The sequence below is a fragment of the Panthera leo genome, chromosome A1 (assembly GCF_018350215.1).
Source record: "Panthera leo isolate Ple1 chromosome A1, P.leo_Ple1_pat1.1, whole genome shotgun sequence".
NCBI classification, from domain to species: domain Eukaryota; kingdom Metazoa; phylum Chordata; class Mammalia; order Carnivora; family Felidae; genus Panthera; species Panthera leo.
Window position 1 is genome coordinate 121,690,050 of NC_056679.1, and position 121,896 is coordinate 121,811,945.

The 121,896-nt window shown below is 39.1% G+C and overlaps 1 protein-coding gene and 1 non-coding gene across 7 annotated transcripts; both read left to right on the forward strand.

Annotated features, from left to right (window-relative positions):
• Nucleotides 1-39,816: 39,816 nt before the first annotated feature.
• LOC122202651 lies at nucleotides 39,817-39,920 on the forward strand. The gene has a single exon (XR_006194781.1). It is a non-coding gene; the product is annotated as a U6 spliceosomal RNA (small nuclear RNA).
• Nucleotides 39,921-60,721: 20,801 nt separating this feature from the next.
• TCERG1 (transcription elongation regulator 1) lies at nucleotides 60,722-121,611 on the forward strand. Of its 6 annotated transcripts, XR_006202556.1 has the most exons (24): nucleotides 60,722-61,085; nucleotides 67,628-67,853; nucleotides 70,096-70,248; nucleotides 71,154-71,601; nucleotides 76,197-76,439; nucleotides 80,764-80,826; nucleotides 81,965-82,165; nucleotides 83,136-83,248; nucleotides 84,001-84,089; nucleotides 91,911-92,071; nucleotides 93,340-93,396; nucleotides 93,547-93,613; nucleotides 94,710-94,760; nucleotides 96,105-96,240; nucleotides 97,096-97,185; nucleotides 105,458-105,576; nucleotides 110,131-110,281; nucleotides 114,364-114,528; nucleotides 114,788-114,970; nucleotides 116,973-117,152; nucleotides 117,833-117,916; nucleotides 119,246-119,346; nucleotides 120,169-120,262; nucleotides 120,539-120,630. XR_006202556.1 is itself a non-coding variant. In XM_042938471.1 (23 exons), the coding sequence occupies exons 1-23, from the start codon at nucleotides 61,027-61,029 to the stop codon at nucleotides 120,738-120,740; spliced, it is 3,342 nt and encodes a 1,113-aa protein (XP_042794405.1). In that variant the 5' UTR covers nucleotides 60,722-61,026; the 3' UTR covers nucleotides 120,741-121,611. The 6 variants fall into 6 exon arrangements, 5 of the variants coding, with proteins under 5 accessions (XP_042794405.1, XP_042794424.1, XP_042794413.1 ...); XM_042938471.1 differs by lacking the exon at nucleotides 120,169-120,262 and having other exon boundaries at nucleotides 120,539-121,611; XM_042938490.1 differs by lacking the exon at nucleotides 120,169-120,262 and having other exon boundaries at nucleotides 76,281-76,439; nucleotides 120,539-121,611.
• Nucleotides 121,612-121,896: the final 285 nt, after the last annotated feature.

Here is a 121,896-nt window from a genome sequence, read left to right on the forward strand (position 1 = left end):
TTCCAGAGAAGCTGCCTGCTCTTTTGAAGCTTCCTACGGAGGAATCAAAACGGCTCCATTCTCTTGTCCTAACATTACCAGCAATTTAGTATTTGTACCATTTGCAGAGGGCCTGGCAGTGTGGATTTTAAGAGCACAGGCCTGGAGGTGCCACTCGGCAGCGGTGAGATCTGGGACACCTGCTTCCTCTCCTGTGCCTCAGTTTCCTCACTTATAAAATGGAGCTGATAAAATCACCTGCCTCTTGAGACTCTCGGGATATTTGGGAATAACGCACATAAGCTCACCTAACGGAGCGTGTGGTTGTTGGTAAGTCAACACCTTCTGGGTTCTTCCAAACTCAGTCTTCTTTGTCTGCTGTTCACGTCCCCCAGAAGTAACCCTTATGCTCATGGTATGTGTAAGTTCCCCATGCACGTTACAAAACTTGCTTTTGCTCTGGACTGTGAGTATCCGTGAACGACTGTATGTTTCTGAGATTTGTCCATGTTGCAACAGGTAGTGCTGGTTCATTTATGAACTGTTGTATAGAATCCCACCGCTGATTTTTCCAATCTTCTATTGTTATTCAAAATAGGTAATAATTAGGCCACTCCAATTCTTTTTTTTTTTCAATATATGAAGTTTATTGTCAAATTGGTTTCCATACAACACCCAGTGCTCATCCCAAAAGGTGCCCTCCTCAATACCCATCACCCACCCTCCCCTCCCTCCCACCCCCCATCAACCCTCAGTTTGTTCTCAGTTTTTAAGAGTCTCTTATGCTTTGGCTCTCTCCCACTCCAGCCTCTTTTTTTTTTTTCCTTCCCCTCCACCATGGGTTTCTGTTAAGTTTCTCAGGATCCACATAAGAGTGAAAACATATGGTATCTCTCTTTCTCTGTATGGCTTATTTCACTTAGCATCACACTCTCCAGTTCCATCCACGTTGCTACAAAGGGCCATATTTTGTTCTTTCTCATTGTCCTGTAGTACTCCATTGTGTATATAAACCACAATTTCTTTATCCATTCATCAGTTGATGGGTATTTAGGCTCTTTCCATAATTTGGCTATTGTTGAGAGTACTGCTATAAACATTGGAGTATAAGTGCCCCTATGCATCAGTACTCCTGTATCCCTTGGGTAAATTCCTAGCAGTGCTATTGCTGGGTCATAGGGTAGATCTATTTTTAATTTTCTGAGGAACCTCCACACTGTTTTCCAGAGTGGCTGCACCAATTTGCATTCCCGCCAACAGTGCAAGAGGGTTCCCGTTTCTCCACATCCTCTCCAACATCTATAGTCTCCTGATTTGTTCATTTTGGCCACTCTGATTGGCGTGAGGTGATATCTGAGTGTGGTTTTGATTTGTATTTCCCTGATAAGGAGCGACATTGAGCATCTTTTCATGTGCCTGTTGGCCATCCGGATGTCTTCTTGAGAGAAGTGTCTATTCATGTTTTCTGCCCATTTCTTCACTGGGTTATTTGTTTTTCGGGTGTGGAGTTTGGTGAGCTCTTTATAGATTTTGGATACTAGCCCTTTGTCCGATATGTCATTTGCAAATATCTTTTCCCATTCTGTTGGTTGCCTTTTAGTTTTGTTGGTTGTTTCCTTTGCTGTGCAGAAGCTTTTTATCTTCATAAGGTCCCAGTAATTCATTTTTGCTTTTAATTCCCTTGCCTTTGGGGATGTGTCGAGTAAGAGATTGCTACGGCTGAGGTCAGAGAGGTCTTTTCCTGCTTTCTCCTCTAGGGTTTTGATGGTTTCCTGTCTCACATTCAGGTCCTTGATCCATTTTGAGTTTGTTTTTGTGAATGGTGTGAGAAAGTGGTCTAGTTTCAACCTTCTGCATGTTGCTGTCCAGTTCTCCCAGCACCATTTGTTAAAGAGACTGTCTTTTTTCCATTGGATGTTCTTTCCTGCTTTGTCAAAGATTAGTTGGCCATACGTTTGTGGGTCTAGTTCTGGGGTTTCTATTCTATTCCATTGGTCTATGTGTCTGTTTTTGTGCCAATACCATGCTGTCTTGATGATTACAGCTTTGTAGTAGAGGCTAAAGTCTGGGATTATGATGCCTCCTGCTTTGGTCTTCTTCTTCAAAATTACTTTGGCTATTCGGTAGGCCACTCCAATTCTGCTGCTTTACTGACCCCACTCTGTCTGAATCTCCCTCCACACTTCCTTTTTTTTTTTTTTTTTTTTTTTAAGATTTTTCTCTTAATTCCAGGGGCGCCTGGATGGTTCAGTCGGTTAAGCGTCTGACTTCAGCTCAGGTCATGATCTCATGTTTCATGAGTTTAAGCCCTGCATCAGACTCTGTGCTGACAGCTCAGAGCCTGGAACCTGCTTTGGATTCTGTGTCTCCCCCTCTCTCTGCCTCTTGCCTGCTTGTGCTCTTTCTCTGTCTCTCAAAAAATGAATAAATGTTAAAAAAATTAAAAAAAAAAGATTTTCTCTTAATTCCAGTTAGTTAGCATACAGTGTTGTATTAGTTTCAGGCACATAATATAGTGATTCACTGCTTCCATACATCACTGGATGCTCATCACAGTAAGTGCCCTCCTTAAGCCCCATCACCTCCTTCATGGATCCTCCCACCCCCTCCCCTCTGGTAACCATCAGTTTCTTTTCCCCTCCACTCTTTCTTTTGTGGATTTTCCAGTCAACTTTCTAGTAAGGACCCCACACCACATCCCCGGAAGTATCTTTGCTCCTGGATTAACATGTTTTAGGCATGAGAAGTAAAAAAATAAAATAAAAAGTCTTGACCAATACTTTCTTTCCACACACTTTCTGCAGGCAAGTTTTCTCTAAGAGTCTCCCCTTGAATCCAGGATCACCTCAGAATCAGGGTGTCTTTTAAACTATAAAAGAGGGGGCGCCTGGGTGGCTCTGTCAGTTAAGCATCTAACTTTTGATTTTGGCTGAGGTCATGATCTCATGTTTTGTGAGATGGAGCCCTGCATCAGGCTCTGTGCTGACAGTATGGAGCCTGCTTAGGATTCTCTCTCTTCCTCTGTCTCTGCCCCTCTCCACTCCTGTGTGCTGACGCACTTATGCTCTCTCTCAAAAAAAGAAAAAAAAGAATCAGGGTGTCTCTTAAACCTAATGTATCTTCCTTATAAGCAACATAAATCATTGAATACCAAAACTAGAAAACCAATCTTACGTATTAAGCAGGGAAAAGGGAAATGCTCTCAGTTATATTGAATATTAGCTAACCACAAAAGAGCTGTACAAATGTTTTAAGATCAAAGGAAATTGAAGGGCTCAGTGGATGGAATTAGGCCTAAAGAACAAAAAAAAAAACACAATAGTTAAAGTGCTAAAAAAGACAAAGCAAAGCAAGACAAAAATGAAAAAGCAGTCATCTAGGATGACAGAAAGGAAGAGAAACTGATGTCAAGCAGATATACATTAACCTGATGTCATTGATATTTAGTTTGGGTGCCAAGATGACTCATTCCAATATGTGTTAGTTTCCTGGGGCTCCTACAACAAAGTACCACACACTGGGTGTTTTGAACACCCCGATTCTAGAGGCTGGAAGTCCTAGATCAAGATGTCAGAAGGGTTGGGGTGCCTGGGTGTCCCAGTCGGTTAAGTAGACTTTGGCCTATGATCATGAATGTCTGACTTTGGTCATGATCTCATGGTTCGAGGGTTCGAGCCCCGCATTGGGCTCAGAGCCCAGAACCTGCTTTGGATTCTGTGTCTCCCTCACTCTCTGCCCCTCCCCCACTCTCTCTGTCTCTCTCAAAAATAAACAAACATTAAAAAAATAAAACAAAAATACTTCCTAAAAAAGGATTCACCTATATGAGCAAGATCCCTTAAATTAACAGTTCTTTTAGTACTTTGAAGAATTGAGTACAAGAAAGGGCATCTGTATGCATAGATAATATCAGAGCATTAAGGATGGTTATCTCTCAGAGGTAGCCCCGGAGGTGGGATTAGGGGTCATTCTTTGTGCATATGTTTTTCTTTATTTTTATTCTATATTTTCCAAAATTTCTATAACAAATTTTCTAATTTCAGAGTAGACAATTATTTATTTATTTATTTATTTATTTATTTATTATTTTTAATGTTTATTATTTTTGAGAGAGAGAGACAGAGTGTGAGCAGGCAAGGGGCAGAGAGAGGGAGACACAGAATCTGAAGCAGGCTCCAGGCTCTGAGCTGTCAGCACAGAGCCCGACGCGAGGCTTGAACTCATGAACGGTGAGATCATGACCTGAGCTGAAGTCGGATGCTTAACCGACTGAGCCACCCAGGAGCCCCATTTTTTTTCTTTTAAAGAACTGTTTTTAAGTGGAGTTTAACATAGCTGGAGAGCACAGAAATTTAAAGAAGAGCTCAAAGTCATAATAACTGCTACAGTTTTCTGGGTTTTTACTTTATGTCAAGCACTGTGTGTTGTTGTGCATTGTTCACTAAGAGAAGGACAGTCTCTGGTTAACAATGATAACAAATGGAATTTGAAAACATGAAGTTAGAATTCATGCTCACTCAGGCTGGCTGCTTCAAAAGTCAGAACACTTAACTGCCACATTGTCATGCTTCTAAAGACTGAAGCTTAGGTTGAAATGAAGCCATTCTGAACTTATTTGCCAGTGGGGAAAAGGGGTAATAGTTAATCTAACAACAATAAAACAAGTCCCCCAAATCAGTTTTCATGTATCTTTCCAAAAACACATCTGTTTTGCAAACAAAAGTCTCCTGTTCAGGAAGGTCATATTTGCTTATGACCTTTTTGCTCAGCAGCTATTTCTCCATGAATGTGGTAAAAAGAGAAAGATCTTGACATTTCTTTTCACACATGATTAAGTGATACCTGGGATGCATAAAGGACAATTGTAGCCCCGGATAACAATGAAGTGTGTGAGGTTATTTACTGTAAAGGCATTAAGATTCTCAGCCTGCCGCATGTGCCCAGCACAAAGGAAAGTGGGTATTTGATAGCTCTCCAGTTCCTCTGTCTGGGGATTCAGCCAAATGGAATCATCTAGACTCAAAACATACTTTGGGGTCTGAATTTTCTATTTGAGCTGTTGCCATTGATCAAATGAGCCAGGTAAGGGAGGTGTAGAACTCAGATTCTCCATCCATCAATGTCCTAGCCTGAATTTTGGGATTTGAAACTCTAAATCAGAGGAAGGGGGAAGATTGGCCAGAAAGATGGCAACAGTGTGCTGTGTTGTAGTGCATGAAGGTTTGTCTATGTGTTTAAGCCTATGAAGGAGATAGAGAAAGGAGAGGCAGATACAAATCATAGCCAAAGAAGGAAGGTTGCTGGTGGGGAAAGCTACACTGTAGGGATCTCTGGTTAAATGATTAATCAGGTCTCAACATTCAGGTCTCTTGCATACAGCTAGGTACTCTGGAGGTTGTGGTGAATGTCTAGCCTCTATTCCCTGTTCTGGCACTTCAGTTTTCTTTGGCTGGGAAGGGGGGCATCCATTCTCCCTCTTGATGGTATGGTCAGTCAAGGCATCCCTCCTTCTCCTGGCCCAAAGCAGTCCACGCTGCACACTAAGAGTGCTGCCCACGAGAGATAGTTCTTATCCATTCCTGCAACATAGACGTACCAAGCTGCTTTGGTTTCTGTTCTTCCTGGTTCTGTAGCTTTGTATGGTTGTGTGGGCTCCTCCGTAGCCTTCTGGCAAATTCTCTCCATTTTTTTAAGTTAACCAGTCAATTTCTTTCACCTAGCTGATGAGTTCCTACTATATAAACTTTCCATTTCATGATGCTTCAGGGGCTGAAGAGAACTTTGGAGGATTTGGAAAGAATTCTGAGGATAGTCATAAGAATGTTAGGCAGGTGATAGGTTTGTAAGAAATTTTTTTTTTTAATTTTTTTTTTCAACGTTTATTTATTTTTGGGACAGAGAGAGACAGAGCATGAATGGGGGAGGGACAGAGAGAGAGGGAGACACAGAATCGGAAACAGTCTCCAGGCTCTGAGCCATCAGCCCAGAGCCTGACGCGGGGCTCAAACTCACGGACCGTGAGATCGTGACCTGGCTGAAGTCGGACGCTTAACCGACTGCGCCACCCAAGCGCCCAGAAATTTTTTTTTTTAAATAGGCTCCACACCCAACCCAGGGCTTGACCTCATGACCTGGAGATCAGGAGTCCCATGCTCCACAGACTGAGCCTGCCAGGTGCCCCTTGTGGCGCCTTCTTAAAGAAACATAGTTGTGCCCCAAGAAAAGAAATTTGGGTTAGTTGTCTTTGACTGACTCTATGCTTTTAAATAAGATGGAGAGTTGAGGACATTATCTTGGAAACTTATGTGAAAATATTTCTCCTGAAATATTTTAACACCTAGGACCAATGTGTCTTTTAAAAGACAATTCATGTGAAGATTTGCACCCATTTCTCCATTTTTTTTTTACATGTAGACATAACAAACTTCTTCAAAGAACTGTCTAAATATGTTGTCTGTAATTCCTCATCTCCTATTCAATTCACTCTTCAAGTCACTGCAGTTTGGTTGCTCTCCTCATGGCTGCCATAGTCAAATCCAATGGGCCTTTTTCAGATATTCTTTTATTCAGCCTCTTGACAGTATTTGACACTGTTGACCACTCCTTCCTTCTTAAATTACTCTCTTGCTTTGGCTTCCATGACTTCCTGTTCTCCTGATTTTTTTTTCTCCTGCTTGTCTGATTATTCTCAGCTTCTTTGAGAGTCCCCTTCCTCTGCCCATTCCTTAAATGTAGGTGTTCTTCTGAGACCTTCCTTTCTTCATATTCCATACAGATGATTGATTGTTTTATCTACTCCCATGGCTTCAATTACAGTCTATTTGCAGATAATTCTTAAATGTGCATCTCTCTCTCTTTCTCTTTCAGATCTCCCTGGCTGCCAGGTCTTTATATGTAACAGACCTCAAGAATATTCTTTTGGATATGTCACGGGCACTTCAAACCCAACATTTCCAAAACTGACTTATTGCCTTGTGTGTCCTATTTGGGCAAATGGCATCACCAGACATCCAGTTTTCAGAGTCAGAAACTAGAGCATCTTCTTTGATTCTTCCCTTTCATTGACTTTCCAAAGCCAAGAAATCACCAAGATGTATCAATTCAACCAACTAAAACATCTCTTAAATCCATCCATTTCTCTCTAGCTCTACTGCCATGTCCCTAGTCCCGTCCATCATCATCTCTCACTCTATGACTGCAGTAGCCTTCTAGATAGTTATCCTATCCAGAAGCTCTTTACCAGGCAGCCAGAGCAAACCTTTCAAAGTACAAATTGGTGATCTCACTCCTCTGTCTAAAGCCCATCAATGCTTCCACTTCCCTTAGAATGAAGCCCAGGTTCTTGGTATAAATGGCTAGCCCTTCCTAATAGTCTCTTGCCAGCCTCTCCAGCCTTATTTGATTTCTCCTGCCTCCCTATGCTGCTGGCACAGTGAACTTCCTGCATCCTGTTCTTTCTCTCCACCAGCCTTTCACACATGTTCACACTGCCTGGAATGGTTTTTGTCTCTCCTACTTTCACTTAACTTCTACTCAGCTTTCACATCTCTTCTTCTTGGAAGCCTCCCATGAGCTTCCCCTCTTCTCCTGCCCGTTGACTAGGCTAGTGCCTCTAACTTGGTGCTCTGTGTTCATATAAGGTTCTGTTTCTCTCCAATCATGTCTCTAATTATCATGTATTGAAATTACCTGCTTTCAGCACATGGCTGTATAGTTGGGAGATAAAAGATCACAGCTTCCCACCATTTTACACTGAGTATGTAGTTCATAGTACTTTTAGTAGATAGTACTAGCCTTTCTTCAACAAATTAATTAATAACACAAAAGAGAATAAGAAAAGTGAGCAAACAATTCTTTATTACTACCAAGAATGCAAGAAGAGAAAATATTTAAATGGGAGCAAGGGGAGTTTGATTGAGCTATTTGGGAAATACTTCTGTAAGCTGGGTTAGTAAACATTAGTCTTGCTTTTTCTGTGGGTATGGTTGTATCTCCTTGGGAGACACAGAATACAAGAGTCTTACCTGCTTAGGAAGCAGATAGAAGAAGGGACTAGATAATATCTCTAGACCTTAGAATTCATTTCAAAAAGCTTGCCAAATTTGGTATCTGGCTGACTCAACAAAGTGTTACAAGATTACCCCCACGTTATAAAACCATGTATTATTAAAAGATGAACAGCTCAAATTCTGAGAGGAATTATGATAATTATTCCTTTTCATATATCCTCCGTTGCTATTCTTTCACTTCATCATACTCAGTGAAAACCATAACTTTGGTTCCAACACTGACCTACTCTGAGCCTGTATCCTTGTAGCTGAATGTGCTGGAGAGAATTCCATAACCACACTTTAAAGTCTCGCTTTAAACGGGTGACTTTGAAACTCAAGTGGGCCACTACCAGACAACCACAGTGCTTACCTTGGTTCATTTATACTCTTACAACCTAGACAGTTATTTCACACATGTCCTCCCCAAGTCTCTCATTCCCCCTCTGCAATCCTCATTTCTAACTGGTAAGTCAGTTTTATCCTTCAATAAGAAAACTGAAGTAATCTGTAACCAAACCTAAACCTCCCAACACTTTCACCACCTAACGTGCCTTCCTTCTTGTTAGAATAGATGAACTTTCTATACTCTTATCTAACACCAATACCTTTGCTTCTGCACTAAATCCTTTCTCCTCTTGCTTACTTCAAGACATAACTCCAGTGAGTCTGTCCTGTTTCCCCACATAATCAGTTTTTTGCCCTCTATAGATTATTTGCATCTTACAAAAATCTGCTCTTGACCCCATTCCCCTCGCCAGCTACTAATGTCCCATTTCTTTGTTTCCCTTTTCATCAAAACTTTTCTGGAGTTGTCTATACTTCCTGTCTTCAATTCCTCTTCTCTCAAGTTCTCTTGAAACCAGTTCGGTCAGGTTCCACTCAAATTGCTCTATCATGTTTATCGGTAACCTCCACTTGGCTAAATCCAATGGTTAATAAGCAGTTCCCAGCATCTTAAAGCCATCAGCAGTATTTGACTAGTTGATTGCTCCCTTCTCTTTGATACTTTCCCACTTTGCTTTCAGTATGACACATTCTGTTGTTCTTCTCCTGTACTGTTGGCTAATCCTTCACAATTCTCCTTGCAAGTTTCACCTTTTCTCTCCAAGCTCCTAACTGCAGTGCCTTGGACCTTTGCTCCATTGACACACACCCTGCTGGTCATCTCATCCTATCCTATCTCAGGGGTGCCTGGGTGGCTCAGTCAGTTAAGCGTTCAACTTTGGTTCAGGTCATGATCTCGCAGTTTGTGAGTTCAAGCCCCACGTCAGGCTATCTCCTGACAGCTCAGAACCTGGAGCCTGCTTTGAGTTCTGTGACTCCCTGTCTCTCTGCCCCTCCCCTGCTTTCACTCTGTCTCTGTCTCTGTCTGTCTCTCCCTCAAAAAGAAACATTAAAAAAAATCCCATCTCAGTTCTGTTGATGCACACATGTACATTTCCAGCCTTCATCTCTGTCTTGAACTAAAGACTTCTGTGTCTAACTGCTGATTTGACATCTTCACTCAGATGTCTGATAGACACCTGAAACTTAATATGTGCAGGGCTGAACTCCTTGTCTTGCTCACTAAATCTGTTCTAGCCCCTGCTTTCCCCATCTCAGTATATTGTAATTATGTCCTTCCAGGGGCTCAGGCCAAAAACCTCAGTGTAATTCTTCAGTTTAACCCATCAGCAAATCCTGTTTGCTCTTCCTTCAAAGTGTATCTGCCGCCTTCTCACTTTCTCCACAGCTACCACCCCAATCCAGGCTGTCCTTATATCTTATAATAGTCTCCTGACAAATGGGGTTCCACCCTTGCCCCTCAGTCATCCATTCTCAACAAAACTGCTATGATAAGTCAGTTCATGTCACATTTATGCTCACAACTGTTCCCTTAGGGTAAATATCAGTCTTCACAGTGGTGCATGTTCTAGATTCCTGCTACCTCTCTGACCTCACCCTCACCTACTTCTATCCCCTGCTCACTGTTTGACAATCTGGCAAACCCACCAGTCCACTCTGACTTAGGGTCTTTGCTGTAAGTATTCCCTCTGCTTGGAATGCTTTCCCACAGATAATCTATTTGCCTATCTTCCTCACCTCCCTCAAATATTTACTCAAATTCCAACCACTCATCTTCTGATCATCCTGGACAATACTCCCACACCCAATTTTCTTGATTCTCTTTACCTTGCTCAACTTTGTCTTTTTTGTATTATTATCGATAAATTTTCTAATTTATTTATTTCTAATGTATGTATTATTTTTATAGTCTGTTTTCTGACTCCTTGTAGAATTTATATTCTAAAGGTCAAGGATCATTGTTTTGGGATGTAACTTTCCCAAACTACTAGAGCAGAGTTTCTCATCCTTAGCACTAAGACCTTTGGGCTGTATAACTGTGTGTGTTGTAGGATGGTTAGCAGAATCCATGGCCCCTACCCACTAGTTGCCAAGAGTAGCACCTAGTTGTGACAACCAAAAATGTCCCCAGCCTTTGTTAAATGTCCCCTGGGGTGGGGGGCAAAATCATCCCTAGCTGTGAAAAATAGTTTTAGAAGAGTGCCTGCCACTCTTAGTAATTATTTGTTGAAAGAAAGAAAAAAAAAAGGATGAGGAGTTTTAGGTCCATCTTTCCCTCAAGGATTTTCCCAGCATTCATTTCACCATAGTCATCACCAGGAGTAGCTTTCACCCTAGAGCAAGAAAAGCTAAATCTTGGGTACTCAAAGGACGCAATGGCTGGCCCCATTATTGTTGTGCAAGATGGCATCTGGGGGAGAAAGATGTGAAGTTAAGGGTTGTAAAAATAAAATTGTACATCAGAACAAAGACACACTGAGGGGCACGACACCTAGACAGGCATTGCTTATGAGACCTGTGTGGATTTTCTTAATAGGATTTCTAGATCTTGGGAGACTTAGCATTTTCCACACTGCTTCCATTTCCTTTTTAGCAGCAGCCTTTGTGCCTCAATATGCCTATGAATCAGTTTTAACCTCCAGTTCTCTCCAAAATAGTAGTAATGAAGAAAATATTAATAATAAGAATAATGTTTGCTGTGCCAGGCCTAATGCACTGTCATCTAATTCATGACAACCTTGTGAGGCAGGTTCTGTTCTTAGCACCCGTTCTCCATATGAAGAAACTGAGGCTCAGAGAGGTTAAGTAATTTGTTAAGGTAGCACAGCTGGGATTGAGACCAAGCTGCAATGATAGAGTAAGTATATTAATTTAAGTATATTAGAAGTATATTATATATAATATTAGTTATAAATAATAACGATAGTAGGTAATATAGTACAGTCACAGACCCATTCAAAAGTCACTCTCATTAGTTGACAGCTATGTATGCCATCTGAGGTCATTATACTTCTTTTCCATTTTTTCCACAATCAGAAAATATACAGCACACCAAATCATAATGACAATAATAATTAAAGAATTTTTGTTGGTTATTTGGTTTGAATTTTTTTTCCTTTTGCAAAGAATGAGGCTAGCAGTTCTGTTCAGTGAAGACTCAGTGGGCTTTAGCATGATTTGAGAGTTAAGGAAAGAGTGCCCTTCCCAATGGATATTTTTGCTAATGGATGGGTCCCAGGAGCCAAGATTCCTTTGAATTTGTTTGTGTGTCTATGATATTGAAAGGCAAATCATGCACATGGTATGCAATTTAAAAAGGCGGGCGGGGGGGGGGCAGTTCTAGAGTGAAAAGTCAGTCTCCATTCCTCTCTAATCTCCCAGTTCCTCTTTCCAGAGGCAACTCCAGTCCTTTCCATTGTAGGAGTCCTAGCAGTTAGCTCTCTGCTTAAACAGGCATGTAGGTGGATTCAAGGCTCCATCTGTAGAGAGTTTTCCTGTTTCCAGAGCACATCCACATGCACTTTTCTTCTGATCCTCCCAGCAAACAGCCCAATTGTGTGAAAGAAATCTGTTGACCAGCTCCATGCATGTCCCCTTCACAGCCTTCTTCCCGGGTCCTGAGACATTTAACGAGGTCTGGCATGTGTCCTACAAGCCACTGTTCCTTCTCCACCCTCTTGGAAAAATCATTAAATGTCTCACAGGTATTTAATCATAAAACCTAAATAAAGTTGAGAAGCGTGTGCCAAGTCTGGCTTTTTTAAAAAAGTAGTGATCCTTGAATTTCCCTTCATATGCACTTCTCTCCCCTCCTCTGCTGGGCTCAGATGCCAGCTGTGGGTTGCCATGGTCCGAAGAAGGACCTGTGGGTCTCCCCTGGCAGATGCTGCCACTGTTTTAGCCTGAGGGCCCTGCAGGCAGCCCCTGGCAACATTTTTAATTCAACATCAAACTTCAACTTGAAATTTGAAAAAGAGGGGGAAAATGACAAGATGTCAGTGTCTCGGAACCTAGCAAGTAGGGCTTGTAAATGTACCCAATCTGGGATTGCTTTAAGCTGGGGAAGTTTCTCGCTTTTTGTGGCTGCTGAAAGTGATTCTACTCCATCAAAGAGACCCTAAGGGATGCCAGAACAGCTCAAAGGGGATGCTGTGTCTCAAGAAGACACCTCCAGAGTTGGTCAGAGAGCCTTCTAAACAAAGGCAGGTGGAAAGCTGTCCAGTTCTGTTAGGTGAAAAGCTCAGTGACAAAAGGACAGTTTGTGAAACAGTGTGTATGAAAGGCACCGTCTTTGGAAAAAAGTATGTGTGTGAATGCATAGCAAAAAGTTTGTAAGGCTATAACCCCAAAAATTCGTAGTTGTAAGATTGTATCATATTTACAATTTTTTCTTTATATCTTTCTCTGTTGTTTGGATTTTTTTTTTTTTTGCAAAGATCCTATATAGTTTATAAACACAAAAATGTTAAGTTGAGTAAAATTTTAAAATTAAGAAGGTAACAAAACTGGGTTCCTGTTATCTCACCACCCACAGGTTCCTAGAATTGAAAATAGCAAGCCCTTGGGGCACCCGAGTGGCACAGTCTGTTAAGCGTCTGACTTTGGCTCAGGTCATGATCTCACGGCTCGTGCATTCAAGCCCCATGTCGGGCTCTGTGCTGACAGCTCAGAGCCTGGAGCCTGCTTCAGATTCTGTGTCTCCCTCTCTCTCTCTGTCCCTTCCCCACTTACACTCTGTCTCCCTCAAAAATAAATTAAAACATTAAAAAAAAAAGGAAAAGAAACTAGCAGTTCCTCAAATGCCTACGCAGCTGGATTGATTGCTCACATTTCCAGCTGTATAGGGAGCTACTTCACTCAGCAGTGTGCTGGGCACATTGTGAGCAAGAGTTCAGTAAGAATTGCTTCCTCTGAACAGAGCTTCGCTGTTTACCACTCACTTCGTCCTCTCATGTGATCCCATAGCAATTCTGGGAGATACACGGAACAGCCACTTTTTCCCCTCAGTTGCATATAAAGAAACTGAGGCTTAGAGAAACGGGATGTAGGCAGTAGACTTGGACTGAAAGCTGGTCTTCAGACTCGAAGTCCACAGCACTAAGTGCCACAGACTTGAAGATACGTGTACATTTGGGTACAATCTTGTGCATTCCTGACAATCCCCAGCTCCTCTGGGGTGGTGGTGAGTAAAAACTTTCTTTTAAAACCAAAAGTGTAAACTTGGGAATCATCTGGGACAAAGGCTTCTGAAGGTAATGCATTATCGACCTCTGTTAGATGCGCTGCTTGGTAAAGATGTTCAATGAATTGCGCTGTCCTACTGGGTCTCCAATGAAGATTTCGTAGGATTTTAAGGGACTGAATTTTGGCAAGGGTTGTCCCATGTTCTAGGTTCAACTGTGGCACCGAACACATCTATGATACACTGTGATGCTCTTTTTTTGAGGAACAAAAGAATGAGTGAGTTTGGATCAGCTCTAGGGGAGCTTTAGGGAACCACCTTCTTCCCTTTGCCTATGCTGACAGGTCTGGTTGTCTGCCAAGCTCATCTCTGGACCTCTCTGCTCCTTACCTCCCACCAGACTGCTGTCCTGCCTGCTGGTCAGAGCTCCGGCTCAGGAATGAGTGGGATGGAGAGCAGAGCTGAGGCAAATGTGGGGAGAGTGTATATATATCTCACATATATACACACACATATACACACACATACACACACATATAAAAGCTATGCTAAGAGGGATGAGTAGCAAAATTGAACATGTAAAAAAAACATCTCCTTGCTCCCCCATCTCCCAGAAAGGAACACAATTTCCCCTCAATTCTAGCTGCTCTGAGCGCTAACTATAAAAATAAAAAATGAGAAATGGAGCTGGTGGTTGTCATTTCAAATACAAATGGGTGTGTACATTCAGCCTTTGTGACTAGATAGCTCCCACCTCCCGTGCTCTGGGTTTATTGGCTTTGACTTATTGATAGAGCGTCCTGGGGCCTGAAGTCCTCCTTCCCACAGAGCAAAGACACCATCAGCAACCGCTCTCTCCTCTCCACCCATGAATAATAATGTGGAGGATGATGCCGGTGTTATTATTATCATTTGGTATTTAGCCAACGTCTTTCCCCGAAGTACTTAAAGCACTTTATAGGCATTGCCTTATTATTCCTCACAATACCTCCCTCGAGAGAGGGCGAGAACAGAGATTTGATTTCCATTTCACTGAGAGAAGCTGAGACCCAGAGCGACAAAGGGCTGCTCCAAGGTCACCTGGAGGAACTGGGCTGAGGTCAGGAGAAGAACCAAGGGCTTGTAATGGCTGTTTAAGGGCGCCTCCCCACCCACCCCGAGGGAGAATGAGTCATTAGCTCATTCACTGAGTTGTAAGTGTAGTAAGACATTAAAAGGGAACTTTTGGCTGAGGCACATTCTAAAGTGAGGTGCTGGAACCAGATACAAACATTTTCGAAGTAGGTGCCTGAGAACCCCCTCCCTCACCTCAAGGGTGTGTATGAGCACTGTTAGTTGGAGATTAGAGGATTTTTGAAGAGGACTTCTTTACCCCAAGGGGAGGGGAGTGGGGCTACACTTCACGGGAGCACAAGGAAAAAGACTTCAAGGAGACCACTCAAAGAGCGTAAAATGAGGGATGCCTGGGTGGCTCAGGCTGTTAAGCGTCAGACTCTTCATTCAACTCAGGCCATGATCTCACAGTTTGTGAGATCGAGCCCAGCATTGGGCTTTGTGCTGACAGCACATAGCTTGCTTGGGATCCTCTCTCTTTCTCTCTCTTCTCTCTCTCACTCTCTCTCCAGATAAATAAATAAACATTTTTTTTAGAAGTGCTTAAAACGAGTGCTTTACTGCTTCTGATGTGCAGTGGAGAGGTATGAACTGTGTCCAAGAAATCCAAGAGCCTGAGGTTGGCTGAAGTGGCATCTAGTGCTGAATGGAGGGCTGAAACTTGGGAAGTAATTGCTCTCTTAGAGTGTAGTGGAACAAAGAATGCATGAGTGTTTTCCATGATCAGATATGGGCCATGTATAAGAGAGCATCACTGTGGGACCTTCTTAGATTCTGCTCAAGAGGACCAGCAGAAGAGGAAATGGGAGTTCGGTACAGGGAGTGGAATCCAAGATACCCAGGGCTATGGATGGAGTCATAAGCATTCAAACAGAAGAGGAATGCATTCATTCATGTCAAGGAAACTGAAAGAGCAATCTATGTTGATGGAGTCTCCAAAGAACACATGAAAGCCCCCCAGGAGAGTCAGCCTTACCCTTCTGCCAAGTCTAACATTAACATCATCCAGTGAGAACTTTACTTTACTTTATATCCAGTGAGAACAGAAGTAAAGTTTCTTCCTCAGCCTGCCTGGCCCTGCAGGAGCTGGGGTGGGGGTGGAGAATTAGAGGCACTTATAGAAGCCTATCCCATCTCACCCCCAACTCCAGGTCTAAGGGGGGAGAGGCAAACATTTAACTTTAAGTCATATTAGACATATTTATTAAAACATGGTGACTGACCATTTTGATTATCAAATTGGGGCAATGTTTTATAAAGGAAAGTGACCAAAGCTACCTAAGAGTACACAGAAGTCATGAGACCTGCCTAAAGTCTCATACAGTCAAGAAGCTCTTTTGGGCTTCCTCCATGGCCAGAGTTCCTCCTAGCCTGTCTGTTTTCTGCAAGTCTATATCACAGTCTGAAACCAGCCCAAAGTGAGCACCTTGAGCTCAGCACGATGTCTTGGTATGTAGCTGGTGTTCAAGAGGTAGCTACAGACTGCCTGATAACACTTACATACAAGTGTGGGTTATGGAGTCAGACATCTGCGCATTACTAGCTGCATGATCTCTGGTAAATTATGTACTCTCTCTGAGCCTCAGTTTCTTCATCTGTGAAACAGATTGCTAATGCCTCTCTGAGAGGGCATCTGGGGGGATTGAACACGACTATTAACAATCTATATACCTTGAAAAATTATTTGCTGAGTGAATCACTAACTCAAGTGATGCCTTGTATTATTCCTTATTAACACACTTAAGCCTTTTGTTTCCCATCAGATCTGAGATTCTACAATAGTGGGGCTCAGCTCTCATCCTCAGTACAAGTGTTAGGCAGACAGTGCTGGGTGGATACCAGTGGCTGATTAAGATTGTCTTTGCCATGGAAGATTGCACCATCTGGAAGCCCTTCTGTGGAAATAGAGTGTACAGTCAGGGCAGTGTATTTCAGGGAAGTGAAGTAATACAGGTGCTCAATTAGGTTGTTGGGTGATAAATATATATATATTTAATAAATATATTGTTATAAATTATATAATAATAATTATAAATTATTAATAAATATATATTTATTTATTATAATATAAAATAAATTATAAAATTATATATATATATATTATATATATATACATATATATAATATATATATATTATGAGCCAGTCGATATCCTAAGTGCTTTACATACAATCTCATTGAGTCCTCATACACCCCTATGAAGTAGACTTTATCATTGTATCCCCCCCCATTTTTTTTGCTTTGTTTTGTTTTGTCTTTTTGTGTTTTGAGGAAATTGAGGATTAGAGAGGTTAAGCAACTTACTCAAGGTCACATAACTATTATAGGAATGATGGTATTGAGATGCATTAACCGTTACTGGACCTAGGAGGTTTACTGTTATGGATTCCTATTTCTCATCTCCTTTATCCATAATTCCAGTGCCAACCTAGTGTGACATTAGTTGTTTACATGTCTTTTCTTATTATCTGTTATTTTGCAAGCATTCTGAGTACAGGCACCATGTCCTTCTCATCTCTATGTCTTTCCAGGCCCTTTCTCAGAGCATGTGCTCAGTAAAGGCTTGTTCCATAGACTGTTGGGCACATCTACACCCACACTATGCATCACTTCTGTTCACTCTCCTCCTCTGTACTGCAAATCCAGTTCAAGCTACAAATATCTGCCCTGGAGAACTACAAACCAGCTTCCGATGGTCCCTGCCTCTATCCTTGGCCCCTTGAATTTCTATACTGCAACTGCAATGATCTTTTTACACCATTTATGATGGGAATAATAATTTGAAAATATTAAACCAATGTATCATTTTTTCGCCCATTAAAACACTCTCAAACAACTAATCTGCACTTGCTGCCTCTGGTGGTAGTGAATGGTGATGCCATTCCTGGAGGAAGGGAAAAGTGAGGCAGGAAATCCACGCCAGAGGAATTAGGGGACAGAGATGGTGAAACACGTGTGCTTGGTTTCCTCTGTTAGGTAGATTGAGGGGGCATTTTCACCTGGCTAATTGATTCTGAGTTGGACTCGGAGAATGGGGAGTGTGTCTCTACTTTGCAGTGTACCATCCAGGCATGTGTGGAACTGCCGCATCAGGGTAGAACTGATGTCATGGCACGCATAGAGCTAAATCACAAAAAATCTAGCATAGGCCCCTTACAGCACGAACAGTGTCCAGCAGTTCCCATGTGCTCTGTGGACGGATGTGGTAGAGATGTTTGGAAAGATCAGTGACCTCGGAAAAGGTGAAGATGCAAGGCTGACCTCCAAGTCCCGGGAAGAATGGGAGTCAAAGGCAGGATGCAGGTGTGCAGCACCAGTAAGATCAAGACTGGGGCCAGGGACCTGGGCTGGGGTGTTGGAGGTCAGAGAATACAACTGGGGGTAAACACAGGCATGCTCACCAGCTATAGCCTTCTGCAGCAGGGACGTAATAAGGGGAGAGCAAGCAGTCCTGCTGCAGGGCCTAAAAACGACTCCAAGACCCTCACAAGGACCCACGTTAGGGCCAATGCCCTCCCCTGGCCACAACCAGGATCCATGTGTAAGCTGCCCATACCCCGGAGGTCATCTTGGGGAGGAAAGGGGCCAGCATGTCCTGGCATTCTATGAGAGTGAGAGATGAACGTTGACAAGTCAACTTTCTGCTGGAGTTAGGAGACAGTTAAGATTAGATCCATGAGAGGAAGTAAACAGACTACATTTTCTTGGCACATCTGAATGCAGCTGAGTAAGGTTTCCAACTACAAGTAAATCACTTCTAGGACCCTTCCCATGGCCCACAAGGCTTGAGATCATCTGGGCCAAGTCCTACTCCCCCAGCGTCTGTCTGACCTTGCGTCAACTCTTAGAGCTTGCAGACCTCCTTCCTGTAGACTCGTGTGGCCGCCTGCCCTCCCTGGAATCCCCTGGGCCCTGAGTTCTCACTACCGAGGTCTCTTCTAACTTCAAGGTTCAGCTTACAAGTCACCTACTCAGAGAAAATGACTAGACTACCTAACCAAAAATAGATCCCTCTCCACCTTGTCTGTTATTCTCTATTTACTTCCTTCAGAGAAATGATCTCAGTTTGGAATTATCTTGAGTGTTTATTCATTTTCCTGTCCACTACCTGTCTCTTTACATAGACTCTAAGCTACCTGAGGACTGGTTTGCTAATAAATATCTGTTGGAGGGAGGGAGGGAAGGTCAGGGGGAGGGTGGAGGAAAAAGTGGGGAGGAGGATGGGAGGTGAACAGGGGAGGAAGGAGGGAGGGAAGAGGGAGCCCAGTATCTCCAGCATGAATAGAACTGCTTAGTCACCCTCACATTCTCAGAAACTAGATCTTGAGCACCATGGCACCTGCTGTTAGCACCCAGCCTGGGTCCCGTTACCAGGCCTCCACAAGCTGTCCCCAGCTGCTGTACGTGTTGGCTGCTACTGTCCTTCACACTTGTATTTGTCTCGAAAGGGTCATTCTTGGCTGCAGAGAGCCTCTTGGTGGGACATGCCTGGGAGTCTACACCCCAGCTGAAGGGCAGGTGTGGCATTTGGCTGACTGATGGGGTGGGAGGGGAGCACAAGAGCCCAGCCCCTTTACCTGGGCAGGACAACCTCTGAGATGCAATTCATCCTGCAGAGCTCCAGGGGAGGTTAGGTCTGGGCTGGACTTTTCCTAAGCCCCATCTGTCCGACTCTTCCCCTTGCCCTGCCCTGTTTGTCTCTCCTCCTTGTCCCTCCATTACAGGTTTCTTCTGAAGGTGGTCCTCAGTAAGTCACTGGCACAAAAATTCCCATCGCAGCCTCTGTGTCTACACCACCTGACCCAATACAGGTCTCTTCTGCCGGACACTGTGCTGGGCAAGGGAGCTGGAGGAGGGGGTGTGGAGAAGGGAGCATGGGCTACCGCTGGGCAGGAACCACAGCAACGCCACCTTCCTCTCCCGCACCCTCCCCAGCCTGACTCAGCCACACAGATGCCACAGCCAAACGTGCCACTCAGAACTCCATCAATTATTGAAGAAGCTCTGAAAGGAGGGAATGTAAACGAAGATGAAAGATTCCAATGGAAGACAGACAGGTCCCATGGCTTGGGAAGAACCTGAGCTATCATGTCTGGGAAAAAAGCATTTTAGTTTCCTGCCGTGGGAAAGCTCCAAATGCTTTGGAGGCTGAAGAAGCAGTTCTGACAGAGGCAGGAGAGAGCGGGAGGGGCTGATGAGTCTTTTCATCTCCCCCTCTCTGCTGATCAAGAGGCTGGCACTGTGAATCCGATGGCAAGGCCTGAGATTCTAGCGGCTCCCTCCTTAACTCCCCTCTTGTTTTTTTGGAGACCCAAGGGGTGGGAAGCCATCCGGACCCCTGGAAAGTGGCAGCCTTAGAAGGGGAGGGATCAGGCCAGAGGGAGTATAGCCCTGGTCCTCAGAAAGGATGGAAACACTTGTGTGCAGCGTCAGATGCCGGTGCCTTCTGAACCATCCTCAGAGTCTTGTCAGGCACTTGCAAGAGAAGAAGGAAGGAGAGCAAATTCAGGTCAACCCTGAAATCAAAGCGGGAACTCTCTTAAAGGGGTATTTAAATGAGGTGTTCTCCTCTGAAGCAACTCTCCCTCCCCATCTTTTGGAGGCCCAGATGTCAAGCAACAACTACAAATATTTATTAAGAACTTGGAGTGGTGCAGACACGGAACTAGCATGGAAATAAATCCCAGCCCCAGATCGAGAGATGCTCAGCTGTGGGTTCCAACTGGCCAGGGGATGCAGTCATGCCGGGGTGTGGCCCTGACACCACACCTGGGGGGTGGGAAGTCCAGAGTCACCATTCAGCCTTAATTGAGAACCTGGGGAGATTGCCAGCCATTCTCAGGGAGCTTTGTCTGCCCCTCTCCCCACTGTATCTCCAGCATGTAGATGTGTAGACCATGGCTGGGACCTGGAAGGGGCTCAGGTGTGTGTGGAATGAAAGATCCAGTGGGTAGGGTAAGTGTGCCGACTTGGGATGAGTCCCAAATTGGATCCTTTTCTCCCGAGTGAGGTTTCTTGGAAAGGTACCTTAAACGTGCTGAGCTTCAGTTTCCTCAACTCTAAAGTGAGAAGAACAATGCAGCCCTGCCCCTGGGTTTGTTACAAGATGTAAACAAGACACCGTGCACGCAGCACAGTGGGTCACAGTGAGCAGCGCAGAGTAAGCTGGAGCAGATGGCACTAACTGTCATTATTAAGACTTGTATTTCTCTTGTGACAAGTGAACAGTACAATTAGGAATTTAGAGGAGCAAACACTAAATTCCAAGGAGATCTGTGATTGCAAAACAGAGCAGTGAAGTCCCAGTGATCCTGACCAATCATTGGAAAAAGTGTCAGAAAGAAATAAGACCATTCTTAGTTGTCAAGAAAACTAGAGCAGCGATTTTGACATAAAGGAGGCGGTAATGTGTTACAAAATCCAATGTGTCTGTTCACATGTATTTCAGAAGACTCAAAATTAAATGATCATAAAAAGATCTTTGAGAACTACCATTAAGGGAAGAGAGCAAGTTGTCTAATTATGCGTTGTGTGAGTTATTCCTAATTTGAATCCAAATGTAATATAAATGCATTCATTTATAATAAAAACCTAATGATGATTTAAAAGCATCTTATTCAGCTTTGAGTTTATTTATTTTTTTTTTATTATTTTTTATTTTTTTTTCAACGTTTTTTATTTATTTTTGGGACAGAGAGAGACAGAGCATGAACGGGGGAGGGGCAGAGAGAGAGGGAGACACAGAATCGGAAACAGGCTCCAGGCTCCGAGCCATCAGCCCAGAGCCTGACGCGGGGCTCGAACTCACGGACCGCGAGATCGTGACCTGGCTGAAGTCGGACGCTTAACCGACTGCGCCACCCAGGCGCCCCATCAGCTTTGAGTTTAAAGTGAAATCCTTCTTCCCTTGCACAGATTTGATGTGATATGTCTCTGGGAGCCTATGAATATTCATAGCCAGTATATGGATTGCATAGCCACACCCATATAATACACTTCTACCCAAGTTGAAGGATCCACGCTGTTTCCTCTGGAAAGAAAATCATTATAGTGTAGTTGAAAGTGGAAAAGCCAGCGGTCCCTCATATAAAAGTTGCAGCATCCAGAGGGGCTGCCAGTCTAATAAATTGTTTGTTTAACTGGTTTGGGATGATGAGGCTGACAAGCCAACACGAAGCTTAAAAAGGAAATCTGCCAAGGTGGCCGATATGCCTGGGGCTCAAGCTGCCTCCGGTGCCTCCATCAGGCACAGTGAAATTCTCAAAAGCCGCACATGCTCTGCTCGAAGCACAGACACCATTCGCTGCTGACCGGTGTCAGTCGGAAATCTCCCCTCGTCCCTTCTGACCACAGGCAGTCCTGATCTTGGGGCCCGAGGGGTTCTTCTCCACTTAGGGCTGCGTCTGGCTGCCCCCCTCTCAGAGGACCACCAGGCAGAGAGACGTCTCAAAGGAGAGTTTGGGGTCTTGAGCAAATACGTGCACAGACACAGGTGGACTTCATTTTACTCACTAGCCGCGGTTCACAAAATAACGTTGTGTGTTAAAAAGATTTTTCTCCATTGACTACCATTTGCCATCTACTAGAATGTAGCCAATTCTGTTGTAAAGTAGTGAATGCTTTTGGAAAGCCCCTCTACAATTTTGGGGTGGAGCGTGGCATGCATGAGTCCTCAGCAAATATGGAGGAGTGGCCTAACAATGAAGTGTGGGGCCTCTGGAGTCAGATATTCTACATATGAGTTCAAGGTCGACCACTGCGTTGACTGGGGTGGTTTACCCTAGCTAAGTCTCTGAATAGAGGAATCTTCATTCTAAAATGGAGAGGATAATATCCGCCTTAAGAGAATGACACGACCATGGGCACAGTGACACAGGCAGTTGTCATTGAATGCTAGCACTCAATCGAGCTGAGGCTCCTGCAGGTGGGAGAGACACCCCACAAGACTGGGCTGAGTCAAGGCTGTGGCTAATCCAGGACAGAAGAAGTGCCAGGCAGATCTGATTGTTCTTTCCCTGCTCCACAGCCTTTGCATGAACCTCTATGAACGCTCTTATCCCACCCTCTCCTGGTGGTCTGCATGTCTGTCTGCCTATAAAAACTCAAGCTCTTCAAGCGTTTTGGTAGATGTTGTGTCCCTAGGGCCCAGCACAGTGCCTGGCATGCGCTAACTATGGAACAGAATTAATTAAAATTGCAATTATAAATGTCTCCAAATGTGGCTTTGGGCATCAAGAAAGGGGGAAAGAAAACCCTGTAAATTAGGGTTCTTTTATTTATAAGAACAGAAAGCCCAATCTAAATTGTCTTAAAAATAGGGAACAGGAAAGTCCGGGGGTGGGGTTGGCTCAAATGAAGCCTCGAGGAACTGATTTCTCTTCCTCCTTTGGCACTGCTTTCTCAGCTTGGCCCCATTTCAGACAGGCTCTTTGCCTCCAGCTAGCAAAATGGCTGCATAGCTCCAGACCTAAAGCTTTCCCAATTTCTAATCCAGCAGGAAAAAAAAATATCAAGAGTTTTTGTCCTAGCAAAACACTTGTTCCAACTTTAATATGCTCATGTGTTCATTTTTGAGACTACCCTGATTCCGTGAGTTGGTGGGCTCAGACCGGACCCCCCTGTACACTCCTCCCTGAGTCGGAGTGGGGATCAACTCTCCTTTAACCATGAATTGCGACTGGAGTGTTCTCAAGGTTGATCCTTGCTTTAAAGTATACCTGGAGTTGGTTATTCAGATATGGCCACGTCAACACAGCAAGAAAGGATTGCCATTGAAAAGACAGTTTGTTACCCACAGTTCCCAAGAGGAAGGGGTGAGCCACACCAAGCAGGGCCACAGGGAAGAAGCATGGCGGGTGGGGGGGGTGGCGCGGAGGCAAGAATAAAGAAAAGAAAGCAGGGCCAGGCACCTGGGTGGCTCAGTGGGTTAAAAACCCGACTCTTGGTTTTGGTTCGGGTCATGATCTCACATGTTCGTGAGATTGAACCCCATGTCTGGCTCTGCGCTAACAATGCAGAGCCTGCTTGGGATTCTCTTTCTCCCTCTCTCTCTGCCCCTCCCCCACCCACTCTCTCTGTCTCTGTCTCTCTCAGAATAAATAAACTTAAAAAAAAAAAAGGCAGGGCAAAAGCCTTTGCGGTGGTTTTCTTGGGAAGGAGTGGGCAAGAAAGGGTAACCAGCTGACCAGGTTTAAGATTGGATAGTTCGAATAATTGAACTATTTTAGTGGGCTCTGGGCTAATGAGGTGGTCCCTAGCTATCTCATACCTGGCCTTAGGGTGACATACCTGGCCTTAAGGTGATTTAAGGCAGGAGGATAGCGTCCACTGCAGGAGTCTGAGAAAAGAGGCAGATGGGGGATACGGACTCAGGATTGATTGGTTTGCATATTAAAAGAGTGCTCACTAGCAAGTTGAATTAGCTACCCCTGGGAGGGGCTGTACCTTGCTGGGTCTGCTAGGTCCCAAGATGTCAAAGCATCATAAAATATAGAAAACTAAAAAACATGATTAATATGTTACTAGGTGGCAAAAAGCCACAGATACCTACTCCCAAGACCGAAGTGTAACATAGGGATGCTATCTCATTCACCTATCGGTTCATTCATTCATCGCACTCAGCATTTCCTGAGCATCCCCAATGTGCCACACCGTGAACTAGGTGTGAACTAGGTGCAAGGGACTAGAAGCAACTGGAGTGGTTCCTGCCGTCTTGATTAGAGCCATTGATCAAGTGATCAGAATTCCTAGGAATGCTTAGTTCAGTCCTACCCGGTTCTATCCCACATGATAGGGGATCCAGTAATTCATTTTTAAAGGCTTTAATCCACCTACTAATTTTAGGCTTACCACTTACTAATTTTATTGTGATGAGTTTAGCCTGGAAGTATATTCTGGGCCACTGGAGAAAAGATTAGATACCCATAAATAAAAATACTGTCACGAGTGAGGCCAGTCCTCCATGACGTGTATAGCATTTTAGACATGATAAAATGCTTTATTCTCGTTTATTCCTTGCAATATCCCTGGTGGAGAGTCTGATCTTCTCATTTTACAGCAGGGGAAGCTGAGGTTTCTAAGAAGAGGTGATTTGTCTGAGGATTCATAGTCAGAAAACAGCCAGGCCAGGGCTCGAAACCAAGCTCGGTTCTCTTTCTACTTGATGGGTCCTTTCCAAACTGTGGCACCCCTACCAGTGGTATACAAAGCATTAAAACACATGACCTCGCATAGTGAGAAGTTTATTTCCATGCCAACTGTCCCTCAATTTCTATAATTCTGCCCAGGGCAGAGTCTCATATCCATGCTAATATATCTTTAACACCTTTCACTTGCTATTAAATCTCTCTCTATCTCTTTCTCTTTTGAAACCAAGAAAGTACAGGACTCGGTCCCGGAATCTTTGGCAAGTAAATTAGATCTAGAATCTAATAACACATTTCACTGTATTTATGACAAATGATATTATTTTTAACATTTGCCAAGTTTCTTTATCAAAAACAAAGTATTTTGGGAGCAGCTGGGTGGCTCAGTCGATTGAACGTGTGACTTCGGCTTGGGTCATGATCTTGCGGTCTGTGGGGGTGAGCCCCACATCGGGCTCTGTGCTGACAGCCTAGAGCCTGGAGACTGCTTTAGATTCTGTGTGTGTGTGTCTCTCTCTCTGCCCCTCCCCCACTCACACTCTGTCTCTCGCTCTCTCTCTCTCAAAAATAAATAAATATTAAAAAAGATTTTTGAGGTTTAAGAAAGTATTGCTTTAAAGCAAATGCTAAATAAATAACAATATAGGTGGTTTATGGAGATGTGCTAGCTATAAAAAATGATACCCAGATTACTGCAGTCTGGAAACGCTACAGAGACCAAGCAAGTAGGAATAGACTTCCAGAAGGGATAGAGGGTTTCTCTCACTTCTCTCTTGTCCAGGGAGGAAGGGGACTGGGCCAGATACCACTCCTTGTGGAAGACATAGTCACAAGCCTGTAAGACAGTGGTTCTCAAGCCAGGGTCCACAGATTGATACTGATCCAAAGGGTTGTCTCCAAATCCTTTGTGACAAGAAAAATAAGGGCAATGTGTATGTCAGCACAAGAATGCCAATTGTTCTTTCCTAGGTAAGAATGCACTTTGTTCTGGAATTACCTTCTCCCCCTCCCCTCCTCCTCCCCTCCCCTCCCCTCCTCCTCCCCCCTCCTCCCACTCCCCCTCCCCCCCCACCCTGCTTCTCCTCCTCCTTCTTCTCTGGTGTGTTAAATGCACATTCTTTAGTGATTACTTGATGATAGTAAATGACCAGTGTTTACTGTTAGTTAATATCTTCATTTGGCCAAAACAAAAAGCTGGCAATCTTATTTTGACACCCCCCTCCTCTACTTTTTTCTACGTATCACTGAACCTCTGTTGCAGGAGACTTCAATTGCTGGAGGCAGCTTGCCTTCTATTGTTAGAGGAAAAAGATACTGATAGAGCCGGCACAATAACTGTGGTAATGCCAAACAGCAAGCCATAACTCCTTATGAACCCAAGGGCTCTGTTTATCATTGAAGAGATCCTTCTTTCTCTCCAGTGTCACCAAATAAAGATGGGAGATTAGCGAAATAAGATAGCTGTTAAATTAAAGAGGAAAAAAGTTCAAGTTTCAAGGAGGCTGTTACAAAAACAAACAAATGTACAAACCAACCACCCCCAAACTCCTGGACCAATTTGTAGCTCTTGGTGACCTCACAGACCAACCCCGCTTGGGACAGATGAGCAGACAGCCCACTCAAAGCAACAGCCCCATGCCCTCTCAGACTCTGATCAGGGAAATGTAAACTGGTGTATCGGACTAGCTCTTTGACCCAGCAATTCCTTTTCCACTCATTTGCCTGAGAAAACACCATCACTCGGCACAAATAATTAATTATAAGGATGCTTGGCAAAATCATCACTTACAGTAGTGGAAAGCCAGAAACAAGTTAAATGTCCAACCCCAACAAATTGGTTGGGTAAATAATGGCACATTCATGAACTAGAATCTTGTATAAATATATAAAAATATGCTGTAGAGAAGCACTCAATGTTGGGCAAAGACGTTAAGAATCTATTGTTAAGTGAGAAAAGCAAAACCGTGAAACTTGCTTAGAACATCGGATACAGTAGGATTTAAGTTTTGTTTAAAAGATGGGCACAATATGTCTGGATGGCGAAATTAAGGGTGAGCTTTCTTCTTCTAATGTAAAGGTATTTTGTGAAAACGACTACAGTGAAGATGTACTACTTTTACTTTAAGAAGAAACAGTGATTTCTTTAAGTGGAGCCCCATTTAACCTGTTTAAAATGGGTCAGCTGCCATCAGCATCAGCTTAAAGGTATGTGATTGTGGGCTTGCTTTTTGCGGTGCTGACGTGCTTCCCTGAGAACCAAAGGGAGACGCTAAACCTCTCTGCAAACTCTTTGTAGATTCCCATCTGTGACTTGATAAATATTTGATGCAGTGGCCAGTCAACATCCCTACATTAGTGAAACTTCTGCCCAGGAGCAACTGTACAGCTCTCAGCAATGTGATCGGAGTAAGTTAAAAAGAGCGTATTCATTAGCCACTTCAAAGGATTTGGTTTTTTTAGCTGGCAATTTTGCAGACTGGATTATTGGCTTGGCTGTCTACTGTGTGATGACCAAAAAACATACTACTAGAGGGAGAAGCTTGCTTCTTCACTGAAAAATATTTTCTTTCCTTTGTGTTCACAGCCCATGAGGCAAAGACAGCACAAATCACACCCCCCTTCCCCTTTGTTAAACAGCTGTGAATATCTAAAACGAGTTTAGGATCTGCCCCGTAACTTTGATGCCAAAAACCTGGAGTCTGGCCTGCCTTTCTGATGTAGTTTTGTGTAATGGGATGGACTCCTTTTTCTCTCTTCACCCCCATGGTTCCAAATGATAATTAAAACGTTAGCACTTCTGGGGCGCCTGGGTGGCCAGTTGGTTAGGCAATGGATGGACTCTTGATTTTGGCTCAGGTCATGATCTTGTGGTTCATGGGTTCAAGCCCTGCATTAGGCTCCATGATGACAGGGTGGAGCCTGCTTGGGATTCTCTGCTCCTCCCCTCCTCACGTGTGTGTGTGTGTGTGTGTGTGTGTGTGTGTGCGCGCGCGTGTGCGTGCACGCACACACACACGTGCACCTGTCTCAAAATGAGTAAACTTAAAAAAAAAGAAGTTAGCGTCTCTGTTCCTAAATATCCCAGTTGACAAGTAGAATGGGTAAACAAAATGTAGCAGGGCAGAGAAGCAACCTGAGGCTAGCTGAAATTAGTGCCAACTCCAGAAGGAGTTTTCACTTTCAGAAGGACCTGGGCTAACTCCTACTCATTCTTCAAACCTCAGTTGAGATGTCACCTTTTCCTAGAAGCCTACCAGGATCCATGTATACTGTCCCAGGCTTGATGACCCTCCTTTGAGCTTCCAGAGTTTCCATTCTTCTCCTGTATGAGGCTGTAGGCTGTACTACAGTTACCTGCTTGCTTATACCTCTCCTAGGAAACTGAGTTTCAAGAAGACTGTTCTGTTCATCACTGCCTAGTATAGTATCTGGCACTTTAAGAAGAGCTGAATAAATATTTACTGAATCAAGTACCTTTTCCTTGAACTTGCAGCTGCAGAGGACTTAGATAATTTCAGGATCATAGGATATCAAATTCGAAAGTTTCCTTCCTTCATTGCCTGCCCCACCCCTGCCAACTCCCAGAGCTTTGCAAGCAAACAGGTGCCCAGTCTGCTTACACATTTGTAATGACAGAGTGTTCACTTCCCTTCAAAACAGTCAGAGGTAGACTATGAAGCTGACTAAAATAAAAGACAAATGGGACAGGTCCTGGACTAAATTGGGAAGAAGTTAATCTAGCTTCTCCCTTTCCTGCAGGGCCCTGAGCTCCCCTAAGGGTCAAGTAAACCCCAGCAAGGTAGCCGCAGATAGCAGTTTAAGGCTCTGCTTTTCAAACCAGAGGAGCAGGCAGAATGCCAGAGTCCTTGAACTCTAAGGTGAACATAGAATCTCTTCTGAAGCATTGTTTTTACTTGAAGCCGGGAAATACATGAAGACAGGAAGAGGAAAAACTGCACACACACACACACACACACACACACACACACACCACAGTATAGGGGAAAATATATGTATGATTTTAAAGAGACAGCACCAGACTTTAAAGAAATTGATAAGAATCTTTTGAGTGGAGCCTTCAGATGCCTGGGGGTTAGGAATGTACTCTTGGTCTGGTAGGTTACTTTGGTGGAAAAAATATGAGAAATACTACTGGCTTCATATATTATCATCTTAAGGCTCCCTGGGAAGGGGGGTATTTCCAGTTTCACTGGTTTCTTTCGGAGACTAGAGAGTCTTTGTTTTGTTTTTAAAGTTTATTTATTTTTGAGAGAGAGAGTGAGTGAAGGCGGGAGGGGGAGAGAGAGAGTCCCAAGCACAAAGCCCAATGCAGGGCTCCATCTTGCAAGCTGTGAGGTCATGGCCTGAGCCGAAATCAAGATTCGACTCCATTTACTTACTTACATACATACGTACTTATTTATTTATTTAGAGTGTGCATGTGAACACGAGTGGGAGGGCAGAGAGAGGGACAGAGAGAATCCCAAGCAGGCCCTGTGCTTTTTAGCATGGAGCCCCACTCAGGGCTCGTTCCCACAAACCCTGAGATCATGACCTGAGAGGAAAGCAAGAACCAACGCTTAACTGACTGAGCCACCTAGGTGCAGACTGGAAAGTCTTGAAAATGAAAAGCAGTCAGTGCATAATAGTGGCATTTCAGGCAGCATGATCTGGGGGAGAGAGAGATCTTTCCCAGAGGTAGGCCCCGCACTTAGAAAGCTCATTCCCTGGTGTTCCGTCAGCCCTTAGCACTAGTCTCCATCAGGATGGGCACCGTGAATGTAAACTTAATTCGGCTTTGACAGTGTTTGGGCAAGCGTCTTTGCCTCTCCAAGCCTCAGTTTCCCTAGCTGTGAAGTGAAATTCGGATATTTACCTCACGGAGGTGTTGTGAGCTCTTGTACAAACAGTAACAAGCTCAGTGCCTAGCTCATAATAAGCACTTAGTAAATAGTAGTTATTAGTGGTATTAATTATAAAATTAATACATGCTCAATCAGGGCCACCCCTGAATTTGTGGACCAGGTGCAAAAATATAAATGGGGAACCAGATGTCTAAAACTTTAAAAGATATGAACATGCTAACAAACTGTTAAGTACAATAGAATATGTTCTGTCCTTCTAACATTCTTTTTAGTTTTATTCACTTATTCTGAGAGAGAGAGCACTCGAGAGGGGCAGAGAGAGAGAGAGGGGGAGAGAGAATCGAAAGCAGGCTCCACACTGTCAGCACAGAGCCCCATGTGGGGCTTGAACTCACAAACTGCGAGATCATGACCTGAGCAGAAATCAAGTTGGCCATGTAACCAACTGAGCCACCCACACACTCCTGTCCTTCTACCTTCATAACAAAATTAATTGGGTGTAGTTCTCTTTTGTCCTTTTTACAAGTTTTTTAATTTTTAAAGAATCTATTTTTTTTAAATCTGCATTTTTAAAAAAGTTTATTTATTTGAGAGAGAAAGCACAAGAAGAGCAGAGAGAGAGAGAGAATCCCAAGCAGGCTCCAGACACTCAGTGCAGAGCCTGACATGGGGCTTGATCTCATAAAGTGTGAAAGAGCCCATCACCTGAGCCCAAATCAAGAGTCAGATGCTTAACCAACTAAGCCACACAGCCACCCCCTCGTTTTTAAATTAATTTAATATTGAGAAAAGTTGGTAAGCCAATAGTTGTCAATAAAGTTATGTAGTAACATTTATGTTCAGATATCAGCAGTGGATTTTACTAAAGTTCAGATAGTGTGGTGGGTTCTCATGACAAGTTATTACCATTGAAAATGTTATAAAATATTCTCATTTCATCATATAAATCACTATCACTTTTGCTGTAATTTTCAACTTCTCTAAGAGCAATATCTAGAACTATAAAATACTTCTTTTTTAAATGTTTATATATTTATTTTTGAGAGAAAGAGAGAGCACAGGAGAGGGCAGACAGGGCGGGGGAAAAGACAGAATCCCAAGCAGGCTCCACGCTGTTAGCACGGAGCCCAGCATGGGGCTTGATCCCATGAACCATGAGATAACGACCTGAGTTGAAATCAAAAGTCCAACACTTAACTGACTGAACCACCCCGGCACCCCTGTAAATTATTTCTTGAGTTCTTTTTCTCAAAAACTTGAAAGCCGGAATATAAAGAGCACCAAAAAAATGGCAATATGTTAGGTGACTTATTCAAATCTCTCTCGAATTGACATTACACGTTGATTTCTAATAACCCCAAAATAATCTCAGTAGCAATTAGTTTGGAGATTATTTGTCTCTGAATATTCTCTTTTATAGTGCTGCGAATGTTTTTGTTTACATTTCTGATTTTCTAATATTTTTAGGAATGCCACGTTTATCACAAGTGTCACATACACTTTATTTCAATTTAGTTAAACCATTTTCTCTAAATGAAACACAAATGAATCTTAGAAGGGCAAAATAGCCCAAGTCCTGTCAGTGCAAGCTTTTGGAGTTCCTGCAAGCTTTGCCTAACATTATTAATACTAGGAACAGTTCACACCAGGTAACTGTGGATACTACAAAATCAAAGATAATTTCCTGTTGAAGATCACAATTTTTTTTTTTAACATAAGAAGCATCTTTTCTTTCTTGCACAATTCTAGCCCATCTTGTTAGCATGTGTAAGTTAAATCTTGTGTTAATGGTGTTTAATCAGGATTGTCTTTGTGTGTCCAAAAGTAGTTGTCATGGCAGAGATGACATGGTTTTCCTCATGATGCCTCCTATTTGGGCAGATCCAGAGAATATCTTTGCAGTTATTGAATTGTTCAAAGATGCACTCCCTTATTGTCACAGATGAGAACATGTTTCTTTTTTTTATATTTTTTCAAAGTTTATTGATTTTTGAGAGAGAGAGACAGAGAGAGAGAGTGTGGGGAGGGGCAGAAAGAGAGGGGGACAGAAGATCTGGAGTAGGCTCTGCTCTGACAGTAGAGAGCCCAACGCGGGGCTCAAACTCCCGGAACTCTGAGGTGATGACCTCAGCTGAAGTCAGACACTTAACCAACGGAGCTACCCAGGTGCCTCAAGAACATGTCTTAATAAGAAATTCAACTGGTGCTTTGTCCGTGGCTCACAAAAATGCTTGTTCTTTACCAACTGCTATTCTCAGTAGCTAGCCCTCGTTATTCTTTTAAACCAGTGACTAAAACTCAAAGTTATTTTTGCAATTCTATTTTTTTACAATGGCATCACCAATAAAATACTCATTAATTTTGATTTCTTCTATTTTAATCTCCTGATAGTTTGACAGTAGGTATAATGAATGTTGTTGAGTATGATCTGTCCTAATATAATCTAGTTAAAGACAAGTTATTAATTTTTAGAATTTTATGCATAATTTCTTTCATCAGTTAATACTATTTTGCATTCTCTTCCTTTTATGTGGTTTTAAAAGGTTAGCTTTTATCTATCTTACAGACTTGGCTATTCTGGCGTCAAATTTTAAAGTCATTTTTTTCTACTAAACTAGAACATTTCTATTGTCATCTGTGACTATTTTGTCGCTGTTGTCACACAAGGTTGGCTAAATATGGAACATCTATTACTATTCTCTTAATAATATCACAGCAGTATTTTATATCTGTGTTTAGTAGTTTCTTTGTAGATTACTATTGTTCACTTACTGTTACTTTAGACTTTTTTTTTTTAACAGTTCTTGTGTTTGCATAACAGGTTTTTTGTTTGGTTTTGTTTATTTTTGGTTGCAAGTAACACTGTGTGTTCTTTTAATTAAGAAACTAAGTATTTCCACTCACAAACATTTTCCTTAGCTAGACTTGTGAAGATTGGCTGGGAAATGTGTGGTAATTGTAACATAATATTTTGTCTTTCAACTTAAAATACAACAAAATTTCTATAGTTTCTCCATTTGAAAAAAACATTTTATTATAATACGAAATATAACATTTTCTCCCATCTTTATCCAATGGAGAATTCATAACCAATAATTTGAAGTAACTTATGTTGTTCTGGATGCATTCTCATGATTTTAAAAGGTCATGACAGACATTTTCTAGGGTGACTTTCAAATAAACAGTACAAATTCAAAGTTTTTAGTTTTCTGATCCAATTTGTCTTTTTCTTTTCTTTTTTTTTTTTTTTTTTTTTTTTTTTTTGGTAATTTCTTTATTGTCTGATGGGCAGGCCAGAATCACATTTATTTTTTTCTAAGTTGTGAATTTTATATTATCTTTTTCATTATCAACTTTGATCAGGAAAAAAACACTGCATTACTCAAGTACATAAAGCCACAAGTGTTTGATCTGATCTGTTCAGGTTGTAGATTTGCTAGGAATACTTTCCTTGCCCATTTTTTTGTTTTGCTCAGCCACTAAGTCTTCATAAAGTAAATAACTTGTAATGTTTGTAAATTGCATGTGGGTCATGCTTAGCCCAAGTCTGCTCACTTTCATTGCCTGCAATTTAAAACAATTGAAGCCAACCGCTTTTTTTCTGTTTTCTTTTCAGCCCTTCCTTTTCTGAGCTCCACGTTCATTATGTGTGGTTCTCTCCCAATGCCAGCATGTTGTCACTCTCCATGATCTATAGGATTAAAAGATTAAATGCAATCATATTCAAAAGATTCCAACTTTGCCTGTATTTCATCAAAATGTAATTAAAGCAAATGTTAAAATATTGAAAAGCTAAAATTATTTTTCCTATAATGTCTCAAAAAGTTATTAAGGAGCAAAAACGAAATAATATTTAATGAACAGTAAAATTTAAACAAAAACTATTCAAACAGAGCTTAGTTACTTGTTTTAAAATTTAATTATATCTTAGAAGATATTTTTATAAATATAAAATGATTGGCAATTCCTGTGTTCTGTGACCATCAGCTGTTAATGCAAAAAATTGGGATTATGCTTCATGCTTAAGCATGCTGTGTCTAGACTATGTATAAAAAAAAGAATTAGGGATGTTTGGTTTATTATTGCATACTGTTCTTTGGCTGCTGTATGTGACTATTGCAAATTCTGCAGTGATTTGTGAGTACTTATAGGTCTGCAAACTGGAACTTCAAGAAAGCAAGAAAATAGATGCTAAACACTCGTGGGGAATTGGTACTTTATTATGCAAGAATCTATAACATCAATGATATGTGAGAGGAAGGACTTGACAAGTTAATTAATTTGTCTTTTCTCTTACCGGAGTGCTTCCACAGCTCAGATTTTCCTGACAGTCCTAAGCGATGTCCTTCCATGATGTTTGCAGAACAACCCACGATTCCTCATGACGTTTGGATAAAGTCACCTACTGTTTTTAGAACAGAGGGCAAGAGATGCAGAGAAACGTTTCCTGTGGCCTGAATGGTGTAAGTCACCAGTGTGGACTCTAGGACTGTGGCTGCTCTGTGTCAGCAGAGGGTACCGGATCCCTTAATAAATTTACCTTTGCATTGTGCGCTTGTGATTTTCAGACTCTTGAGTTCTGAGGTGGGAGCCTCTCTTGACCAAGGGCTGTCCTGAGTTCAATAAAATATTCAACACAACTTATATGTACAACCCATATATAAAAAATGGACATAGCTTTTCCCTCAACCAGTACCTGAATAAATTACCATGTAAACAGTTTGGGGTTTAATTTTCTAGGCATCTTTTATACTAACCTATGTGTAACACACACATACATATCTTTTTCATAAAATTTATATATATATATATATGTGTGTGTGTGTGTGTGTATGTGTGTGTATATATATATGTATACATATATATATATACACATACATACATACACAAATGAGCTTTGGTAAGCTTCTTTTCCTACTTAATATATTATGCACTGCTTTCCATGTTGTTACATGATATTCACCATTAACTTTATCTTATTAATAACTATACGATACATACTAATTTTTTTTAGTCAAGTCCTTCTTAAATGATTTCTCCCCGCCCCCCCCCCAATTTTTGTCATTATAAAAATCATACAGCGAATACCCTTGTGTGGGTGACTTGGTTTTCATTACTTAAAAAAAATACACTTTTTACTTTGGAATAATTTTAGACTTACAGAAGTATGGCAAAGATAGTACAGAGAATTAGTTTATACCTTTCAGCCAGCTTCCCTGAGTGTTAACATCTTACATAACCATGATCTATTTGTCAAAACTAAGAAATTAACATTAATACAATATTAGTGACTACATTACAGATTTCACTAGGATTTTACCAAATTTTCCACTAACATTCCTCCCTTTTTGATTATTGTGTTAAGAAAACATACTTTGAGATCTACCCTCTTAGCTTTTTGAGTGTATAGTGTTGTTAACTATAAACACGATGTCATACAGCAGATCTAGAACTTTCTCATCTTCGTGACTGAGACTTTATACCTATTGAACAGCAACTCCCCCGTTTCCCCCTCCCTCCAAGCCCCTGGCACTCACCATTCTAAGTTTTCACTACTTTTAAGCTCATGATTGCATTTGGTCGGTCACAGCGAATTTATAAATATTAGAAATGGGCTATATATAGTCGCTGCTCCCGTTATTCGTCTTCCTAAGGCTTTCCTGCAGACTTTTCTGGACAACTAAGTTCCAGATGAATATTTTACACTAATGTGCCTTGTGTAGGGTCCAAGGCAGTCTGCTATTATTAATGTGTTAACCTTTACTGTCCAGTAATGGCAGAGAAATTAGAAATCTATATTAATTAGGAATGGCAAATGGAAACTCAAATATATATAATGTATATTTAAATATTTTATTTTCATATATGAATTATAAGGAGATATTTATATCTCCATCTTAATTATATGCATGCTGCTATTTCCACACTTTGTTTGGAGCTAGAGAGTGGCAGACCCAGGACTAAATTCCAGGTGTGGCTGACACCAGTGACAGCAGTCTTGCCACACTGCCATGCCTTCTAGGAGGGATGAGAATTTGGATGTGGTGCTTCAAAGAGTTTTTAATTTTTCTCAAAATAAGAAATACTTTTTGCACACACCAAATCAGTCACAGTGGCTGCATTTAGGGAGCAGAGAGGGGTTGCTAAGAAGACAAATGGGAATTTTGCCTGTCTGTGTTGATTGACTTATTTAAATAATGAGCATGGGTTCGTGTAGTACTTGTCAAATTGTAAAAATTATTGAAAGATAATCTTATACATAGCGGCTAGGAATATCAAACAATACAGCCACTTTTGAAAACAGTTTGGGAGTTGTTTATTATGTTAAACATATGCTTAGCATGTGACCTAGCAACTGCATTCTTATCCACCCAATAAAAAGGAAAGCATATGTCCGCAAAAAAGTCTGTATACAAATGTTTATAACAGCTTTATTCATAATCACTAAAGGCTGGAAACAATCCATATGTCCATCTACAGGTGAGCAGATGAACAGCTGTGCTCCATCCTTACAAGGGGATACAACTCTGTAATAAAAAGCAACAAACTATCGATAGGTGAAACGACATGGCTGGATCAAGTGAAATAAGTCTGACACAAGAGGGTACACACGATTGTATTTATATGACATGCACTAAAAGGGAAAAATATAGGGACAGAAATCAGATCAGTGGTTGCTGGAGGTGAGAGGAGGGAAATGATTATATAGTAGCACAAAGGATCTTTTTAGAGTGATGCAAATATTCTTACTTGATTGCGTTGGTGGTCACACAGGGGTACATGCATTCATCAAAACTCACTTTATACCCAAAAAGGTTAATCATAGATTAAATCATAAAATTGAAATTATAGATTAAGTTATAAATTAGAGTTTATATTATAATTATATATAATATAGGATATAATATGTAATTATAACTAATAAATACAATTAAGTATAATTATAATTATATATTATATGCTACATAGTATATAACTCTATAGCATATATTAATAATTTTAAATTATATATGATAATTTATAATTATGTTATCTATAATGTACTGAATTATATACTACAATTTGATGTTATTATAATGTAAACTATAATTTATAGTTTGTATTTCTACTTGTAGTTTGTATAATTATATATACTTTATATATAATTATAGTTATATTTTAAGGTAACACAATTTATATTGTTAATTATATAAATTATAGATCAATAAGTATAACTTAAAATTAATAAACAGAAAGGAAAAGAGAAGTTCAAACAATTAAGGCTGAAAATGAGATTGTGAACACCTCCTCACAGAGGTTAGTCCAGCAGAGTGTAGACCATCTGGCAAAGATGTAATGGAAGGAACTGGGTGGTAGGTGATGATTTGATGATTTCTGAGGTTCCCATTCCTTTTTCTAGGTGTCCATCATTGTTCACACATGTCTGCGCTTCAGGGGGCAGCTATTAGCCTGTACCTGACTCTTGTGTGAAGGAGAACAGGCACCTCCACCTAGAGGAGGTGCAGAGCTATGCAGCACTCCTTGGCTGGCGGATGGTGCCTTAGTGAACTTCATGGATGTCTCAGGATAGGCAGAACAAAGAAGAGGTGCCTTGTAATAGTCTCAGGTAGGAAGAAGGTAGAGGGAATCTATCTGGCCAGCTCCAACCTTTTTTCTGTTTCCCACTGGTATGGTTGCCCCAAGGAAGTTAACCCTCTTATGCCTCAAGTATCTTCATGCATTCCTTTTAGCAGCCATTTGGGAAGCCAGATTAAATGCGCTATGTTGTAGTATTTTATAAGTCCAGATGTGGCAAGAGAAGCAAGAGACACAGTATGGTTGCACAGAGGTAATGGGGGGAGGGCCCTTGGCTTCTCCCAGTAATGGATCATTAGCCCTAGGTGGCAGATACGTACGTATGCGCCTAAATGGACGGGTAATTACAATGGCAGTCAGGCCAGAACAAGCAGCAGGGGCCTGAAAGTTAATGGTACCAAGAGAATATGAAAAGGCATAAGATTACAATTCAGGGCTCAAAATTATTTGTTGAATAAATGAATGAACGAATAAATCAATGGGTGTGGTGGGAAGATGGTAACAGGGGCAGCGAGGTTTTTAAATCTTCTGAAATCCTCCTGCCCCCATAAAAAAAGACAGATAAACTCTAACGGGAAAATCCAAGGCCCAAGGTCAACACCTTCAAAAATGGTGGGAAGATGGTAACAGGGGCAGCGAGGTTTTTAAATCTTCTGAAATCCTCCTGCCCCCATAAAAAAAGACAGATAAACTCTAACGGGAAAATCCAAGGCCCAAGGTCAACACCTTCAAAAATCTAGATGAACATGGTATCTTCACGAACCCCCAAACACGAGCAAGTGGAGGAACACCACCAACTACTAAACGTGCACTGCTCTCCATATCCGTGTCAGGGCAGGAGGGAGCAGGGAGGTATCTGACCGGCGTGAGAACACAATTCTAGAACTGACAACACGACTCAGTGAAATGCAGAGTAAAGCAATTTGAGACCAACTGGAGCCAGAAGGACTCTTGCACACTCCAACAAAGCTGTGGCTCTGTGGGGTTCGAGATAGAGTCTAAAGGAGCTGGTATAGTCTGGGGTGTGAGAGCTTTCAAAATTACAAGCTCCTTTTCAGGCAAAAAGGGTGGAGTTCTGAGAGTAGTATTCAATTCAAAAGAAAGGAAAAAGAGTAGAGGAAAGGAAAAAGAAAGCCTAAATAAAAGAGCAGAGGAATCACATCTCAGAAAGCACAAGGCAATTTAAAAAGATTTCTTAGAGCACCTGGGTGGCTCACTCAGTTAAGTGTCCAACTTTGGCTCAGGTCATGATCTCATGGTTCGTGGGTTCAAGCCCCACATCGGGTTCTATGCTGAACACTTGCTCAGAGCCTGGAGCCTGCTTCAGATTCTGTGTCTCCTCTGTCTCTGCCCCTCCTCCACTCGTGCTCTGTCTCACTCTGTCTCTCAAAAATAAATAAATGTAAGAAAGTAAAAAAAAAAATCAACACACACATACATAGGTTGAATAATCTATTAGAAGATGCATGAAGAAGAAAATAAAAAGCAATGGAAATTTAAAAAGGTAACATTTAAGAAAACTTTCCTGAAATAAAGAGATTTGACACTAGTACCTAGAAAATCAATCCTGAATGAAGATTGTCAAGATCTATTCTAAGAGATGTTTGAAGTTTACAAAAAAAAAAAAAATGATTTGGGCATTTAGTCAAAATACCAAATGACTTAAGTGACTGTTTTTGGCTTTATCCCAGAATACGTAAAGTAGCATACTGAAAAGATTCAAAGAAAGAAATCCTAAGGCAAAGGTTTTACATCTAGCCAATATGTCAAAAGTTATGAACATGATGGAACCAGAGACTGTTGCTTCCATGTGCCCTTCCTGAGGAATTTCCTAAGGAAAGGTGTTTTAGACCACCAAAAGGGAAGGGCATTGACAAGAGGACTAATGATGAGCATAACTATGTAATCACCCATAAAACTATGATGGTTATGAGAAGAGTATATACCCAGCAGATATTATACAATAATTAAAGGGCCAGAAGGGTAACGGAGATATAAAACAGAATATACTTGTTGATTATTTTATAGTTACTGGTGAGGGTAAAAGGATATTTATTCACATGGGAAACTGGTGCATTGGGATAAGAGAAAAGAAATTATTAACTAATTTAAATATTGCTAGGAAACCAATAGAAAATAACAAAAATAAGAGGGGGGGACTAAGGTTATTTTAGCTTTAATATAAAACTAACCCTTAAAATAAAGTGAGTACAAATATATTTGATAGGGCAAATAAAATAGACCATATAGTTAAAAATTAGTGTTATGAAAGACTTGTGTATACATAACAGAGAGCAATATGAGTGAAAAGAATACAGTGCAAAGGAGTGTATACCATATATTACCATTTGAATTAAAAGAAAGACAAAATAAGGACATACATATGTATACACATACACGTATATATTTGTTTATTTTTTTGCAAATAAGAGAGGATAAACCAGAAACTAATAAAATTCATGCATATGGGGATTGAAGAAAACTTCTCTGGGTTACCTTTTTGTATGATTTTAACTTTTGAACTACAGAACATTTTACATATTCATAAAGTTATTTGACCGCTACCTTTAGCAGCACATATACTAAAACTGGAACGATACAGAGAAGATTAGCAGGGCCCTTAAACAAACGTGATCTGCAAATTCATGAGGTATTCCATATTTTAATGATGGATGTTAACTAAACTTACTGTTGTACTTATGTTGCAATACATACATATATCAAATCACTATGTGATTCACCTGAAACTTACACAATGCTATATATCAGTTATGTCTCAATAAAATTTTTAAAAATAAAAATAATAAAATCTTTAAAAATAAAGATAATAAAAAACCCACTACCACAAAGAAAAAAATTAGAAGAAATCAACATGGACAGGGAAATCCTAATTTGAAGATAAACAAATGAACTTATGTCAAGGTTAAAGGTCTTTAGACACACCGTTACTTTTAGGGGGCTAAACTCGAAGGATAAAATAAAAGCTTCAAACAATCTTGTACTTCATTAGTAAGTTTGTTGATAGTGGTATCGACATAATAATTCTGATACTATTGGGTGTATTATAACGAGCAGTAAATGAATAGCTATACTGATGTTGGTGAAAATTAGAGTTTTCAATGTGAGAGAAAGGAGATAAAATAGGGATGTGGGGAAAGGAGGAAGAACCCTGTGATGTTCTATTAGAATTGGGGGGATTGAGATAAATTAATGATCTAAAATAAAATACACTTCCTAGCTGTGTCTACTGAAAGGGCCTAGAAGCAGTGACATCCCAGTTACAATGAGCACTCTTATCACTCAGTTCTTGGTTTCTAGCAAACTTTTCTCACTGAAAGGACCCAGGTCTGATTCCAGGTCTGGGTCAAGGAAAGTAGAAGATGAGCTTGGGACTTTCACTGATGGAAGAGCAAGGAAGTGCTCAAAAACAGATAGGGATGTGTCAGAAGGACCCAGAAACCAATTTGAAGGGGCTCCCATTTGGGAGGGGACAAATTTGGGACAAAATGAAAATTAAAAAGAAAATCAGTGGTAATGAATATTCTGAGTTCATCGTGATATTCAAGAGAATTGCAGAAGTGTGACGGAAGAGAAAGCTCTTCTTGAACAGTGGAATGACAGCTAAAAAACATGGAAAAATGATAAAGCTTTTTTAATTGTGATTATTGCAATCACTAATATCATAGTTGATTCAGGCAAGCCTTATTAATGATTGTTAAAACAGTCGCTGAAAATGTTGGGGACACCAGATACTCTCATATTTTCAAAGTACCATCCCGCAGATTACTCATTCATCACTAAGGGGCAAAGATGCCTTTACGGTGAGGAGTGCTAGCAGACAGATAGCACCTCAATCGACGAATTCAGCTTAGTGTAACCAATAAAAGGACAGAAAGACATTTGTGTTGTGATGCGCTGAGATGGTCCCAGCCTCACCTCTGTGGAGTCTTGCTAAAAATCTTAACTGGATACAATTCTGAAGAATTATGGAAGAAACAACCAGACAACCCAAATTGTGGACATTGTATAAAAGAACTGGCCTGAAAGTCAATGGCAGGAAAGACCAATAAAAGAAAAAACAAAAAACAAAAAACGGGAAGGGCAGGAGAATTTTTTTAGAATAAAGGAGAGGCTTTTGAGAGAGAGATGACTTTATTATTATTATTTTTAATGTTTATTTTTGAGAGAGAGAGACAGAGTATGAGCAGGGGAGGAGCAGAGAGAGAGGGAGACACAGAATCTGAAGCAGGCTCCAGGCTCCGAGCTGTCAGCACAGTGCCCAATGCGGGGCTCGAACTCACGAGCTATGAGATCATGACCTGATCTGAAGTGGACACTTAACACACTGAGTCACCCAGGCACCCCAAGAAAGAGAGAGAGAGAGAGAGAGAGAGAGGACTTTAAAATAGCATGTGCTGGGGCGCCTGGGTGGCTCGGTCGGTTGAGTGTCTGACTTCGGCTCAGGTCATGATCTCATGGTCCATGAGTTCGAGCCCCGCGTCGGGCTCTGTGCTGACCGCTCAGAGCCTGGAGCCTGTTTCAGATTCTGTGTCTCCCTCTCTCTCTGCCCCTCCCCTGGTCATGCTCTGTCTCTCTCTGTCTCAAAAATAAATAAACGTTAAAAAAAAGTAAAAAAAATAAAATAGCATGTGATTCTTTTTTTTTAATTTAATTTTTTTTTTTAATTTACATCCAAATTAGTTAGCATATAGTGCAACAATGATTTCAGGAATAGATTTCTTAGTGCCCCTAACCCATTTAGCCCATCCCCCCTCCCACACCTCCTTCAGTAACCCTCTGTTTGTCCTCCGTATTTATGAGTCTCTTATGTTTTGTCCCCCTCCATGTTTTTATATTATTTTTGTTTCCCTTCCCTTATGTTCATCTAAACCAGCATGTGATTCTTGACAAATCCTGGATAAGAATGAAAATAAAAACAAAGGCAAACCCAAAAAAAGCTCCAAAGGACATTACTGGTTATGTAGGAGAATGTCCTTGTGTCTTACGAGGTATATGGTGAAATACTATGGGGTGAAGCTTCATAGTCTCTAACCACCTTTCAAATGATTCAGTTAAAAAATAACCTCATAGAGGGGATTACGTGCAGTGAATGTACGGAGCTAAATGTTAACAACTGATGAATATGGGTGAAGCATATTTGAGTGTTCATTGTATTATTTTCTCAACTTTTCTGTCGGTTTTTAAATTTTCATCATAAAAGCCTAGGGTGAGGGACAAACATACAGTCCGGAGGTAGGGGCATGACTGCAAGGCAATAAATCTGCAGGATAGCCAGCTAGTGACCTAGGACCTGAGTGACCTGGCCTGAAAAGATGAGCTGTCCTGTATCTGTTGGGATCCTTTTGGCTTCAAGTAACAGGATACCTGAGTCAAAGTAGCTAAAACTGTAAGGACATCTAATTATCTCATGTAACAAGAAGTCTAAAGGTAAATGGCTCCAAGGGTTGGTTGATTCGTCGGCTCAAGGATGTTACAGCCCTCTGTCAGTTTCTCTGCGGTTTTCTTGGCTTTAATTCATGGTTGCAAAATGGCTGCCATGGCTTCAAGTATCACATCCTCACATGACATGTCCAAACCCAGCAGGAAGGACATGGGCTAACTCTTCCATTGGCTTTGCCTTCTTACATCAAGGATAAAATTCTTTCCCATAAGCCTCCCCTTCCTAAAGATTCCTCTTATATCTTTTGCCTTACAAATTAATTTAGTTTGCCACTTGGGGTTGTTCACCTGAACAAAACTGATGGGGAGTGATGGCTGTTGGAGGGCCAGCCAGCCATGTTTGCCACATGAGCCAATCAGACTCACTTGGTCAGGAATCTGAGCCAAGAAACCTGGCCTGGGTTTGCTGTTAGCACTCAAACTGGTGATGAATGGACAACCAGAAGCTACGTCAAGGCCATGGCACAGCAGGCTGTGTACAAGGTAAGGTTAAGACAAGAGAAAACTCTCCAGAGAGGGTCAGGAAGCCATTTGGGAGAGAAAGGAGAAAACAGCACCTGTGCTGAAGAGAGTGGAGCTGCGTTGAGGGCTAAATACTGCTCTTCAACTGCCTAGGTCCCTCGTTTCCTGGTTATGATTTCTGTTCCAGGTCACGGAGAATATAGCAGTTAGGACTCATTTGCCAGTAACAGAACAAACAAGCAAGAAACTGTCCCAGCATGAAAGAGCAATTACTTATAAATGTACAGGAATTTCTTAAACTACCCAAGGTAGGGAGTTTGGCCTGTCCGGAAAATGCTAGAACTAGGTGACTTGTCTCTGACTCTTCCTCTGTGTTTCTGTGGAGTCGATTTCATTCTTATCTCTGCAGTAGAATGTTTCTGCTTGCTGGCCCTATGTTATCAAACATTCACCCACACCTTCTAAATTTGCCCTAAAGTTTTGGCCCCACAAAGAACCCAGGCGGTAGTCAGTACCTAGGTCCTAGTTTCAAATTCCCAGAGGAGAGAAGCTGAGAGGCCTAAGTTGGGTCAGATGACCAATATACCAAGTCTCTAAGCTTCAGATCACAGCACTTGCAAGCATGGGACAGGGAGGAGGAACAGTGCTAGGAGAAAGGGGTCATTGACCCAGGCTGGAAAGATATCCCCAAAGTTATCCGTCATGATCTTCAGGATAGTGGTTTGCAAGGTTTCGGTGAAGATTGGCCCCCAGGAGGACATTTAGCAATGTCAGGAAACATTTTTGGTTATCACAATTTAGGGGGTCGGTGCTACCTGCATCTAATGGGCAGAGGCTAGGGATGTGGTTAAACACCCTAGGATGCTCCCACAACAAAAAATTATCTAGTCCCAAATGTCAATATTGCTGAGATTGAGAATCCCTGCCTCCCTTTTGATTCTAGTGACTGTTCTTTCAATCAAATGGAGTATCTGTACCCACAGAGAACAGAATAGGACTCGGTCAGTATTTGTTGGACAGACAGTGAATGAAAACACCGTTCTAAGGGTGTGTGGATGCCATTTCTCCTGCTGATTACCTGGGTTCAGTGGGCATTCTTAGTGAAGGAGCCCACAAAGCCCACAAAGACTGAGTTTCTTGCCCTGGGTGGGGGGATTGTTAAACAAAAAGAGGAGACATACAAGCAGAAGACAGAACCATAAACACACACACACACACACACACACAGCCCTTGCAAGTGCTCAAAACACAAGCAGCAGCTGCCTAGCCGGTACCTGCTCCTCCCCACACACCATAAGGGAGAGCTGTAAATCCTTAAGTCCCAAACAGCTGCCAGTCAGGATCGGCGTGTCTTTTTTTTTTTCCACACTAACTTGTCAGGCAGGAAGGGACAGGCTCCAGGCCACTGGGTTTCTTTTTGGCTTAGGCAATACAACATCTGCTTTCATTTCCTGAGAAGTGTTGTCAGCCTGAAATTAAAAAAAAAAAAAAAAAAAAAAAAAAAAAATTCTATAAATGGTACAGAGCAGAGAAGGCTTCAGGAACAAGGAGAAGAAAGATTTTGTAAACCTGGACATTTTCCTGAAATTCCTGATAAACCCGCGTCTGCTATTTGGCAAAGTTTTCTGGAGGTTTCCCAGCATAAACATCAGAGAGTAGAAAACTCAGGGTCTCTGCTGCCCTCTAGTGGCAATAATGAAGACTAGCAGGGGGTTCAGAGAAGGAGAGAGGCTTTTCAGTACATTGCTTCATTACTTCATCTAATTTCTCAGTAGGTATTTACTGAGCTTATCCTCTGTGCAGACACCGGGCTAGGCATTAAATCCAGTAGTGAGGAATACACCCTGTTCTCATGCGACGTACATTCTAGCAAAGCGGATAGACTGTGTATGTGGCAACACATAAGAAATATTTTAAGGTTGTTCAAAGTACTCTGAAAATAATTACCAGGGAAACAGGGGAGAAGGAACACTTTAAGATAGGATAGGCTGGGAAGGTGACGTGTGAGCTGAGATTGGAAGGGAGACAAAGCTGGCAGTGCTGAGAACAGGACCAAAGGCTTTCCAGGCAGATCAAGGAGGGGGTGTCAACTCTGGAGGCAGGAAAGAGCTTGGCGGGTCCTGAATCCAGGGCGGAGCAGGGGACAGAGTGGAGGAAAGACCAGGTCATGAAGGGACCCTGCGGTCTGCAAAGGAACTTGGATTTTATTCAGAGTAAATCTTACTCTGTAGAGGAAGCTATTGAAGTTTGCTATTTTTGTTTTTAAAAGATTATTCTTTATGATGCAACATATTTGCTACAGGGTATCAATACAAATGTTTCCAGAAGTACAAGAAAGTTCACAAAGGTGCATACGTTAAACAAGTAAGTAAGCATCTAATAGGTAAATATACTTTGTCTCGCGTGTGTGGTTAATGGAAGGGGACGGGACTGGGATGCCGAGCCAGATGGGGCCGTGCGGGAGTCACACTGGGCCAGAGCGACCGTGCGGAGATGGACAGAAACGGAGGCCGGGAGGTGCCTGTGGGAGCTGCACCTTCAGGACCTGGGGACTGGCCACAGATGGAAGATGGTGATAGATAGAGCTGCCAAGGGCAAGAAAATCAGGTCTGACACGCGGCTGAAGAGAAGTGGCATTTGCAGGCTCCGACCCTGGCTCCTTGCCGGCCAGCAGGCGAGGGCTGTACACATGTGTGCTTTGCTCTGTTTCCTTCGCCTCAGTCTGGGTGATTATACCCGACAGTTCCCGGGGAGGCATCCCTCATAAAAATGGCTGTAAAGCCTTTTGCTAATATGAAGCCTCCCATAAATGTCAGGGGATGAGAATTATAGCCCCGCAGCCTCATAAAAGAGAGAGCGCGTCGTGGCTTGAGGAAGCCACAGCGACTGTGAGGGCACCAAGCTGTCTTTCCAAGCTGTATTTTAGTTTCGGGGGAGATATGACCGGAGGAAGCGGAGTACTAGTGAGGCCACAGTGGCTCCCAGCCCTTCTTGAAAGGCCCAGTTATCAAACCTGTCAGCAAAGCTTCTCTGCACCCGGCCGGGGCTTCTTCAAGGTGAAGCAGAACATGTTCTTAACTGCTTCTTACTTGGAACCAATTAGTCTGAACAGAGAGTTAATGTTACTACCAGCTCTTTGTAACTATTCTTACTAACTCAGCCGGGAGGAGTAGGGGTATTAGGGAATCTGGCCTCAGGCAGCCTCTGATTCTGGGGAATAAACAACATACTGTTTCCCGCCTCTTCCAGTCCTTGACCCACCTGTCAGCTAATTAGTGCATGTTACCCAGGTGTTTTCCTGCCCTGAGCCGCTGCCCTGCTCACCATCTGCCTGACAATCCTTTGATGTACCCCATATGTCTAACAGCCACGACCCTAGTGCCCTTTATTTCTCCTCTTTTATATCTCTCTCTTTGCTCTGTGTTCAACATACGGCTCAACATCGCTGGTATCAGATGATAAGCGTGGCAATTGTGCTGAGGGCCTGGAAACTGGGCTGAGGGGCCTAGAAACAGGATCTGAAGGCCCCTCTCAGAAGAAGCTACTCAGAGCTGACTGCCAGCTGGATGAGTAACTTCGGGGAGCACATACACGCTGAAAAAGTCACATAAAAACAATGGTAGCTGACGTCTACACTGAGGCCTGACTGCGCGCCAGGCACCTGCCCCGATGGCCTTAACTCAGGTGGGCCTTATAATAACCTTAGGCGGTGAGTACAACTGCTATTTTCATTTTCCTATGAGGAAGCTGGGGTCTGAGGAGGTGGTGACTTCTGCAGGGTGAGCGCTGGTAAGTAGTAGAACCCTTTTTCTTTTCTTTTTTTTTTTTCATTTTTTAATGTTTATTTATTTCTGAGGCAGAGAGAGACAGAGCATGAGTGGGGGAGGGTCAGAGAGAGGGAGACACAGAATCAGAAGCAGGCTCCAGGCTCTGAGCCATCAGCCCAGAGCCCAACGTGGGGCTCGAATTCACGGACCGCGAGATCGTGACCTCGAACTCAGGGACCGCGAGATCATGACCTGAGCCGAAGTCGGACGCTCAACTGACTGAGCCACCCAGGAGCCCCAATAGGACCCTTTTTCAATGCATGTCTGATCTTGAAGTCTGTGCACTGCTCTGTCTCTGGCCCATCAGTTAGGATAACATGAGATTCCTAATGGCATGAGGGATATTCTGCTCTGCTGTTTTTTTGTTGGAGCCATGCTGCCTTTGTTTTTTTTTTTTCCCCTAACTTTCCCTCTACACATCTGTGTGTGTGCACACCCTCTCCCACCCTCCCACCCACACACGTCTTCACCTATATGCCCATCCCAACCCTTGGGCCCTAGTGGCATTTTGACATTGAATCAAAATTACACTGACATTATTATATGTTCACTGAGAAAGCTTTTTCAGGAGCAAACACCGATAGCCCCCATACTTTCCAACAAACTCCAATACTAATAAAGCCCCCAAAACATCAACCAATTTGTGGGTCAACTTTCTATATTATGAAATATTTTTTTTACCATTTTTGCTATTGATTTTTCATTTACTAAGTTAATAATAAATAATAATAAACTAACAATACTGTCTTTCAGACAGAATTGAGTGTTCACTTAAATTTCAGAGTGAAGATTTGAATCAGCCAGCAGTTTTATCTACATCAAATTTTATCAATTTTTGTATTGTTTTCATGAGGGTCCTTCAGTGACTGTTATTTCTGCCAGACCCAACTTTTCCTAGACAAATTTTGCAAATTAGCACTTGAAGATTTGACCTTTGGGTCAGTTTTTAGTCAGCAACCATATTTTGCCACACACAACCATAGCCGTTCTTAGGTTTGATTTGTGTTGGTTATTTTTGCCAGAAATATGCATTATGAACTGGACACTAGACTAATAGTTTATATTTATTTCTTGGTTACCTGTGAGAAAGTTGGGAGCATTTTATGCAACAGAGAGAGCTAGATAAAACAGAGAGAAGGATCCAGGCATGGAGAGATAAATAAAGCAAGCGGAGATCAAGTAAAAAGAATAAAATTTAGGGGTGCCTGGGTGGCTCAGTTGATTAAGCACCCGACTTTTGATTTCGGCTCAGGTCATGATCTCACAGTTTGTGAGTTCGAGCCCCACGTCCGCACTGTTAGTGCAGAGCCTGCTTGGGCTCTGTCTCTGTCTCTGTCTCTCTCTCAAAAATAAATAAACATTAAAAAAGAATAAAAATTATATTTATAGTAATGGTAATAGGTATCGTTTATTGAGCACTTACTATGAGCCCTGTTCTAAACTCTTTAAATGGGCTTATATTCATTTCACCGTTACAGTAACTCTTTGTAGAGATATAATTGTTATTTCCAGTTTATGATGGGGAAGCTTTGGCACAAAGACTGGAAGTGAATTATCCCAAAATACACAGCCGGCAGGAGGCAGATCCAGGATTCAAACCCAGACAGCCTGCAGCAGAGAAGCCACAGCGGTCCTGGTGCCTTGATTGCTTACTTCTCAATATTGCAGCATCAAAATGTCCTCTAGAACAAAATGGTGCCATGAGTCAAAATGTCCTTCTTTCACCCCATGCTTTTTGGCCACCCAAAATGCCTCCCCACATGCTTCTTACATAGGAGCCGGCCTGACCTCAACGACGAGGAGCCCCCTGCCCACAGGGCTGGGTCTCTTGCCCCTCTCCCTCTGCTGGGCTCCCCAGGATCTGAGCTAATCCTTGCTGGAGGTCTTATCATCTGTGTTGCCAATTTTGCTTCTTAGTCTTCCTCCTTAGACCACCAGCTCCTTAAGGACAGGAGTTGGTTTGTTTCCATGTCCCTAGTGTAGGGCTAGTACAGATTAGAAAGGCTGTGAAATTTCTCCAATGAGTGAGTGTGTCATTTCACTAATAGTGAATTCCACTAATAGTGATTTGCTTTGTTGTTTACTTTTTAGTGCAAATACTTTGGCCTAACAGGTTCTTCTGCATAAAGGGAGCTGTGACCTTTCATGACAGTCCTGGAAGCTTGCTAATTAAAAGCTCGTGGAGTCTTGATCTGGCGCAAGTGACTGGGCTGTGGGTAAATTATTTCTACTGTTTTCTATTTTGTTCCAAAACCCTACAGTATCTGGTGATAACAGATTTCATTAGCAAGGGAATTTGAATATAGCAGAGTGAATCAAAGTCTAAAACCAGAACAAGTCTGTTTAGAATATACATCTGTACTATACTGCATATATAGGGGTGTGTGTGTGTGTGTGTGTGTGTGTGTGTGTGTGTGTGTTAGTACTTAATATTTGATCTGTAAAGTTGGAGAAGTTATCCCTGTGTATTACCTAGGCTGTCCAAGTCAGAAATCTTAATGTTGCCTAAAACTCCCCACCTGTCCCACACTCAAATCCAACCCATCACTGAGTTTGTTGATTCTTTTATTTTTTTTTAAGGTTTTATTTATTTATTATGAGAGAGCGCGCCAGTGGGCGAGGGGCCGGGAGAGAGGGTTGGGAGAATCCCAAGCAGGCTCCAGGCTGTCAGCACAGAGTTCGACACAGGGCTCCATCTCAGAAACCGTAAGATCACGACGTCTGCTGAAACCAAGTGTTGGATGCCTAACTGACTGAGCCACCCTGGCGCCCTGATTCTTTTATTTTTTATTTTTAGTTTTTTAATGTTTATTTATTTTTTCAGAGAGAAAAAGAGACACAGAGTGTGAGTGGGGAAGGGACAGAGAGAGAGGAGGACACAAAATCTGAAGCAGGCTCCGGGCTCTGAGCTGTCAGCACACAGAGCCCCACGCGGGGGCCGAACACGTGAACTGCAAGATCATGACAGGAGCGGAAGTTGGTTGCCCAATTGCCTGGCCCTGGATTCTATCTTTTAAATAGTTTCTGAACCTGCTACCTCTTCTTCATCTCACTGTCATTGTTTCAGCTCAAAGCCCCATCGTGGTCAAAAACAAAAGCTTTCTAGGTCTCCCTGACTTCAAGCTTGCTCTGTTTCAACTCCTTATCTGCACTGTAATCCAAGCGATCATTTTAAGAAGCAGATCTGGGGCGCCTGGGTGGCTCAGTCGGTTGAGCGTCCGACTTCAGCTCAGGTCACGATCTCGCGGTCTGCGAGTTCGAGCCCCGCGTCGGGCTCTGGGCTGATGACTCAGAGCCTGGAGCCTGCTTCCGATTCTGTGTTTCCCTCTCTCTCTGCCCCTCCCCCGTTCATGCTGTGTCTCTCTCTGTCTCAAAAATAAATAAACGTTAAAAAAAAATTTAAAAAAAAAAGAAGCAGATCTGATCCTGTCACTCCCCAGCTTGAAATTCTCAAATAATTTATCACCTGCAGAATAAAATAGAACCTCACCCACCTTTTCAGTCCTGCTGCCTGCCACTCCCCTATATGTTAGTCCTTCCGTCACGTAGTTCCTAAAATTACTTCCAAAACACTGTCCTTAATACATCCTTTCCTAGTCCTTTCTGCTGCCTCAGTTTCCACCTCCACAGCGCAGTCTCCCTCCAAATATAGTTGCCCCTTCTGTATTTCTGCCTGAGTTCCAAGCCATATGGCATAAACGTTGGAAGCAAATGTAGTAGTGTGGCATTGCCTGAATAGGGCACTTAATGTAGGAGTTCAGGCCACTCAGTTAACCTTTGTAATGTCATCTACAAAGCGGAGATGATAAGTCACAGCTGCGTTTCACTGTCATGAGGAGTTACGTGCGAAGTTCCATGTAAAATGCTTGCATGTAGTAATCACTCGGTAAATATTAGTCATTCGTCTTGGCTAAGATTTGGCTTATTTACCCCTTTTCTAGACTGTACTCCGTGGACAATGAATCTTGCATCGTTAGCAGCTATGATAGTTCCTCACACAAAATGAATGTTCATTACATGTTTGCTAAAGGGACAAATGAATGGATTTGCCAAATGGACAAGTTAATTATCTTCTGAATCCAAAATTAGAACCCTTGGTCTGATACATTTTGTGTAATGAAGAAGAGTTCAAGTAACTTCTAAAATGGTGAGTTATTACTTGAGCAATAAACAGTGATTGCCTCAATCTGTCCTGACACTTGTGTGAAGCTTAATGAGACACTGCAGATGTTGAGTTTTATAAATTTTGAGAGACAGAGCTTTCTGTCAGATTTAACCAAGGAAGTAAAGTCGTAGAGACTTGGGTTCTAGTCCTGTGTCTGCCACTAACTGGATATATGACCATGAGAAAGTTAATAATCTCTCAGGGTCTCTATTTCCTCATCCATAGACAAAGAATGTTGGACCAGATGAGATTCCTATCAGCTCTCCAGTAAACTCCTTTTGTAACTTCTCAGGTAGCAATGTAGGGAATTTGTATCTGACAGATAGTCTATAAAACAAGTGTAATATAACATATAATATAACAACAAGTGACAGATAGTCTTAAAACAAGTCTTAAATATTAACTTTCAAAAGGATTCCTGAGATGATGTTGTTTTAATTTTGAGGAACAAAATCTTAATAGTATGATTTTGGGGCTGGAATGAGCCATAAAAGACAGGATTGTTGTTAATAAAAGAAAGAGAAGGGCTCCCTTTGACCAATTCAGTAAAAGAAATAGTGTTTACTTTACACAGTGGATTTGCTGTACTGTTTGGATCAATAACCAAGATGTTGTAAATGTGTCATTGAGTATTCTGGGGACAAACCCAAAGGTTCTAGCAAAATGCATACACAGTGGACTTAGATCCAGTCATCTGTGTTAATAAAACCAAAGCTTGAAGATGACTAGGTGACTATTCCAGGACAAATCCAAATTAGGGTAATCTTAGGGAATGCGATTACCATTTAATAAGTGGAGGCCTAAGTAATCACATGGTATCCAATTGAGGAAAAATTGTGGAAGCGAAACATAGATAGTTGTCTTAGTGCAGGTGTCCTCTACTCTGTGATCCATAGATCCCAGGTGGTCAATGGAACTATCTTAAGGGTCTACAAATTCATGGGCTTGTCAACCACTTATTGTCTGTTGACTGAATCAATCAATTATGTTAATGATAAAAATGACTTCCTTTCTGTTTGTTCCCTACAGAGCAGAATGGAAAAGAACACATTTCTTTTTAAAATGTCCTTCTAGGGGTGCCTGGGTGGCTCATTCGGTTAAGTGTCCGACTTTGGCTCAGGTCATGATCTCATGGTTCATGGGTTCGAGCCCCTCGTCGGGCCCTGTGCTGGCAGGTCAGAGCCTGGAGCCTGCTTCGGATTCTGTGTCTCCCTCTCTCTCTGCCCCTCCCCTGCTCACACTGTGTCTCTCTTTCTCTCTCAAAAATAAATAAACATTAAATAAATAAATAAATAAAATGCCCTTCTAGTTAGGGAAGTAGGCTTTGGTACACAAGAGAGGAAGAGCAGAGAGATCCCCAATGCAAGAGCATACAGAGGTGGTCTAAATGGAAGGTATATCTCTATTTGGAATAGCGAATTATCAGTCCGTCATGACCCACTGTTATTAAAAATTCAAATCAATAACTTACTGCCCTTGTTCTGCTTCCAATCTCATTGAGCTGTTTTCTGATAATTTCACTGGCTCTGTAAGTTGGCCCACAGGGAGGACAGGGACATCTGGCTCACCTGACTATTGTAATTCTCTGTAAATAAACTGGCATTCTGGTTTATGGAGATGGGTCTTTACGTGCTCACTTTAAAGTGAGTGTTTTGACTTTGGTTCTGGTCTTATTGTGCCGACAAAATCTGTTGGGGAGACTGCAAAGCTAGGAGTGCAGTCCTTAACCACAAGTATTTCCCAAGATCAAGGGCATCTTGCGAGGACTCGGCACTTAGGTAGCCGAGACTTTTCTAGGGACATCTCTTTGCGTTACTTGCCCTCATCATTGGATAAGTGTCTCATCTCGTCTTCTCAGCTTGTAGGTGGATAAATTAAGGTAAACCTCAGAATATGCCTGTGGTTTGTACCCTCTGTCCTTGGTTAGCACCACTGAAAGCTAGTTGTCTGGAAGCTTATGACACATTTTGAAATCTTTTCATTTTGAAATAATTTTGGATTTACAGAAGAGACACAAAGTTACCACAGAGATACCCTAATGTTAACCTATTATGCAACCATAGTACATTTATCAAAACCAAAAGGCACAATTCTAACTGGACTACCAGCTTTATTCAAATCTCCTCCGTTGTTTTCCCACAAGCGTCCTTTTTCTGTTCCAGGAGGCAATCCAAGATACCACGTTGCATTTAGTTGTTACATTTCCTCTGCTGCCTTGAAGCTGTGATAGTTTCTCAGTCCTTCCCCTTCTGTCATGACTTACACACTTTTGGAGAATATCGGTCAGGTATTTTGTAGAATGCCCTTAATTGCTATTTGTTTAATGTTTCCTCAGGTTTAGACTGATGTTATGGATTTTGGGGAGGAATGCCACGGAGGTGAAGAGATCTCCTCATCACATCGTATCAGGGGTGCACACCTTCACTGAAGATATTAACCCTGAGCACTTGATTGAGATCGTTTGTGCCATATTTCTTCACTCTAAGTGTAAACTCTGTTAGGTAGAGTCCCTAAGTTTAGCCTACACTCAAGGAGAAGAACATCAACTTCCACCTTTTGGAGGGAGGAGTCTCAAAGAATTCATTGGCATATCTTAAAACCACTGCAGTATTTTATAAATTTTGGGTGGAGATAGTTTGAGCCTATGCAGTACCTTGTTTGTCTTTACAGTTTCATCCACTAATTTTGGCATGCATCAGAAGAACTTGCCTGCAGCATGATTACTTTGGTATCCTAACGGTGATTTTCCGTTTTCCTCATTGCTTCTACATTTATTAGAAACAATATTTTTAATGGATGTCAAAACTCCAGTGCGTTTTGTGACCTGGCATCTTTTCATCTGCCTCTTCAGTTTGGTTTCTGTGGCTAAATCCTTCTCTTGAGAATATCTTTTCTTCTAGAAGAGAGATTCACAGGTTTTTCCTTTTGTAGTGATCAGACTTTCTCTAAGTTTTGGCGTTTAAACAATATTATACATACCATCGTTATCAGCTTTCCAATAAAAAAGTCAAACAGGAGATTTCTGTTACCTTAATCTGTTTAATATGATGCTCTTACTCTTTCTAATTTTATTTTTGTTATTTTAGTATAGTTGACATATAATGTTACATTAGTTTCAGGTGCATAACAAAGTGATTTGACAAGTTTATACATTATGCAAAGCTCACTATGATAAGTATAGTTACCATTATGACTACAGAGGAGATCTTACTCTTTACATGTCTAATTTAGCTTGTGTTGGAATAGTTGGTATCATCAGTTTGCTCTTGTTCTCCTATCTTTTGTCAGACTATAGACTAAAAATATAAGCAGATACACTTTGCTGTGTACCAGTTTAAACACTCTTTTATGTAGTTCCCTACATTTCAATGTTTCAAGCCTTAGAATATTTTCTTTGTTAGTGGAAAATTTCAACTATTAAAAAGTAGAGAGGATAGCATCATAAACTATCACTTCCCTATGACCCAGCTTCAACAGTTATCAAGGTACAGTCAGCCCTGTTTCATCTATGACCCTCTCTCCTGCCTTGTACTTCCCTACGCTTGTTTATTTTTTTATTTTTATTTTTTTTATTAATTTTTTTAAGTTACATCCAAATTAGTTGGCATATAGTGCAACAATGATTTCAGGAGTAGATTCCTTAGTGCCCCTTACCCATTTAGCTCATCCCCCCTCCCACAACCCTTCCAGTAACCCTCAGTTTGTTCTCCATATTTATGAGTCTGTTCTGTTTTGTCCCCCTCCCTGTTTTTATATTATTTTTGTTTCCCTTCCCTTAGGTTCATCTGTTTTGTCTCTAAAATTCCTCATATGAGTGAAGTCATATGATTTTTGTCTTTCTCTGACTAATTTCACTTAGCATAATACCCTCCAGTTCCATCCATGTAGTTGCAAATGGCAAGATTTCATTCTTTTTGATTGCCAAGTAATACTCCATTGTGTGTGTGTGTGTGTGTGTGTGTGTGTGTGTGTGTGTGTGTGTGTGTGTATACCACATCTTCTTTATCCATTCATCCATCGATGGACATTTGGGCTCTTTCCATTCTTTGGCTATTGTTGATAGTGCTGCTATAAACATGGGGGTGCATGTGTCCCTTCAAAACAGCACACCTGTATCCCTTGGATAAATGCCTAGTAGTGCAATTGCAGAGTCATAGAGTGAGTTCTATTTTTAGTTTTTTAAGGAACCTCCATACTGTTTTCCAGAGTGGCTGCACCAGCTTGCATTCCCATACGCTTGTTTATTTTGAAGTTAATCCAAGTCATTACGTTATTTAATCTGAAAGTCTTCAGTTGGTATTATAACTTTTTTTGTGAGTCAATTAGAAATGATCATCAATTAATCAGTTTGCTCATTGACTGATTTATTGACTGGCACTGAGCTACATTCAAGAGAAATGAACTGAAAAAACATGAATTCATTCCCTAGTGTCTTGGAATCTAGATTCAATTGGACATTGAAGTTACTCTCTGAGCCAGCTTAGTTACATCCTTTCTTAGTTACTTAACTTCCCTTTGTCCCAGTTTCTTGATATGTAAAAGGGGATAGTAATGATACCTTACTTAGATGATTGTTGGGGCGCCTGGGTGGCTCAGTCATTTGTGTCTCCAACTCTTGATTGCAGCTCAGGTCATGATCTCAGTGTTCATGGGATTGAGCCCCTACTGTCAGTGCAGAGCCTACTTGGGATTCTCTCCTTCCCTCTCCCTCTACTGCTCCCCGCTCACACACACTCTCTCTCTCTCTGTCTCTCTCTCTCTTTCACTCTTTCAACGTAAATAAATAAATAAACTTAAAAAAAAGAAGATTGTTGTGAAGAACAAATGGATAATCTATGGAAATTTGAGCATCAAAAATTATTATTGATTTTAGTTAATTGAAAGGGAATGAATCTATTGACAACCCATGAGTCTATGTTAAACTTAAAGAAAGGAATTAGAAAAACACCCAATTTGTCTCTAGTTGAGTCGGCTCTCAAAACACCTTTTTATTTTGAAAGTTCACAAATAAAGGGAAAGAATCACACATTTATCTACCTTTTAAAATACACACTGAATTTTTGGGTAAGTAAATAGCTCCTCTTGTTCAGGGAAATCTCCAATTTGCAGAATTGTTAGGTAGTAAACATAGAAGGTAACATATAATTAGAAACTTGTTATTTTGCCACCCCAAGGAAATATTGATTCAGGGAAAGATAAAACCGTTAAACCGTTTAAATTAATAGTTGATAGGTAGGATTACTGTTCATCCAATTTTGCCCAAAATAGTCCTGGTTTCTGACTAGAGTCCAGATGTAACTATTAACAGTGCAGATAGTACACTGGTTACGGTGGAAGGATAGAGCTGTCACTGCTGTAACCCAGTGTCACTCTCAGCATCATTAAGGGTGGGATAATCAGATATGCCTGTATTTCTGGGTGTGTTATAACTGAAATAAACAGCACTACTTATGAAGTTCTTTTCATAAAAATGTTCAACTTATGTCCAACCAAGTCTTCGGATCTAAGTTCCAGCTTCCAGAAATGCAAGGGTTAGAGGAAACAATCAGAGAGATCCAGAGGGTGGAACTGGCCTGGTATCTTCAGCAAGTCAGTGTCCTGATAAAAGGAACTCTTGTAGGTTAAAAGTGACCTAAGCAACATAGCAACCAGATGCATTGCATGGTTCTGAATTGGATCTTGCTTTGGACAAACCAGCTAAAAATGACATCTTAGAGACAGCTGGGGAAATGTGAATATAGACTTGGCATTACCCTTAATTTTGTTAGGTGTGAAAATGTTATATTTGATACATAGAAAACTATGTATTTTTTTAAGAGATACATACTGATGTATTTAGTGGTAGAATGTTACGATGTTTATAATTTAAAGTACTTCAGCGTTAAAAACAAAAAAAGTTGACAGGAAAATAAATAAGACAATATGTGTAAAACATATCATATACACACTGCTCATTGTTACAATATGTAGTAACAAGTGATTGGAATGTTACAGAGACATGAGGGGTGTTACAGGAAAAGAATCTAAGAGGGGAAACAGCAGGAAGTCAGGTTTTCTCTCTGAACACTGCTTTCTGGAGAAGTAAGGTGGAAGTTGAGAGCTAAAAGATGACCCCTGGCGATGGCATTCAACTCTTGGGTAATCTCCTCCCCTTGAGCGTGAGCTGGACTTACCAGTTTGCTTCTAGTGAACAGAATATGGGCAGCAGCGATGGAATTTCACTGCCAACATTAAGTTACAAAAAATCTGTTGCTTCTGTCTTGGGCATTCTGTCTCTTTCTCTTTTAGATTGCTTATGGTAGGAGAGGCAAATTGCCATGTTGTCATCAGCCCCATGGAGACATCCATGGGGGTGTCCTCAGTTTTTAAGAACCTGCAAGTAAGTGACACATGCCAACAACCAGATGAGAGCACTTAGAAGCAGATCCTTGAACTTCAGGTGAATCTTCCCCCTTGGCTGACAACCTGATTGCCTCCTCACAAGAGACCTCCAGCGAGAGGCTGAGCTTGGATTCCTGACCCATGGAAACTGTGAAATAAGAAATTTTGTTGCTCTAAGCTGTTAAATTTGGGGGCAACTTGTTGCCCAGATATAGACAACTAGACACAGATAAGAAAGAAAGCAGGGGTAAGCTACTATTCTTATTTGCTGCTCTGACCCACATGTTGATTTAGTATGATGTTTACTCTTCATAGAGTAATATTGTTCTAGTTTCTTGGCTGATAGCTCAATGTCTTCGTGTAGACATGTGCAAAAAGCTGAAAATTATCTTGATTTTAACCGTTTAGGTAAAGCATCAGCTAGCAAAATGCCCCAAAGCAACTCAGTTAACAAATATTACTTATTGAGGCCTGTTCATTGCTGCCTAGGCCATGGTAAATGGTCACTTATGAAACCTAATGGCAGCTCTTTTATTTTCCAAATAAAGAAGCTGAAGCTATGGAAAGTCAAGTAATTTGCCCAGGATTATGCTGCCAGTAATTCATAGAGCCAGGACTAGAATCCTGATCTCATTTCATCAATTAGCTATCCATATTGCCTCTTAGGTAGTCAGCAGGTGTATCTCCATTACTGAGTTCTCTTCCAACGTTTCAAAGACCATTATTTCCCCCAACGAGGAATAATATAGCTGCACAGCCCAGTAGACAACACTGGCCTCTCAGGTGAATGAACACTCTGCTAGATGTTGGGGATTCAGTGAAGAAAATAGAGTCCTTTCAAAGTATTTCAGTCTAGAGGAAAGAGGCAGACATGGTCTGTTAACTATGCTATCTTTCTGGTTTGGGTGGGATTTAGCAGTCCCCAGTTGGCTTTGGTGTGAGATACATCTGTGCTTGAAACCCTAGCTTCACTTTTTACTGGCTGTGTGGATGTCACTTTGCACAAGCTATGAAATCTCCGTGAGCCTTTGTTTCTCCACATATAAACTGGTGACAATATGTTTGCCTGTAGGGCTGCTGAGGGGATTAATCATAGTGTATGCAAAGTACCTACCATAGGTTTAAGATAGGTGTTCAGAAATGCCGGATTCTGCATTGGAACCACGTTTCAAGAGTCACTTCTGCAGGATGACTTCATAGCCAAAACTTAAAGCCCTGATGATATTAATTCGTCTTAAACAAACACTGTCTCTTTACCTCACTTTGACAGACTAAGTTTCAGGCTTTGTAATTCAATTGTTGCCAATTTGGCAACGGTAGTATTTGTTGTTCTGTTCTGTGCAGCTATGCACATTTTCGGTAACCTGAGTTATCATGCTTTGGCCATAGGGAACTGCATTTGGTCTCTTGCAAGATGCACTGAGCCCCTCTAACTATATTTTCACATTGATTCAATAAAATGGCTCACTGTAGATGCAGCTCAGATGAGATATTTGCTGTATATTTTGTGTAACTGTTGAGTGCAAAATATGCAAATTTCAAGCTCATGTTTATGTGAATAAGCTATGGCAATGAAACAATGAAATACTTAAACATAAAATCATATACATATGTTACATATATATAGGTATGCCTGCTCTACATATCTAAAAAGAAGATGATAAAATAAGATATAAATATCTTAATGTCTCTCTCTCTATAGATAGATATAAGTAATAAAACTATCAAATGATAAAACTTTCATTACAACTGCGAAGTGTTTCTTCCATTCATTCAAACTGACAGTTTGTTTTCATCTTTTATACATGCCACTGATTTGCTTTCTATAAGGTATCTATTTTGGGATGCTTTATTTCCCCTCAGCACTGGGGAATAGTTTGTCATGAGCCATCTATATCAGTATTATTCTCAGAATAGTTTGGCATGATTTGGGGATGTATGCTGCTACTGAAAAAGGGATCTAACTCCCACTCTCAGGCTCCAGTTTGTTTGGATGCCATATAGTCAGTGAAATTTTAAGCATTCTTTTCTTTAAAAAAAAACTTTCTTTTAATGTTTGTTTATTTCTGAGAGACAGAGAGAGAGAGAGAGAGAGAGAGAGAGAGAGAGAAGAGAGAGAACAAGTGGGGGAGGGGCAAAGATAGGAGGAGACAGAATCAGCAGGCTCCAGGCTCCAAGCTGTCAGCACAGGGCCCAATGCGGGCCTCAAACTCACAAACGCAGAGATCGTGACCTGAGCTGAAGTTAGACGCTCAACCGACTGAGCCACCCAGGCGCTCTGCATTCTTTTCCTTCACCAGTTGAAGCTGTGTTTAGCTCTTACTGCATTAAAAAACATTTTTTTAATGTTTATTTTTGAGAGAGAGACACAGAGAGAGAGAGAGAGAGAAAGAGAGGAGAGAGCCCTTATTACGCTCTGCCATTTGCGAGTTTGTGAAGTTACCTAAGTTCTCTGTGTCTCAGTTTCATGTATAAACTGTAGCTATTCACAGTACCCACCTCTCAGTGTTTATGAGACTTAAAAGAGCTAGTACATGGAGAGTACTCAGGACAGTGCCTCGTACATGTGGTTAGGTCTGACTAAAAATTATGTATTATTATTTTAATATTTTGAATTCCTTCATGATAGATAGGGCTCATCATCTTTATGCCTTTAATACCCTAGAGCCTACAGCTTTATTTTAAAAGTTTCCATTTATTTATTTATTTATTTATTTATTTATTTACATTTTCCCTTTAATAAAAAGAGCAATAAACAGACTTCCTTCTGGGTACCAGGGTGTGCTGAATTCAGAGAGGCATGAAGGGCAGATGCTTTCTACTGTAAATTGCACAGAGGTTTGCCATCTCCCACTTGTCTTAATACGGCAACTTATAACACTCATCAGATGACGATACACTTTAGGAGACACTTTGGTAGTTAATAATCTTTTATTAATAACGTGGCTATCAACGGGTGGTCACTGAACACACGATTCTGAAAAGCTGGGAAATAGCTGATTTCCACAGCAACTCTGTGATTGGCTTAGGTCCAATTCAGGTCGATTTTTGATTGGCTCTCGCAATGGAAAGGGTCTCTGCCTGAGCCACTGTTACCCATAAGCGGCCAACATGGCTCCACAATTGGCTTTCCTGGAAGCCGGCAGACACGTGGCTACCGCAGGCCCGGCAGTACGTGGGAGGACCTAATTTTGCTTACCGCGAGAGGGCGCCGGCGGCTTCTCGTTGCTCTAGTCTTATTTCCCATATAGCCTCCGAGTAACCAATCACCTGGCTGTCTGGATACCGCTTTCAAAGTCGGCGGGCCATTTCGCCAATCGCAAGGCAGATACCGCCCTCAGCCTGAAGATTGATGGAAAGCTTCACCAATCATTTCATTGATCTCTGCGATCTCCCCCGCCCTCGCACGGGATTGACGATCCGACCGGCCAATCGGGGACGCTCAGTCGGCGGGTGGATGAACGCGGCCCTCTGTAATGGCGGAGCGTGGCGGGGACGGGGGGGACGGTGAGCGATTCAACCCGGGGGAGCTCAGGTAAGGGGCGCTGTCCTCCCTTACATTTCAGCACAGTGGGGCCCCAGGGGCTAGGCCTGCCGCGCGGAGATCCGCGGTCGGGGGGTGGGCGGAGGAGCCGCAGCGGCTCGGGGCCAGGACCGCATGGGGTTGGCGAAGGGGGAAGGGGAAGGTGGCTTGAATGAGAGAGCCGAGCCGGGGCTGGGCCGCGGCCTCCTGTGCCCTCTCCGGGCGCGCCCTGCGGTTTTCCCTGGGCCCCAGCGCCCCTCGCGGCCTGCGGCCTGCGGGCCGGGTCCGGCGTTCCCGCCTTGGGGCCCCGCCTCAGCCTCGTGCCGCCTCCGCCTCGGCCCACCTCAACCTTCCTGCCGGCTCAGCTCCGCCGAGGGCCGGGCTTTCCCCCATCGACCCCTTCCACTCCGCACTTAACTCCTCGGGATCCCTCGCCACTTCTGGCTCAGTCTTCCCCACGCCCTCCGCGGCCCTCGGGGGTCCCCACGTCTGTCCTGTTCCTTCTTCGCCTCATCGCTTCTTTTTCTGAACTTCCTGTGTGTTTTCTTTCTTTCTCTCTCATCCGTTTATGCCTCATGCCGCATTTGTGAATAACAGCAATAGCGACAGCCGTTTGGTACGTGTTTCTGTGTGCCTTTGGGGTAGTTGGCTATTGTGATTTTTGCAGGCCACAGACCAGAGCCCTCTTCAGTTAAGTTACTGGCCCATCGTACAGGTGAGGAAACTGAACCTTGTAGAGGTCGAGGAAGTAGGACAAGGTCGCATTGATGGAATTGTGGCTCCAGGAAGTGGTTTGAACCCAGGCAGTCAGGCTCCAGAGCCAGCAATCTGGATCGCTGTTCCATTCTCGTGCTTACGCCATTGCCCTAAAGAGTGCAGTGACCTTTCTTCCTCTGGTATCTTAGTGCCTATGGGGCTTGTAATTAAGATCTGGTACAGTAAAAGTGTCTTGATAAAGTAAAATTCTTTAGTGGTTTTTGAGGAAAAGAGATACTGAGCTTTATGTATGTTTGGTACTTTTTTTTTTTTTCTGGATAAGGGAAAATGACATTTCAGATGTTCAGCTCTCATTCTGAATTGTGCCATTGTCAGCATTTGAAAATGAAAAAGAGCAGTGTAGGTTATGAGGACTCTCTAGTATTGTCTGGAGCTCAAGATGAAATTGTAGAAAGAAGTGGGTATTGTTACTCAAGTGTTCAGGAAAAAATTGTCTTCTCAATTCTGAATTGTCACACAGAGAAATCCTTACTTGACAGGAGTAAAATCTTGTTTTCTTTCAGGGGCGAATTTCATACCCTTTAAACCCCATATGTACGTTAGTAATGAGTGATCAAAGTGTATTGTCAGGGTGGTTCAGTATTAGTGATGGAAAGTTTATTACTGATTGTGATCTCAAGGGAATAGTTACTTACCTCCTTATTGGGAACATTACTTTGCATTTTAGTACTTTACAGAGTAGCCTTTTAGACTTTGTTACTAGTAGTCTAGACATTGTTGTAAAAGTGATTTGAATAGGGTTCTAAATTAGGTGTTCTCTTGCAAATATTTTAGATCTTAGCCTCCTGGGTTGGAAATTGCTTCCAGAGCATATTGTAAAAACTTTTACTTATATAAAATAACTGATTATAGCATTTCTCATGGTGTAAGAGAAATTACCTGTTTATGTGGCTTCTTTGATGGTACAAATTGAGGCTTATTTTTGTGTTTGTATTCTTAATGTGTATCATGTTGTGTCTGCCATAGTGCCTGGCAAGGGAGGTGTTGGATGGATATATGGTAAATAAAAGAATATAGGAGATTACAGATGGTTTACTTATGGACCTACATTTAGTGTGTGCTTTGTGACAGTCACTGACCTAGGTACCTGCTGGCAGGGGAGCCTTGAACCAGACCAAAAACTTTTGTCCTCAAGGAGCTTCCATGCTAATTAAGATTGATCTAAATTCTAAACTGAACTAACCTCATATCAAATGAGATCAACCTCCCAAGTGTGAAGAGACTTATTCAAGGTCACTGAGTAATTGGTAGGGTCTAGGTCTCCTCACAGTCTTACCACATAATTTGACTCCCATATATCATGATGTAGCATCTCTCTATTTTTGTCCTTCCTATTAAAGTATTTGCAGCATTGTCTTCACCACTGGGGAGATTGTATATCCTAGGGAGATACATTTGTTCTTGTAAAAAAAAAAAAAAAAAGAGTCTTCTATTCTTGTAAGGAGCCTTCTGTTTTCCAAAAAGGTTAGAAGTGGTAGGGATGCAAATAACCTGCAGTAGACAAAATTTATTTAGAGGTCCAAATGCCACCCGTCCCTTAATGGTTGAAGACCATTAAGAACGCTTTTGTAGAGTCGTATTTGTATAGATCTTTTATCCAAGGCCTTTGTTTACCTGTTAATACTTTGTCTGATGACAAGATACTTGGGAGTCTCAATTTCCTCAACTGTAAAATGGGAATAAGAATACACTGGTGCTACCACTAGCCAGCTCCCTTAAACAAGGTATTTTTCTGTGCCATAGTTTCCTTTGTAAAAATGGTGCCAAACTTACCTAACTGGTAAGTTTATGAGGATTGTGAGGACTACAAGAATTAGTACAAACACCGTCCATGTAACCGTGCTTGGTATATAGGAAGTACCCAGTTTACATGACCATTGCAGGAGTAATGCTTGAACAGTTACTGTCCTGGGCCCTGGGATGCAGCAGTATGCCAAAGAGGATCTTATATACTAGCGGGTGGACAGAACACAGAAGTAAACAAGTGAAAGATTTCTTCGTAACATGTATCATAATTGAAAACGCAAATTGGGTTACGAGCCAGAGAGGGACTGGGTTTGGGGTTAGAAAAGAGTTTGAGGTAACATCTGAAGTGAGGCCAAATGAGAAGGAGCCAGTTATGTAGACATCTGGGGTAAAGCATGCCAGGCCGAGGGAACAAGTGCACAGGCTTCAAGGTAATGAACTTTTATTTAAAGTATTTGATCAAAAAATAGGTCGGTAGAGGTCAGGTTATAGAGATTCTAATAATAGTAATTATAGTAATGTAGCTAACACTACAGTATAGCTAGCTTTCTCACGTTAATACCATTTAACACTACTGTTACACTAATGTTATGGCCACAGTAATAATAGCTCCTGCTTACAGGGGGCTTAAGTGTTAGGTGCTCTTCCAAGTACTTTATCAGTTCATTTACTCCAACTTGAAGTTTCTGGTGAGGTTGTTGGGATGCAGCTGCGTGTACAGAGAGCTCAACATGTGTGCTATACATATCTGACATCAGAAGGTGGCACCTTTAGGCTGTTGATGGAGGAAATTCTGTGAATTTTGTCACCATTTTTAGTGGCAGACTTGAAAGTTAAGCTGTCTAGTCAAATTGACTTTGCTTTTTGAAGTTGAGCACTGTGCTAGGTAATGATAATTTACTGGGTAGCATGTGCTATCCTAAATGCTTCACAGGGATTATCTCATTGAACAGTGAGATAGGAGATAGGTCTTATTTCTCTGCCCCTGCTAATTTACATTAGTATACTAATACTGAGTATACTCAGGCTCAGAAATTATATAACTAGCCTAACAACAAAAGGCAGAGAGTCCTGATTTGACTTTTTTTGTGATTCAAAAGCCTCACCACTTAACTTCAGCCTGTAACTAGGAAGTGAAAATCTAAAGAAAGAATTACTGTAATTTTTCTGTAAAGGGAGAGGCAGATTCAAAGGAAATCAGAAGATTAAGGTACATTATTAACTTGAGACTGAAACACAGTATCTTTCCTTGGTGGTTCACTTTTTTTCTGCCCAGAGGTTAAGACTTTCCTGTCTGTCTTTAGGGAGTGTGTATAATATGAAGACTGATTATTTTGATCCCATCCTTACTTCTTTTTGCCATCACCATTATTACCTCGTACTTTGCAATCCCGAGTGCAGGATAATTTGCAAATTTGGTTAAATACTCTTGGAATAGTAGCTCTTGGATGTGTTTACAATCCTAGTGTTCTCATGGAAGTCATACTAGTTCTTAGGATTTTTTTGTGACAGAATTGAACTACAGTGTGGAAAATTTAGAGAAAGTTCAAAGGATAATCTTAAGCAGAGGGTTGAAGGATGTAGGAAAGTTGGAAGAGCCTGGTGAGAAGAGAGTATGAAAATGATTATTTTCAGATATACATAAGGAATGTAACTATTAATCTCATGGGCACAAAAATGTAAATTTCATATATAAAGAGTTATAGTAGCTTTTGAGAAGAATAAGGAAATTATATTAAAAATAATTTTTATAATGTGTATACCTTACTTGTAAGGTAATTTAGGTACAATAGTGCCTAAATATTGGCTTATTCAACGAATATTGAGACCTACTATGTGCTGGGAATATACAGGAGAGCAAGACAGAATTCCTGCTCTAGAGAGGCTTACATAAACAGCATGGTGTAGTGTTTAAGAACTGTTTGCCTGTGTTCAAATCCTGGTTTTACTGCTGAACCAGCTGTGAGGTCTTGGGCAAGTGATACTTCTCTGTGCCTTAGTGTCCTCATCTTTAAAATGAAGTTGATAATGCAGTTGACCCTTGAACAATGTGGAGGTTAGGGATGCTGTCCCACCCCCCACAATTTGAGAATTGAAATATAGCTTTTGAGTCCCCCAAGACTTAACTATTAATAGCTTACTCTTGTCTGAGACCCCTTACCCATAACATAAGCAATTGATTAACACGTATGTTGTATGTCAAAATGTATTATATACTGTATTCTTACAATAAAATAAGCTAGAGAAAAAATGTTAAATCACAAGGAAGAGAACGTAATTTAGTACTGTACTGAATTTATTGAAAAAAATTCTCCTGTAAGTGGGCCCGTGCAGCTCAAACCTGTTTTATTCAAGGGTCACCTGTAGCATCCATATCACGGCGTTAAGATGGTTAAATGAGGGGCACCTGGGTGGCTCAGTTGGTTAAGCGTCCGACTTTGGCTCAGGCCATGATCTCGCGGTCCATGAGTTCGAGCCCTGCGTCGGGCTCTGTGCTGACAGCTCAGAACCTGGAGCCTGTTTCAGATTCTGTGTCTCCCTCTCTCTGACCCTCCCCCGTTCATGCTCTGTCTCTCTCTGTCTCAAAAAATCAATAAACGTTAAAAAAAAATTTTAAAAAAAGGATGGTTAAATGACTTAAAAAGAGCTTAGAGCGCTGCCTGATACATGGTAGCATAAAATATTTTTAAAAATTTTGTTTTTTAAAAAAAGCACTTGTGAGAGGAGATAGGTAATACCATTTATGTGATACTTCCTATCTGTTTAAATGCCATGGGAAAAACAAACCAGGGTGATGACCTAGAGGTTGAAGGATGGGATGGGGTTCAGTGTAGCGAAGGGCTTATCCTTTAAAGAATATTCGTGATCTCTTAAGCTGCTACCCCCCACCCCCTGTAAAAACTTTGTACTTGGAAGTAATTTCCAAAAGTTGCAAAAATGAAGTTAATACACTTAGTATTTTACCTCTCTGCCTTATTATTTGCACGTATGCATGTTCTCTTTTACTCTGAACCATTTGAGGGTAAGATATAGTAAAGTGTTGTCTAAGAATGGACATACTCTCCTCTGTAATGATAAGTTATCAACTTCATAAATTTACACAGATAACAGTACTTACTCTCCATATCCCAGCGTTGCCCATTACTTCACTATATCCTATTAGCATGTCTTCCCTCTAGTACCGAATCCAGTCTAGAGTTAGTATTGTGTTGTCATCTCTTTAGCGTCCTTTAAAATCTATGACATTTCCACAGCCTTCCTTTGTCTTTTATGTATAACATTGACATTTGTGAAGAATACAGCCCTCATTCTCCCTTTTTAATGGAACATTCCTCATTTTGCATTTGTCTAATATTTCCTCATAATTAGATTGAGGTTATACATTCTTGCTCGGAATAGGTGATTGTGTATCCCTCTCAGTCACTTGGTGTCCATTTACCTATCTATCTATTTATTTATGAGAGAGAGAGAGTGAGAGAGCGAGAGCGTGCTCGCATGAGCCGGGAGGGCAGAGGGAGAGGAAGAGAGAATCTGCAGGCTCCACACCCTGCGAGGAGGTGGACGTGGGACTCCATCTCACTACCTTGAGATCATGACCTGAGCCGAAATCCAGAGTCCAGAGCTCAACTGACTGAGCCAGCCAGGTGCACCCCCATTTATTCTTTTTAGGTGATAATAATTTTGATCACTTGGTCAGGGTGTTGCCCAGTTTCCCTAATATGTAGTTGATGTTTCTTCATCCTGCCCTGCAACTGAAAATAGCATGTGGGGAGACATTTTAAGACCATCAGATATCATCCTTATCCAGATTTCCTCCTTATCCAGATTTCCTCCTTATCCAGATTTCCTCCTGGATTTGGTGACCACTGATCATTCTTACTGATGCACTTTTTACCACGATGGTTGTGAAATGATGACTTTCCAGCTCCACTTGATCTTAAGGGCCTCTTAAGTTTGATTTTAATTAGAGATGAATAGCTATATTTTATATGTTTGAGAAGGAAAAATTTATACATTGCTTTCCCACACAGGATGGCTCAACAGCAGGCCTTGAGGTTCCGAGGCCCGGCTCCCCCACCAAATGCAGTGATGCGAGGCCCACCACCTCTCATGCGACCTCCTCCCCCTTTTGGTATGATGCGAGGCCCTCCACCACCACCTCGGCCCCCCTTTGGACGTCCTCCTTTTGATCCCAATATGCCGCCAATGCCTCCTCCAGGAGGGATTCCTCCACCAATGGGCCCTCCACACCTCCAGGTAAAGAATGTAGAAGTTGTCATTTGTTTGTCAGTGTCAGTATTGATATTGTGTATGAGTTTTGCTTAAAAACTTGTTCTTAGTCTCATTTATAGGAAAATGGGAGCTAAAGAGAACATCCATATGTAAATGTGTTGCTCCAAAAGCAGTAGTAACAACATAATTAGTATAGAAATTCTGAACGGGAATTTATTAGATGGTGAAAAACCATAGAAAAACATACATATAAAACTAGGAATCAGTAGGGTAGTTCTTACCTGCCTTATATCTTGAGAATTGTCTCTAGTAATCCGTCTTTATGGGAAACGAAGTTTGAAATCTTAATACATAGAGTGGGGGGTAATATGTTTTCAATGATAAATGTTGCCAGTAAGTATTTAAATATTATGAAGTATTTGTATTTCTGAGCAGTTCTCCCAGGAAAATGATGCCTAGGATAGAATTTAGATTTTGTCTCCCTGGGGCAAAAGTAGGGTTATCTTACAATTTTAGAAATAGAATTATTGTGGGATTTCCTTAAATAAAAACTTTTCTGGTATTTTAACCTGAAGCATAATACTCTACTCTAGTTTATGTAGACTCATTTATTTGTCTGAAATGATGTCATGAAGGTATCAAGTCTCAAATGTCTACTTTTGAGAATGTATTCTTTTTGTTTGAGTATATATCTTTGTTTTCTTACTTTATCCAGCCTGCACACCCCTGAAACCAAATAAATACAGTGCTGTCATCTGCCCTCCATTTGCTTGGATAATCAAGAATGAACTTACTAAAAATAGAAAAGGGTAATGATGTAGCATTTAAGCGATGTTAACTCAGTGTAGATAGGGTTATATTTATGGAAGAGACACAAAATTTTAATATTTTGCTTAATAATTGTATTGCCTTCCAAGTAATGGATAGTTCCTACCCCCACCCTTAAACAAAATGTTAAATGCTTTTATATTTCCTAGGATTAGAAGAAATCACTTTTTGACCTACTGACTGTGCTATAACTTGTTATAGGTGGATTTTTTCTTATTTGTGCTTTCAAGAGTTAAATCTACTTGTAGAATATTGTAAAATGTAATGGACTGATGTAACCCTCTAATGGAAATAAATCAGATTTGTAATGTGATACTTTCTAATGTTGTGATGCTTTTCTTGTTCTCTGTGGATAATTGTGTGGTTTTACTTTAAATCCAAATGATTTCCAGCTAACGGTGCATGAGACCTATTTGGGGTGATTATTTCAGAGAACATGGGTCTGTGTGCTGATGCTGGAAAGACATGAAACTGAATCCAGAAAAACCTGGAGTATGGAAAAGAAGACATTTTTAGGAAAAGGAAATGCATTTTCACATTATAGTGTCCATTGCATGACACAGAATAAGATGCTTTGAATAATTGAATTTTAATGTTACTCATAAATTATAGAGGAAATCTTTTTAATTCCTTTTCAGAATCTGTTTTTAAATGTCAGGCCACTTTTCTGCTAAGATATAGCAGTTTCAGTTAAATTGTTTGGTTGAGGGTCTTGTGTCAGCAGTCATTGAAGAATGACAGTGAAGGAATAATCAGAGAGAGGATTGGATCAGTAATGGCTCCAGGATTTTTTTTTAATTATAATGTTATGTCATTTAAATTCTTATTTTCCACTAAAAGTAAAATGGGTAACTATTTGATTGTGTCTTTTAAAGTTACTGATGTTTATGTGTTTGAGCTACATTATTAGTATTGCTTCAAAAAATAGAAAATGACGAATATTTTCCTAGCTTACAGTTGCTTCTTACGGGAAAAGAGAATAAAAGGGTTAGGTAGAGCCGATTTTTCTTTTCTTAGAAAATTATTTATAAAATAATGTTTCTGTTATGGTTGGTTCCTGCGATAGGTGACCTATGGAGGCATTGGTGTGCCTAGTGTTAAACAAGATCTATGACTCATTTTTTTCCTTTTGAAAAGTAGCCAGTGCCCACTGTATGAAATATGCAGTTAAAGTGTAAAGAATAAAGCAAGATTCACCCATAATGCTATTCACCCTGTTAGTATTTTCATATATTTCCTTCTAGTCTGTTTAGTAGTCATTTTTGTTAAAGAGTAACTTTACTTCTATAACCTTGATGAATATATTTGCATGGACTAGTTTTTACTACTAGAGGGAAACTAGTTTCTCTTATAGTACTTGATGTTTGGGTAGAATTTACTAATTTGAAGGTAAAAAAGAGAAGTACAAATGACCATTATTATTGTTGTTAATTAACAGAGACCACCTTTTATGCCTCCACCCATGGGAACCATGCCTCCTCCTCCGGGTATGATGTTTCCACCAGGAATGCCTCCTGTGACTGCTCCTGGTACTCCAGCACTGCCTCCTACTGAGGAGATATGGGTTGAAAATAAAACTCCAGATGGGAAGGTAAATTATAAAGTATATTTAGGTTGTGATCTTGGTGACAAGAGTAAAAGTTAAGAGTTCTGGCAGGTGGAGATCAACGACAGTATCCTTGCCAATTAAAATGAGTCTCAGATAAGCACTGGATAGGGTAGAACTCAAGAAAGGCTCACTGGATTAGACTTCTGCACAGACATAAGGTTGTCTGGAGTGCTTGTATATGTTCATCTGTGATTCTGAGTCCCCAAAGTAACTCTGAGGTTTAGTGTTTGCCAGGAGGACTTCTGGAACTCAGCATATAAGAGTACTCACAGCTAAGACTAATTACAGTGAAAGGATCCAAAGCAAAACCAGCAAAGGAAAAAAGGTACATGGGGCAAAGACTGGAGGAGACCAAGCACAAGCTTCTAAGAATCCTGTCAATGGAATTACATAGGACATGTTTAATTCCTCCAGCATGGAATGGTTACAACACGTGTGAAGTGTTGTCTACCAAGGAAGCTCACCTGAGCCAAGGTGGTTGTGGGTTTTCAGGGAATGATGGGAACCCTCTTGAAATTCAGGTTTCCAAATGCCAGTCACACGCCAGCTTTGCAAGCAGGGCTTTCTGAAGAGAGCATTCTAAGGCCTGCTTTTAACTTTCCGCATAAAATAGAACCTCGATTTTCCTTTTTGTGTTAAAAATGTAGTGTGCTCATTATAGAAAATTAGGGGAAGGGGGAGAAGGGGAAAATTACTTAATAGTTTCATACCTATCATTACCTATGGTTTCAACAGCCAATTTCTCTTCTCTAAGCTTTTTTCCCTCTTTTCTAAGTTTTGTTTGTTTTTTTTTTTTAATACTTCTTAAGAGAAGGTATAGTTGCGTTAGTGTTTTTTAATGATAGTTGACAGATTCTGGGATACCAATGATTTTGCTTCCTCTGCAGGTTTATTATTATAATGCTCGGACACGTGAATCTGCATGGACCAAACCAGATGGAGTTAAGGTTATTCAGCAGTCAGAACTGACACCTATGCTTGCAGCCCAGGCTCAGGTTCAGGCCCAAGCCCAGGCGCAGGCCCAGGCGCAGGCCCAGGCTCAAGCGCAGGCTCAGGCGCAGGCACAAGCACAAGCTCAAGCGCAGGCGCAGGCCCAGGCCCAGGCCCAGGCTCAGGCCCAGGCCCAGGCCCAGGCCCAGGCGCAGGCACAAGCACAGGCTCAGGCGCAGGCGCAGGCACAGGTGCAGGCGCAAGTACAAGCACAAGCAGTAGGAGCTTCCACCCCTACAACCAGTAGCCCAGCACCTGCAGTGTCCACTTCAACATCATCATCCACCCCATCCTCTACCACTTCTACCACAACAACTGCCTCTTCGGTTTCGCAGACAGTATCAAGTGAGTACCAGCCAGCATGTATTTTCATTTAGGGGTTAGAGAAATGGACAGGTAGGGACTGCATTGCAAAATGATCCTAGTGTTTCAGGTATTATCCTTCACGTTACTTAAAATACGTTTTTGACATTAAGCCTTTTGGGTTAAAAAAGAACAGAAATTTCCATTAGTAGAAGAAATTATTTGTCCTGTTGGAATTCACAAAGCTAAACTAGGAAGTGCAGAGTAGCTATCCATCTTGACCAAGTAATAACGCTGGGTGCTGTGGGGTTTGTAACATAAGTAGAAGTCTTGGTTCCTGTCTCACAGGGCTTCCAGTTTTTCTAATTGAGGCAAGAATAATGCATGTGAAACAATTAGAGAGTAGTGTACACAGCTATATGGTGAAAATAGAAGGTGCAGGAATTCAAGAAAAGGGAGAGACAAGTAAGTGGGTGGACTGTGGGTATTGAGGTTGATCGTGAAGGATGTGCAGTAGGATTTGAGTGGATTTGAAAGTAAAGACCGGTCTTTCAGGTAAGGGGAACATCATAAACAAAGGTCAGGAGATGAGGATAAATGCAGTTTATTGGATTGTTAAGAAGCTCTTCTGAGGTGGGGAGGGGGAGTTATATTGGTTAACAGATTGAGTAAAAGTGAGACCAGGTTACAGAGAGTTTTAAGAACCAGGCAAATGGGTGAGGCGAGCAGGTTCCAGGGTCTAGCATAAGTGTTCTGGAAGATTTTTCTGGTGTTCTTTTTTTTCGGTGAGGGGTAATATTGAAATAAGGGGAAGTTAGTAGGAACTTTTCAGTAATCTCATTTAGAGGTAAGTAGGTTTTAGAATGGGATACGGGCAGATGAATGAGGAGTGGAGATAGAAGCAGTCAGAAGGGTAAGAGAATTTTCAGGTATAATGTCACAGAGGCCTCAAGGTTAGACTTTTTCTAAAAGGATGAGAGGTAATAATAGATTTTAGGAATGGGGAGAGAAGATTTTAATTTGTTTGAAACAATTGTCATTAATATGTATACTATTAGCTTTGGGAGATTTCTGTTTATATATATGTTTTATATATCTTTATGTATCTTTTTAATTTATAGGCTGAGATTGAGGTCCAAAATATTTAAATAATGATTTTATTGATATGATTATTTGTTATGATACTGGTATGAAGATGCATAGTTATCCCTATAGGTGATTAGAAGTTGGATTATCTTGCTACCTCGATAATAGATGAGAATAAGAAAAGTGCCCTAGCTTCAGGGACTTGGGAATTATTAGTGTATTTTATCCTGAAAGAAATTTGTAAATGAGACAGATTCAATCATAGTAGATTCAAATTTTATTTCATTTGATTGATACAAAAAGTAACTGAGGAAGTAAGGTATACCTAATATGGAGACAATTAAAAATTTTTTTTTTTTTGATCTTTATTCTTGAGAGAGAGACAGGATGTGAGCAGGGGAGGAGCATAGAGAGAGGGAGACACAGAATCTGAAGCAGGCTCCAGGCTCTGAGCTGTCAGCACAGAGCCTGACACGGGGTTCGAACTCACAAACCTCGAGATCATGACCTGAGCTGAAGTTGGATGCTCAACCGACTGAGCCACCCAGGCGCCCCTGGAGACAGGTTTTTAATGGCTGCACTTGATATTTTGTTAACAGCTTGGGGGAAAATGCACTTAGTAGGGAGATGTAAATAATGCTTTATAAGTCTTTTCTTTCTTAGCTAAGGTGAATTCTGATAGAGAAGCGTAACAGTGACCATAGCCAGCTGGCTGAGGGGCTTTGCCATTTTAGAGGCTAGTGCGTCTAAAAACCTGTGTGGTAAGACAGGAAACTGCCAGTTTTTATGGGGTACCTGTTGTGGTAATGGCAGAAAGGGATTAATAAAAGCATTGCAGTTCTATGTGGAGACTCTGTGTTGCTTATGCTTTGTTCCCTTTCTTCTTAGGAAGGAGAAATAGTAGTACTTTGTTTTAAGGAAGGTTGGAGGTGAAATAATTTAACTGTCCTATATTCCATTTCTGTGTTGGAATGGTCTGTCCATATAGGCCCATACCTGTCTTGCTGTTATGAGCTGTTCTATTCAGAACTCCTTTTTGTCCTTTTTTGCACTGCCCTTCAGTGATTGGGAGGCCTTTATTCTAAGAACAGAATAGCAAAAGGGTGTTCTTTTTACTGCCTTTAAACATTAATTTTGATGTTCTTTCTGAGTATTCCTGACGTCTGTTTTTATTTCACTTGGTTCAGTATCCTGAAGTGTTGTCCTACTACAATCTTAGTATTTCTCCATCTGTTGCACCCGCTTGTCTTTTTTCATTAAGATCTGAGGCTGGATAAGTAGTATATTTTGAGGCCTAGCATTTTACTAGTTATTTTAGCAAAAGGAGTTGGTAGGAATTTTTCTGAGCATTAAGTCCTAGCTACCATTCTCCTAGTTTCCCATTGAATTCTTTCATTGCCTTTATCTCTGTCCTTTCATGACTCATGGCCACTAATCAAATTTAGAAAATCCTGTGTCAGCAGGAGGAATGGGTTGAGTGAATAAATTTTTGCCATCTCCATTGGTGTTCTTTTCCGCTTGAAATTTGGTGCTTTTGTAACTCCTGTTCTTTCCTGACTACAGTATTTTTTTATCTTACCTCTGGTAAGATTACCTCTAGTAATTATATCTAAATATTATTACCATAACATAAAAAAATATGTAACTGTATGAACTGCAGTATAGACCTGTGGGTAAATGAAAATAAAAATTAAGAAATTTATATTTTAGCCCCAGTTGAGCATAAACTCATTTTATCCGGTGCAAGTTTGTGAAAAATGCTGATGAAATCCTGCTTCTCAGGGAAGTTGGGAAGAATAACTAGATATATTTTCAGCCATTACAGTAGATTACAAATGCTAAGTGGTATATTTATGGGACTGGGCAAATGTTGCATGTAATTTGTATTTTTCACACTGTTATAAAATTATATTAATATGATACTGTACCCTAAGGCTAGGTCTATGCTAGACCAACAATTCATTCCTGGGCCCCTGAAGATACTTGTTTGGCCCTGCTGTCTATTTAGCCAAGGTGAGTCCCTCATTAACAAGTATGAAATTGCTCACATCTTCCCAGCCTAAGTGAGTTTTTCATTATTAGGAGCTGAAAAAAGATACAAATTTTGTCAGTTGGAGTATTGGGTGGCTTGTATTAAACAGTGCGCTTTCCCTTAGGATAAAATTGGCATACAGATTGGGAATGCACTGTTTTATTTTATTTGATTTGATAAATTCGTTCTTAGTCCAGTACAGGTAGTTTGAAATTTTTCTCTACATCAAAAACAAAACAAAACAAAACAAAAACCCATGAAATATTTGTTACCAATGAATTACCAAAAATGAGTTTTGTGTTAGAACTAAATGGGTTATAAAATTACAAAACTGTTTTATAACATTTGAGTACTGTAACTTTTGAAGTATAAAATACAAATTTTATTTTTTGGTCACAGTTTGATTTTAAATGTGATAACTAAAGATGAAATTATTTGATGAGTTTTATTTTTGATACTTAAAAATAACATATTGGAAATAAATTATCCCAAATTTCACATTCTCCTGGTCTCTCACACTGGAAACCTGAGTTGTTATTATTTTTTTTTTTTACCTTCTTATTTTGAAATAACTAGAGAAACCCAACTTGTTTTTTACTCCATTTGTTCGTAGTCAGTCATTAGTCACTGCATATCTTTTTCTCTCTGTTCTTCCTTGTTTGGACAATTCCACATAGGTTGAAATTGATTTTCCCACCTCTGTTCTTCCTTTCCTTCCTGTTCATCTGCCAGGTTAATTCATCAAATGAACACTGATTAATTCTCTTCCATACAGAAACCTTCATTTTGCCTCCCCTGCACCCCTTTTACATTCATGAAGTCGCACAAATAACACATGAATGCATTCTTATAAAAAAATTAAACTCCAATGAAGGATATGTAGCAAAATGTGAAAGGCATGCACAGATGTAATGAGTACATACATGTTGGTGTGCATTCTTCTAGGTCGTTTCTCTACATTTACATAATTTCTTCCTTTCCCTACCCAGTAAAGTGCAGACTCCTTAGCCTTCTGTCAAAGCCTTCTCCTTTATGCCTCTGGTCTGCTTTCCAGCCATAACTCACTGGTTCTTTTGGTATGCCTATTGTTTTACTAGTTGACTGCTTGCCTTGTATTTTCTAAACAATTCCCTTTTGCTACCTCCTCTTGGCTTTTTACTCACTTTTCCCACCACTTACTTATTTTCTTCTTCCACTCTGTCATTGTCCTTGTTGAAATCCTAATCTTTCAAGGCCTATCATCACACTATATAATTTTTTCTGTACCCTCTCACAGTTAGAAATGGTCTTTGCGTCTTGATTTATACTCCTATACATTTATCGCATTTCACTTTATATTTTAATTTTTATATTTCATTTAACTATCTTCAAGCTTCTAGAAGACAGAGACCTTTTTACAAATTTCTTGCAGTGCATGGAATGGGCTCTTAAATACTTAACTGAATGAGTGAATGATGAATGAATATAGTGAAATGGTTTATGAAGGAATGATACATATTTTTGTTTTATCTTTTATCAGCACCCACAACACAAGATCAGACCCCAAGTTCTGCTGTTTCAGTTGCTACGCCTACAGTTAGTGTTTCAACTCCTGCTCCTACAGCCACACCTGTGCAAACTGTTCCCCAGCCGCACCCCCAGACGTTACCTCCTGCTGTTCCTCACTCAGTACCTCAGCCAGCAGCCGCAATACCTGCTTTTCCACCAGTCATGGTACCTCCGTTTCGTGTTCCCCTTCCTGGCATGCCAATTCCGCTTCCAGGTAAATCAATGGATGAGAATAGTCCTTCTAGCTATGTTTTCATATTGTCAGTTAGTTTGTTCTCATGTGTCTGTTGCATTTGAAATTTGCCTTGAATCTCACCTGTTTGAAATGTTTTTAAAAGATTCATGGCTAACGGCAATATTTTCTCTTCAGTTTTGGTAAATGTCCTTTTTTTGTTGTTGTTTACATGTCTTAAAATTAGAGCCACATTTGAAGCTACACTCATTTTTGGATAATGGCCTCAATGAATTAAAAATGATCATCTTTTCCTGTAACTATGTTCAAATGCAATTTTTTTTTTAAAGGATTGAGTCTGTAAAGTTGAGAAATTACAAGTTCTTAATAGCTGATACTAAGTGATTTTCTATACTGTGCCCTGTTCTAAGCACTTTACATGTGATAACTCAGTTTAATTTTTGCAATTATCCTAGGAGGTAGGTACATAGACAGGCTAAATTACTTGCCCTTGACGCATAGCTAATGAGTGATGGTGTTGGGATTTGAGCTGGGTGCTCCAGACCCAAATACCATGCTCTTAATAACTGTTTTACTGGGAGGAAAGTGTTAGTCACCTAACTATAAGAAATTGATCTAAAGCAAAGCCAGAACTTAACCCTTGTAACAGTTGTGAAGTATAACCTGCACTGTGTAAACATTTAAGCAATTCTAGTGAGATTGTGGAGTAGAATTTTCCCTGTAGGGATTAAACAGTGACAGTGTTGGGCATCCTAATTTGAATGCATTTGTTGTTGACAAACACGTTTATCCCTTAATCCACGTCTGTTCTCTTAGTATTACAACTGGAAGCTTTTGACGTAGAGACCTTGTGTTCACAGTTTTTGCTGTGAAGTTTGTGGCAAAGATGAATAGAATGTAGGCCTCTTGTCTCCCGTTTTCACATTCCTCCCACTATTATTGCCACTGTATTGTACTAGTTTTTATGTAAGAAGAGGGTTGTACTACATCCGTTTCTTAGATTTGCACATATTTTAATTATAACCGCTTTTCTAATTGTCTTTTTCCTTGTGCCTGCTTGGAAAAGAGGCAGTCACTTAGATTTTATACCTTAGCAAGAAAGAAAAACCAAAATTCTAAGAATTAGTGGTGTTTTTTTTTTCCCTATAGGAAAACCTTTTGCACATTGTTAATGTAGTGTCGGATAATGCCCAATATGCGATGTTTTAAGAAACTCATATCACTAGAAAGAAAGTAAGAGGGAAACCAAAAAGTTTCCTCATACTAGGGATTACCCTTTTTCAAAATTAAAGACAAGCTTTTGGGTACCCTTTGGATATACTTTTTGTAGAAAACTAAGTGATACATGGAGAATAGCTTGACATTGGTCATAGCCTCTCCCAGTCTTGGTCAGGGGTAGTATTCAGACCAGATACTGGATTCTCAATGATCTCAAGGAGCATGGGGTTGTTAATTCTGTAGAGAGGAGATTGAGAGGTAGCATAATAATGTTGCTGAAGTAATTGAGAGGCTTACTAAAAGGACTTTGTTTTGCTTTGAAGTTTCTCAACAGGACCAGTGGGTGAAAGGTACAGAGTAGCAAAAATTCATTTCTATAGAATGTTGAATTTTGTTACAATAAAATCCCTTCACTTATATCTCTGTTTTGATGTCATGATCTTCTCTGACCCTTACCCCCACTTTAAAGTTTAGAACAGATGGTGGTGACCATTTGAGCAGATGAGGTGGTACCTATGAGGTTTGGCAGTAACAGGCATTTAGTTAATGGCAGCCACTAATGTCATTTTGTAGGTCATTTGGAAGAGACCTTGAGTTAGATAATCTGTAAAATTTTTTCCAGGTTGCCAAAGATTCTTTAAAGAGAGTTAATGTCTTCTAGAAAGTAATCATAATATTTGTTTATATAGTAAGTCATCTTTGATGCTAATGTTCATTTTCTCATTCTCCCTTTTTTTTTTTTAAAGATTTTATTTTTATTTTTAAGTAATCTCTACACCCAATGTGAGGTTTGAACTCACACCCCAGGATCAAGAGTTGTACGCTGTACTGACAGAGCCAGCCAGGTGCCTCTCCTATTCCCTTTTAATTTGGTTCTCCAAGGTGCTTTAGTGAAAAAGAAAGAAAGGGAATACTTGTTTTTTTTCCTTCCCAAATCTTTCATATATGATGGGATTGATCTCTTTTTCTATCATTTTTTTTTTTCTTTTTATCAATTTGGCAGTAAGGTGACAGGAAAGATTTAGATATAATTTATCTTGGAGTTTTAAGTTCTATCTGTAATAGCAATGTATGGCTCTACTGAGAATGATTAAGGAAGGGATCATCAAACAAGATAAAGGAAAGGAGTGGAAGAATTGTAGGTGAAGTACAGGAATAAGAGTTGGAATTGGGGATAGTAAATTGGATTAGAATTCTAGCACGTCTTCTAAGACTATAAAATCTTAATTTGGAATTTAAGAAACTTACTGTCATTGACATCAGAACTATTCAAAATGCTAAATGGAATATTCTAATTTCCTAGTAGAACACAGTTTGAGGGTAAAGTTACAGGAAAATTGAACAGATGTTCCCTTGAAATAGAAGGTTAAACATTTAGATATGTGGTAATTTTGTGACTCTTTTGTATGTAATCACCCTCAAAGAAAACATGAAGTTTATCTTATGTTTTTAGCATGAGAAGAAATATAATATGACCTTTCAGTATGGTTTATGTGTTGTTAGTCAAATACAGGAGTTTTGTGTTGGCCCAATTTATGTTTAACAATGGCGGTTAGGCCTAAATATTAATAGATTTGGTTTTCTTCTGTTTAAGTTGAATAGTTAAAATTACTTTTTGGGGGATGGTTTTGGAGAACATTTTTTGAGAATAAAGTTCATATAGTCTAAGAATTAAATTTCCAGTGCTTGCTTAATAGTTTCAGTGGTCCTGCAGATGGCAGTATTTATACTAATTTAAACTTAATATGTGCTGTAACTTCCTTAACCAAATGAATTTTTCCATTGCTTTCTTACAACATCAGGGAAAACAAAATTATACATATAACTTAACTCAGCATGCTTTTATGATCCAGTGCTTTTGTTTTCATTTCAGAGTTAATAGAAAGTTTAGTTTTAATATTCTTTATTTAAAATAGTAATTAAGAAATTAAAGACATTTTTCAAAAATTGGCAGTATTTTTGTGTGTGTGTGCGTGAACTTAGGTACATTATTTACAAACCCAGGGGTTTAATTTCAGTTTTCACCTCTAAGTTAAGAGAAATTTCTTTTCCTGTACTTTAGTGGGGCAAATAGTATATTATTTTGAATTTTTATTGGTACCAAACTAGGTTTAGTTTTTTCAGCCAAAACAAATAGAAATTATAATTCAATCCCTGAACTCCCTTTCCTCCTGCCTTTGGCCTTTTCTTTTAAAAATTTTTTTAAATTCACACTTCATTTTGGATTTCTTCAATTAATCAGTCTTAGTTTTCCAGCTTTCCCTTTCATTCCCTTTTTATCACCATTGTAATGCATCATGATGAGTCTTCATTCTTCTGAGAACTGTACGTAATTTCCATTCTTTAATACAAGTGCTACTCCTTTAGTTGGCTTAAATAATAGAGGTTTCTGAAGCAATCAGCCCATGTAGTCATTAATGATACTAAAGGGGCTCTCTTTATGTTTACAGTTAGCCTGCTTCAACATTGTTTCAAGCCTGTGCGGTTCCCCAGAGCAGGCAGTAAACATGGATATTTTGTCATTAGCTGAATGCTACCCTTCTCTTCATCTATGCCCATTTATTTAAAATGTTATTTGCAGTGGAATATTTGAATCCATCTCATACCTTACTGTCTTCCTTTCTCTCGCACCCCTCTTTGTCCTTTCTTACTCTTGTTCTACTTCTGCATGGTTACGCTCCGTGCCTCAGCTTCTGCATGTAGTTCCCACTTAGCAGCACAGAGAAAGTGTCTTGTCAGTGTCATGCTGCATCTGCCTTTCACTGGTATCTAAGCAGCAGCAGCATGGGTTTGATGTCCTGTGGGGGAATGTCCCACGTGAGAACTTGTTACGTCTGTATAATGAAGGGGCTTCCTTCATTGAATTTAAACTCTTGAGACTCCTTCAAATATTGTCAGAGCTGGTTTGATAAAAAGGTAATTGATGATATAATTTAGAATTAGTTATCCTTAGATTTGGCACTACTTCCCACAAAATGTCAAACACAAAGAAATTTTACTCCATTCTTGGTCTTTTTCATTGGAAATAGCATCCTAAATTGTAGTGGTCAATTATTTCCCTGAATCCCAGTGGTAGCCGACATACCATGGCAGCTTTCCAACGTATGCTTGCTTATCCATTTTACAGGTGTAGCAATGATGCAAATAGTCAGCTGCCCGTATGTAAAGACAGTCGCTACCACCAAGACCGGTAATTTTTAAAACCATCTTAGTTTGTTTTGTCTGTAAGTTGGCATGGTAGTGAATGTTGTTGTTTATCCTTTTTATTTATTTCCTTTTGCCCAAGTGAGTGGATTTTTTTATATTTTTCTTTTTAATGAGCAGTATAAATGCAGTTGTCATATTTGGCCAACACTTAATTTTCCCGATTGCCTGTAGTATTAGCTTCTTTGGTTCACAAAAGCAAATAAGGTCAGATCACTTTATATCTTAATTTTTGTAATAAGTGTAAACAACTTCATTCTCATACTCATAACATTTAATTTTGTTATTTTGATCTGTGTTTTTAAGTTAAATATAAAAAAATCATTTCCATGTGTAAAGTGATGTGATTATGCTTGCATGCTAGTGAGTATATGTGTGTGAATATTTGTGTGTGTAGTATAAATTTACATTGTAAAGTTATTGAAGATAGCTGCCTGAAACTTAAATCCTAGAAGAGGCTTTGAGGGTTTTTGTTCAATTTGGATTCATATATCCTTAATTATTTGTGTAATATCAGCTTGTTTAGCTGTATTGTAAAAGAATATTAACCTTGGCTTATCTTTTAAAAAAATAGAAGAAATGACCTTTTTTAAGGAAAAGACTAAACTGACAAAACACTTAAAAAGGACATTGGACTAAATCACTTATCTGTTGAAGTAGATTTGATAATGAACTCAGTCTTTTACTTTAAAACTGAGAATTTTATTCGTACCCTTTTAGGTACCTTAGAACTAGGAAATAATTTTGCTTCAGGAAATATGCTTGTTACCTTGATTTCATTACAATTTGAGAAATCCTTTATAAAAATACATTTCTAGTCACATGTAGAGAATGTGTCATGATTTTTATAGTTTATGGTTAAGACTTCATCTTAAATGTGACCCGAATTTTTGACTGTTCTTAAGTTACTTCTTGAGTTGATTTTCTGAATCTAATTGAATTTAGACTTTAGAACTGAACAGGGAAATAGCATTAAGTGATTCACGTTTTATATGATTTGTTTTTGTTCCAGCTTGCTCATTCATTTATTAATATTTAATAGAAGGATTTAGCTCGTATCTTAGAGTTTTATTTTGCATTGCAGTTTGATGCTTGGACCTAACTGCTGCTGCTTCTTCTTTTAGGTGTATTGCCAGGAATGGCCCCTCCTATCGTACCTATGATCCATCCCCAGGTTGCTATTGCGGCTTCACCTGCTACCTTAGCTGGAGCAACAGCAGTTTCTGAGTGGACTGAATATAAAACAGCCGATGGAAAGACATACTATTATAATAATAGAACATTAGAATCAACCTGGGAAAAACCCCAAGAACTAAAGGAAAAAGGTATAGTTTTCATGACTTGTTGAGACGTAGTAAAAACTGGGATGCTATTAATAGAGTGCTATTTGAAATTCCGAGTTACTTCCTTTTTAGCACATTTGCAGGATTTGCTAATTCTGTAGTTGTTGGATTCTTTATTTTTACCGAATTCATAAGCATGTATTTATTTAAAAAGCCAGTTCCACTTCCATGTTTGTGATTTTTTCATCCATCTTAAATTACACATACATACACACACATAGATTTTTTTTTTTCTGTTGTCAGGAATTACATAATTATTCCGTTGTGTAATTACTGACATTGGTAGTATATTGAAATATGAATATTGTATGTGTCCTGAAGAAAACAGGAGGCCCTTGAAGTCTTGGATGAAGAAGACTCAAAATTTTCTTACCACCAGTTCCTGTTTCTAAGTATCTTAGTATCTCATCCCTTTCAACAGAGTGACTCATTGCTACAAATGATACGTGAATGGCTTGAAAGACTTCATGTCTCTCTGAAATGAGTGGTTCTTTTCGAGTGACAGTTTTCTCATGGTATAGTGAGGAGTTTGAAGTTTACCAGTGCTTTAGATTGAAATTGATGATGATACAGAGAAGAACATTTCATCTTTGTGGTTAATAACTTCTAGTTCTGAATATCCTTTTTAAAAAAATTTTTTTTTAACATTTTATATTTATTTTTGAGAGAGAAAGAGAGAGAGAGAGAGACAAGAACACAAGTGGGGGAGGGGCAGAGAGAGGGAGACACAGAATCAGAAGCAGGCTCCAGGCTCTGAGCTGTCAGCACAGAGCCCGATGTGGGGCTCGAACCCACAAACCGTGAGATCATGACCTGAGCCGAAGTCAGTTGCTTAACCGACTGAGCCACCCAGGCGCCCCTGGTTCTGAATATCTTACCTGCTTAGTCTCTGAAAGTTCTTGGAAAGTTACACCAAAAACCAACAAGTGACATTGTCTTAACTTTGTAATAGAAAAATTAGAGGAGAAGATTAAAGAGCCAATTAAAGAACCTTCTGAAGAACCTCTGCCAATGGAGACGGAGGAGGAAGACCCTAAGGAAGAGCCAATAAAGGAGATAAAGGAGGTAAAGGGCCACGACCCGTTAACCTGGGAGCCAGAATTAATTGTTGGGTACAATTTACTTGTAATTTGAAAACGTATCTGATACAGTTTCACTTAATTGTTATAATCTTCTTTCTGAAATTTTAGGGTTCTTTGAAGTTTGTCATGTAGTTTTTCCTTTGAAAATTGTGTTAAATTACTTCTTATAATAAACCACGGCCCCTAGAAAGAAAGGGCCTTGGACCAGAGCATGGACCCAATCTCTAGCCTCCTGATTATTTATAGACTGGTACATGGTAAAATTATAAGTACAGTTTTATATTTGGGGAATGTTATATTTTATCTGTCTTCTGGCATGGAATGATCTCTATACAGTACTGAAAGAGCTCTGCTTTTTCAAAGCTTCCTATATTCGGTCAGGGACCAGAGGTAGTCATGTTTATTAGTAAGGAAGTTAGCAGAAGAAAGACATAACCTTAAATGAAGAGGTCTTCTCTAATTTTCTATACTATGTTCTCCATTTCTGCTCCTAAGCAGATGGAAGATAGAACCATCTGCTGTTGCTGGCATCTGCTGTTGTAGAATGCGCTCTGTCTAGGGAGCAAGGAGTTAGAATTTTCTTAGAAATTCTTACTCAGAGTCTGTACTCCATGTGCTACTAACCAATCTTATGTTGGTTGCACTTTGAGGTGTTTGCAGTGTTACTTGTATTGTGTAGTAATTCAGTATAGTTTTGTGATACTAAATAAATGGGAGTAACATCATTTCCTATAGGAGCCCAAAGAAGAGGAGATGACTGAAGAAGAAAAGGCTGCCCAGAAGGCAAAGCCAGTAGCTACTACCCCTATTCCTGGTACTCCGTGGTATGTACTTGGCTTACTTTAGTAAGTTACTTTATTTAATTATTTTTTCTTTCTTTCTTTTTTTTTTTTTTTTTTATTATTTAAAAAAAAATTTTTTTTAACGTTTATGTATTATTGAGAGAGAGAGAGAGAGACAGAGCATGAGCAGGGGAGCGGCAGAGAGAGGGGGAGACACAGAATCCAAAGCAGGCTCCAGGCTCCGAGCTGTCAGCACAGAGTCCGACGCGGGGCTCAGACTCACAAACTGTGAGATCATGACCTGAGCAGAAGTCGGTCGCTTAACCAACCAAGTCACCCAGGCACCCCATTTAATTCTTTTTTTCTTAATTACCATATTTGATTGTTACATACTTTATCATCTAGAAAGAAAAGGTGCTTTAAAAAACAAATATGTCAAGTAGATGTTTTTATCTAATGAATATTTTGGTGTTCAAACCTAAAAAAAACTCATTTGCTACATTGTCTTCCTCCTTTCATGGTACTGTTCGTTAATGTTTATCATACATAGTTACAGACTTGAGCCACTGTGAGATTCTGAATCTACTTTTTCTTGTTTAAAATACTTGTAAATTGATTTTGTGTGTATATCCACATACATGATTACATTTATAGAACTGTATAAAGTTGACTTTTTATTGAAGAGTTGAATGGTAGACTTTTTCTTTCCTTTTGTTTGGTTTGCCCTTCTACCTGCATCAATGCTCTCTCTCCTGTTCCTGCTCCAGCCTATGTAATCCATATACAGTCCACATGTTGTAGTGAATTGTTTCTTAAGTCTAGTAATCTATAGGTTCCCCTCCATTGTATTTTCATTGCTTTTTCTTTGTCATTTTTGTCATTTAAAAGATAAATATATTTGTTATATGGAGACTCACAGTCTGGATTTTATTGTTGCATCCCGATGGTATTCTTTGAGTCTTCTGTTCCTGATTTTCCTGCAAACTATCAAGCAGATACAGAAGAAACAATGAGATTCAGATTTGATCTTTTTGGCAAGAATAGTTCATAAGGGGATGTTTGGCAGTGTCTGGGGATGTTTTTTGGTTGTCATGACTTGGGAGATGTTAATAGTGTATAGGATCTAGTCGTTAGAGGGTAGGGATGTGATACTCCTAAACGTCCTACCATGTGCAGGACAGCTCCCTACAAGAGTTAATTATTTGGCCCCAAATGTCAATAGTGCTGAAGTTTTCAGAATAATGAGTTGGTTTGAGTATTGTAAATTCATACATTTAACTATATATATTTTTAAAGGTTATTTTGAGAGAGAGAGCATGTGCTTGGGAGGGGCAGAGAGAGGGAGAGAGAGAGAGAATCACAAACAGGCTCTGCATTGTCAGTGCAGAGCCCGATGTGGAGCTTGATCTCATGAGCTGTGAGATCATGACCCAAGCTGAAACCAAGAGTCAGATACTTAACCGACTGAGCCACCCAGGCGCCCCTTAATATATTTTATATGTTTCTATCCATTACAGTTAATATCCTTATTGAAGTTCTGTTGTTTCATCTTTGGCTGGGTGAAACCTCTTAAGGTTGACTCCAGGGTTTTTTGTTATAACCCTGTTTTTGATACCTTCCTTACTTTGTGTTTGGCAAAGATGTTCCTGGCTTTCCTCATGTATTTCCTGTCTCAGACCTAGATTTGGCCATTTTGCTGTGGAGCCTGGTTTCCTTTTGTGGGAAGTGGCATTTATAGGATCTAGGGATAGGTGTTATTACTGAATAAGTCATTATTAAGTCTCTTTGGGAGACACAGACTGAACATGCACACATTTAAAGATACATCATTAGTTCATATCATTACTTGCAGTTCAGGTTTAGTACAAGATTTTTACTGAATCTCATCATCTGTTTTAATTCAGTATCCCCTTTTCTGCTGAAGATCCTGTTTCTGAGTAATAGTGACATATTTATTTCTTTTCTTTTTGTTGTTTTGTTTGTTTTGAATATTTATGTATTTTGAAAGAGAAAGAGAGGGAGCTTGTGGGCCTCAGTGAGCGGGGAAGGGGCAGGGAAAGGAGGAGAGAAAGAATCCCAAGCAGGCTCTGTGCTGTCCAGCCAGAGCCCAGAATGGGGCTTGATCTCAGGATCCCTAAGATCATGACCTGAGCTGAAATCAGGAGTCAGATGCTTAACTGACTCAGCCACCCAGGTGCCCCTCATTTGCTTTGCTTACACAACAGGTCACACAATAACAGTACCAACACTGTCATTAACAGTGCGATACTGAAGATCGTTCAGGCTTTTTTTTCTCCCCGTTATTTTTATGTTCAGGATATGTCCCTCCAGGGATGTGTAGTCAAATTACTGTGTTTTAAAGGCATTTGGAATAATTGTTTTCTGTATATTTCACTTTACCAATGTGATCCCCTCATTTTTAAAAATAATTATGCAAAATATCTACCATGGATCCATAATCAAAGTTATGGAAAGAGTCTATTCAACGAATATTTTCCTAGGTTGTGGTTTCTGAGTTTGAGTATTGTACATGAAAAGCTGGTAACCAACTTCAAACCGACCAGGCTGAAGCTTTGTGGGCCTCATCAGTTTTCAAGTTTGGGTTTCTCTCCAGATGAGTGAAATTGTCTTTTGGAGTTTGTTTCATTATTGCTTCTTTTTACCTGTTTTTTTTTTCCTTTTCTGGAACATGTTATCTGCATGTCAGGTCTCTTGTATTTATTATCCTCTAAACCTCTTTTTCTCTGTTTTATATCTATAGTTTTTGTGTCCTGCTTTGAGTTATTTTCTCGTCAGTCTCATATATTAGAAAAGAATATGTGAATCTGTAAAAACATACAATATGAACGAATTACAGGAAGTAAAAAATTACAGAATTCCACCTTCACCCAGCCTTCTCATTAATAAAAATTTGATTTCATACAACTTCTGGACCCTTTGCTATGTTGTTTGTATACATGTGTATAGAGTTTTATGTGTGGTGTGCGTGCATATTATAGTGTCTTAAAAACAATATATTTTCCATGTTTTTTTTACTAAATATGTCCCAGAAATTTTGCTGTTTTTGTACAAATATATTTGTGATAGCATGATTTTCCATAAATGTATAATTTTTTTTATAAATGGGTGATTAGTTTGTCTTCCCTCCCCCACCCCTCCAGCATTACAAAAATTGACATTCAGGATATCCTTACACATATCTCTTTGTGAACACTTGCAAGCATTTCTGTTGGGATTGATTTCTAGAAGTGAAGTTGCTGAATCAAGTGATACTCCTTTTTAATAGTTTGGTAGATACTGCTAAGTTGACCTCAGAAAGGTTTTTTGGGGGGACAGGCTGGACTGTGCCAGTTAATATTCCCTGCAATAGCCTACCAGTGTTCTCTCCCTCACACCAGTGTAGGGATACTCTATTTAAATCTTTGGTAACCTTTTAAGAAAAGGAGTCCTATTGGATGTTTCCAGAATACATGGTGTAATTGAGTTTATTTCATGTTCATTGGCTGTCGATAGCTTCTTCACAGTTTTCCTCATCTTTTTTGTGGATTTGTCTTTTTCTTAATGATAGGAGAGAGCTTATTATGCATTCTCTTAACGCCTTTGACTTTTACATACATTACAGCTTCTCCCTATTTGTTCATTTTTGTTTTGCTGTCTTCTCATACATAAATTTTATATTTTGATGAAATCAAATTTATTGATCTTCTGTTTACAGCTTCTGGGTCTTTCTTAAGAAGTCCCCCTCCCCATATGCAGCTATGTGTTCCTAGTGCTTTTATAGTCCATCTGAATACATGAAGGATACCTGCTTGTCCAGATGATTTTCCAAGTTTTGTCAGTGGAAGAATGTATTGTCAGTAGAACTTTAATTCCTTAATTAATTATTTTCTATTTCTTATAAAATGGGTAAGTGGTAACTTTAAGCAAAACAAATTACTCATGCGGTGCCTGGCTGGCTCAGTTGGTCTGTGATCTTAGGTTGTAAGTTCAAGCCCCAAGCTGGGTCTAGAGACACTTAAAAATTTTAAAATCTTAAAAAAAGAAAAAACAAATTACTCAGCTGAGCAGAGTATGCCACTTCATTTGGATAATCAGATTTATCTATCTCTTGGTATCTTCAGATGTTGCTCTTTGAAGAACTGTTTTTTAGAGTTAAGCTAAATGTAAAACATGAAGTTTCATATTTCCCTTACTTGTGTTGGGATTTTTTTTTCCCTAGTATTTCACAGCATTAGTTTGATTATTTCTTTTAAAGTAAGAGGTCAAATTTAGTATTTTGTGTTCCTTAGGATCAGTAAATTTTAGTTTCTGGTTCTAAGAGAATTTTTAATGTTTCAACAAAAGTTTTTAAAGGTCATGGACTAACTGTAATTTTTTCCATTGCTTACTAGGATTGCATCATACAGATTTAACTTGCAGTTATTTTTACAGTGTCCCACAAAGTGCAGAGTGAGGGCTGCCTGTATTTGCCATGCTTTATGTGTGTTGTAGTCCATGTTGCGTTTTAACTTAGGAAAATTTATCTTTTAATTTTTACTCTCTTCTGCATATACTGAGAGTGGCACAGGTCTACTAATTAATTAGCTTGCTGTTGTGTTTCTGTAAGTTTTTTGTTGTTGCTGTTTCCAGAGCTTTTTTTACGGTGGGATTTTATTATGAAAAAGTTGAAACAGAGAGAAACATTGAATGTTTCTAGAACAGCGAGCACCAAACATTGACCACCTAACTTTTACAGCTAACATTTTATCGTATCTGCTTCATCCCTCAATGCATCTCCAACCATTCTTATTTTTTTCATGGGTTAAAAGTTGCAGATAGTAGTATACTTCACCCTTAAACATTTTATCTTTCATATTATTAGCACAGGGCAGTTTTTTGACACAATTCTTTGTCCATTATTTCCCCTGTTAATTCTGAAACGTCACTGCACATTTACCGCTAGTACTGTTGGAGCTATATTGGAGCTATATTGGCACATTTTGGTATTTTGAAGCCAACATCAATTAGTAAAATAGAATCTCTGTCTTAAAGTAGTTACTACTGTTTATATCAGTTAAATAGTGTTTTAAAAACTGGCATAGAAAATTTAGGATAGGTTTTTTCCCAGTAAAGTTAAACATCTAACAAGATGGCTTAAGTATCTCAGGATTATTCTTTTAAAAAAATTATTTTTTAAAGATTTTATTTTTAAATAATCTCTGCACCCATCACAGGACCTGAACTCATAACCCTGAGAGTCAGGAGTCACAAACTCCCCCTACAGAGCCAGCCAGGTACCCCTTTCAGGGTTAGTCTAATGGAACATAATAACACTTATCTTCCCCTATGCTTTTAAAATTAATTGTAAAGAGAGATCAGAAGTAGAAGCATTTTGTCTTCCCTAGGATCGGTGAGCCTTGCTTTTTTTGTTGGATTCCATGACAAAACATATCTAGTCCATTTCCACAAAAGATTTTGGTTTGGTAGTACATTACACATTTTGTCAGTTTTTTAAAAAAGATTTTAAGTAATCTCTTTACACAACGTGGGGCTCAAACTTAAACCCCAATATCAAAAGTTACATTTCTCATTTTTATGTGTTTTAAGTACAATTGTCGAAGTACAATGAGCTGAAATAGTTCAAGTTCATTCCCACAATCAAAATAAACATTTCTAGTAATCCCAAAAGTTTCCTTGTATCCCTTTGTAGTCCATCCCTCCCTCTAATCCCATCCTTAAGTGTCCCTCTGCTTTCTGTTATTTTAGATTACTTTGTATTTTATAGAATATCGTGTCGAGAATCCTGTAGCATATACTTTTTTTGTCTAGCTATTTCTTAAAAGTATAACTATTGAGATAAATTACATCCCTCATTTAAAGTGCACAACTCATTGATTTTAAATATATTCACAGAATTGTGCATCCATCACCGTATTCAATTTTAGAACATTTCCATTATTCCCCCCTCTCCCCCCGCCAAAAAAAATCCCCATGCTCATTAATAGTCAGCTGGAGATGAAGTCTCTTATTTTTTATTCATCTGGGAATATCTTTTCTTGCCCTTGTTCCCAAAGGATGTTTATGCTGTATAGGGAATTCTGGGTTGGCAGTGTTTTTTCCCTCCACCCCAGCACTATAAGGATGTTGTTTTACTGTATTCTTGCCTCTAGGATATCTGGTAAGAAATCCATGGTCATTGGACTTGTTCCCCTGTTTGTAGTGTGCCATAGTTTTTCTTAACTACTAGCAACTAGCAAGGATTTTTCTTTATTTTTGATTTTTACCAGGTTGATTATGTTGGTTGTAAGTATGGTTTTCATGAAGTTTATCCTGCTTGGGGTTCGCTGAGCTTCTTTAATATTTGTATCTTTTACCAAATTTGGACTTTTTTTTGGAGGGGGGGGCATTGTGTCTTCAAAATTTTTTTCTGCCCCAATATCCTTTCCTCCTGGGATCCCAGTGACGTTTACATAAGGCATTTTGACATAGTCACTTTAGTTCCTGAATCTCTGTTGATTCTTTTTACTGCCTTTGTTCTTCTGGTGGGATAATTACTGATCTATCTTCTAGTTCACTAATCATTTCCTCTCATCTCTATGCTAGAGAAATTGAATTTCAATTGTGTATTTTTCTTTTTTTCGTTTTAGTTTTATTTTAATTCCAGTATAGTTAGCCTGCAGTGTTATATTAGTTTCAGGTGTACAAAGTAGTGGCTTCAGCACTCGTATACCACACCAGTGCTCATCACAGGTGCACTCCTTTATCTCTATCTCCTGTTTCACCCTTCTCCCCACTCACCTTGTCCTTGGTAACCAGCAGTTTGTTCTCTGTGGTATAAGACTAAGTTTCTTGGCTTGTCTTTTTCCTTTGCTTCATTTCTGTATTTTCTATCTCTATAATTTTTTGATTTTTTTTTTTTTTTTTTTTTTTTTACAGTTTCTATTTCAGTAATGAGAACCATGTTTTCATTCAGGTTTTTTCTTCATCTCATGAACTCCAGTTATAATTGCTTCTTGAAAGTCTTTGATTATTTCAGCAATAGAGGTTTTGTCTGATAATTTCAACATCTGGATTAACTTGGCTTGGCAGCTGTTGATGAACTTTTAATTATCTGACCATAGAGACCTGGTTTCTACTGGAAGTTTTGCTGTCTTTGCCACTCTGACCATGCTACTGTGTGACTCGGGGCTCTCGGGGCAGAGATTTCAGGGAGGAAAAGTGGGAAATTTACACCCTTGCAGTTGCTGCTGTAAACATTGACTCTCTTCCAAACTTAAATATTTATTTTTTAAAAACTGTACAGAGCCCTTATGTTCTTATTTTTTCTATTTTGTCTGAATTTGTTGTTATAATTAACAGGAACAGTGAACTGTAGTGGGCTATGGTATCATAGTGCAGTCAATACTTTCTTATTTTTTGTATTAGATATAATGAGATATTAAAGATTTCATAGCAGGTTGCATTTGAGTATGTAAAATTCTGATTTGGTAAGAAATATATAGAAGAACTATGTAATAGATACTGTGCTGTGGTCTGTTCTTTAGCTTTAGAACTGCTTGATAGCATTCTTGTTTGTTGCCATTGAACTCATCTTTTGTGGTAGGTAAAAATGCAGCACTCTCAGATTGAGTGAGTCAGACCAAGTTACTAATTATATGAATTACTTTGCTTTTCCTGGTTTTATCCACTAATGTGTTGAGCTGCTGTTCTTAACCTTTGCCAGTCAGCTCTCTCCTTTAAAAGTCATGTTTGGCTAACTCCTGCTGTCTGGAGGTGTCCCCACCACCACCACCACCACCTCTCCTTTAGCTGGATGACAGTAAGAGACCTATGTGTCAAATATGTTCCATAATCTGAGAAACTGATATTTGAATCAATTTGTAGGTGTGTTGTTTGGACTGGTGATGAGCGGGTCTTCTTTTATAATCCTACCACCCGTCTCTCTATGTGGGACCGACCTGATGATCTGATTGGAAGGGCGGATGTTGACAAAATTATTCAGGAGCCACCTCATAAAAAAGGAATGGAAGAAGTAAAGAAACTAAGTAAGTTTTCAATTAGGAATTTGTCCTCTAATTTTAACATTCTTTTAATATTTTTATAGAAAATATGAGGCCATTTAGGAAAGCTTGCTGTTTTCAAGGAATATAACAAATTTGAGAAATGGGCTATAGTCCATGAGAAATGGGAAATAGTCCACGATGCTAGTTTGAGTTCAATAACAGAGTTATTAAAAAAAAAAATAGAGAATTTGGACAGTTTTTTTTGTAAGATATTCATATGTGTGTTTTTTTAATTGCCTCATCAAGATTTTTAGTCCAAGATAATGTTGGCTTTGCTAAGGTTTGCTATTTGCTTATTAATAATACTAAAACATTTCTCAGTGTTCTTTTAGCACCTTTTGTAAATAGTAATATTTTTTGAAATAAAATTGTACAGAGTATTTTTAAAATACTGGTTATTAAACTTCTGTAAAGTACAAAATTTGGTAAACTATGAAAGCTTAGTCTTTTGTTTATTTGTTTACTTATTTGGAGAGAGAGCAAGCGAACAGGGTCAGGGTAGAAGTAGAGGGAGAGAAAATCTTAAGCAGGTCGATGTGGTGCTCCATATTGGCCAAAGATCAGGACTGAGCTGAGATCAAGAGTCAGACGCTTAACTGACTTAAACCACCCAGGCACCCCAAAGCTTAGTCTTTTAAAGTAATTGAAACTTAGGGAAGGCAAGCCTTATTTCTGACAATATAAAGACAAACCTTTTTAAGAGATTATCTTTTAAGGTACCTCATGTTCAGGCAGCATTTCAATGTATATAATGAATACCAATATTTATACATAATTTTGATTGCATATTTTTTATTGGTAATTTGCCTTCATTTTGATATGATTGTTTTTATAGAGCCCCCCTTCATCAAATGTAGAAGCATAAATGAATCACTAATACTTCCAATGAAATAAATTCTCATCCATGTCATTTATAATAATTGAGAAGTCTTCATGGATTGTGTATATTTGGTGCTACATTTTTTGCTTAGGAGTCACTTTCAAATCAGTGAAACTTTCCCTGTCTGTTGCTAAAGACACTAGGCATTAGTTTTTCCCATGTGTCATGAATAAACATTTCAAAGTGAATTAGAAATTTAATATAAAGGGAAGATTAATATAAGAAGTATAGAATTGTGTTTTGTTTAATGTTTTATAAAGGAGAGAATATTATGGGATGGATATGTTATGGAAACGGTGACTTTTTAAAAGAAAAGATTGTGTAATATGTGCATGTAACTTCATAATAATAACTGATACGTTTTTGCCAGGGCACCCGACCCCGACAATGCTGTCCATCCAAAAATGGCAATTCTCTATGAGTGCAAGTGAGTGAACTATAAATTGTACCTACTTTTTCATACTATTAAAGCAAGTGTTGTGGTAGTGGGTAGCAGAAGGATGAGTACTTAAGTATTTCAATTGTTGCTTGCTTATTTTTATATTCTGACAAGGTTTAATTAAATTTGATCTTACAGTTAAAGAAGAACAGGAATTAATGGAAGAACTTAATGAAGATGAACCTGTTAAAGCCAAAAAACGGAAGTAAGTAATACTTATAGTTTATGTAATTCAGGCAGATTATAGCTATTAATTAAGTCACAGTCAGTTTGTGGATGTGACAACTAATATGTATGTTGTTAGGAGACCGAAGTCATGATTGCTCTCTAAGGCCTGATATTAGAAAGCTTTGCTTTAGAGTGTAGAAATGGTGTCCTTACTGTTGCTAGATTTGCAGAATATTTGGTTATTTAAGTGTATATTATGAAGCCAAGTGACATTTTAGGAATTAGTTGATAAATTATTTTCAGATATTCATTAAGCTGGAATTTTATAAAAAATGAACTTCCTCCTTTAGTGTAGACCCTAACAGACACCATTTCAGAAAGTTCATAGTTATAGATACACAGACTTCCCTCTTTTTTTTATATACTTGTCACCTAGCTCTTCCTTGAGTCTGTGGTTATTAATACCTGGTGTAGAGGGAACGTGTGAGCTTAGAATGAGCTTTGAGAGAAAGAGACTGCCATAAGTGGGAGCATTAGATTGGCCAGTGCTCTGTAGTTGAGTGAAATAGGAATGTTACTAATTAAGGGGGATCATAGGTGGGGGGTAGATGGTATTTGGCTGTGGCGGGAGGAGGGGAGGAATGGGACCATTATTTAGCAGCAAAACGGAAAGTTTGAAGACATTATTAGGAACTGGATGATCCATAGTCCTTATCTGAAAAGGACAGATTGAATGCAGCCAAATTATGGCAAGGAAATCAGTGAGACAGACCCTCGGAAGGGTGGTTCTTTTTAAAAAATCATTAGTGACAATATTAAAGACATTAAGATGTTAAAGAGAGTCACTCATAATCAACCAAAGTAACACAGCTATTTTCATTTTTGCAGTTGACTTTTTAGTTCTTGACCAAATATGTAAATACTTTTATTAGTTGTAATCAACTGACTTTGTGTGCTTTAAAAAAAAAAAAATTAGAATAAGACATTTGTTTTCTTAATTATTGTAAATGACTGTATTCATTCTGTTTATGTAACCATAATTTTGGATGTTCCTACAATGTTAAACTTTTAGGTTGTTTTTAATTGTTTGTTCTTATAGACAACTCTGTAAGGTTTTTAACTGCTTTTATCAGGAGAATGTCAAAGAAGTCCTTTATGTGGATTGCCCGAGCTTCTCTATTTAGGTACAAAGTTAAAAGCCTATTTTTCCTGGCTTAGTTTTTCTTTCTTTCTTTTATTGAGATAGATAGTGATAGTTTGTATTGTGACATTTTCATTTAGTATAATTCTGTAAAGGTTATTTGTTTTCATTAGTTATATTTCTTGGATGTCTTTTAATTGTTTATTTAAATAGTTCTTAAATAAATTATTATAAGAGGGTATATTGTTTGGCAAATTACTTTTACCTGTTTGTTTTGTGCATATCTTAGGTCACAGCCTATCTCGCTAAGTTCCTGCAGGTCACGGACTATGTCTTCTATTTCTTTTGATTCATTCCCTAAATTGCTAATTACCTCTCACTTAACCATATTTGCGGGTTAGCCATTTAAATCTCTTGGGCTACCTTCACTTCCCTATATAGCATGCTTTTGAGATTTGTGATGTTTTGTTTTTCCCAATTCCCTTAAGTTTGTGTAGGGAGTATGAACCAATTTCATTTTGATACTTAGCAGATCATATTTAAGGAGGAAGATCTGCTCAGACACACCCAAATATTATTGAATTACTTTCTCTTTTGGATTATTCATATGAATGGGCCTTCTTCATAGTGCAGATGTTTGAGAGGTGACTCAATTTCATGTTTACAATCTCACTTGAGTACCATACAGCAACAGGGTTGTCCTTAGCCCTGAGGTGCATTTTTGGAGGAAAAAGAAGTAGTTTAGTCATTGATGAACAGTTCTAATTCCATCTAACTACTCCTGGGCCTATGTTGCTCTCTGGGACCTGTCCTTCAACTTAAATCTCAACTTACCACCCAGAAAGTGAGTAAAAAAGATGTCAGGTAGGTAAGGTATATATCTCACATAACCACTTGGCCAAGTTTGCAGATATTTGCATTTTATTTTCAAAATAAATATTTGAGATTACTAAGACTTATACCAGTTTTTATTAGATAAAAATATTTTACGGATCTATAATGTAAAACATTCTGGAAAATACTATTTTTCCTATATCATTTCAAGAACTAAAAATTATGTTCTGTGCTGTTTGTTTCTAACACATAGAGTTTTATTGCAATGTTAGTTTTTTTTTGTTTGTTTTTGAAAGTAAGGTAGTTCATTTTGTGTATCAGACAGAGAGACAGCACAATATAGCCATTGTAACATCATTAGAAGCTCATATAACTTTATTATAATGAAAGTTGCCTATCCCTTAGAGTTCATTTGAAACCCTCAATATAATTTTTTTTTGCCAAAAATATGCTGCTCAGTAGTGAGTCTTGAATATTCCATTGATTTAAAGATTTTAGTAAGATTCCTTGTTAATATTTTGTCAGTTGATGCCTTATATTTTATTTTTTATAGGAGAGACGATAATAAAGACATTGATTCAGAGAAAGAAGCTGCCATGGAAGCTGAAATTAAAGCTGCCCGAGAAAGGGCCATTGTCCCTCTGGAGGCCCGAATGAAGCAGTTCAAGGACATGCTGCTAGAGAGAGGGGTCAGAAAACAATCTTTGGGGGAGATATTTCTGTTTTGTATAAGTAATATAAATATGTCTTGCTAAAAGGTCAAATCTAAGGTTAGTGCTCATGTTTGGGGGGGGAGGTAAGGGAAGCCTATCAAATTACTGTACTCTCTCAAGCAGCCTTTTTCTTGGCTCATCGTATCATGTTTGACTAAATGCCTTTTTACTGTCCTTTTAAATACAAATAACATTTAATGTTATTTGTTGGGTCAAGTGTTGATCCAACATTTGTTGGGTCATTAAATTTTGGTGAGTAATATAAGATGAGTATTAACAGAGTATTAACATTACAGAGTGGCGGACGACATGGGATAGGTAAGGTATATGTAATTTTTCTTTTAATACTTTCAGAATGGCTTTTGGTTAAAGGAGAACTGGTACTTTATGATATTATTAATAGAGCTTAATTGAGAGGGGTTTTGACGTTTTGGTTATGTTCACAGATTCATTTGAATAAGTTTAACTGTTCAGTTTAAAATTGCAACATTGTTCACAAGATTGGAGCAAGCATGGGAAATCAAAATGCAAATCTTCAAGGCTTTTTCTGATGTACTGATTTTTAAAATGTCACACAGTAGTGGTTATTTTAATGAGTAATTAGGTGTGTGTTATTTGTATATAATACAGAAATGTTCAGAGCCAATTAGTGTGGAAATTTGCTGTTGCTAGCCTCCCACTGCTTGTCATTTATTAGTGATGGAAACTTCAGTATGGTTTTTATTATGCCTCCTTTTTAAGCAGATGTCCTGTAGATTTCAAGGAAAATTATATGACCTTTATGTTTTTAGAGCCAACTTAATTATGAGGCAATACATTTTTATTTTAAAGGTGTCTGCTTTTTCAACGTGGGAGAAGGAGTTGCACAAGATAGTTTTTGATCCTCGGTACTTACTTCTCAATCCTAAAGAGAGAAAACAGGTAAAAGGAAAATAACATTATTTAAAAAATGTATATCCCTTAACAGCATAATTTAAAAACGTAAGGAATAAAATGCCATCCTTTCCCCCCCACACACACAGTACTCAAAACGCATAGTCTCATATCTTAGAACACATTTACCCTCTCTGTGGGCATTTCTGCCTCAGAAATACTTGCATATTTTTGCCTTTATTATGGACGTGGGTATTGCTTCATGAGTATCCTGTCCTTGTGCCTCATAATATGCTGATGTTGTATCAGGGAGTTTTCAAAATTCATTTTAAATGCGTTTATTAATTTACTTTTTACTGGGCAAATGTTGCAGATTTATAGTAGAAAAATAGCAATATACAGACGAGTAGAAAGGCAGAAGAAACACCTACAATCCTACCCGACTGATTGGACCATGACTGGACCCTGGTCTTGTAGCCTTCCTCTGTGTGCCAGTATATATGCATGAGTGTGTGTGGTAGGTAGACAACACTCAGAGACCCGTTTACGTTTTAAGCACACAAGTCTACATCTAAGCACCATCTGTTAGAATGTCTCTTCATCATAAGCTTAAAGAATTGATGGACACTTCAGGGTCTCTGCTCATTTAGTGTCAACATGAATTAGACTTGCCGTGTTATTGAGTGCCATTATTCCTGTGATGATTCAGCAATACTTATCCTCTCACAGTGATCACTTCGTTCTCTAAATCCTTGCACATTTCCAACTTACATAGTTTCTGAGTTACCCGGACCACCCTGACACTGAGCTCTGTAGAATGGTGAGTATGTTGAACTACTTGCTAGAGGGCTATTGAGCTACGACAAGATTTCATTTGGTAGTCTATTCTTGATTTGTAATTTAATAGTTGGCGTAATTCTCTGCACTGTTTGTGCCATTATGCATGTAGGTCTCATCACAAACTTTTTATAAAGAGAGGAAATTTACATTGTGCCAGACATGTATTTTAGTCTGTGTAATAGAAAAGCATGATTTTCCAAAGGTACTTGCATCTGCATTTCAAACACAGTAGGTGTGTGTGTGTGTGTGTGTGTGTGTGTGTGTGTGTGTGTGTGTGTGTTTTAAACTGTGTGTAATGGTCTCTATCAAAAAGTATAAATCATCCTTGATTCCTTACTTCTCCCCTCTGTGCATTTCAAGTCTGTTAGCAAAATCTACCTCCAAAAGCTTGTAAATACAACTTACTCACCATTTACCCCACTAACACTGTAGTTCAGGGCACCGTTACCATTTCTCAGCATCTGTGTAGCCCCTGACTGACCTCTTTGCTTCCTTCTGTTCTTGCTTTTTGGAGTCAAGTTCTTTTTCCACATAGCAGCCAGACTAATTTTACATTTAAGAGGCAAATTAAGGCACTGTTACTGTTCCCTTGCTCAAAAAATGTACATTGCTTACCATTTCATTTAGGATAAAACTGGAATTCTTTATCATGGCTTGTAGGATTATACTTACACTCTTATCTTCATAGTTCTTGAAGGTCTTGTCTTAGATTCATTCATTCTGGCCACAGAAATAACATTTTTAAACAGTTCCTTTGTTGTGCTTTGAACAAGCTGGGTACATTCTGATACTTGGCTCTTCCTCTGTCTGGAGTGTTCTTCCCCTAGGTGTTTGCATATGCCCCAGGATTTTATTCAGGTGCTTGTCCAAGTGCCTTCTGAGCCATGTGTCTCTTTGCTTTCTTTCCTTTATAGCACTCACAGCTCTAATTATCTAAAATTATCTACTGTCTTCTCCGGCTGCAGAATATAAATTCTGAGGGCTGGAACTTTGTTCATTGCTATATGTGTAACGCCTGCAGCAGTGCTTAACCTAAATATCCCTGAAGGATTACTTTAAAACCTTAGTGATGTGACTCTTCATGCTGCTGAGTGTTATAGTTTCCGAGTTAAATTACAAGTGCGTATTGAGAGCTAAAATTCTTTCCCAATTTTACAGGCATTTTGTAAGCTGATGGTGTTACCTCTTATTAAGAGTAATACTTAAAAAGACGAAAAATATCAAGCATTTTTCCATTTAAATAAAGACTACTTAAAGGTTCTCATCCTTTTTGAGTAAAATTCTGAAAACTGGAGTGTAAGAAATGAAAGGAGAAGCAAACATTTGGAATTAATATGTGTACTTTTTTAGTAGTTAGTTTTATTTGCATGAGAGTGTAAAATCAGGGAGAAACCAGTTAAGTTACATATTTAAGTTAAATTTAAGTTTAAGTTACATATTAAGTATGTAGGTCGTGTATTTGCACTTTGTAACTCCATTTCTGAAATTTGTATTTTGATTTAAAACAACTAACAATTTTATTGAAAATGTCTGTGTGCAAGTGCATCTCTTTTACTTTTCTAGCTATCTGTAGATTTACGTATATCTGTATATTTATGTATATTTTACATCATTCTAGAAGTATTTTATATAATTGTAACCATAAGTTTTAACTTAAGATTTTCTTCATTTAATCTTGTTTTTGATAAAAGATCACTTGAGGAGTCAGAAATAGTTTTGTTTTGTTTTTTGTTTTGACAGTTTTTTTTTAATGTTTATTTTTGAGAGAGATAGAGTGGGGTGGGGCAGAGAGAGAGGGAGACAGAGAATCTGAAGTGGGCTCTATGCTGACAGCAGGGAGTCCACTTCGGGGCTTGAATTCACGAACTGTGAGATCATAACCTGAGTTGAAGTTGGATGCCTAACCAACGAAGCTGCTGAGGTGCCCCTGTTTTGACAAAGTTTTAAACTGAATAACATTTTTAAACAGAAGCAGACCATTTCCATGCAGGATATTAGACTCTGAGGTAGAGACTAGTTATGCTAACACTTAAAATTGGGGGCACCTGGGTGGCTCCATCGGTTAAACATCCGACTTTTGATGTCAGGGTTGTAAGTTCAATCCCTGTGTTGGGCTCAGTGGTGGGCATGAAGCCTCCTTAAAAAAAAAAAAAAAAAAAAAAAAAAAAAGGTAGCTTATTTCAAAAATAAGCATTTTAATGTAGTATGTGTTATTGAGAGCTTTTTAAGGTCGATGTATTACAAATAGTAATACGTTACCAATATAGTTACTCATTGTCAACTGGCCATCTTGGCCACTCTTTACTGGATCAGTATCAAAGTATAAATTGAATTAAATTGAAATGAGAATGAAATGAAATAATAGAGGTGTCTTGAAAAACTGTTCCTCTATACATTGAATACTTGGACGTCAAATGTGTAGGTATTTTTCTATATCAGTCAGTTCTCTGATACCAGCTGGTGTCCTACCATTAAATTGAATTCTGACACTACACGGAATTAGAATCATATCCCATAGATTAAAGGCTTAGACCCACGAGACCTTCCCTCTCTTCAAATGCTTATCACAAGTAGTACCTTCTACACACTTCAGTTTAGCTACAACTCAGGGATTCCCCTGTTCCCCTCCTCAGCTTTAATAATTTGCTATAATGGCTCACAGAACTCTGGGAAGCACTTATGTTTATTGGTTTATAATATAATAAAGGATATGATAAGGGGTACAGTTGAACGGCAGATGATGAGACACGTGGGATGAGGTCTGGAAGTGTCCTGAGTCCCTGAACTTCTGTCCCTGTGAAGTTGGAGTGTGCCATTCTCCTGGTACATGGATATGTTCACCAAGCTCGCAGTTCTCTGAATGCTTTTGGCTATGATTTTTATGGGGACAGCTTACATAGGCATGGTTGATTAAATCATTTACCATTGGTGATTGGACTCAGTCACCAGCCATTGAAAGTTCCAGTGTTCTAATCACATGGTTGATTCCACTGGCAGCTATCTGCCATCCTGTGGTTATCTAGAGAGACTTTCCAGAAATCACCTCCTGACACTAACTTTGATGTAGTTGAAAGGGGCTTGGTATGAATAACATAAACTTGCTCTTTTCTCCTTTATCTAATTCAGCGACAGGACAAAAGCCAGGTACAACAGTAGAGGCTCCTGTCTCTCCTATCACTTAGGAAATTAAAAGGGTTTTAGGAGTTCTTGCCAGGAGCCAGGACAGAGACCATATATGTATATATATATATATATATTTTTTTTTTTTTTTTTCTTCTTCTTCTTTTCTTTTTAATTTAAATTCCACTTCACATATATTGTAATATTAGTTCCAGGTATACCTGGTGCTCATCACAAGTGCACTCCTTAATCCCTGTCACCTATTTAATCCACCTCCCCACCCACCTACCCTCTGGTAACCATCCATTTGTTCTTTGTACTTAAGAGTCTGTTTCTTGGTTTGCTTCTCTCTTTTCCCTTTGCCATTGTGTTTTCCCTTTGCCATTTGTTGTGTTTCTTAAATTCCACACATGAGTGAAATCATACGATATTTGTCTTTTTCTGATTTATTTTGCTTAGCATAACACTCTAGCTCCATCCATGTTGGAAATGGCAAATATATACATTTTCTTAAAACACAGTATCACACCCATACTTTTCACAAACTTACTTTTCACAAACTTCTATGTTGAAGAAAAATATACATACATTAAAATCTAAACGTCATAAATTTCACAAAGTGAGCATACTGTGTAATTATGTAGATTAAGAAATGGAAATGGTTATGCAGGATGCCTAAGTCCTGAAGGTCTGTACAGCATAGTGCCTATAGCTAGCAGTACTGTATCGTATACTGAAATTTTTGCTAGGATGATAGATCTTATGTTAAGGGTTTTTAATATCACTTAAGAATAAATCAAAAGGGCTGGAGGAACCTTTTGGAGGTGGATATGTTTACGTCATAGACTGTGGTGGTTTCCTAGATGTATATTTATCTCCAAACTCACAAGTTGTATACATTAAATATGAACAACTTTTTGTATATCAATTATGCCTCAGTAAAGTTGTTTAAAACCGAAAAGAAGGGGCTCCTGGGTGGCTCGGTTGAGCATCCGACTTTGGCTCAGGTCATGATCTCGCAGTACATGGTTTCAAGCCCTGCATCAGGCTCTGTGCTGACAGCTCAGAGCCTGGAGCCTGCTTTGGATTCTGTGTCTCCTTCTCTCTCTGCCCCTCTCCTGCTCGCCCTCTGTCCCCCTCTGTCTCTGTCAAACATACATAAACATCAAAACAATTTGTTTGAAAAAATAATAAAAACGAAAAGAAATGGAATATAGCACCCTAGAAGCTACATTGGCTTAGACAATGTAGCTCTTTAATATGGATGTTTTGATTACATATATAGAAGTCTACTAGAAATTTTTTATAAAAACTTAACAACTTTGGTTGTGTTTATTGTAACATTCACAAGTTGATGTTTTAAGAAAATAACCGCTTAAAATAGGGGACCTAAAAAGCTCAAGTGTATTGGGAAGCATGACACAAATAATTAGGAGAAGCTTGGAAGCATACCAGAACTCCTAATTTTCTTTGAGAAGGTGATCTCAGCTAGCGATTCCTAACCTTGGTGTGGGATATCCCAGAGGAAGGGTTGTGAAGTTTTCTCCAGCCTCTGAAAAGAAAGTTAATATAAATTCATTGGGCTTATTTGTAGTTCACTACTTTTACAAATAAGAAAGTATATACCAAAAAGGGAGAGAGGGCTTGAGAAGAACCCTCTTTTCCACATGGGTCAGCCTGCACATGCTTTCAGGATTTATTGCAGTGCTGTATTGGGATGGTGCTGAAAATGGCCAATGTGCCTGACGGGAGATGGTGAGATAGTTGTAGGTATCTCTATACAGCTATTAAAGATTGGTAGACAGACATGGCCTGACCTGGAATAAAGTTTTCAGTTTTGTAAAGAACATTTTTTGTTTGACTTTTTCTAAAGATGTACATGCACACCTTTAAAGAGACAAATATTTCTGTAAAATATGCTAGGAAAAGTAATAGAGTGCTGCCCAGTTTTATCTTTCTAAAGACATTTCTTCCAGAGCGTGTGACTTGCTTCATTTCGGACTGGTTACCCTCTACACCTGACATACAGCTGTTATTTTTGAGGGTGACCAGTCTTTACCATCATCCTGAGATTTCCCTCATCTCGTTTTTGGGGGTAGAGACTTCACCTGTTTCCTTCATCATAAGTCTTTTTCTTTCTTGGTTTACTCCCTTTTGACCCATTCCATCCCTGTAATAGCATCTTGAGAGAACATGCATGGGAGATAAACTTTGGAGCCTTGCGTGTTTGCAAACATTCATTGTACCCTTAATTTGAAATTGGTTAAGATATTTGAAATTGGAAATCTTTCTCTTTCAGGATTTTGAAGACGTAGCTCTTTTTCTAGTTTTCAGTGTTGTGTTTGAAGCCATCAGTTTATGGGCCTTTGTTTATGGGCCTGTTTATTTTTCCTTTGTGGATGTGTAGGATCTCCTCTTAGTGTATAGCGTTCTGAAATCTCACCGTGATTGTGTACCTTGGTGGAAGGGGCCCATTATGCTGGGTGCTTGGTGGTCCTTTTAGTATGTAAACTCCTGTCTTTCAGTTCTGGGAGATTTTCTTACATTGTTTTTTTGCATTTGTTTCCAACCTGTTTATTTTTTCATTCTGGGACAGAGAATTTGCCCTTTTGGTCTCGTCCTTAAATTTTCTTTTCACCTGTTTTTTTAATTTTTCTTTTTTTAATGTTTATTTTTGAGAGAGAGAGAGAGACAGCATAGCATGCGAGAGGGGAAGGGCCAGAGAGAGAGGGAGACATAGAATCTGAAGCTGGCTCCAGGCTCTGAGCTATCAGCCCAGATCCTGATGCGGGGCTCAAACTCATGGATTGCAAGATCATGACCTGAGCTGAAGTCAGACACTTAACCTACTGAGCCACCCCGGTGCCCTCTTTTCACCTATTTTCTACCTCTGCCCCTTTCTTTTGGATGACTTGCTCAACTTTATTGTGAAATCCTTTAATTTGAGTTTTCATTTTTTCTGTCCTTTAATTTTTAGGATTTCTTTTTGTTCTTTAAGTTTTTCTTGTTTTATGATTACAGTATATTTTGTTAGTTTTATTAGAAAATAAAACTTAACTTTAGTATGTTAAATTAGGTATGCCCCCCCCCCCCCCTTTACCTTGAGAGATACTGCTTTACCTTTTAGAGCAAGAATTAGCAAGATTTTAAAATAAAGTGTCAGACAGTAAATATTTTAGCTTTGGGGGTCATTTGGTCTCTGTCCTAGTAGTGTAGTTCTGCTACTGTAACGAAGGAGCACCCACAGGTAGATAGATGTGAAGGAATGAGCCTGACTATTCCAATAAAGTTTTACTTGTGGACACTAAAATTTGGATTTAATTGTCACATGTCATGAAATGTTACAAAATTCTCTATTCCCTAACTATTTAAAAAATGTTAAAACTCTTTCTGGGCTGTACAAAAATAGGCAGCAGGCCAAGTTTGGCCAGCAGATTGTGAATTGCCCACCCTGGTTCTAGAGAATAATCACTTGCCTTTTACTGAGGCGCAGGAGTGGCAGAGCCCCCAGATACATGCTGTTGGCAAGGGAGATTTTCTGATGGACTCCTTCTTAAACAGCCTTATTGTAGCTGTACTCTGCCCTCACTTCCATGGTTATCTGGTGCTGTCACTTCTGGAACTGTTTGAGGATTCTCTAATAAAAAAAGAATTGGTTTCTTTCTTTTCTTGACCACTGAATTTGGGTCAGCTCTCTCATTTTTGCCAGTTCCTCTGCTGCTTATCCTTGTGCTTTTCATCTTCAAGACTTGCTCTTTCTTTTTCCCATTTGCCTGGTCTTGTTGGTTTGTGACTTAAAAAAGGAAATCCTCTCGTCATTGTATTGGCATTGGAAGAAAGGAAATAGATGTGCATGTTCAGTTTATTATCTTGTCTGTACATGATTAGGTGGGGGAAAATATGGGATAGATGTAAAGCATTACATTTTGGTAGAGATAATTATGTCTTAAAAAGAAGCACAGAAATAAATGTAAACTATCTGTTCCATACTCTTAACGTTTTTTTTCTAGAAGAGATTTGGAAGGATTGTAATTTATATATTTTATATCCCCTGAAATTTTTTTAATATGCGTGTATTCAGTTTGTAATCAGGGACAATGAAAATTAAAGGGGCTTTTAACTTTGTTCTGGAAGTCTCCGCAGAGGGCTTGTGTGCTTCTGTAACACTGTCAACTGAAGTTTTAAAGTGAGACTTGCTACAGATAATCTGCATACAATTGAGATATCTAATTCATTTTTTTTTTCTATTATAGTTTGGACAAAGACATTGACTCAGTATTTTCTTACAGATTCCATAGTTTGGTAATTAAATTATTCCTATGGAAGACTAACTTGCCCAATTGGTTTATTTTTGTGATAGGTATTTGATCAATATGTAAAGACGAGGGCAGAGGAAGAACGCAGGGAAAAGAAAAACAAAATAATGCAAGCCAAGGAAGATTTCAAAAAAATGATGGAAGAAGCAAAATTTAATCCAAGGTATATGGTTCATTACTGTAACATTTCAAAATATGTATGTGCTTTCTTCTAAGATCAGCTAAGAGAATATGTATCTTTTGGATAATTGGACATGAAAAGTTTATTTCATTATTGGTTATGCATTTCTAATCTTTATTCTTAATATATTTCCTTTAGAGGAACCTCTTGTGCTCTGTGAGAGGCAGTGTCTAGATATGTTTTTGTCTGATATTTTCAGTTGATTGTTAATGCCTATTGAGTATGTGTAATGGGGTGAAGAAGAGGAGACATTTAAAACTTACGTGACTAGCATCATAAAAACAATAATATTTAGCATCATTTAGCGGATATCTTATGTGCACTTAAAAAGTTGTATGTACAAACTTATACATACATACATACATGCACTTGAAGCACATATATGTATACACACGTTATCTCATTATCTCACTCAGTCTTCTAAAACAGCCAGTATAGATTTATATGCTTGTCTCATACCTTACCCAAGTGAATGTAGGATTTCAACTGGATTCCAGTGTTAATACAGAATAGTCTAGGCAAGAGAAAATTACTTTTTATTTATGGTTTAGTTTTGGCAATAGTGTTTGTTACTTGGTTGCTGTGAATACCTCATAACGTGGATAATTTTTAAAACTGTAGGGTAGAATTATGGAGTGTCTTGTTTAAATGGCACTTTTTATAAAAGTTCATCTTGTTGAAATGGTTACTTTTGTCATTGCAAATAGAGGAGAGAATGTTGTTTGAGAAAGTATATTTAATATTATAATTTTATATTTGAAACATGAAGAGAAACTTAGTGCATTAATACACATCTCAGATAATAAAGTTAATAGAGTATTTGGAGCTCTGAAGAACGTAACATTTGTCAGGGGAGAGTAGAGTTTCAGACTCTCCGAGGGGTCTTGGTCCTTTCTTTTTGGTTAATCAAAACATTGAGTTCATGGGTCAGTACTTGTGACTCAGTTATAAAAGACATTTGGGGAGGCAGTTGAGATTTGAGCATGGATGGATTGGTATTACATGGTATTAGAGAATTCACAATTTTCTTGGGTACGGTGGTTATAGAGGAAAAAGGATTTGCTCTGAGGAGATGCATGCTAAAATAGTTACAGATGAAGTCTCATGATGTCTGCAGCTTATTTTCAAATGATTCAGCAAAATACACTTATTTATTAAAACCCTTATGGATCTGACAATAACTGAGACTCTGAAGAGATTTCCATTTTGTGGATTTGACAAATTAAGTTACTGCTCTATGCCAGTACCCAGGCGGGCGCTCTTTTGGGGCTGACAGAATTGGTGGAGCAAGCTGTACCTTGCAGTTTACTTCAGAAAATAAAGCCATGAGACACATAACTAGAAGTCTTAGCACTTGGGACATTGTGCTGTATTGCTATATTGATGCATTTAACGTGACCCTAGAGATTAGGACCAAATTTAGTAAGTAGCAGAAAATGAGGAGGAAAAACTTAAAATTGAGAAAATATGTCTGCTAACTTAAATTCTCTTTGAAATGGGAAGAGACTATATATTATAACTAGATTTTGTAGATAAAAAACATTGGAGTTTATTCTGAAGGAAAAAATGACTGGGGAGAATTTAGTGCCTATTTCTATGTCTTTTTTCTTTTTGGATTGAAAGAAATTTCAAGGCATATCTCCTTGGGTCAGTTCCTGGTCACTTCCCAGTCTCCTACCACTATTATCCACCCTCACCTCTCCCTGAGAGAAAAGGGTGACTGTCTGTTTACCAAGCAGCACTTTCTGGAGTTGAGAGATGAGTCCTGTAAAAATCTCTATCACCATCTAATGCTAAAATTTCATTTTAGTCTTTTCTAGTGAAAAATAATTATTTTACCTATTTTATTACAAATGATATAAATATGTGTAAAATAATTCTCACTTTTAGAAATTGATTTTATATTTTATTTGTAGTTTTTTAATGTTTTTATTAAAGAAATTATTTTTTAGTGTTTATTTTTGAGAGAGAGAGAGTGAGAGACAGTGCGAGCAGGGAGGGGCAGAAAGAGAGGGAGACACAGAATCCAAAGCAGGCTGTAGTCTCTGAGCTGTCAGCACAGAGCCGACGTGGGGCTCCAACCCACAAACCGTGAGATCACAACCTGAGCCGAAGCCAAGATGCTTAACTGACTGAGCCACCCAGGCACCCCTTTAATGTATATTTTTGAGAGAAAGAGATTGAGAATGAGCACAAGCAGGCCAGGGGCAGAGAGAGAGAGGAGTCACAGAATCCGAAGCAGGCTCCAGGCTCTGAGCTGTCAGTGCAGATCCCAACATGGGGCTCCAACCCATGAACTGCGAGATCATGACCTGAGCTGAAGTTGGATGCTTAACTGACTGAGACACCCAGGTGCCCCGATTTTACATTTAAAAACAGGTTTATTCTTTAATCATAGTAGTAATTCTCTCTTAAAATTAAAATGCAAGGTGCTTAGTTTATCGTGAAAACAAAACAGATTTAGTGGACTTACGTGTATGTCATCCTGTTCCTGGGATACACGTTTTTATTTTATTTAAACTTTTATTAAGTTTACCTATCCATTATTCAAACCAGGTTTGCAATGTATCCTGTTGTTAAAAAGTGTTGAATTAATGAAATTAGGTATTGTGAGTAACGATAGTTATATGTAAAAGATTATTAGAATCCTGGTTTGGTTAGCAAAGCTTCAAAATAGCAAATGTTAGCTATGAATGGTACTCGTAATCTTCAGTTGATGTTTTAAATACTAAATTCTGAAGTTAACCAGTTTATTTACAATTAAAGTTGTAATATAATCTTTGCTTTAACACCTAAGAAGATGTGTTCTATATTTGTATTGAAATAAACAGTTTTTAAAGGGAGAGAGTAAGATTTAGCTTTGCCTTCTAAAAAAAACTTGCTAAATATGGGAGTATTTATTATAAGACAAATTATTACGTAAGGTGAAAGCTTCAAATATTGAAATATATCCAAATGTATGAATTATAAATGCCTTTTATTTGTGGAGAAAGTTTTTTTTTATACTGAGCCGCATTATCCCTCGTAGGCCTCATTTTTTTATGTAGCCTTCTTGGCAGCTTGCTTTGCTTTTTGGATCTATGCATTGATGTTTTCATCAAATTTGGAAAATTTTTGATCAGCATTTTTTCTGTTCTGATTGATTCTTTTCTCTTTTAGAATTCTAATTATCTGACAAATCCCTGAGACAATATATTCCCCTCCTACCCCAATTTTTTTTTGTGTGTATTCTTTTGATGAGATAACTGTTACTGATGTAATTTGGAGTCAGTAGCTCTTTATTCTAGGTCTACTCTTTTGTTAAGCCCACCCAATGAATTTTTCCTTTCAGTTAGTTTTAGGTTCTTTTTTCCTATTTTCTGTGTCTTTGCTAAAACTCCCTTTTATTCATTCATTAAGGCCATGTTTTTAGTTCTTTGAATCTATTTTTCTTAAATTCTTTCAATATACTTACAATATTTTTAAAGGATTTGTCTCTTCCAGAACAGCGTCTGAGCATTTTCAGTTCAGTTTCTGTGGATTGAAAAATTTTTTTGATTTGGGTTATACATTCTTTGTATGTTTAGTGTTGTCTGATTGAATATTGAAAATAGTGGATTATAGACATTCTGAAAGTCTATTCCCTTACTCTGAAGAGTGGATTTTTGTTTTCGCAGGCAGTTTAGTTACAGGCTGATCACCTGAATATAGCTTTGATTTAAGGCTTTGTTAGTGTGGGTCTCAGAAGTTGGAAGTTTCTCAACAGTCCAGCTTTGTCTCCATTGTGCAGCTTTTGTGGACTTTAGTGTCCTAATGCTGTTCTTTTTCTGCACTACTCAGTTTCTAACATTTGTTTTTTGCTCTTAACCAGGTAGCACTTTGGCAGGGGATGCGGTTTTTCCCTGCTATTGTACCCTTCAGCCTTGGCCATCTATTCATGGGGAATCACCTTGTGGTATATTTACTGGGTACTATCTTTCTAGAGCTTCTTCCCTTGCCATTTTAACACCCAGACTCTGATCTTTACTACTTGTAGCTATTGGGACTGCTGTACTCTGCTTGGACTGTAGCTCTCTGTACCTTGGGAAATTGTCCTGCGGCATAGGGCAGTGGGCCTTTCCTCAGTCTTACTACTACCCTACCTATTATGCACTGTTTTGGAATCATTCGCCTCATACATTTGTCTTCTTTCACAGTTGTTTCTGGAAGGAGATCTAATTCGGTAGTTAACTCCACCATGGCTAGAAGCAAGACTCAGCCTCTTCTTAGTGTGGAAATAGATGAGCTCTTAAGTCTCTTGAATCACATACATTTTTTGTTCTCTGATGTGTTATCCCCCAGTGTCATGCTTGACAGCGTACAAATCACCAACCACATTTTCACCCTTTAGCCCTCTTGTACTCCTTTCTGTAGCTCATTGTTTACTCTTTAGGCAAATGTTGGGACTCAGTGAGTCTTTGGCACATATTCTGGCTGGAAAAATGGTATCTTCTTCTATACCTTTCTATAAGCAGAAATAGTTCTACCAAAGTTAGCACACTTGCCATTTTGTTACAGAGCTACTTTTAGTGAATTTGCAGCCAAGCATGCTAAAGATTCAAGATTCAAAGCAATTGAAAAGATGAAAGATCGAGAAGCCTTGTTTAATGAATTTGTGGCAGCTGCAAGGAAGAAAGAGAAAGAAGATTCGAAGACCAGAGGTGAGAAGGTAAGATGAGGTGATTGACAGGAGCGTGAATGGGAAGAGACTAAGCTGGGGCCATGTTTCTGATCTCATTCATGGGCACAGATCACAGGACCCCCAGACTGGTTAGCTTTGTAAGTTCACTTTTACAGTTGTTTACGTGTGTGTATTCAGTCACTTTACTTCCATAATGCTTATTTTAATAAGTTTACTAAAGTACATAGATTTGCTTTAAATTTTATTAATACTGAGTTTGCCCAGTACACCCGGAACTGACTGTTAGATCTTTCTACTCACTGGTGCCTGCTAAAATTCAAGATTCCTAATAAGCGGTAACCTTTAAATTTTAAAAAGCTTTTTTATCTTTTTTGCCTTCTAACAGCATTTTAGTGACTTTCTAATCTTTTAGTAAACATATCTTACATATAAATTATTGCTTATCAGAAATAAAGGTCAGCTATGAAAGATTAATGAATTCCAAATGTCACTTGATAGTGGTGTCAGGAGCGGAGAGGAGCCCACCACTGGGGAGGCAGGCGGGTGGAGACCGCACCGGAGGTGCGCGGGCCATCAGAACACGCAGCCGCTCTCCTTAGTCCCCCTGTGTGCTTTGTGGATGGAGATGAAGAACCTCTGAAGCCTAATCATTTTTGACATTTAAAATGGGCTCTCATTCCAGAAAGTTAAAACATCACAAATTCTATTAAGGAATGTCATGAGGGAAGTAATACCATTTTTAATGGGCTCAAGCCTCCTGCACTGTAAATAGCAACAGTATTGGGTGAAATAACTTTTGTCAGAAATACCTGAAATTTCCTGATTATCTGGTTTCTTGGGCTTCAGTGGAGATTCTTCCAGAATTATTATTTCACCATTAACTTTTTTTTTTTCTGCAAATGATTATGCTTCTCAGGAAATGTGCAGAATTGAGTTCTGTGTAAACATTGTGTATGCTGAATTAGAATCATGTTAATGTATTGTTTGCTACTTTTGACTTTTGGTAATACCTTATTTGATTAAAGAATACCAAGTAAAATAAATAGTTGATACTGTGTGATTGCTTTTATACAAATTGAATGTTTTTCTCTTTGCATTTATAACCAATGTTCTTTTTCTAAACACTCTTTTTGTAACTATTTTGTGTATTCTGTTTTATAACAAGTGGATAGACTTTACAGTTTTGTGCTGTGCGGCCTGTCAATCAGTTCAGTCTGACAGCTGTCAATCACTGATACGCAAAGTATAATGGGATTCCCTAGTGAGGAAAGAATTGGTATCTCTGTGTGGTGACTTTAGCCTCCCGCAGTTCCGGTACTTTACATTTTTTTAGTCTTTTTTCCTTATGAAGTGATGAGAGGTGTGCCCAAAATGTGTTAAAGTAAATTAAATAGATATTGCATCTAAATAAACCTACTATATTCAGCTTTACTTTCTTTCGATTGTAAAATAATTTTCTAAGTTATAGGTTTGGCTTTGTACCTTTACTAAATTTTTAAAAAAGAGGCAGGAAATAAGTGAAACTTTCTCAGCCAATTTAAAGAATGCAAAATTACTTACTAACTAGGCCCTGGGAACAAATCTTTAAGAGTTTAAATACAGTGTATTTTATATTCACGGTCTGAGAAGTAGCTGGTTAATTAAGTTTTATTAGTTTCTTCATGACTTTTAATGATTATTCCTATGAAGTATATTGTCTATACTGTTTTTTTTTAAACCCCATTTTAGCTGTATTAATTGAATAGTAAGATTAGTGCTTGTAGCATGGTGCTAGTTTATTGGAGTTTGCTTTCTTTATTCTTATGATTCTCTAATTGTTGTTTGTAGTATTGAGGTAATGCAGTTAACAGCCAGATAATAAAAGTTTTTTGCTAAGTCAAAAACCTGTAAAGGACACTGACTTTTGGTGAAGTAGCCCCCACCTTTGGTAGACATTTTCAAGCTAAAGAGAAAAATCATTTGCAGGTAGCTTTCACTGGTAATTTTCCATTTTATAAAAAATGCCCCTAAAATTCTGCTTACTTTTGCTAGACTGTTTTGTCTGCCAAAGTAGCTACCTTCAAGGTTTTTTAAATTTTATTATACTGTATAACCCATTTTTATAAAACTGTGGTTCAAATAAGATACCTTTTGGAACAACACATTTGAAGTTGCACACAATAGAGTTAATCCTCTCATGAAGTGCATTTTTCTCTCTTTCCTCACTTAAATTTTCTTCTGAACAAGTTAAGTATTTTACAGTACATTAGGCTTAGGAGACTGTTTTCCCCTGTTAAAGTGAACAGCCTAGATGGTAAGGTACTTTGATTTGGGGAGAGAAGAAAATTGGGAATGTGGAGTCTTGGATTGCTGCTAATGGGTAACTTAAATTTTTTGACATTTATGCAGTTGTTGATAGTTCTCATACAAATGGCAGCTTTGGTAAGCCATGTATAGCCTGTAATGGTAATATCCACAGTGAGAGGAAGTTAAAATTTAATTTTATTTAAAATTCACTGTTTATACATCACACATTTTTAAAACTGTAAGATAGTCATTTTTAGGCTTTGTGTCTAATATTTGAAAATTGTCTTAAGTCAATATAAATTGACTTGGAAATTGGCTTGGAAAGATTCCTGTTTAAAATAGCTTGCATGTTTTATTTAACATAAATTTTGTAAATTTTGCTTTCTAGTTTTCACAGGCATCTAGGAATTTGGTGTTCATCATGTCAGATACAAAGTAGACAAGATGAACAGAAAAATTGTTGTTACATCACTATATCAAGTAGTTGCTTTTTCATTGTGTGAAAATACTGGATTTATGAGTATTTCTTATTACTACAAAGTCAAGAGCCAAGTTCAGTAGTAAAAGAAATCCACAGCTGATTAGCTCTTGGTTTTTAAAAAATTCTCTAATAGGAAAGAAACTCTTTTCTTATAATCTTACTAGTGTTTTCCAGAAATGACATTATCCTCTCTTAATTCTCTGTTAGGGGAGATGAGAGTTTGGAATAGGCAGAAAGAATGTGATTCCATTTCTAATTTCTGATTCCTTTGGTCACGTGGGAAGCCAGCATGTTTAATTCCTACAGGAAAGAGAGGTTCTTGACATGGTCTGACTTCTCTATTGAATTGACTGCCTGCCTCTGGTGTCTCCCCTCATAGGCGTACAAGATAACTTGAATGATACTGAATTTTAAAACAGGTCCTCAAAGTTATGTAAAAATAAACGCTTTCTTTATTTCTTTATCCCCTATTTAAAAAAATAAGAATTACAGTTTGGGAGAAGGATTCTAAGTATTGTACATGTTGCTACCAAAGGATTAATATCTTTTAATAACCTTGGTGTAATTTTACTGAGTTGGTACTTGATTGGCTCAGAATGTTAATTTATTAACAGTTTTGAGTTATAAAGGTATACATGTTTAATGCTAAAAAATACCAAAAATCTGAATATAGTTTTTAAAGTAATGATTAATTATGATCATAGAAATCCTATAATTTATATATAAGGGTACAGGCATTGATTTTTTTTAATTAAAATACAAAAATTTACCCTGCTTTTTACTTGTTTTTAGACATTTGGCAGTACCGTTCCAAGTTTCTAATGAATGAGACTTGTTATTTGTGCTCATCTATTTCTAAATTCCCCTATTGTAACAAACAAAAATTATATTCATCTACTTTTTAAAATAAGTCATTATTATTAACTTGATGTTAAAATGTAGTTTACTGTCAGTTCATAAACCTGATTGTTATCTAAAAATAAATATAAATTCTTATTTCTTATAAAAACGTGGCATTGCTGAAATGAAAAAGTTAACAACCTAAAAAAATTTTTTTTCTGTATTTGAATAATTTGACTGGAGAAAATGATTTATCTTGAGTTTGGTAGATTTTAAATGAGAGTTTATGTCTGTTGATTTTTATATTTATCATGAAAGAGCAATTCTGATACTCTTTTTGACTAAAATTTATTCCACTATAAATAAATGAATTTAAAAAGTTATTATTCTCATCTTTAAGGTAAGTGAACAATTTTTTCTGGTTGTAAACATTTGCATATGAGGAATTTCTCATGGTGGATTCCCCCCACCCCCCATTCCCTGATAATGTTTTGAAATACAGATTAAATCGGATTTCTTTGAACTGTTATCTAATCATCACTTGGACAGTCAGTCCCGATGGAGCAAAGTAAAAGACAAAGTAGAAAGTGATCCACGTTACAAGGCAGTGGATAGTTCTTCAATGAGAGAAGACCTTTTCAAACAGTACATTGAAAAAATAGCCAAGGTAACTATTGTGTTTATTTATACTATAAATATGGAATAAGAAAATTCTTAATTGCATCATAAAGGTATTAGCTGCTGTTTGGGATTTGGAATTTTTCCTGTCAGTATAATTAATATAAGGATCTCTAGCACATGTAGTTGATTTGGAAACGAGGTACAGTGTTAATGTATATTCTTGGTAAAACCCAGGTTTGAAATTCTGTATTTGGCAAGCCACTTACTCTGGGAACATATCTTGATAATGTAATTTTACTTTATAGAATTTGGACTCAGAAAAAGAAAAGGAGCTTGAAAGGCAAGCCCGCATTGAGGCAAGCCTTCGAGAACGAGAAAGAGAGGTTCAAAAGGCACGTTCAGAACAAACAAAAGAAATAGATCGAGAGAGAGAGCAACACAAACGAGAAGAAGCTATCCAGAATTTCAAGGCTCTTTTATCTGACATGGTATATATTCCTCTCACTCCCCTCTCCCCCCCCCCCCCCCCCACCCCCAGCCCTGTCCCTTAAGTACTGGATATTAGAGATCTATTAGGTTGTCTTGTTAGTGCAAATTTTAATATTCTTTAAATGGAATCTGAGAGATCTAATTTGGTAAGTTGTTTCATAAAGTGTTTTAAAATAGTATTAGCACCCACTAGAATAAGAAAACCATTGTTATTTAACATTTTCAGAAGTTTCTTTGTACATATAAAAATGTATAATCTTTTAGTCTCAAAGGTAACTTTTTATTCTTGATGGAAGTCATCTTAAATTATTACACACTTACATGCCATAATAATAAACAAAATGTGCTGAATAGAATTAAACCTTTTGCTTGGTGATTTAGGGTCACCACTGTGGTGATGAATGATTGTACATGTAAATGGTATGAGGTCTAGACTGGAGGTGTACTGACCCCAGGAGATAGATACTCTGGAATTTTCTTGCCAGCGCTTCTGCACATCACCGAGGGTTGCTGAGGTGTGTAGGGTTTTGTCTGTATAGCCAGTGCACCGAGGCCACTCTGCTGTGGCCATGGTCCACATGTTTTGTCCCCTCTCTGTGTCACCATCTCTCCTACTATTTCTTTTCTCTCTTTCATAAGGACTCTTGTTGTTACTACTACTACTGTCAGTTCTTTGGATTTCTTCCCTTGCTTCTACTGGTATGTTTTGAGTTTCCTCTTTCTGTTCTCTGGCTAGTTACAGTCATTCACTGATTTCTTTCCCTGCGTTTACTTTTCCCCACATTCATTCTCTTTATCGCAGTCACAGAAATCATCCTAAAAACCAAATCTGATTTTGTCACTCTCCCTGTTGCTTTCACAGAGAGAAGCTTCTCTACTCTTAGTGGTTGCAAACATCTAAAATTCAGTTGTCTTAGCATAATATATGACTTCATTCCTTAACTCCCCCACCACCTTCATGTTATGTTACCCTCTTTGGTTTTCTCTCTTGCCCCTTTAAGCTCTAGCCTTTCCTGCACTTAGTTCTAATGAACCATATTTACACTTAATGAATTCTGGCATTAGTCATGCTAATCCCTCCACCTAGAATACTTCAAGTGCGCTTGAAAACTCATTTTTCAAGAGCACACCCAGATAACTCTTCTTTGAGGCTGATCTTGACCCATCTAAGGCAGATTTGTTTTCACTGTTCCCCTTGCCTGCCCTGTGGTCAGCATACACCTCACAGCACTTATTATGTGCTTTTGCCGTTACTTGCTTACTTGCCTCTCTTCTCTTAAAAAAGTTGAGTCCTTTGAAGGAAGGGGTAGTGTCTGTCTTTGTTTTTCCAGTACCAAGCTCCGTGTTCAGCTGACTCATTTTTAGGTGCTTGATAAATGTTGATTAAATAAATGTTTTTATATTTTTCTTCTTTCTTACTTTTCTGTCTTTTTAGCCTCCCATATTTCTTAGCATTGGCAGTGGTGTAACTAGCAGTAACTTGTATTGCCATTACCAGCAGTGAAGCATAATCTTGAGCTGGTTGTTGAACCAGCCTGATCTGTCACGTCTTCTCTTACTGACCATGTTAATTCTTGCTTATGCTTTGAAATGTCACTTCCAGTATGTAGTTGATAAGTACAAATTTGAGCTCAAGATCTGTTGGTGGGTTTTTTTTCCTGTCACCTCTTTAGTCCTGTAGCAAGATATTTCCTGTTTTATTTCTATCCATTTCTCCTACTCAAGGTTGGTAAGATGTTAAATAGAGTGCCTAAGTACGATTAAAGTAATTCTCTTCATCTTTCTACACCTCTGAATCCATACTTGATAGCTTGCTTGGGTGAGCTCTGAGAGGTGGGATTTCTGGTTTAAAGAAGCAGATTTTTAGTGACTATTTAAGGTGGAGTCACCAGAAGCTTCCGTTATTAATTGTATCATTCCTAAACTAGATAAATAAGCCTTTTATTGTTGAAATGTGAAAAAAGAGATCTTTGGTGATAGAATTTTCTGGTACGTTTTTAGGTGCGTTCTTCAGATGTGTCATGGTCTGATACTCGGAGGACTCTCCGAAAAGATCACCGTTGGGAATCTGGATCCTTGTTGGAAAGAGAGGAGAAAGAGAAGCTTTTTAATGAACACATTGAAGCACTTACCAAAAAGAAGAGGGAGCACTTTAGGCAACTTCTAGATGAAACTTCTGCAGTAAGTCTCTTATTTTCCTTGTTTTAATCTAGATGGGGTCTTTAAGAATAATTCCAAAAACATCGTAGTGTCGTGGTCTTTAGATCTCTTACTGGAATGCATGGGTTTTATACACTTTCTTTTCTGTTTTTTTTTTTTTTTTTTTTTTTCTTTTTTAAGTAAAATGTTAATGGCATTCTTAACTATTTAGAAATTACTTCCTGCCGCAGTTTTCACATTCCTGGTGATTGATATTGGGCTTTGTTGTGTGATCATTGATCCCTCCTAATGATAGAATGATAGACTGAGTGGATTGCATCTTTTGCTCCATTTTCAGTTTGGTCCCATGGTCCCTTTTTTCCCTCCGTCGTTCACGTTTTCTTCTGATACCTGATCTCCTTTTGGTGGTGTTTCTTCAGAAGTTACGGTGTTGCCTATGGGGATCCAGGGTTTGCAGGTGATTGTCTTAGGCCACCTTGAAATAGGACCATGAATATAACTCTTGTGGCCAACAACAAAAAGAAATTGTATTAAAGCTGCTTCCTGTCCAATTACATTTGGGCTAGTCCAATTACATTTGGGCATTATTACAGGAGATTGTAGGTCAGTGTGCAATACTGTGTACCATATGTGCTGCTGCCATTTGATCTTTGCGATGAAAGTGAGTTGTATTTGTGTTTTTTATTCCTTGCCTTTCAAAGATTACCTTAACATCCACATGGAAAGAAGTAAAAAAAATCATTAAGGAAGATCCTCGGTGCATTAAGTTCTCCTCCAGTGACAGGGTAAGAGGATTTTGTCTGAGATTTACTGTCAGTTGATAAATATTAAATGTGAGCTTAATCAGCACCACCAGTATGTATTTTGATTAAACTGACATGGATGGTTTTAAGTGAATAACTTAAGAGTATGAGAAGTAAATCTGAATTTTAAGGTCATATTTTTTATCTTGCACTATACATTAATAAGACAGCAAAGTAGAAACTGTAAAAATGTCATCCTTGGGGTTAAGCCTGTGTTCTGGGGTGTTAGAGCTTTACTGAAGCTGTAGTTTTTGTTTCTGGTATAGTCAGGTCCCACTACATAGACATTTTCAACCTGGCCATGGATACCAGGCTGTCAGAGCACCAGAGCCGTGTTAGCAGAATGCCATAATGTGATCTTTTGTTGTTACATGCCCCGGAGACTGGAGTAGAGGAACTGCAGATGGGGGAAGTTTATAGAAGCTGAGCCCTGTTCTGGGACACTCTCACTCCTCTGTGGAAAGTGAACTCCCCTGGGTTCTGAAATAGTGAATGATGCCAAGGATAGGGTAGCTGACCGCAGTCTTATTTTATCCCTTGGCCTTTCATTTGTTCCTTCTCCCCATCATTCTCCTTTCCCAGTTGGTTTCTCTAGGTCTAGGGTGCACAACCCCATAGAGCTATTATTCTTCCCCCTGTTTCCTTAAGATGGATTGTAGATGTGTGGACCACAAAGTACACATGGCTGGGAAAGAGTGGTGGACCGATAGCTGACAGGTCTAGTCTTAGTTTCTAACTTTTCTGATTGTTTAAATTGACAATAATACTTTTTAATATTGTTATTATTGTTAATATTAATATTAGCCCAAAGAGTTTATACCCATTATGCCTGTTCCTTACTAGAAAAGCTAAATGCTCAGGATCAGTTAGTACTAAGTTATGAATGTTATTTGGGGTTCTCCATAAGTTATACCACATTATTGTCTTGGTGTTAGAAGATAGAAGTACAGTCTACAGGAAATACCCCCTTAATTTCTTTATTTTCAAGAGTGTCTACCACTTGAGGTTGTTAGGAACACAAAAGGAGATATCCTGATAAAACCCTCAGCACAGTGTAGCACATTGCAAGCCCTCGGGCTTTAGCTACTGCTAATATATTGAGTGGTTCCTTGTTCTTGGCTTCTTTTTGCCTTAAAAATGTACATTGCGTATTTTGCAGTTTAATGAATGCTGCGTGAACAAAAATGTACTTTCTAGCCTTTTTCTTTGGAATTATTTATGATGTGACTTACAAATTACCGGTTTAATAAATAATTGATAGTAATTTTGGAATTTGTGACTTTTTTTTTAAATCTTACTGTCCTTTTGCAGAAAAAACAAAGAGAGTTTGAAGAATACATCAGAGACAAGTACATCACAGCCAAAGCTGACTTCAGGACGCTTTTGAAAGAGACCAAATTTATAACATATAGGTGTGTGCAATGAAATGTTTCATATCCGCAGTCATTGTCTTTACTAGTCTTTACTCTAATGGCCAGAGCATTCTATGCATTCACACACATGTTGACATTATTAATTTTTAGGAATAAGAAGAAGCCAATTTTATTAAAGGCCAAATACAGCCCATGTCTACCTTACTTTTTTTTTTTTTTTTTTTTTTTAAAGAAAGGGCCCAGATGTCAATTCTTATTTTGTGTTACCCACCCATCCAGTTTTTTAAACACACTTTTGTTTTTACTTCACTGCTTTTTTAGGAATACCCCCGCGCTTGATAAGAGTTGTATTTGTGAAGAGATTTCTTAAACAATCCTTCACTGTCCATTGTCTCTGCCTCCTGTGAAGACTATTCAGTGTTGTGGAACATTTCTTAAGCTTGAAATCATCTTAAGCTCAGCAAAAACTTTTTTTTTCCAGATAGCAATTTGCTGGATACTTTTAAATAAAAATTTTAAACGATAAAAATCAGAGTTTCTAGACAAGATTTCTCTGTAACGTGCCCAGTAGTTCCACATTCCCAACCGTTTTACCATCAGGAAAACAAGTTTACAATGCTCGATGCTTAGCAGTCAGTGCACAGGAAAGCAGTTTTGTTTCATGCTCCAGCTTTTCTTCCTTTAAGAGAAAAATTGGAAACATCTTAATGAAGGGTATGTGCACGGGAGGATAGATAGTGCTGAGGGTGTGGTTTTTAGGTATTTTGTCATTGGATTTTTTGGTCAGGATCCTTAATGTTTTGCATCAGCTTGGGCTTTTAAATTAGATGTGAAGTAAGACTTCTTTCTACATTTTTATAGTTAATTTAGTGAAAGATGTGAAAGTGAAAGCTTGTGAAAGATGCTGGGATTGGCAGCCCCGCAGACTGAAGTCCTCTGTTCATCCACAGAACAGGTACAGCACGGGCAAGATTTACCCACCCACCCTCAGCCCTGATCTGGAGGGACCACCAGTAGGGGTGGGAGGGTAATTCAGCTTCTGAGGCCCTTTCACTCCTTGGAGTCTTTGCTGAGGCGATTTACAAAGGTGACCACTGCAGTGAAATTTTTCTTAAAAAAAAAAAAAAAAAAAATGGAAACACAATTAGGAACTAGATGGACATTTCCAGCTCATTTCTGAAAGACCTGTGAACAGCAGTCAGTAATTCTTGGACTTGTTTTCTTATTTCAGATCCAAAAAGCTAATCCAGGAATCTGATCAGCACCTGAAAGATGTAGAAAAAATTTTGCAGAACGACAAACGGTATCTAGTACTAGACTGTGTGCCAGAAGAGAGGCGTAAACTGATTGTGGCCTATGTGGATGACCTGGATCGCCGGGGTCCACCCCCACCTCCCACAGCGTCAGAGCCCACAAGACGATCAACAAAATAATTCTCAGTACTCTTCCACAGGGGTATCTTAATTCAAAAACGCTTGCATGAGCCAATTTCCAGGTTTTTACATGTATGTGCATTAGTCAGACTATTGCAGAACCATCTGACGAACAGAAGGAGAAGCATTCGTGAACAGTTTCTGAACAGAGAACACTTTGGAAATAATTTATGCTTTTCTTTGTGTGGCATGACTGACATACATACTCAAATATAGGCTGTCTCTAGTAAATCTAAAATCTTGAAGCTAAAAATCATCCTTTTATGAGGTGTGGAAGTCAGTGACTTTTGGTGACGTTCTTTCTAGCAGTGTTAAACATGCAAGACGTAAGAGCATTTGTGGTTTGAACTTGCAAGATGCAAATACCACAGACTCCAAGAAAACCTAAGTTAGGGTTTGTTTTGTTTTGATTTTGTTTTTTAAAGCGGGTAAAAGAGAAAACACTGAAAATTGAATTCTTATCTTCCAGAGGCTAAGATTATTATAATGGACATACTTTTACCTTTGTCTCTAAAGAACACTTTAGTTTTGTTTGTTCACTTACGTGCTTTGATTACCCCCTCTGAATTCTAGGCCAAGTCTTGTTTAGCCTAAGAGAAGATTTATTTAGTAATTTCTTCTCAGGTATGGAACCACGGTCATAACTAACATGTTGGCCAGAATAGGACTGATGGTTAAACACGTTTTATTTACCATTAAGTGATCTTTATCAAATATTCTGGATTAGACAACAAATTATCTTTCTTGGGTGTTCCCTGTAAACTATACTCCAGTTTGAATGTTAAACTTTTGTTTCTAAAGTTTAATTTTAAGATGTTTGAATGTTCAGTTTATGTATTTGAACTACAATAAACCAACCCTTTTTATATATGTGGATTGTATATGATTATTGTTGTGGAACCTATAACAAAGACATCTTTTAAACCTGTTCATTAAAGCAGTAGCAACTGTAATTTGGCACAGAGAAAGTTGACTTCCAATCCTATATATCGCATAGTTTTTAAAGGCTTGAATATAATAAATTATTTGCAGTATAAAAGGGAAGGAATTTGTAAAGAACCATTTTGGTGCTCAGTCTCTTAGCAATATCCTACTGCCTCATAGCAAGAAGATGCTGGTTTTTTGTTCGTGTGTTTTCTTGTTTTTGTCTCTATGT

What these genes read in the sequence shown, in the direction of transcription:
- TCERG1 (XM_042938471.1), top strand. Translation starts at nt 61,027, where the DNA reads ATGGCGGAGCGTGGCGGGGACGGGGGGGACGGTGAGCGATTCAACCCG. An exon ending in AGTCGCTACCACCAAGACCG is followed by an intron (nt 80,827 to 81,964) that starts GTAATTTTTAAA and finishes TTCTTCTTTTAG; the next exon opens with GTGTATTGCCAGGAATGGCC. An exon ending in GAAGCAAAATTTAATCCAAG is followed by an intron (nt 105,577 to 110,130) that starts GTATATGGTTCA and finishes ATTTTGTTACAG; the next exon opens with AGCTACTTTTAGTGAATTTG.